The following is a 144,179-nucleotide window of genomic DNA, read 5'->3' on the forward strand; positions in this document are numbered from 1 at the left end:
AAGAGTCCCAAATTTACATTCCAAAAACTGTCCCCCAGCCCCAAAACCTGCTGCCCCTGCCTTGGAGCTATTGCGAAAGGCTACGCACAAAAAAGTGAAACAGAAAATAAAAAATAACCTGGCCCCTCCAAACCCCAAAAAGCTGTACATTTTTTTTTTACACATAAGATTAATAACATAGGCATATAGGTGGCATGATTCAATTAAAAGGCTTTACCTTTTATGCCAGAAAAAACCCAATAAATAAAAGGTGCTGGAGTTAGCGTTAAGAATTTGGTTGTAATAAATCGACAAGGTCTGGGAAGCCAAATCCTCAAAGCTCCCCTGATACTGCTCCGTCTCAGCAAACTGTGAAGCGAATACATAAATAACGCAAGATATGATTGAGAATGTGAGATTTTTTAAAAACACAGACAACATAATTCAGGTTAACTTTGTTGAACAGTGAATAAATGAATTCATCTACACCGGAATAAAACATATTGAACAATTGAAAAAATTTTAAACAACCACAAAAAGTAAAAGCTTTAAACAAATATGGACAGGGTTTGTTTTTAGGGCACACAGACGCCCCTGCAGCAGACTCCGACAGTAGCTTTACTGGCGTGTCTTCTACTGATGAGTTAAAGAGACAGGCTGAGCTTCAGACAGGGAGGATGACTAAGAGGGCGACGGGGCAGCCACGCAGGGCGGAGCGCGAGACCCGGCCCCGCCGCCCGGATCCACTGCAGAGCCGGCGGCTTTGGTACGGGAGGCACACACAGAGAGGCGATCCAGGCAGACATTATTCAAAAGCTACCTCGGCATCTCTGTTTTCATGTAGCTCTTTTGTCAGGTAACCACTGAATAAATGTAGCCATTGAATAATGCTTGGGGAAGCTTTGGGCTTTTTTTTTTTTTTTAAGTTTTACTCCTTGTATTTAATACTTTAAATAACAAGGTCACTAAAACTCATGCACGCTGCAAAAAACCTCATGCAGTAGTTAAGGTAAACCATCCAAGCAGTTTTTATTCATTAATATTCATAAATACACACAGCAGCTTCATTAGAGATTTCAATTTTCCTCTTCAGTTTGAATGTGGAGTATTAGGAGAGCCTTTGCATGTCAAGGTACAGGAAGCAGAGCTCACCCCTGCACTGCTACCTACATTTATTTACCGGCTAGAAGTAAAAATTAGTTACGTGGAAATGATTATCGTATATATTTTCTCTCTTCCTTTTGAATGTACACAATGTAACAAGAGTGGCAGACCTGAAATTACAATCACCAAACAAACCCAAGATAGCTGTTGTCCACTTTCATTGGCAAATACAGCACAGAGGACATTGTCTGCGAAGTGGGATGTCATCAAAGAGGAGGTGGTGGAGGCTCATTTCCTTTATTACTCTCTTTTAAATTTAGGTTTTCTAAAGCAACATCTAAAGGCATAATATCTACACAGCCCATAGCACCAAAATCTGCCATCTCCCCCCGTTCATCCTCGTCTGAGGACGAGCTCTCTTCACGCACTAAAGTGGACAGAAGGAGCTCCTGGACAAACAGGCTGCGGTCTGCGCGCTCGCTTTCCATGGACTGACGCTCTGTTTCAGACATTTTAGGATCGTTCAACCTGTGTAAGTTAAAAAGAAAAGACCTTATTGGTAAAAAGTCAATGAACAACGTGGCATGGCCAGTTTCTACAATGCCTCCACTGTGCAAGTCTACAGGAGGCAAAATTCAGAACTTGAGACATATTTCCTGATGACCTTGCTCTAATTTATCGCCTTAATTATGTTGAGATAAATTCCCCACACTTGTAGTACTACTGTTACCCTGAGGTGCAAATCTATGCTTTAATTGGATTCAACAGGAAAAATAAAATTTACACTTCTCCTGCTCTCTCCAGAGAAAACTGATGTGAAAACTTTTCTAAGGAAAAACAAAATTTCTAACAGATTAGATACCTGCATAAGTAGCCATGTCCCTAACCAGAATTTCACCTGTGGGTAGTAAAAAGGAGAAAAGTAGCACCCCTATGGAATATGTATCCGATCACCTCCATGAACAACTGCCTCCTTTGCCATGAGACCAAGAGAACTGGAGGGTGCCCAGCTACTAATCCTGAACATTTATATCAAGGATTCTATACAAGGATCCTGATCAAAAGGGGGAAAATGTGGACCAGATTTTCAAATTCTCATAGATTCCAGACTTTCTGGAGCCACTGAGGCCAGATGACCTCTGAAACTATTACCCTGGGGAAACCTTTAAACCTTCAACCAAAAGTACCCCTGGAGTCATCCTTGAACCAAATAATTTAACCTAATTAGAAAAATTGTCTGCATTAAGTATTATACTCTTTTCAAGAACTATACGTGATCAAACTGACAATGGCAACTTGAAAGGACAGATGAGCTTGGGTGGGGGGGGTCAGTAAGTTTGTGTTAATGATGGTGAAAGAGTTTGGAGGTCGCTGAGAGAGGTGGTACACCTTGAAGAATGTAACTAATGCTACAGAACTGTGCATGTGGAAACTGTTGAAGTGGCATTATGTTTTGTTATATAATTTTCAACACATAAATAAATAAATAAAGGGGGAAAAAAAGTACCAAGTCTGATCACAAACACAAAACCTGCAGTGATCAGAATATTCAACTGAAAAAAAATCCAAACTATTCCCTGACTTTCTCTATCACTTTCATTCAGTTCTTCCTGAAACGAAGGTATATTCAGAAGTCTGAGAGGGCGAGAAAACACACACACACAAAAACATTATACATTTCTCCTACTGGGGACTGTGCAGCAGGCCAGACATGGGGTCTAACTGCCTCATATATCCACCTAACATGTGCATTTATGAGATCTGGGCTCTGCTGGGAAACCTGGTTCACCTGCATGGAGACTGGACAAGTGTGAAGAGCTGAAATTTCTATTTGCTACTTCTCTTATTAGCTTGTTTAATGACTTAAAAATGTCAATTCTTCAATAAAAAAATTCTGCTTAGTTTCAGCATTGATTTCATTTCTCTGTATTTTTGGTGGCAGAGAAAGAAGGGAAACTAGCTGGAGCGCTTGGCTCAAGACAATTAACAGAACAGGGACAAGATGGCGACAATGAAAGAAGGCCCGCAGAGACACACAGGTGCACTGAGCCAAGGAGCCACCCACTCCATGTTCCTCTACCAGTCCACTCTCAGCACCCATCCTACAGATAGATGCTGAGGCTACAAGGGCACCCACAGTAGTGATCACGAATACTTACTACTATGGGCCATGCTCTGTTCTAAGCGTTTTATATACATCACCTCTTTTAATCTTCACAGCACTCCTATGAGTTAGGTTCTATTATTACCAATATTTTACAGGAAGAGGAAATCGCAGCAGAGGTTAAGCAACTTACTTGGCTCAAAATCTCATAGCTACTAAGTTCGAAATAACTGAATGATTACATATATGGCTCAGAAAACAAAGATCAAAATTTCAGAACTTAAAGTAAGCAAAGGATCCGGAATATACTTATGTAAAAGCCATTCCATCCATGTTAAAAAGAAGTGACCGATGACACATATGGGTAAAGCCAAATTATCAATATTACAAAAGAGCATCTAATGAGATAGGGGACTGAGAGACAAGTTAAAGTCTCAATTCAAAAGCATTAAGAACTAAACTAAAATACATTCTGTGCCCTTAGCTTTGAGAAAGGTTTTTAATAAAGAAAAAAAAGTCTATTATAGAAAAATAAAGGGTCTACAGAAGACCTACATAGAAAGCCGGAAAACTAGAAACACAGAAGCTGTGGCCTCCAGCCACTAAAGAATATTCTGTTTCCTTTGAAGAGCATGAGCTTCCAGTGTCTAGAAAGGGCACAGTTTTGATCATCCAGGGAAATGACTGAGGAAATGCCTCATTCTTGAAGGGTGGATAAAACCTGGTACTAGGGCTTAACTTCCTGATGGGTCAAACATCATTTGGGATGTAGAAGGAACTGCAGAACTTGTCAGGATCTTCAAATTGGGATTAGCAAAACCAGGTGGGCCCATTACCCGAAGACTGAACTATGACTCAGATTCTTAAACAATCATTATCTAAAAGGTTAACCGTCTTAGACCCCAAAGAAACTGTGTCCCCCAACATGACAAGGAACTGCCCCTGGTCAAAGATGAGAACAAAAATGAGGCTCGAACCCTATATTTATCACATAACAGCCGTATGACCAGAGGCCAGGACTTCCCCTGGTAAGTAATGCAGCCACTCTCCTTGCCTTGATGATTCAGAATGCATGCTAATATATTTGAAGCTCTGAGAAGCCCCACAGTAAATCAAGTCATTTTTTTTTGTTACTTAGTTTTCCCCAAATTTATTCATCAGGAAAAAAAAAAATTAACTATATATATTCCTTGGAAATTATAAAGTGCCAGGAAATATCTTCTGGGAAGTATTACCTTAGATTAATCATATGAGTCATTTTCCTGCTGGGAGTAACGCTATCCCTCGCAGAGGATTAAATGACATAGTCAAAGGTGTGAAAAGCGGTCTGCAAATTGCAAGGTCCTACGTAAATGTATGTAGAACTGAAGAAACTGAAAACAAGTCCATAAGAGCCAAACTATGACCCTGAGTATATCCCACCTGAATTTAGAGACCATCTCAAAAATAGATTTGACATATTGAACACTAATGATCGAAGATCAGATGAGTTGCAGGATGACATCAAGGACATCATACATGAAAAAAGTAAAAGGTCATTAAAAAGATAGGAAACAAAGAAAACATCAAAATGGATGTCAGAAGACTCTGTAACTTGTTCTTGTAGTAGTTAAAGCAAAGAGAAGAAATGATGAAGTTAAAGAGGTAAACAGTAGATTTCAAAGGGCAGCTCTAGAAGACAAAGTAAAATATTACAATGAAACATGCAAAGACCTGGAGTTAGGAAACCAAAAGTAAAGAACATGCTCCACATTTTTCAAGCAGAAAGAACTGAAGAAAAAATTCAAGCCTCAAGTTGCAATACTGAAGGAATCTATGGACAAAATACTGAACGATGCCAGAAGAGGCATCAAGATAGAAGGAATACATAGTCACTGTACCAACAAGAATTGGTCTACGTTCAACCATTTCAGGAGGCAGCATATGATCAAGAACTGATGGTACTGAAGAAAGGAGTCCAAGCTGCACTGAAGGCACTGGCGAAAAACAAGCCTCCAAGAATTGACAGAATATTAAAGGAGATGTTTCAACAAATGGATGCAATGCTGGAGGTGCTCACTCATCTATGCCAAAAAGTTTGAAAGACAGCTACCTGGCCAACTGACTGGAAGAGATCCATATCTGAACCCATGCCAAAGAATATGACCTAACCAAATGCAGAAATTAATGAACAATATCATTAATATCATATGCAAGTAAAATCTGCTGAAGGTAATTCAAAAATGGTTGCAGCAGTACATCGACAGGAAAATGCCAGAAATTCAAGCCAGATTTAGAAAGGGCATGGAATGAGGGATATCACTGCTGATGATAGATGGATCCTGGCTGAAAGGAGAGAATACCAGAAAGATGTTTACCTGTGTTTTATTAACTATGCAAAGGCATTCAACTGTGTGGATCATAACAAATTATAGGTAACATAGTAAAGAATGGGAATTCCTGAACACTGAATTGTGCTCATGAGGAGCCTGTATATATGCCACATTGAGGCAGTTGTTCCAACAGAAGGAGGGGATGCTGTGTGGCTTAAGGTCAGGAAAGGTGTACATCAGGGTTGTATCTTTTCTCCTTACCTATTCAATCTGTATGCTGAACAAATAATCCGAGAAGCCAGGCTACATGAGGAAGAACGAGACATCAAGATCGAAAGAAGACTCATTAACAACCTGCAATGTGCAGATGACACAACTTTGCTTGCTGAAAGTGAAGAGGGCTTGAAGCTCTTACTTATGAAGGTCAAAGGCTACAGCTTTCAGTATGGATTACACCTCAACTTAAAGAAAACAAAAATCCTCGCAACTGTACCGAGAAGCAACATCATGATAAACGGAGAATATACTGAAGTTGCCAAGGATTTCGTTTTACTTGGATCCACCATCAACGCCCATGGAAGCTGCCATCAAGAAATCAAATGATGTACTGCACTGGGAAAATCTGCTATGAAAAACTTATTTAAATATGTCACTTTGAGACTAAGGTGTGCCTGACCTAAGCCATGGTGTTTTCAATCATCTCATACGTGTGTGAAAGCTGGACAATGAAAAAGGAAGATCAAAGAAGAACTGCTGCCTTTGAATTATGGTGTTGGCAAAGAATACTGAATATACCACGGACTGCCAGAAGAATGAACAAGTCTGTTTTGGAAGAAGTACAGCCAGAGTGCTCCTTGGAAGGGTAGATGGCAAGACTTTATGTCATATACTTTGGACATGTTATCAGGAGGAACTAGTCCTTGGGGAAGAACATTATACTTGGTAGACAGTCAGTGAAAAAGAGGAAGACTCTCAAGGAGATGGAGTGACACAGTGGCTGCAAAAATGGGCTCAAACACAGCAACGAATGTGAGGATGGTAAATGACCGGGCAGTGTTTCCCTCCGCTGTATATAGGATACTATGAGTCGGAATTGATTCAATGGCACCTAACAACCATCACTGTACTAAAACAGATATTAAAAAGTATGAGATAAAAGAAATAGAACTACAAATTATAACATATATTTTTTTAACATCCCAATGAACTGTCACACGTTATTTTGAAGATAGTGGATATATTACACTATTTTTCTTCTTCATTTTTTTTTTTTTTTTAAACTCTCTGTTCCATTAAAGGAAACCCTGGTGGTGTAGTGGTTTAGTGCTACGGCTGCTAACTAAAAAGTCTACAGTTTGAATATGCCAGGCGCTCCTTGGAAACTCTATGGGGCAGTTCTACTCTGCCCTATAGGGTCACTATGAGTCGGAATCGACTTGACGGCAGCAGGTTTGGTTTTGGCTGGTTCCATTAGAAGTCCAGATGAGTCCAAGCTGAGCCTAACTGTGCTCTTTTAAAGAATCTTTTATATTCTTAAAAGTCATATAAAATGCCTAAGGTTTTGGCAGAGGAATATACTCAGTTGTTAAGAGTAGTTTCAGAAGCCAAACAAGAACTCTGCTCCATCAAGTAGGGCTCTGTACTGTGTATACTGTGGTGGTGAAACATTTTTTCTTAGCCACTTTTGTGTCCCAACCAGAACAACTTAACTCCAGCCTTGTTAGAAATTTTCAGGACAAAACCACTGTGTATTATGAAATCCTCTTTTGTACCTTTTAATATTTCACATTTAATATTTTAATATTTCACAAAAACAAACCAATCTGTCTTGGAAGAAGTATGGCCAGAATGCTCCTTAGAAGCAAGGATGCCAAGATTTTGTCTCATGGACTTTGGATACATTATCAGGAGGGACTAGTCCCTGAAAAAGGACATCATTCTTAGTAAAGTAGAGGGTCAGTGAAAAAGAAGAAGATCCTCAACGAAAGGGACTGACACACTGGCTGCAACAATGGGCTCAAGCACAACAGCCGTGAGGATGGTGCAGGACCGGGCAGTGTTTTGTTCTGTTGTACAGAGGGTTGCTATGAGTCGGAACTGATTCGATGGCACCTAACAACAACATTTCACGGCAGACTGAAATTGGCAATAAAAAGAAAGCAATGTTAACTACGATAATAAATGCACCTAATATGACCAATACATGTAAAACAGTCTGTTTAAGTTTTGGGGCCAACATGGGAAAAGAAATTTGTATTAGATGATGAGACACACTATGAGAACAAGATGACCAGTATTCCCCTTTCATCTAAAATCATATTATTTTTCATAATCTTGGGGAAATTGTAAATCTGCAGCTTTGATTACAGATCTCTGAGTGCTAATGGTTTGATCAAAGGCACAGTTTCTGAGAATACATATACCCACTCCTTGCTTACCGACATGGTTAGGTTACAAACACCAAGTTGTTGTGCCGAAATTGGCGTTATGAGAAAATGGGGATGACATCAGCTCACAAAACGGAGGAGGACTACATCATTACATAACGGCCAAATTACACCATTACATAACTGCCAAACCCCTGAGAGCCATGGCCCAGCCAAGGTGACACATGACCTTAGCCATCACAGCCAGTGTTACTCTTGCCTTGCACTTGGGCATCTGCTACTGCCAGACGTATGTTGCTGATGTGCAAAACAGTCTGATAGTAGATTTTTTTTCACTATTGTTGGAAATGCAAAACGTTGGATAACGAGACAGTGGCTAGGTGAGGAGTAGGTGCGTATATGCACACAAGACAGAAGGCCATTTCTGACTGTGCAGTGCTAATAAAACATCACTTCTCAAATAAAATTATATTAATAAATGAGCTACCTTGTTAAAAGAAACTGGGAATTCTGGGTAGTCTGCTGACTGCTTTCTGTGTTAGCTGTGTTGGTTGTTGCTGTGGACTGCGTGATTGTAGTGGTGACACTGCTTGTGTTAGTACGCCGGGTGGCATTGCGTGCGGTCTCCAGTTGTTGCCGTGCTGCCTGGGCGTGTTGCCGTTCTAGCTGCAGCTGCATCTGCAGTTGTTGTAACTGAGAAGCCGAAGGGCCAGAAGAATTCAGCTGTCCTCCGGCAGAGCGTCTCACTCCTGATAACTGAGATAAAAGCTCTACAAGAGAAACGAGGATTAAAGTCTACTTAAACACTCAGGAAAACAAAATGCTACAGAGGAACATCAGAAAGCATCATGAATACATGGGTTATCCATTCAGCTGGGAGCTCAATACCCTTTAGATGCCTCCTGGAGGCATTCGCTGTTGTATACGGGGAACAGAAACACAAATGAGTATTAACCCAAATACAATTATTTTTATTTTAAGCAAATGATTTAAAAAAATTTTTATTACGCTTTAAGTGAAAGTTTACAGTGTGAATTAGTTTCTCATTCAAAAATTTATATTTAAATTGTTCTGTGACATTGCCAGTAATCCCTACAAGGTGTCAGCCCTCTCTTCCCTTTCCACCTCACGTTCCCCACGTCCATTTGTCCTGTTTTCCTGTCCCTTCCTGTCTTTTCGTCTTTGCTTTTGGGAAGGTGTTGCCCATTCGGTTTCCTATACTTGACGGAACTAAGAAGCACACCCCTCAAATGTGTTATTTTTTGTTTTATAGGCATGTCTAATTTAAGCAAAAAATTTAACAGAAATTGCTTTTAAAATTATTTGCCTAATAAACTAATCTAGTTATACTTTCTCTTAGTATTTTTATACATTAAAGTGTCTCATCTCCTGGTCCAATCGTAACACAAACCCACTCTGTTCACTCTACTCTCAGGTCCTAGAACAGTGCCTGAAACACAGTAGGCACTCAAACATTTATTAAATGACTAATAAATTATTCAAATTAGATCCAAGAGGCTTGGATCATTCCTGTGTCCCTAGACCATTTGCCTTGCCTTCTTTCACTGGCACTTTCTGACAACCACTGTCTGACAGTTGCTACTGGCAGTTCTCAGTAAGGCTGACTTCCTCCTGAGAACCTGTTGCTCCCAACCTTACAGGCTATTCATCAGCCTGTTCTGATCCAGACTGTCTCTGTACTCTCACCTCAGTAAGGGGCAATAACTGGCCTCTCCCACATGGAAGATCTATCTAGCTTACACGGAACTGACTATTGCCTCTGACATTTCCAGACCAGCAAATGCTCTTCACAATGAAACCTTATTAACGGGGTGAGTTTCTGCTCTTTTTGCTCACTGCTGCTTTATCCCAGCAGTTCTTACACCATTCTTTCATGGAATGGATCATTCAAATAAGACTCACTTTCACTGACAGAAGAAAGTAAGTAATGGAGGACATTTCTCAATTTAAAATTTTGCTCCCAGAAATTAAGCCTTTGAAGCTTGTTTTTACCAAAGATACAGGGACAAAGAAACATTAACAACAAAAAATTCCCAAACTCAGTTTATTGGTTTTTTTTTGGTCAACAAGCACATTCAGAATTGAGATTTTTTTATGCTGTTAATCTCACAATTTTAAAGAATATTTGTGAGTCAAATTGTTCCTAGCTTATATCCTGGATGTAAACATCAATTCCTCACGGTGTTCCGCGAGGCGCATCGTGGTTTCCAGGTAAGCATTCCACAACCTAGTCACACCTGGGAACCACTGGTCTGCACTCGCAGACTTTGCGGATTCTTGCCCTGTCTGCCTGGTACGTTGGTCAGCTGTCAGGCTACAGCGATTTCTGACCATTTATTCTGGCTCCCAAAGCTCGTGCTCTGCTGCGGGCCTCCCATGCTCGCTGTGCTAGACCAGTGACTTAGCCTCGAACTACGTGTTCAACTTTTTTCTTTTAAATAAAAATTTCTCAGGCTATTAGAAGATGTACTTTTCAATACATTCCGCAACAATACAGTTCTCCAATCAAGGCAAGGACAAAGAAATTCCTACTTTATTTTCTTCGATGAAAAGAGCTTAACCTGTTAGTCCAGTCGATTAGTTGTTTTTTTTTTTTTTTCAATGTGTGTAATTCCAGACTTTAAACCACGGAATCTTGGAGGTCTTTCAATTTTATAATATTTTATTATTTCTGCAGGCTTCAGAGGAAGCCACAAATTTAACAAGGAGTCATGTCTTATTATCTTGTGCCTCTAAGGGCCTGAGGAAATGCCAGAACGACAGGAACTACTTGTTAACTGACCCCTTTTAGTCTATTTTACACTCACACAATATTTGGAGATTTTGTGAAGGAGTGTAATCAGGCAGGAAGACTAAAAACACAAACTCCACAAAACAGTTTTTAAATGAGACCCCCCCCCTTTCCTTTATTAATGTGAAACTAACTTACCAGCTATAGGATCCATGGCTTCCCTATTGCTTGGAGAATATGAACTCTGAGAAGAAGAAAGTCCACCAGTAGAACTGCTAGTAAAGTGCATGTTTGATCTACGAGCACGAGGACCTCCTAAGCCCCGGCCAGGGTGAAACATTCTACGGACGTGTCGAACACCACTCGATTCATCATAACTCAAAAGTTAAGGAAAAGGCCAAAGTATTTTACAGAAAGGAAAACTACCTCTTGAGCTTTTGCTAGTAAGATTTTCTAAACTGTAAGCTATTTTAAAATAGCACATTTAATTTAGAATGCAAATGTGCCAACTATTTCTATGAGGGCTAGTAAATCCAAAAAAGACTCAAACATAAAACAATGTGTGAGTGCGTGTGCATATTGTTTGGAAGTGTTTTTCAAAGCGAAGTTTCTCCAGGTGGCAGAAACCTCTTCCTTGGCTCTGGCTACAATGGCCACAGCAGCACTGTCAGACAAGGTCAAAGGGGCTGTGTTGTCAGACATCCAGGGCAAAGCATGCCCTGACCCTGATCTCAGTGTTGAACTTCATACATTTCTTCAAGCTCTTCCCACAGTGCTGCTGAAGCAGCAAAAAGGAGATTCGTGTTTCATGTTTAAGTGGACACAAAGTAGTACTGTTATATCTAACAAGAAGACAAATTTTCAGAAGCCTCAACCATTTTACACAGCTAAATATGAGTCGAGCTGAAGACGGCCCTGAGTGGCAAAGAGCCATCAAAACTCATAAACAATCTACATTTCCAAACAGGCAAATACGTGTAAGGAAAAAGCTAGATATCACAGCAAACAGAACAGCTATATAACACAAATTAATTCTTTTGCTGGCTTCCCAGTATTTCAGCTGATGGTTTTGGAGGCATTTAGCAATGGCGAATGGGCCCCCTGAGGCCCTCAAGTACCACTGTAATATGCGCCCTTTCACCATGGCATTCATCATGATGGCTTGGGTTCTACTGAAAGCAATGTTATATGATCATTAAATTTTGTTTTTAAAAAGTAGCTGGGTGTGAAATACACATTAAAAAGAATTCCAACAAAATAGTGAAAAAGAAAAAAGATATGGTGCTCAAGATTTAGGGGCTTATACAGAAGACACTCCCTGACGTCAAAAATAGTTGCTACATACTAACCCCCTGAAGTACCTGAAAAATTAGTATGCTTTCAGGGAAACTGCCAAGCCAACACTTTGATTTCGAGAATTAATGGTAACACTTACTAGGAATCTAAAATGTAACGTATGCGTTCTCTTACTCTTGCATTCTACGTAATTTCATCTTTTCTTGGTAACTAGAGAGGCTTACAAAAATCTCGCAGAACTGAGGCAGATGATGTGGGACATTTACTGAATGGATACCGATTTCACCAGAGGTCCTTGGACTGGTGGAAAAGTTCAGGATGTCAGCTTGGTTTTAAGTTATTTGTCTAGTTTCTTCAGGAAGACGGAGTGAGGCATGGACCAAGCATAACCTTCTGGGTACTGTAAAGGACTCTTTTATGCAGAATGCAAAGTGACTCAAAGACTTGAGTATTCTTGACTCATTTGGGTTTTCTTATTCTCTAAAAAAAAAGTCACTCTTTTCTTCATTTTGCTTTCAGTGCCCCTTATACTTAGGGAGAGTGGTTTCCTTTGTTCACTACATACTAGCCCCTGGACTAACTCACGTTAGGCTAACCCTCTAATTTCTCAGGTTGGTACCATTACCTTTATCTTTCCCCTTATTTCCTCCTAAGTCTAAAGGGTCATATTTCCAATGAGAAAATTAGGAACTGTGAGCAAGGAACAGAAGCTGTAGGACTAGAAAACCACCAAGCCAGTTTCTTCCTCAACAGGTCTAAGGTTGAATTATCATTGCCAGGAGGCAACCAAAAGGATGAAGAGGAGTTCTGATTAGCTCTTGAATTGCTTTAAAATGCAATGACCACAGAAACCTTTACTTAAGAACAAAACCCTAAATTAACAGGTGATAGTTTTAGAAAACCAGTTCCTAACCTAAAACCAGAAGCATTAAGTCTACAAAATTAACTGCTCTGGTAGGCCAGTAAACTCTCAGAGACTAGGCAAAAAAATGGCTCTCTCTGGAGAAGGGGACCCTAAAAGGGAAAGGAACTCCAAGATGCATGCCTGCCCCACCATCCCACAGGTGTTGGGAGCAACAAGGTAAGTCAGCAGAGGAACAGAAAGGGCAAGCAAGCAAACCCACCTTATATTTAATTAATGAGATTTTAATTAGGATTAACGTTTCCCTCTTTTGGTATGAACACATCCACCTGGAGGATGCATGACCCAGTCAAGCTGTCTTTTAAAAATAAATGACTGTAATGAACTGAAGTAAAGATGACGGGCAAGTCAGCTTTCACTTAATAAACATGGCTCATGTGATAGAGCATAGAAAAAGAAACCTAAGAAACTGCATCTTGACATCGAGTCACTTTCAGGAAAGGGCTGAATAAATACTAAACATTTGGAAGATTTGCTTTTCTCTCTTTGGGGATATTATTCTTCAAAATAATCAAAACGGCAAGTCTTACAAGCAACTCTTTCCCTTGCTGCCTTTTAAAAGGATATTAAATCTCTAGGGGCTCTGTGTTCAAGTGTAAGATGAGCTGCGAAGTCATCCGTGACATGATTGGGATCGCCTCCAGGTAACGCTGCACATATTGGACAAATCTGAAATGAAAGTAACAAAAGCAGGTTTAATACATGAGCCAACTGATCACAGACATCTTTCAGGAGTAGTCTTTTACCAGAACGTTTACTATTACAACAAATTTTAAACAGGTGAAAACAGCAGAAGCAAGAACTGCAGGCATCGATGCCACTGCTCACAAACAAAACCCACAGCTGAGTGCAACTGCAGACATGGTGGAAATGCTCTCAGGGTCAGACCCTGCAGTTCAAACTTAATGCGTGGCAAAGCCTTCTAACAACCTAGCCAATTCCTTTGTATGGTCTAGCAAAAACAGCTTCCATAAAAACACACGCTATTTAGTGCACATTCATGTCTAAGTTCAGTCTTGAATGGCAAAGATTGAGATGTTAAGTTTATGGCACAAATTCCTCCGAAGTAAGCTATAACTGAGGGCCAACCCCCAAATAAGACAGGAGAGGTCTGGTTAAAATATACACTTGCATACTTTGACAGGGTAAGACAGACAATGATTATTGCTAATATGCAAACATGCTCTGTAAACTCATGAACAGGGCTTCCAAGGGGAAGGGGGGATGGGTGTCCATTTTTTAGAACCTGATCTCCCAGACACAAAAAGAGAGGGAGACAAAGATTGGGAGAAAACCCAGGGCAATGAATTAAGGAGCCAGAGGTGGGACAGAAGTCTGTGACCAGGTCAAGGTCCAGGTGTACAACACCAACTTCTCTGTGGCTTTAGGGTAAGGGACAGAAGGAAAAAGTAGGAATAGAATGGTGGGTATGAAGGCAAAGTCCAGGGTAGGAGGCTTAGTAGGTAGGGAAGATGGTTTCTGAAACACGTGTTTCAACAGAAATGAAATAGAGGCCACAAAGGGGAAAGGATAGAAAGAATGAGGAACTTTTAAGAGGAAAGGTCATTATTCATCTAGAAACCAAAATGGGTAGATGATAGTCTAAGAGTGGTAAGCAAGCCTTGAAGAATGAAGAACTTCAGTCTTAAAGAACAGGACCAGGAAGAAGGGTCAGATGCAGAGAGGCATGACCAAAGGGAGCCCCAAGAAAAATTTCAGTTAAAGCTTTAGGCTTCTGCCAGGGGTAACAAAGTTGAAGACAGCGTCCATGATTCATCTTGTCGCTACATGTGCTGTGTGCCTACACTCTTTTGCCCTGAAGTAAAATTCGGGCAATTAATTGATTGAGTTTCCTGCTTACAGCAGAGTGGAGATAGGAACAGCACTGGAGATAGGGAGGCAGGGGAAAGATGAGACCTGGAAGGATCATGCTGGGGTGTGGAAGAGAAAAAAGCTCCTCAGATTCCTGGCACCTCAGCAAATGCAAGGACCATTAGGGACCAGAAAGACGGAGTCCCCTCAGAGTTTGACTCTGATGTGATACCGGTCCCCCTAGGATTCTGAGAATATCCAAAGTTAACCAAGTAACTGCCTTAAAAATATCCTCAAGAAAACCCAAAGATGCTCATGAGAAGTAACACTTAACCATGACAATATGCAAAAGAATGAGGGAGTTCATAATAGAACACTGCCTGCAAGGCAAACGAGAGAAAGTAGTACATAGCTGTGCGTCAGCTTTTTCTTAGGAGATGTCAGAATGGTGGTCAGACATTTTATCTCCCTCAGAGAGAAAAGCAATGCTTTTATCTGTTTACAAGTTTAAAGATCATCTATGCTCTCTTTAGGGGGGAATTTTGGGCCTACAATCTGTAACAATCCTCTGTTTTGTGACATTGCCAGACCTCTGACTTACTTAAAACAAAAAGACCAACAAGGTTCAGAGAAGCAGAAGCAAGCTCCAGTTATTTAAAAAGAAAACAAACAAGCCAGCTTAGGTATTTTGAGACCCTTTATTTTGCAATAATGACACCGATCTATGAATAGTTTTGTTAGAACATCATAAGACTATGTAAGATTTTTATCCAAATAGAAAATAACCACCAAAAGGAAAGGGCATCTTCCTTCTAAAATGTTTCCACTTAGATTGGCCTTTGGATAAAATGTGCACTACTGAGCTGGACAAAGGTATCTGGCTGTAGCAGCTTCAGTACTTTGAGGCCACATTTAAATGTTCTTTGATGAGACTGTTTCCTTGAGGATATGCATTCCTGGAAGGAAGACAGAATTGGAAAATACAGATACCAAATGTACTTAGGCTGTTTTATTAAGACAGATAATCTCCTACAAACAAGAAAAACACCTTTGAGATGGGGATGCAAAATAAAACAAAAATCAAGATCCTTCATTACCGTGCACTAACTGCAGTTCTGTAACTCAAATCCTTTACAATTCATGGAATGTAACTGTGCTAAGGTAATGGGATGAAGATATTTAGAACTGCTTCACTCAAGGAGAATTAATACAAAAAACCTTCCTAATGACTACGGATAAAGAATTACTGAGTTGTGATAAAAATCACCCAGTTTGGCAGCTGGCAGGGAAAATGAAGAGACTAGGCTAGCTCACGTGGGAGATGCTGCCATGCTTGGGCCCCACTGAGTTAACTCAGATGAGGACTTGGAAAGGAAGCTAAGCTGCAGTGCTGATGGAACTAGAGGCCTGGTCATCTTTTAAGTTTTACATTTTATACTTCGTAAGCTGATCCATGCTTTAGGATTAAAACTTCGGTAACTCAAGGTTGTACTTTCTGAGAGGTAACGGAGGGACAAGATGAGGGGGGAAAAAAAGAGATCAAAGCCGAGCAGGAGAACCAGAAAAGAGGCAAGTAGGGAAGAGTGGGAGACACAGAAAGCTCCTCTTTAACTCACAGGCACAAACACTGCTTAGTTTTGAGCGCACCTCTACTCTGAATGGAAACACTGATGGCGCAGTGGTTAATAGCTACGGCTGCTAACCAAGAGGTCAGCAGTTCAAACCCACCAGGTGCTCCTTGGAAATCCTATGGGGGAATTCTACTCTGTCCTTTAGGGTCGCTATGAGTCGGAATTCACTCGACAGCAGTAGGGTTAGTCTTTTGGTTTACTTCAACATAATGGTACCTCGTACCTTCTACAGGATAGGAAAATGCTACACAAAGGGTAAGCTATTAACCTTAAAATTACGGCAGTTGGTCAACACAAATGTTTATCGTACTTCTACTGTCATATGATACAGCAACAGATCTATTACCGGAACAGGAGAATTCCATATAACACATTATCTGAAAATTACGACAACCTGCCACCACTGGGGCTTACTGAATTAAACCAGTGTTTACTAAATGTGGCTAAGGATACATACAAATCATCTGGAGCACTTGTTAAAAATATACTTTCCTAGTCCCCTGGCTGGAGATGGATTCTGGGAGGTTTGGAACCTATATTTTTAACTAGGGACCCAGGTGATTCTCGTAATTGGATAAATTTGGCAAATATTTGCTTATATATACAAAGGTACTTAAGTGGAATGAAAAATTACAAATATTTACTCTGCCATATGAAACATCAAATGTTATTGTTACTTACATAACCATAAATAAAATAAATAAATAAATCCTTATTCACAAATGTTCTTGCTAGTCTTGTCTTTCTATTGCGCAAGCCTTCTTCTTCTGCTTCATCTTGCCACTGAGGGTCACCATCAGTCTTACTTTTATCTGCAGCCCTTCTGGAAGCCTTTCCCAGCGTACTAAGATGAGCTCCATCCCAAGAACATAATGGAGTTTCCATTTTTCCACATGGTCCCAGTGCATGACTGCCACTGAGCAGCCAGTTTAATGGAGGTTGTTACCGATGTCTAGAAGATAACCTTCTGAGGCCATTACACCAAGTAACTGCTGAAGGCACAAAACTTTTTTCCCGTGACACTGGCTAAATGTTTATAAAAACATCATCTGAAGTCAGCATGCTTGGTTTTTGCTTTTAAATAAGAGCTCCGTACATTCATTCTTCCTCATACAATTATCAACCAGCATAAAGCAAGCTCAGATTTCCTCTAGCCTTTCTTGAACTCACACAACCACACCAGATGACATTCTCTCTCTCGGTTCTGTGCAGAGCTTTGAAAACAACAGAGGAGGAGTTAAGCTCCATGATGTGAGGAGTTCTTTTCCTTTTCCTTTTTTTGGTAGACTTTACAATAGGTTCTTAACCACTTTGCTCACTGCTACAGAAAGATGCATTAAAAAAAGCAAAAACCAACAAAACAAAAAAACATTGCTTATAATGGCTTTACCTCAAGCTAGGCTACAGCAAAATCATTCAGAAAACACTGAGGAGTGAGGCTGGCTTTCTGCCTCAAAGCTGATCCATTTGATACATCATCCTCTCGAACCACTTGAAGCTGCCCTTGAACTGGGACACCATGTTTCTTATTAACAGTGAACACCATAAGTGAAGTAAGTGCCTTGGCAACTGGTATTTCTTGACTAGGTTTCTGGATCACAAACTTGATAAACTCATTTATTTCTTCAGTCTGACTAGTACTTTTAGATCCATGAGAAACATCTTCCTTTTGAAATTACCTGTTCAAAAGCTGTTATTTCCCTGCATCATTATCTACTGTTACTTTCAGTGCACCAAATCTTTGATGCATTAGTTATTTGGCAGCCATGATGCTTTAATGGGCAGCACGGCTGCTTCGTAATTTCTACCCTTTTATTGATCCATTGTCATCCACATAAGCATTATGGCGAGGTTCATCCTGTTTCCAAGTTACTACAGAACCACTCAAACTCAGCCCCCTTCTCTTCTCAAAGGACAGGCTAAGTGGGCTAGTGGTGGAGAAAATAATGTTACTCCTCTGTAAAGGTGCTGAAATGTCTCTTTGCTGTTCAAGTGGACAAATTTTCTGGTTTTAAAGGTTTTCTATTATCTGGCTTCACTCGGCCTGTACAATTTTATTTCCCATTATCTCTCGAAACAGTCAATGCCTTGACATGTCCTCCACACACTATGTTCTCCAGAACCACGCGCTGGTTCATGTTGTCTACATCCTCTGAATAATGCCCGTCCTTACCCACTCTGCCCACTTTTCAAAATCACACCCATTTCTAAGGCCGAGCTCAAGGCCCTCTCCACCTACTCCCTGCATTCTTCTCTGATTGTGTCAGTAAGCTAGTTCGGTCTTTAGTCATGCCACAAGGTCTGTACGTGTAGAAGCCAGGTTTTAAATTTGTTATGATGCTGATGGCCATTGTGCCTTACTCCAATAATCTGATGACTTCAGGAAACAACAGTTTTATCATCATCACATTTCCCATATATTAATGTTCTTAGTTGATTCTGTAGAGACGTATTTAGGGATTCTGAATATTTGACTTATAAAAGGCCAGTAAATATACCCAGCCTTCTGTGTGTTTCCCTTTCCAAGCTATCCTTAACTGGCCCAGGAATTTTTCATGTAGCCTTTCATGACTCATTATCCTTCTGAGGGCAAAGAAGTGGGGCGAAGTGCATGTTGTGTTGCCCTCACTCTTTTTTTTTTTTTTTTTACAGCTAACAGCTCAGTTAATTTTGCTCAGGCACCCACACTTTTTTCTCACATACAAGCCTTCTGCAGCCCCCACCCTTCTGTGTTCTCTTGATTTTTGTCTAGTCATTGCTTGAAAATTCTTTCCCCTTCTCCCACTCCCCATTCCCCACCCCTATCACAGTTGTGAGTCAAATTATTAAGTTAATCATCACTGAAAAGTTAAAACAAGGATTTCTCTTTTATCCGAAAAGTTAAAGGTGCTAAAACGAAATTAGATATCATGAAGAACCCACCCACCGCCACAACACTAATGTCTTCAGAAAAGCTCCGCCTACTTCTTCCTTCTTCTGTGAACTTTTTTTTCCCCAACCATGAACACAAGAAAGTTAAAAACACAGTATCAAGTCAAATAACTTCCTGTGTTATCTCACACCATACTGACTTTCTAGTATAACGTGCTGTGTTGTCTCACACCATACTGACTTTCTAGTATAACGTGAGGTAGGCTTCCCTAGGCTAGCTCGGACGTGAAAGCTCGCTATACGAGGCGCTCTGCTGACTTAGGCCACTGCTGTGCTGAGTTACGAAGGAAGCGACCAAAGGATGTTTACATTAAAAAACAGCCTCTTTTTAAGTTGGGGGTCAAGGTTATACATAAAAAAGAATTCCTACTTTCACCTTAAACACAATAAAGTATTTTAAACGGTCCTTTTTTCTGCCATCATTTTTCCCCAGAATTATTCAAAATAAAACTGTCTAAAGTCAGATTGTGAAAAATTTCTAAAATCATTCTTCTTTCTCCTGATTTTTATTTCTTACCAAATTAGTGTAATTGGAACACAATGATACCCTAGTATTTCAAAAATTAAACTCAATTCGTTATAAACAAATCTAGGTTTTCATTAAAAAGGGGAGAGAATGTATCACTGACATATTAAGCCAAGAGCACTTAAAAGTTGCAGACTACCCTAACCCCTTTTCTGGAGGGTACTGAGAACACAAGGAGTAAATAAGCCAAAAGGAAAATGTTCCCAGCAATGAAATGCCAGAACTCACAGAAGTGCTCCAAGTAGGAACGGAATCATCGATTTTAACACAGATTTCTAGAAGTGTGAAGGAAATGCCGGTGAGCCAAACGTGTGTTCACTTTTTAGGCGTAATGTTCTTCATGTAAACTGCAAAAGATTTACTACAAGGAGGCCAGAAGGGAGATCAAATTACCCATCACTGATTAGAGGTAAAGGCATGTCTCAGCTAAAAAAATACAAAACAAAAAATTCCAAACCTGAAGGCTTTCTAATTAGCTTCAGTGGAAGTCAGCTCAAATATAACCTGACAAGATTTTTTTAAAAGTTCAGGGGCCAATCTTAGGGCCTTTTACATTCAGATAGATGTAAAAGGAAAAAAAAAAAAAAAGCCCCCAACATGTTCATCTGTCTGTTCCACGATTCTAATACTTCCTCAGTAGATCCTTCATATTTATAACCTCATTTGTTCTCTACTGCTCACTTCAACCACCAGGTTGGTGGATTTGAATTTTGTTAATTACATACTGAGCTACTTCCCCTCTCAAGAACTTAATCTTTCCATGACCAAAATCCAGTCAGTTGTTCCAATCTACCAAATATCTGCAATAACTACGAGGGTTTTAAAAAAAAAAAAACACTGTGCCTAATTTCAAAATCACAATACATAGAGATTCCTGAGAGTAAGTACATTACTTAATCGGTTTTAATTTTTTTTTTGACACGGAGCAAAATTCCCTTTATTATGCAAAGTGCCAAATAGAGTGCCTCATACAAGCTGGGAACAAAGGTATATTTATTTACTTTCTTAAATTATATATTATAAAATCTAAAAAATACTACATATAATACATGTATGCATCATATATTTAATGTCTAGCTTGCTTTCTGCCAGCAATTGTTCAAAATTTGCCCAATTTATCCCTCCTGGCTCTTTGATTCTTTACCTTATCTTTTCATATTCTCCTTAGCAAGCACTGGCTTAATTCTCTGGAATCCTAAACTGGGGTTGCATCTTTCCCATTCCCACCCCCCCACCCCCACCCCCACCCCTGTACTCTAAATACCAGTGAACAATAATTGCTGTTACCATTCTTCTCCTGGGCTTCTGACATGGGAAACAACATCAAGCTGGTGCTTTTAAAAGTTTTTACCCAGTAACCACCTCCACTACGCATTCTTCGACAGATGTGATTTTTCACAGTATCTGGTTTTGAAGGTACTTGACCTCTTTTTTCCTCCATACCCTCAAAATCAAAAGCCTCTGAATAAACCTTCTTAAGTTAATCATAGGAAGGGAGTCAAATCTCAGGCTGGGCCTTAGAGTCCCTAGGTAAAAGAAGACGCAAAAAATATAGACAAGTTGTTTTAAAAATTAACTTTTGGCTGAGTAGTATCACTCAGAGAAACGAAATCCTGGTTCGTGCTACAACATGGATGAGCCTTTAGAAATTATCCTGAGTGAAATAAGTCATTCATAAAAGAGTACCACGTATGATCATGTATGCCACGAAATATCTAGAAGGGGCAAATGTACAGAGACCAAAGTTCATTACTGGTTACCAGGGCAGGAGGGAAAGGTAAACGCATGGTCATTGCTTAGGGGGTATAAGGTATAAATTTCCTGGTAAGGGTGATGGAAAAATCTGGAAATGCATAGTGGTGATGGGTACTACACACACACACACATACACACAAATTAACCTTCCATTAACTTTCTTACCAGCTATGTCAGGTCACCAATAAACGTTTACTAGCGGTGACAGTGATATCCCCTTGCCCACAATGTTCCAGAGGGATGTTGGTTAGATGAGCGAGGTCTTAGAAGGAGGTACAAACTGGTCTAAAGGACACATGCAGAAAACACACCAGCAAAGCATGATGGCGAACCGAGCAGTTAAAAAGAAAAAATGTAAACGGGAATAAAAAAGTAGATACAGGCACTTATTTATGTGGATATTCTCGTCCCCCACTGAAAAGATGGGAGCCACTCTTGAACTCCATACTTCAAAGACTTTTCATTAACCATGAAACTGATAAAAAACACTTGGCTGGGGGGTAGGGAAGAGACACATGGTTAATATCACCTGGACATTTACATATAAATAACACTATTAGAGCTGATAACAAGCTTCATATAGGCACAGGAAAGTCACTTTTACAGAATAAAAAGAAAGGAAGAACTGAGAACAGTAGTAAAATGTTAAAATAGTGCCCTAGGCTCCCCAAGGTGCACAATAAGGGTATTTCTGAGTTGTCAGGCAGTAAAATTTGGCCAGGGGGCTACAGAATGTAAATTTGCCAACTGTTTAAGCTATAAATCTTTTAACAACTTTAAGCCTCAAACTAGCAGTGTAAATGGGATTGAAAGTGAAGCTGTATTACTCATGGCTGTAACGTCAAAGCCATAGCTGAGGCAGAATAGGACAGAGGTCAATAGGGTCTCTGGCTGAGTTCAAACGCATGGCTCTGTCCATTGCTAGCTTATGCCCTTAGACCTGCTACTTTATTTCATTGGGTTTCAGTGAATTAGTGTTGAGTGAATCTAGGTATTTATTAGTTGCTGCAATGTGCAATATTTTCTTGTGCCAAAATCTTCCGAGTTCAACATCTACAGTTTGCACTAAGCCTTCATTTTACCAATTATTACTGACAGTAACTGGGATGGTGGGTGGGGATGCAAGTAGGGATAGGAGTGCCCATTGAATGTACTTCATCATTTCTTGAAGTCGGAAGCCTGCTGGCTCAGATGACAAGCAAAGAAACTTGAAAGTTTTCAGGAAAGACCTTCTTTTTGTACCATTGTGGGTCCTTGGCTTTTAACCACTGGATCACGTTAGACTAGGAGGAACTTTTAGGAAGCTTTGACCTAAGAAGCAAGCCTTTCTAGAATGAAACCAAGTAAGGTTAGTGATGTGCTACCATGAGAATGGACCACTGCTTACTAACAACAACAACAAAAAAACCCAAACCCATGCTGTCGCGTTGATTCCAACTCACAGCTTTTTTAATTTCTGTGAGAAGGCTGCCTTGTAGGAGAACAATTAAGTAAGCAGTAAGGCTAAAAAAAAAAAAAAAAAAAAAAAAAAATCTTTTTTTTTTTTTTTTTTAAGACTACTATAAAAAGTGATGTGTTGCTCCTCAGAGTACTTTTAACCTTTTCACAATGCAATTTAATAAAGAGCTCACGAATTTGATCAAGACTCTAAATCCTGTACTTTTACCAAGAGGACAAGAAAAGCTAGTGTGGACAAATGAAGGGCATTATGTTGTCCAAATGCAGCCTTCTAGGATGTGTAAAATTTCCTTTTAAAAGATAATTTCAATAATAATTATGCAAACAGTATCAGTACACTTAGTAGGAGGTAGATGACACTGACCTAGCTTTATTTATTTTAGGAATAGTGTACTTTACCACTCCATTCAGACACAAGGCTGCTTTGCTTACCACTTCTGTTGATGTTTCTGCATGTTCAGAAGTAACATGTTCTTGAAGCGATGTCTCCGTATAGCCCATTTTTCCACAATAGGGACAAGTAAAAGACTGTGGCTGCTCTACAGAGAAAGCTTCCCCACCATAGTACAAATCTGAAAAATAAGGTAGAAATACATTGAGAAATAATATTTATTATTTTTTAATATATAAAACCTTGATCACATGGTACAGTAGTGCAAAACAAAATGAAAACCAAGTGTGCCTGACATCTCCACTAACAATCCCACCTTGTTAAGGACCTCTCGGTTTACATTTGTAGTGTCCTCGTTCCCATCAAGAATTCTATGGTGCCATCCAAAGCTCCTTCCCCACACAGCTACTACAGTCTTAAAAGAAAACAAAAACAGGTTTTTCCCCTTCATTTAATTCTGAAACATCTCTCATTTCACACCTGGGTCTGATTTTATTGTAATTTATTTTTTCCTTATTAATTTTTTTATCTCTGTATATACTGTGGCAACACTGATATAAACAGACAGAACCAGGAGGGTGTATCACATCATACAAGAACACAAGTGCTTGGAGGGAAAGCGCAGTCTACTGTGACCAACTCCCAAATCCATTTACTTGCCGACAGAACAAACCAGTCTTACAGAAGGACTCTAGGCATTCAGTTCCTGCAGATGCTAACCTGAATGGCATACTACCACAACACACTCTGTCCAACGTGGTGAAAGGAGAACAGGCTAGATGGTGAAATTCCGCGGGAATACGCTGTTTATCTCATTAGTACAGCTCGATTTTTCTCAATTAGTAACATAAACGGAAATAAAACCGAAAGTATATTTAGTATGGTATGCCATTTCATCACAAAAAAAACCTACTTGATTATTAAACATGAAACAAATGCCAAAGAACTGCTGCTTTTGTGAGAAAAGAAAATGGAAGCAAGTATTCAGTACACAATAAGACGTGTCCATATTCATTTTTAGGGAGATTTAAACTATCTTAAAAGTTTTATCTACTACACATATATTGGTCATTTATTATGTACAAAAGATTTGCCAGGTGGTTTTGAGGTTGGTGGGGATAAATACATAAGAAGGATAGAAATGCCTCACTCCAATAAAGCGCATCTACAAAAACCCCACAGCTAACATCAGACTTAATGGTGAAAGTCTGAACGTTTCCCTCTAATATCCTGAACAAGATGATGTCTGCTCTCGCCATTTCCGTTCAATATTGTACAGCAGCATCTAACCAGACAATTAGGCAGGAAAATGAAATAAAAGGCATCCAGAAAGAAAGAAGTAAAACTATCTTCGCTTGTAGATGACATGATCTTGTATACAGAAAATCCTAAAGAATCCATTAACAAACAACTACAGACAAATATTATATGATCCCACTTAATGAAATATCTAGAGCAGGTAAAAATATAGAGAACAAAGTTTATTGCAGGGCTTCCAACTGGTTAGCTTCATTGAACTTGCATTTCCAAGAAGTTCCCAGGAAGTTAAATGTAAGAATCACAAGGGGGTGGAAATGCAAATTCTCAGCATGGGTTCAAGGCCCTGGTTTATTAGAGATTATCTGGGGCAGGAGGCAGGGAGAGAGGGGGTACCATTGATTAGGGGCCACTGAATTTCTGTTAAGGGTGACAGAAAAAACTGGAAACAGATAATGGTGATGGTTGCACAATATAATGAACATAATTAATGTCATGAACTGTACATGTAAAAATGCTGAAATGGCAAAAGTTTTGTTTTATATATATACTTACCACAATAACAAATAAACAACTACTAGAATAAAACATGAGTTCAGCAAGGCTGCAACACACAAGTTCAATACACAAAAATCAATTGTATTTCTATACACATGCGATGAACAAGTCAAAAATAAAATGAAAAAAATCTACCACAGCATCAAAAAGAGTAAAGTACTTAACACATTTAACAAACCCACCACCAAAACTGCATTTAACAAAGGAAGTACAAAACTTGTAAGCTGAAAACTACAAAATACTGTTGAGAGAAATTAACCCTTTGGTGAACCTATTAGTTTTTGCTTTGAATACCATGCGTTTGCATTAACGGAAGTATACTGAGTCATTGGGTGTGTTTAAATTCTTGGTTGGTAATATGGATTTTGATGACCACTGAACTTTCTATCTTCACAAGAATGCTAATTGATGAGCGACCCTCTGTCTCAAAGGAGCCTTGGTTGCTGAAAATATGGTGAAGTGTCTTCCATTAACTTATATGGGAAACCTCTAGTTTTCCAAATATGACACAAAAAAAAAACAAAACCAGGCCTACCAGGACTCCTTAACTATCACACAGGAAGCCATAAATATGCTTACAGGGATTATCTAGGGGTATGAAAGCCAAAAGAGTCAAAATTTTTACCCAATCACACTTCCTGCAAGCCTCATACTCCAGGTATTTTGCTTCAACAAATGTTTCTTTAGTCTTTTGCCATCACTCAAGTACCCACTGAAGGCCAGGAAATACTTTCAGCAGGAAAAAGTTTACTCCCAAAGAACTCCAGAGGCATAAAGAGTGGCTGGCATACCATAAGTCAATGGGTCACCAAAGGTAAAGAAACCTACATAAATGGAAACACATCCCGTGTTCATGGATCAGACAATTTTATATTTTTAAGAAGGGAATGTTCCCCAAAATGAATCTACAAATGCAAAGCATTCGCTATTAAAACCCCAGCTGGCTTCTTTGCAGGAATTGACAAGCTGATCCTAAAATTCATATGGAAATTCAAAGGACCCAGAATATCCAAAACAATCTTGAAAAAGAACAAATCTGGAGGACTTACACTCTCAATTTCAAAACCTACTACAAAGCAAGCGATAGTAATTGAGTTAGTGTGGTAGTGGCATAAAGACAGATACAGATCAATGGACTAGAACTGAGAATCCAAAAAACAAAACAAAACAAAAAACCCTCATATCTACAGTCAATTGATTTTTGACAAGGGTGTCAAGAATATTGACTTTGGAAAGAGCAGTCTTTTCAACAAATGGTGCTAGGAAACTCAACATACATAGGCAAAAGTATGAAGTTGGACCCTTATCTCATACCACATACAAAAACTAACTCAAAATGGATCAAAGACCCAAATATAAGAACTAAAACTATAAAACTTAAAAGAAAACGTTAAGTGTAAATCTCTGGAACCTTAGATTAGGCCATGGTTTCCTGGATATGACACCAAAAGCACAATAAAACAAAAAATAAACTGGGCAACATTAAAACAAAAAATTTCATGCTTCAAAGAATACCATCAAGAAAGTAAAAAGGAGAAAATTTTTGCAAATCATATATCTGATAAAAGACTTGTATGCAGAATATATAAAGAACTACTACAACTCAATAATAAAAGACATATAAATCAATTAAAAATGGCAAAGGATCTGAATAGACATTTCTCCAGAGAAGATATACAAATGGCCAATATGCACATGAAAAGATGTTCAACATCATTAGCCATCAGGGAAATGCAAATCCAAACCACAATAAGATACCATTTCATACCCACTAGGATGGCTATGGAAAAAAAAAAAAAAAAATACCCCAACCCTAGAAAATAACAAGTGTTGACAAGATGTGGAGAAAATGGAACCCCCATACACTGCTGGTGGGAATGTAAATGGTGCAGCTGTTCTGGAAAACAGTCTGGCACGTCCTCCAACGGTTAAACATGAGGTTCCAGAAGACCCAGCAACTGCAGCAATATATCTAATATAAATGAAAACACGTCCACACAAAAACTTGGACACAAACCTTGATAGCAGCGTTATTCAAAATAGCCAAAAGGTAGAAAAAACCCAAATGTCCATCAACGGATGGATAAACAAAATGTGGTATATCCACACAATGGCATATTATCTGGACATAAAAAGGAATGAAGTACTGATACATGCTTTATAACTTGGATGAAGCCTGAAAACATTAAGCAAACAAAGTCAGTCACAAAAGACTACATATTAAATAATTCCATTCATACGAAATTTCAATAATAGGTAAATCTATAGAGACAGACAGGAGACAAGTGGTTGCTTGAGGCGGAGGGGAGATGGGGGATAAAGGATTTGATGTTTCTTTTTGAGGCAATAAAAATGTTCTAAAACTGACCATGGTGATCGTTGCACATCTCTGTAAATAAACTAAAAATCATCAAATGGTACATGTTAAATGAGTGAATTGCATGGTACGTATATTATATCTCAATAATCTGTTTTAAAAAGGGAAAGAATGTAACACCAAAGCCAGGCAAAACAAACAAAAAAATAAACCAAACCCATTGCCGTTGAGTTGGTTCCGACTCATAACAACCCTATAGGACAGGGCAGAACTGTCCCATGTGGTTTCCAAAGAGCGCCTAGTGGATTCAACCTGCCAACCTTTTGGTTTGCAGCTGTAGCACTTAACCACTACACCACCAGGCAAAGGCATCACTAAAAAAGAAAACTAGAGACCAAAAGCCCTCATGAACACGGATGCAAAAATTCTCAACAAAAATCCTAGCCAGTAGAATTTAAGTAGGAGTTCTCACACTACCTGATCTCAGAACCTACTATACACACATCGTAGTCAAAACAGCCTGTTACAGGTACGACAACAGACACACAGAGCAATGAAACAGAACTGAGGACCCAGATGTAAATCCATCCACCTATGGACAGCTAATTTTCAACAAAGTTTACTGAATGGGGAAAAGACAGTCTCTCCAACAAATGGTGCTGGCAAAATTGGATACCTATCTGTAGAAAAATGAACAGGATTCATACCTCACACCATACACAAAAACTAACTCAAAATAGATCAAAGACCTAAATATAAAACCTAAAACTATAAAGGTCATGGAGAAAAAAACAGGGACAATGCTAAGAAAAAATTAGGGACAACACTAGAGGCCCTAATATAGGGCATAAATACAATACCAAACATAACTAAAAAATACACACACAGAAGAAGACTGAACTAGATAAACGAGACCTAGAAATTAAACACTTATGCTGAACAAAAGACTTCTTCGGAACAGTAAAAAGAGAATCTACAGATTGGGAGAAAAAAATTGGCTATGACATATCTGACAAGGGTCTAATCTCTAAAATTTATAGAAAATTTCAACATCTCAACAACAAAAAGACAAATAATCCAATTAAAAAATGGGCAAAAGATAGGAAGAGACGCTTCACCAAAGAAGATGTTCAGACTGCTAACAGACACATGAAGAAATGCATATATATGATCATCAGCAATTAGAGAGGTGCAAATCAAAACTACATTGAGATACTATCTCACCCTGACATTACTGGCACTAATAATATTAAAAAAAAAAAAAAAACAGAAAATAACAAACGTTGGCAAGGTTGTGGGGAGACTGGAACTCTTATGCACTACTAGAGGGAATGTGAAACGGTACAACTACTATGGAAAATGATATGGCGCTTCCTCAAAAAGCTAGAAATACAAATACCTTATGATCCAGCAATCCCACTCCTAGGAATATACCCTAAAGAAAGAAGGGCTGTGACAAAAATAGACATATGCATACCCATGTTTGTTGCAACATTATTCACAACAGCAAAAAGGTGGAAGCAACCTAAGTGCCCATCAACAGATGAATGGATTAAACTGTGGTAATACACACAATGGAATACTAAGCAACGGGTTAAAAAAAAACCATTTAAACAACAGGTAGGCAGGCCTATAAAACAAACAATAACACAGGTGAGAAATTAATCAACTATCTATATCTGACCGAAAACAAAGATGAGAAGCCAGGAAGGGACAGGAAAACCAGACGAATGGAACCAGGAAACCTGGGGTGAAAAGGGAAACAGGAAGAGTGCTGACACAATGCGGAGATTGCAACCAATTTCACAGAACGATTTGTGTATAAGTTTTTGAATGAAAAACTAATTAGCTCTGTAACCTTTCACCTAAAGCATGACTAAAAGAGAGAGAGAAAGAATGGTGAGCAACAATATTGGTAAATATGCAGGTAAATAGGACTGTGTAAAACAGCACTAAAAATAATATCAAATTACAGCAAATGTAGAGGGGGGCACACAAGAACAAAGTTGAGATGGAATGTTAAGTCAGAGCACTCTAAGCTTTTTGTTTTGTTTGAGATGAGGATGAAATTTCTGACCACTTTAGGCTTAGTAAGTATACATGAAGTAGTAGGGGAAAAAAAAAAAAAAGGAAAGAGACAAACCAGGACAAATAGAAAGTTTACTAAGATGGCATAAATAAACCCAATTATATCATTAAACTCTATGAAGATAAATGGACTAAGTTCTCCCATTAAAAGGTAGATAGTAACAGACTGGATTATAAATTATATCTAAGCACATGCTTTTTTGTATGGATTACAGCTCAACATAAAGAAAACAACAATTCTCACAACTGGTCCAATAAACAAAATCATGATAAACGGAAAATACCGAAGTTGTCATGGATTTCATTTTACTTGGATCCACTACCAAAGTCCATGGAACCAGCAGTCAAGAAATCAAAACGATGTATTGCATTGGGAAAATCTGCCCAAGACTTTAAAGTGTTCAAAAGCAAAGATGTCACTTTGAAGACTAAGGTGCACCTGACCCAAGTCATGATCTTTTCAATCACCTCATACACATGCAAAAGCTAGACAATGAATAAGGAATACAGAAGAATTGATGCCTTTGAATTATGGTGCTGGTGAAGAATATTGAATATACCACGGACTACCAGAAGAATGAACAAATCCATCTTGGAAGAAGTACGGTGGAATTATTCCTTAGAAGTGAGGATGGCAAGACTTTATCTCATGTACTTTTGGCATGTTCTCAGGAGGGACCAGTTCAGGAAAAGGACATCGTGCTTTGTAAAGTAGAGGGTCATGGAAAAAGAGGACAATCTCCATGAACTGCCACAGTGGCTCCAACAATGGGCTCAAACAGCAACGATTACAAAGATGGTGCAGGAGCAGGCGGTGTTTCGTTCTGTTATATGCAGGGTTGCTGTGAGTCAGAACGGACTCAACAGCACCTAACCAACAACAACATATGCTTTTATGAAGCTTTTAATTTTGAAACAATTTTAGACTTAAAGAAAAGTTCCAAAATAGTACAGAGTTCAGGTATACCCTTCATCCAGCTTCCTCCAGTATTGATATCTTACGTAGCCACAGACAATTACTGAAATTAAGAAATTAACATTGGTAAAAAAAAAAAAAAAATTGGTAATATACTATTAACTAAACTACAAACTGTAACAGATTTGTTCATTTCTTCTATTGATGGTCTTTTTCTATTCCAGAATTGAATCAAGGATCCCACATAGCATCTGGCTGTCAAAAATCTTAGTCTCCTCCAGTTTGTAAAAGTTCCTCAATCTTTCCATGATCTTTAGACTTTTGAAGAGTAGTAAACCCTGGTGGTTAAGTGCTACGGCTTCTAACCAAAGGGTCGGCAGTTCGAACCCGCCAGGCACTCCTTGGAAACTCTACGGGGCTGTTCTACTGTGTCCTGTAGGGTCTCTATGAGTCAGAATCGACTCGACGGCACTGGGTTTTTAGTCAGTTATTTTATAGAATGTCCCTCGATGTGGGCTCCTTTGATGTGTCTCATGATTAGACTGAGGTTATGCATTATTGGCAGGAATACCAGAGGTGATGTGGCCTTCTCGGTGCATCACATCTTGGGTACATGATGTTGATGTGATAAACCTTATTACTGGTGATGTTAACCTTGATCTCTTGGTTAAAATGGTGATTTCGCCACTGTTAAGTTACTATTTTTCTGTTTGTACTTATTAAATATTTATTTTGAGGGAGATATTTTGAGAATATGTATATATCTGGTTTCTCCTCAAACTTCTGTCCACCATGGTCCACTGGTAGACTTTGCCTGCAGCAATTATTACTGTGGTGTTCCTATGGTTATTTTTTATTTCCTTCATTTCTTCTACATTTATTAACTAGAATTCAAGAACTGTCTCTTTTTCCTTATTTATGTGCAATGGAAACTCTGGTGGTATAGTGGTTAGCAGTGCTACGGCTGCTAACCAAAAGGCTGGCTGTTCGAATCCACCAGGTACTCTTTGAAAACCCTGTGGGGCAGCTCTACTCTGTCATATAGGGTCACTATGAATCAGAACTGACTTGATGGCAATGTTTTGTTCTTTTTTTTGGTTTATTTACAACACTGTAGGCTCAAAGATACTTATTTTATTATTTAAATTATTGTCCAATACTATTGTTAGTTATTTTGTTGCTCAAATTTTCCCAGCTTTGACCACTGGGAGTTCAGGTTGATTTTTATCCCCTTTCAACATGCCATGGTCCTTGCTATTTGCAAAACACATATCTGATAAAGGACTTGCATCCTTAAATGCATACTGGTAAGTGAAAGAAGCCAATCCAAAAAAGAAACATACTAGATGATCTCAACTATATGAATTCTGGAAAAGGCATAACTATGTTGTTGTTAGCTGCTGTTGAGTTGTCCCCCAACTCATGGTGACCCCATGCACAACCAAACGAAACGGTTTTGTGATTGATACAATTTTCATTGGATGATTTTTGGAAGTAGATCACAAGGCCTTTTTTCCTGGCCTGCCTTAGTCTGGAAGCTCTGCTGAACCTGTTCAGCATCATAAAAATCCACCCAGTGCCATTCAGCATCACAGCAACATGCAAACCATCACTGCCAGGTGTGTGGTGGCTGCGAATGAGGTGCACTGACCAGGAATCAAACCTGGGTCTCCAACATGAATGGTGAGAACTCTACCACTGAACCCCAACTATATGACATTCTGGAAAAGGCAAAAGTATAGAACCAGTGAAAAGATCAGGAGGTCTGAGGAAGGAGGAGGGATGAACAGGTGGAGCACAAGCTATTTTGGGGGCAGTGAAACTATTCAGTATGATACTATAAAGTGAATACAGGACTTTATACATTTGTCAAAATTCACAGAACTATACAACACAAAGAGTGAACCCTAATGTAAAATATGGACTTTTGTTAACAATAATTGATACTGGTTCATCAATTGTAACAAATGTATCCCAAGAATACAAGATGGTAATCTGGGACATAATGTCAGAAGGGAGTATATAGGAACTCTCTGTACTTCCTGATGAATTCTTCTGTAAACCTAAAACTACTCTAAAAAAATACAGATTCTAAAGCCCTGTTTTGAAAGTTCTCATTCCCATCCACCCATATATCCTTCCATCCATCTACCATCTAGTTAACTATCTAGATATATTATATATGGAGGTGAGAAGAGGCTTAGAGAACCGTTGGTCTTAGATCTTTAAGGTCCCTTCTAACTTAGGGTTCTGTGACTGTACATTTCTGGTCTAATTAAGACCTTTGTAACTGCAAAATCTTAAAATGCTCTGATTTTTTACTTTTAGCCATAATATTTTTTACGACACAGGTTTTAGCCTTCACTCACGAAAGTGTGAGAAATACTCATCATCTTCCATTCTTTTGAGTGTGACAGAGACTGGTAGGAGTAAGAGATTACAGCATAAAACATTTAGAGCTTTTCTTAAGAAAAGACGGTGTCTTCTAATCAACTGTAGAAACTATCTGCTTTTTGGTAACTAGAACAAGAACTTGTACTTGTGCACTGTCAGCAAGAATAGTCAGTTTAACTTTATTCTTTTTTTGTTGAGTCACTTTTTCATTTCATGCCTTATCAGTTGAGTATATTTCTAAATGGTTTTCATAAGCAAGTAAACTGTGATTAAGAGAAAGAATTACTTAGAACATACAAGGAAGATTCATTTTGTATTTAATTGAACTGAGGCCTCAGGTATGATATTGGGAATAGTTTTAAGGATATTTTCCTTTATTTTCGCACACACGTACACAAAGTTCTAAATGATAACCCATTAAAATTTAACTGAATACTTACCAAAATCTACCCTCGTTAATATGCACTGCATTGGGTGGTCAGTTGTATGCCTTGTTGTTGTTGCACCACTTTCATAACAAGATGCACAAAGATCGTAATCGTAGCAAATTAAACACTTGTATCTGCGACCTCGAAAATTTCCTTTTAAACATGCATCACAGCTGACACCTATAAAAAAGAAATATACTTAGTTAGCAGCTATAAAAGGCTACTCTCCATTTTCATTAAAATTTTAATGTGCTTGTTTAACCCACATTTTCTTTCCAAAATAATGAGAAACAACATAGTGAAATAATATATGAATTTCCAACAGGATGGTGAATTCATTACCCTGACTTACACTCTTGGTGAAAATAACTTAAAATATCTGATCAAACATGAAAACACTTTTTCTGCATTAACAAAAGAATCACACGGTCATCTCCATCAACTCAGAGAAGGCATTCAATAAAGTCTAATACCCATTCCTGATAAAAACTCTCAATAAAACAGCAAAAGAGAAATTCCTCAACATAATAAAGGGCACCTATACAAAACCAACAACCAACATCATTCTCAAGGAAGAGGCTAAAAACATTCTGCCTGAGAACAGGAACAAGACAAGGATGCCCTTCATGACCACTCTTATTTAACATTGTGCTGGAAGTCCTAGCTAGAGCAATAAGGTAAGAAAAAGAAATAAAGGGCATGCAAATTGGTAAGGAAAAAGTAAAGCTATCCCTATTCACGGATGATATGATACTATAGAGAACCTAAAAGACTCCACAAGAAAACTACTGGAACTAATAGATTTCAGCAGAGTAGAAGATACAAGATAAATACACCAAAAAAAAAAAAAAAAAAAAAAAATCCGTTGGATTCCTACACACAATGAAGAGAACTATAAAAAGGAAATCAGGAAAGCAATGCCATTTATAAAAAGCCCCTAAAAAAATAAAATACTCAGGAAAAAAATCTAACCAGAAATGTAAAAGAGCTATACAAAAGAAACTACAAAACACTACTGCAAGAAACCAAGGAAGACCTACGTAAATGGAAAAGTCATACCACACTCATAGACAGGTAGACTCAACATTGTGAAAATGTCAATTACTACGCAAAGAAATCTACAAATACAATGCAATCCTGATCCAAATACCAACGACATTCTTTAACAAGATGGAAAAGCTAACCATTAACTTTATATGGAAAGGGAAGAGGCCCCGGATAAGTAAAGCATTACTGAAGAAAAAGAACAAAGTAGGAGGCCTTGCACTATCTGATCTCAGAACCTACTATATAGCTACAGTAGTCAAAAAAGCCTGGTATTGGTACAATGACAGACACACTGACCAATGGAACAGAATTGAGAATGCAGATACAAATCCATCCACCTATGGCCCCTTGATCTTCAATAAAGACCCAAAGTCCATTAAAAAGGGAAAAGACAGTCTTTTTAACAAATGGTGCTGGCACATCTGGGTGTCCACCTGTAAAAAAAAAAAATCAGACAGGACCCATACCTCACACCATACACAAAAACTAATTCAAAATGGATCAAAGACCTAAATATAAAACCAAAAGCTATAAAGATCATGGACGAAAAAATAAGGCCAACACTACCCAAAACCCATAGGAGCCCTAATATATGGTATAAACAACGTACAAACCATAACTAACAATAAACAAATACCAGAAGATAAGCTAGATAAATGGCACCTGCTAAAAATTAAACACTTATGCTCATCTAGACTTCACCAAAAGAGTAAACAGCGAACATAGAGACTGGGAAAAAAATTTTGGCTATGACATATTTGACCAAGGTCTAATCTCTAAAATATATAGGAAAATTCAATACCTCTACAGTAAAAAGATATATAATCCAATTAAAAAATGGGCAAAAGACATGGATGGATACTTCACCAAAGAAGACATTCTGGTGGCTAATAGACACATGACGAAATGCTTGCTATCACTAGCCATTAGAGAAATGCAAATTGAAACTACAATGAGATACCATCTCACCTTGACATTACTGGCATGAATCAAAAAAAAAAAAAAAAACAGAAAATAACAAATGCTAGAGAGGTTGTGGGGAGATTGGAAACTCTCATGCACTGCTGGTGGGAATGTAAAATGGGACAACCATTTTGGAAAACAATATGGTGTTTACTTAAAAAGCTAGAAATGGAAATACCGTATAATTCCGCAATCCACACACAGGAATAAGAGCCGTCACACGGATAGGCATAGGCACACCCAGGTTCACTGCAGCATTATTCACAATAGCAAAAACATGGAAACAACCTAAGTGCCCATTAACAGATGAATGGATAAACAAACTATGGTACATACACACAACGGAATTCTATGCAACAATAAACAATGATGAATCTGCAGGACATTATGTTGAGTGAAATAAGTCAAGCACCAAGGGATAAATACTGTTTGAGGCCACTATTATAAAAACACATGAAAGTATTTCCACATAGAAGGAAACAATCTTTGATAGTTACGAGGGAGGGGAGGAGGGGAAGGGAAAAAACACTTAACTAGGTAGTAGATAAATGGTAACTTTTGTGAAGGGTTAGATAGTACATGATATGGGGAAGTCAGCACAATTTGACCAGGGCGAAGTCATAGACACTTCACAGACACATTCAAACGGGCTGAGCTACTGGGCTGAGGGCTGGCGACCATGGGCTCGGGGAACATCTAGCTCAACTGGCATAACACAGTCTATAAATATTCTACATCTGACTGTGATGAGTAGCATCTGGGCTCTTAAAAACCTGAGAGCAGCCATCAAAGATACATCTACTGGTCCCATTCTTGCTGAAACAAAGGAGAATGAAGACCAAAGACACAAGGGAAAGATTAGTCCAAAGGACTAATGGACCACAACTACCTTAACCTCCACCAGACTGAGCCCAGTACAACTAGATGGTGCCCAGTTACCACCACGGACTACTCTGACAGGGATCACAACAGAGGGTCTAGGAAAGACCAGGAGAAAAATGCAGAACAAAATTCAAACTCACAAAAAAGGACCAGACTTACTGGTCTGACAGAGACTGGGAAACCCTGAGAGTATGGCCCCTGAACACTCTTTTAACTCCATGCTAAGGTTACTCCTGAGGTTCGCCCTTCAGGCCCATAAAATAAACAATACACGTAGCTCAACCACGTATAAAATACTAGATGGGAACAGCAGCCCATGGGCAGGGACGAGAAGGTAGGAGGGGTAGGAAAGCTGGACGAATGGAAGCGGAGAGCCTAGGGCCGAGAAGAGGAGACTGCTAACATGTCACAGGGTTGGTAACCAGTGCCACAAAAAAATATGTGTATTAATTGTCTAACGAGAAACTAATTTGCTCTGTAAATCTTCATCTAAAGGACAAGGAAAAAAAACTAGAAAACAAATAATGCAAAATATGTTAAAAGAAGTAGAAGAGAAGCTTGAAAAGAGACCATCAGCAGATCTGAAAATGAACCAAAGAGAACTTCCAGATATGAAAAATAGATAATTAAACTTTTAAATTCAATGGGAAGGTTTAATGACAGGAAAAGCCTTTTAATCACTGATGGTATACTTGTTTATACATAGAAAACCCAACTAGCTACACAAGGCTGCCAGATGTGAACACCAGTTTAACAACTGATTGTATTTCTTTACTCCACAAACAGATGGAAAATATATTATTAAAAATATGCCATTTGCGATAAGCCCAAGAGACAGAAAGGGCCACGTAAACAAGAGACTCCATCAGCCTGAGACCAGAAGAACTAGATGGTGCCTGGCTACCACCAATCACTGCCCTGACAGAGAACACAACAGAGAATCCCTGATGGAGCAGAACAGTGGAATGCAGATCTCAGATTCTTGTAAAAAGACCAGGCTTAATGGTCTGACAGACTGGAGGGGCCCTGACGGTCATGGTCCCCAGACTCTTTGTTAGCCCTAGATGGGAACCATTTCCGAAGCCAACTCTCCAGATAGGGATTGGAATGGACTATAAAATAGACAATGATACTGGTGAGGAGTGAGCTTCTTGGCTTAAGCAGACACATGAGACCATGTGGGCAACTCCTGTCTGGAGGTGAGATGAGAACGAAGAGGGGGACAGGAGCTGGTTGAATGGACACAGGGAATACAGGGTGGAGAGGAGGAACGTGCTGTCTCATTAGGGCAAGAGCAGCTAGGAGTACATAGCAAAGTTGAGTATAACTTTTTGTATGAGAGACTGACTTGATTTATAAACTTTCACCTAAAGCACAATTAAAAAAAAATGCCATTTGCAACTTTCACAACAAAAAGACAATCAACCCGATCAAAAAATGGGCAAAGGATTGGAATAGATATTTCCTCAAAGAAGATCTACAAATGGCCAATAAAATGCCAAGATGCTCAATTTCATTACTTATTGGAGAAATACAAATTACGACAATGAGGAACCACTTCACCTCTACTAGGATGGCTATGATCAGAAAAACGAAAAACACCAAGTGCTTGTAAAAGTGTAGAGAAATCGGAACCCTTGCACATTGCTGGTGGGACTGTAAAAAGGTGCAGTCACTGTAGAAAACAGGTTACTGGTTCCTCAAAAAGTTAAACACAGAACTACCATATGGTCCAGCAAGTGCACCCCTGGGTATATACCCCAAAGAACTGAAAGGACTCAAACATATACCTGTACACCAATGGACATTGCGATATTACTCACAACAGCCAAAAGGTGGAAACAACCCAAGTATCTATCAACCGATGAATGGATAAGCAAGACATGGTATATCTGTACAAAGGAATATTACTCAGCCAGAAAGAGAAATGAAGTTCTGATACATGTTACAACATAGATGAACCTTGAGAACATTATGCTGAATAAAATAAGCTAAACATAAAATGACAAATATTGCAAGATCCCACTTATATGAAATATCTAAAATAGGCAAATACCAAAGTTTATTAGTAGTTATCAGGGGTGGATGGAAGGGGGAAATAGAGAGGCACTGCTTAAGGGGTGCTGAGTTTCTGTAAAAGGTGATAGAAAAATTTGGAAACAATGGCAATGGTTGCACAACATAGTGAATGCAATTAATGCCACTGAATTGTACACATAAAAAATGGCTGAAAGGGCAAATGCTTTGTTATATGTATTTTACCACAATAAAATTAAAAAAAAAAAATTTGTAACAGCATTTTTAAAAAAAGTCCTATGAATAAATTTAATCAAAGATAGGCAGCCCTTTATAAAGCAAATTAGTAAAAATTTATTCAAAGATATTAAAGAATGTTAAAAATAGAAACACAGGTTCATAGACTATAATATTCAATATAATAAAATGTCAGCTCTCCCCAAAATGATGTTGATTCAATACAATTCTAATTAAAAAAAAAAAAAATTTTTTTCTTGTGGAGAATGATAAACTGATTCAAATTTTTATGCAAATTTCCAAGGGCCAAGAATGTTGAAATACTCCTGATGAGAAATAAGACAAGAGGGCTTTGCTCAGCACATTCAAAATAACCAAACCCATGGCTGTCGAATAGATTCTGATTCACAGCAACTCTGTATGACAGAGTACAACTGCCCCACAGGGTTTCCAAGTCTGTAAATCTTTACGGAAGCAGGCTGCCACATCTTTCTCCCTTGAAGCAGCCAGTGGGTTTGAATCGCCAACCTTCTGATCGGCAGCTGAGTGGTTTAACCACTGTGCCACCAGGGCTCCTCCCTTAACATGTTAAAAACTATTATAAAGCTACAGTAATTAAAAGACTGGTATTGGAATAGGGGCAAATGCATGCAACTTTTTTTTTTTTAATTGTACTTTAGATAAAGGTTTACAGAGCAAATTAGTTTCCCATTAAACAACTAAAACACATTGTTTTGTGACACTCGTTGCCAACCCCATGACATGTCAACACTCCCCCCTTCTCGACCTTGGGTTCCCCATTACCAGCTTTCCTGTCCTCTCCTGCCTTCTGATCCCTGCCCCTGTGTTGGTGTGCCCATTTAGTCTTGTTTTGTTTTACGGGCCTGTCTAATCTTTGCCCGAAGGGTGAACCTCAGGAGTGACTTCAGTACTGAGTTAAACGGGTGTCCGGGGGGCCATACTCTAGGGGTTTGTCCGGTCTCTGTAGACCAGTAAGTCTGGTCTTTTTTTGTGTGAGTAAGAATTTTGTTCTACATTTTTCTCCAGCTCTGTCTGGGACCTTCTATTGTGATCCATGTCAGAGCAGTTGGTGGTGCTGACTGGGCACCACGTAGTTGTGCTGGACTCAGTCTGGTGGTGGAGGCTATGGTACCTGTGGTCCATTAGTCCTTTGGACTAATCTTTCCCTTGTGTCTTTGGTTTTCTTCATTCTCCCTTGCTTCAGACAGGGTGAGGCCAGTGGAGTATCTTAGATGACTGCTCACAAGCTTTTAAGACCCCAGACGCTACTCACTAAAGTAGGATGTAGAACATTTTCTTCATAAACTATGTATGCCAATTGAGTTAGATGTTCCCTGAGACCATGGCTGATTTTTGGAAGTAGACTGCCAGGCCTGACTTCCCATGCAATTTTTTTATTGTGGTAAAAATATATAAAACATTTGCCAATTCAATTATTTTTACATGTACATGAGTGACACTGGTAACATTCATTACGTTGCGTGTTCATCACCATTATCCTTTTCCAAATTATTCTACCACCACATTCTGAAAAAAATCCAAAGCTGGGACTGTTTACAGTAACCCTTGGGCTATCGGTTCCAGGTAGAAAACTAGCATAGTTTTGGGACACTGCAGAGTCTCAAATATGTTAATGCATTTTTATTTTAAAAAAAAAAAAGAACATGGGACTCCTGTTACTACTTAGCCTTTAACAATGAGCTCTTAGGCAAATCACTTTGTGTTCTCTGTTCAATCTGTTTGTCTATTAAGTTTGCTGAAAGAATCAAATAAGAAAAAAAAGTCATTAAAGTCCTAAAATTTTAAGGTTGTATTCTCCAGTGTCATTTCTAACATCAACGTCATATTTTCCAATTAATGATTCTTCTTGTTTTCAATTTTCCTATTCAATCACCAATAATGATCAATACACCTAAACTGAATGGCACACGAAGTGTCAAAAAAAAAAAAAGAAAAGGAATACACAGCCACCACACTAAAAAAAGAAATTGATATTCACCCATTTTAAGAAGCAACATATGATCAAGAACTGACGGTACTAAAGGATGAAGTCCAAGCTGCACTGAAGGTATTAGCAAAAAACAAGGCTCCAGGAATTGACAGGATACCAACTGAGATGCTTGAACAAATGGATCCAACATTGGAAGCTCTCACTTGTCTATGCTAAGAAATTTGGAAGACAGCTACTTGGACAACCATATTTGTGCCCATTCCAAAGAAAGGAAATCAAAGGGAATGCAAAAATTATCTAACGATGTCATTAATATCATACGCTAGAAAAATTTCACTGAAGATAATGAAAAAATGACTGGAGCCATACATTGACAGGGAACTGTGAGAAGTTCAAGGCAGATTCAGAAAAGGGTGTGAACAAGGGATATCACTGCTGATGTTAGATGGATCTTGGCCAAAAGCAGAGAATACCAGAAAGATGTTTACTTGTGTTTTATTGACTATGTGAAGGCATTCAACTGCGTAGACCATAACAAATACGGATAACATTACAAAGAATATGAATTCCAGAAGCTTAATTGTGCTCATGTGGAATCCGTACATGGATCAAGTGGCATTTCTTCGGACAAAACAAGGGAATACTGCCTGGTTCACAACTGGAAAGGTGTGGAGCAGAGCTGTACCCTTTTCACCACACTTATTCAATCTGTATGCTGAACAAATCCTAGAAGATGGACTATATGAAGAACGCAGAATCAGGATATGCAGACCTTGCTTGCTAAAAATCAAGACAACTTGAAGCACTTACTGAGGAAGGTAAAAAGATTACAGCCTTCAGGATGGATTACACCTGAAGAAAACATAAATCCTCACAACTGGACAAATAAGTAACATTATGATAAAAGGACAAAAAAATTAAGTCGTCAAGGACTTAATTCTACTTTTATCAACAATCAACACCATAGAAGCAGCAATCAAGAAATCAAAGAACATCCTGCATTGGGCATATTTACTGTAAAAGATCTCTTTAAAGTTCTAAAAAGCAAAGATGTCATTTTGTTGACTAAGGTGTGCCTGACCTAAGTGCTGGTCTTTTCAACTGTCTCATATGCATGTGAAAGCTAGATGATGAAATAAAAGAAGAAAAAGTGATGCATTTGCATAGCGGTGTTGGCAAAGAACACTGACTATACCATGGACTGCCAGAAGATCGAACAAATCGGTTTTAGAAGAAATAAAACTGGAGTGCTCCTTAGAAGTAAGATGGCAAAATTTTGTCTTGCTTCCTTTGGATGTATCATTGGGAAAACCTAATACATAGGCAAGAACATAATGGGTGGTAAAAAAAAAAAAAAAAGGGAAGCAGAGCGAGAACCTCCATGAGATGGACTGACACAATTGCCACAACAATGGGCTACAATATATCAAGATCATGAAGACAGCACAAGACCAGGCAACGTTTTGTTCTGTTTTACATAAGGTCACCATGACTTTCAGCCAACTTGATAGTAACTAAAAAAACAAAACAAAACATTATTAGCTCGGTATTTCATTTCCCTTCAGTGAGATTATGTACTATTACCTATGTGCTGAACAAATAATTTGAGAATCTAGACTATATGAAGAACAACACATCATCAGGATTGGAGGAAGACTCATTAACAACCTGAGATAGGCAGATGACACAACCTTGCCTGCTGAAAGTGAAGAGGACTTGAAGCACTTATCGATGAAGATCAAAGACTACAGCCTTCAGTATGGATTAGACATCAACATAAAGAAAATAATAATCCTCACAACTGGTCCAATAAGCAACATCAGGATAAATGGAGAGAATACGGAATTTGTCAAGAATTTCATTTTACTTGGATCCGCAATCAACGCCCATGGAAACAGCAGTCAAGAAATCAAATGATGTATTGCATTGGGAAAATATGCTGCAAAAGACCTTTTTTTAAAAAGTGTTCAAAAGCAAAGATGTCACTTTGAGGACTAAGGTGTGCCTGACTCAATTGCCTCATATGCATGCGAAAGCTGGACAATGAATAATAAAGACCCAAGCAGAACAGTTCCCTTTGAATTACGGTGAAGAATACTGAATATACTATGGACTGCCAGAAGAATGAACAAATCTGTCTTGGAAGAAGTACAGCCAGGGTGCTCCTTAGAAGCGAGGATGGCGAGACTTCATCTCACATACCTTGGACATGTTATCAGGAGGTACCAGTACCTAGAGAACTTGGTAAAGTAGAGGGTCAGTGAAAAAGAGGTAGACCCTCCATGAGATGGACTGACAACAGTGGCTGCAACAATGGCCTCAAACACAGTAATGATTGTGAGGATGGCGCAGAACCAGGCAGAGTTTCTTCTATTGTACAGGTAGTCCCTGTCCCAACAATGCCATTGTAAATCAGTTCTGAAGTAAGTCGAATCGTTTTCTGTGATTGCCTTTTATTATCAATTTCTTTATAAATTCAATTTTTATTTGTCTTTAGGGTTGGCATGAGAATGATACCTTCAGCATAGTATACACTGCAACACTGTATGTTGTTCATATTATTAACAATAAGGTGCACAGGAAAAAAAAAAAGACGGTCCTAAGTGCAATTCGGTTTAACATGAATACATTTTAAGTTGGGGACTACCTGTACATAGGGTCGTTATAAGTTGGAAACAACTCGATGGCACCTAACAATGATGACAATTTTATTTCATTAATAACATACCTTTTAAATTAGTCTTCAAAATAGCCTTCAAGAAGCTGGAGATTTCTAAATTGTACTGACATCCCACCAAGTTACACAGAAGTGAAATGATGGTATTAAGACCGCAATTTCCCAGCAAAATCAACAAACACAGATGGTGTGACCACCACGTTCTAGGTATTGGAGACACGAAGTCAACAAAACAGACAAAACCCTGCCTCCATGGAGCTAACATTTAGTGGATAAAGATAGAAATAAAAACCAGGGCCTCAGACCATCTCATTTTGATTCAAATCTCTGCTGAGAATTTGCATTTCTACCACAGATATACTGAATCAGAATCTACTTTTAACAAGATCCCCAGGTGATTCTTATGTATGATAAATTTTGAGAACCACTGCTCTACTAGTGGTTCTCAGCATTGGTCCCTAACCAGCACCATTAGTATCGCCTCGGGACTTGTTAAACCAAAAAACCAACCCCACTGCCGTCGAGTCGAATCCGACTCATAGAGACCCTATAGGACAGAGTAGAGCTGCCCCATAGAGTTTCCAAGGATCGCCTTGGTGGATTAGAACTGCCGACCCCTTGGTCACAGCACTTAACCATTAGGCCACTAGGGTTTCCGGGAACTTGTTAGAAAGGCAAATTCTCAGCAGGGATTTGAACCAGAATGAACTGGTTCAAAGCCCTGATAAAAACAAAATAATTAAGTCATGGAGCATGTCAGAAGACAGGAGCTATGGAGAAAAATTAAGTAGAGGAGGATAAATAGTGTGGACAAAGAAAGCCTCACTGAAAAGGTGATATTTGAGCAAAAAAAGGATGGAATTTAATTATTCAAAACAGCTTTCAGCATGAAAATGCTTTAAGCACAACACTGAAAATGCTGAAAAGGGATTAAACATCTACTTAGATTCACAAACGAAAGTCTGCTGTGATGGGGTATAATAACCTTGTCAATAAATGTAGTGTGAACTGTGCTAAAAAAAATATGAGGAAGCAGAAGAAGGAAAGTCAGGAAAAGGAGGAGGATATGGAATGTGTGGCTAACTGCCCCATAAACCACCGCCTCCTTTGACACAAGACCAGAAGAACTGGATGACGCCCAGCTACTATTACTATACATATACACATATTTTTTTAAATTGTGTTTTAGGTCAACGTTGACAGCTCAAGTTAGTTTCTCACACAAAAATTTGTACATACATTGTTATGTGACCCTAGCTGCCATCCCTATAATTTGACAGCACACTCTCCCTTCCCACCCTAGCGTTCCTGTGTCCATTCAACCAGCTCCTATTCCTTTCTACCCTCTCATTGCACCTCTGGACAGGAGCTGCCCATTTAGTCTCGTGAAGAAGCAACCTCCTCACAAGTATCACTTTATGTCCCATAGTCCAGTCTAAACGTCATCTGAAGAGTTGGCTTCGGGAATGGTTTCAGATCTGGGTTAACAGACAGTCCAGGAGCCGTGTCTTTTAGGGTTCCTCCAGTCTCAGTCAGACCATCAAGTCTAGTCTTTTTACGTGAATTTGAGTTCTGCACCCCACTTTTCTTCTGCTCCGTCAGGGACTCTCCGTTGTGTTCCCTGTCACAGCGGTCATTGGTGGTAGTCAGGCGCCATCTAGTTCTTCCGGTTTGAAGCTGACGGAGTCTCTAGTTTATGTGGCCCTTTTTGTCTTTTGGGCTAATATTTTCCTTCTGTCTTTGGTGTTCTTCATTCTCCTTTGCTTCAGGTGGGTTGGGACCAATTGATGTGTATCTTAGATGGCCTCTTGCTAGCTTTTAAGACTCCAGATGCCACACACCAAAGTGGGATGCAGAACATTGTCTTAATAAACTTTGTTATGTCATTTGACCTATAAACCAAAATACCAAACCCACTACCGGTCAAGTCGATTCTGACTCACAGAGACCCTATAGGACAGAGTAGAACTGTCCATAGAGTTTCCAAGGAGCACCTGGCAGATTCGAACTGCTGACCTCTTAGTTAGCAGCCATAGCACTTAATCACTACACCACCAAGGTTTCCACCTGACCTAATTATCCCCTGAAACAATGGTCCCCAGGCCCCTGCCTCTGCTACTCTGTCCCTTGAAGTGTTTGGTTGTGTTCTGGAAACTTCTTAGCTTTTGGTTCAGCCCAGTTGTGCTGACTTCCCTGTATTGTGTGCTGTCCTTCCCTTCACTTAAGATAACCCTTGTCTAGTAGCTAGTTAGTGAACACCCCTCTCTCACCCTCGTAACCATCAAAGAATGTTTTCTTCTGCGTTTAAACCTTTTCTTGAGTTCTTATGATAGTGGTCTCATACAATATTTGTCCTTTTGTGACTAATTTCACTCATCATAATGCCTTCCAGCTTCATCCATGTTATGTGATGTTTTGAGGATTCACTGTTGTTCTCCATCGTTGCATAGTATTCTACTGTGTGTGACTATACTATAATTTGTTTATCCATTCACCCATTGGTGGGCACCCATTACTGAATATTTTGATCAAAGGTTCTATAAAAGAAATCCTAATCAAACGGGGGAAATGCAGAACCAAATTTCAAGTTCTCCTAGACTCCAGACTTTTTGGAGCCCTGCAGGCTGGATGAACCCCTGAAACTACTGCCTCGAGATAATCGGTAAACCTTAAACCAAAAATATCCCCTGAAGTCTTCTTAAAACCAAACAATAGTTTAACTAGAAAAATATGTCTGCCTTGAGCATTATGCTCTTTTAAGAACTACCTACATGGAATCAAAGTGAAAAGAGCAACTTGAAAGAGTAAATAGGAACCTTAGGGGGCAGTGAGTTTATGTTAAGGTGGGAGGAATAACTTAGAAAAGGGGCGTGAGAATGACTGCACAACTCGAAGGATGTAATGAAAGCCACTGAATTGTACATGTAGAAATGGTTGAATTAGTATATGTTTTGCTGTGTATACGCTCAACAACAACAATACCAGGAAGGTAAACCCATCTCTCAACATCATCACTTTTTGGTGCGTGTCTCACATGACGTTACTCTGTAGGCCTGCCTTTTCCTTCCGTGGTAAGGATGCCTACTGACAAGTGACAAGTATGAATGAACAAAGCTAAAGGCCAACTGTAGAAAAGGACATTTCGAAACAACAAAAAGTGTTAATGATGCTTCTGCCTCACTAGCTCTACTTTACTGATTTAATTCAAAGTTTTCTAAATCTGAATGCCACTGTTCAAGTAAAGGGGGGAGGGCAGGCTTTACCGAAAATCCAGCTTTTAGTCCTTTAAGAAACACGGTGTTGGTTTTTTTTTTTTTTTTTTTAAACTTATTAACTTTTTTTGTCTCTAAAGTGGGTTATTTCCTAGTCCCTTAAAAACTGAAAGACATTTAATAGCTGTTAAGATTCAAGATCATTATTTCAAACACCAAATGTCATGTTTAAGTTATATCACCAAATACTGTGTTAGGGAAGTTCTCAAGAGGGCGTCATAACATAAGATTCACTTTATGTAAAATAACCTATGGTGGCAACTATGCTAGAAGATATTTTATGTGATTAGTGAATTATGATTGAGAAGTCAGGGAAGTAAAAATGTTTTATAATAACATATAGTTTTCCTTATAACCTGTTATCCCTTTTCATTGTTTTGCTTATAAAAGCTTTGCCCTTTAATTCCTTCTAATTTACTGTCATAAGCTTGTTAAATCAGTATCTAATTTCATAGAAGATTCCATACCACCTCTGACTTGAACGTAGCTCCAAGTTTCTACACAAAAGCACAGAAGCATGCATGGCCTTTGCCATACGTTCTCCATAGCAGCACTCTGACACAGGAACAGACCGTGTACATGCGCTCACTCAATTACGAAATCTCATTTAGTTTCGAAAAGGATCCGGGGTTTCTCACTCAAAACAGCACCCTTCCTATCTGCCAGAATTTGTGCCATTTTATGCCACAGACTGACAAACTTTGCTCCCTAGTGCCAACTGCAGGTCATCCACAGTTCCTGCTAGAGAAAACGCGGTAGCTCTTAGTTGCAATAGCGGTTTTTGTTAACAAGAGTGGTCTCACCCAGTACTACGAAGCTCAGGGAAACCTGAAACAGAACACACATGTGGCGCAAGTAAAACTATCAACTCCTTGACAGGAAGACAGGAGTTGCTTTTGATAAGATTACCAACGAGATATAATTAAGATGTTAAGAATTAAAGTTCCTATAGAAAAGTATTACGTCATGACAGAAACAGGAGTTGTCAAATAGGATATTGCCCTGAAAGACGAGGCTGAAGACCCATGAGTTGTGTAAATAGCATTGAGATCTATCTGGGTTAATATATCTATATATTTAGGTTTCATTTACCCTATACTATATACCCTCTGGAGCCTTGGTATCTCAGTGGTTAAGAGGTGGGCTGCTAGCTAAAAAGTCGGCAGTTCAAATCCACCAGCTACTCCCTGGCAACCCTATGGGGCAGTTCTACTCTGTCCTATAGGGTCCCCATGAGTTAGAATTGACTTGATGGCAATGGGTGTGTATGTGGTTATATACACTCCAGGAGCCCTCGTGGCACAGTGCTTAAGTGCATGGCTGCTAACTGAAAGTCAGTGGTTTGAACCTGCAAGCCCATCTGCGGGAGAAAGATGTGGCAGTCAAATTCCGTAAAGATTTACAACCTTGGAAACCCTGTGGGACAGTTCTACTCTGTCCTAGATGCTTACTGAGGCAGAATTGACTTGATGGCAATGTTTTTTTGTTTTTTTTTTGGCTTCCATATACACCCCAGGTGGTACAAATGATTAACGTGTTCAGCTGCTAATTGAAAGGTTGGAGGTTTGAGTCCATCCAGTGGAACATCGAAAGAAAGGTCTAGTGATCTACTGCTCAAAAATCAGCCAGTGAAAACTCCATGGTGCCAGTTCTACTCACATACACAGGATCGCCACGAGTGGCAAGAGACTCAATAGCAACTGGAATACATACCCTGTAGAAAAATTGAGTTAGCTAAATAATACATATCTTATCCTTAAATAGCTTCAGTTATCACCAGTTTGTGTAAACTGGAAACTGGCGTAAGTCGTATCATAAGGTTATGATGGGGTGTCTGTGCCAAGATAAATGAAAATGCTAGAAAATATAGTTTAACCTTAATTTTGACACTGACACAGGTAGAACCTGTTTTGACTTGGGAAACCCATGTAATTTGGGGCAGGGCCTCTTTTTATTCTGTGAAATGTCCTGAGTACTCTGTCTTCAGGGCCCATACATCTCTCAACAAGTGTGACTTTCAAAACAGGTGTGTGTTTGTGTGTTAAAGCTATACAGTAAGTTCAATATTGAGAACTGCATAGAGATCTACACCTCTGGTTTTACAATGACAAAGCCAATTCCTAAGAAGAGTCCCTTTGCATTCTGGGGATGAAAAACCACATACCCTTTGAAGATGATCTCAGATGAGCACAAAAGCCATTAAAGAAATGAACTTAGTAACTCAGTGAAAAGCAGAAGTGGCCAGAATTTCTTGTTTAAAGAGAGGATGGCCAAAGGAAATCTTCACAAGTGAAACCGTTGGAAGAAGGAATTAAGATTGGATACAACAAATTGTATGACTGCTTCACAAGCTAAGAGCCAAGATCAGAACTGAAAAGCTTTTTTTTCCCTTCTATTAAAAGAACCACGGGGGAAATACAAACCACAGGCCTTGTAAAGGTAAAAAGTACCTTCAGAGGCTTGTTTCTTTTAAACAAACAAAAAACTGCTCTACTTAATTATTCTTAGAATGAAGAACAAAAATCTATTAATACACATATAACTACACTGCTTTTTTTTTTTTTTAAATATATGTCCTGTGGTTAAGGGAGAGACCCAGGAAAGAAAATGATGTGGGTAGAGACACCCATATGTACATATCATTCAAGAAAAGATTTAAGGGCCACATAGATGGATCCTGACAGAAGGGGAGAAGAATGTAGACCAGAACTCAAACTGTTAAAAAGTCCAGACTTACTGGACTGGTTGGGACTAGAGGACTACCTGAGCTTATCACCCTGAGATACTCTTTAAACCTTAAACCAAAAGTATCCCTTGAGGTCACCTTTTAGCTAAACAACAGATTGGTTCATAAAATAATGAATATAATCCGTGAGTAATGAGCTCCTTTACAAAATCATCTTTATGAGACCAAATGGTCAAAGATTACTCTAAAGCAAAGATGAGAAAGGTCAGGGGTCAGGGGAGCTGGAGTACTGGAAATGGTACAACCAGACAGAATGAATGAGAATAATAACAAATTGTGAAACACATAAATTATATCACTGAATAATTTGTGTAGAAATTGTTAAATGGAAACCTAATTTGCTGTGTAAGCACAATAAACTATTATTTTTAAAAAAGAAAAAGAAATGAGTGAAGAGTCAGGAGACAAAGAAATGAGAGGGGGTGTATGGCAAGGTCCAGAAGGAACAGCGCCGGGTGACCGAACATCCAGGTAGGGGAAATAAGTAGCAACTTAGTTTGCAGGTTTTGCAGTATGTATGTGCTTCACACTTAGACTTGCTTGAAACTATGATGCATTCATTCAGCAATTTAAAACAACCTTTTCCATAACGAGCATCAGCATTTCTACTTTGTTTTCAGGTGGAATTCTGAGAGCTCTGATAGGTGACAACAAAGCATCCATCGCCATTCGGTCGTCACTGAGCCTCTCCTGTGTGCCAGGAGGCAGCATTGGGCAGGAACATTCGCTGGGGAGACAGCAGTGGATAAAAAGCTTTGCCACGTGGAGCTACATTTTAGCAAGAAGTACTAGTAGCAACTTCATTATTCATTACGTGCCAGACAATTTATGTTACTACATCGTTAATCCTCACAATATACATTTAATGTCATGCTTACTGGTTTTCCCTCTACTCTTTGTGTCCTAAGAGACCTTAATTTTACTAACCAGGTGACTTCTCTAGAGCGGAACCCTGAGGCAGGTGGGAAGTGTGATCGATTTCTTTTGTACTTACGGATGATTCAGAGCTAGTTCAAATACATCCTAAGTAGGTGGAAAGGCAGGGGTTGGATATTACATTTACAAACCTTATCAAAGAAGGGAAGTTTAATCAATCTCTACGAGTTTTCAGTATAGAGAAAGTCGGTTCATTTTGGAACAACTGGTTTGCCGCGCTTTGAAGAACTGGCCTATGATCCTACTTCACATCCTACTTCACAGAAATGCATGCCTGGCCTGCAAACAGAAACCCAGCTTAGTAACAAGGGACTTGCTAACGAGTGAGCTCAGGAAGAACCTTTCAGAACCCCTTGTCTATAAATAGAGACGCTTCTATACTACTTGTCTACTATTATATTCAACCATGATTACAGCTGTTCTTGGACTCACATGAAATAAAGGAAAATGAGGTGTGTAAAGAATGCCTGGGACGACGGAGGGATTCAACGAACATTTCTTGAGTGAATGAAGTGAATGAAAAAAGGAGACACATATTCCTGGAGAAAAAGAGCTTTAAAGGAGAGAAGAGAAAAAGAGATTAATGTGTGTTTGTAACAGGCTTGTGTTTATAATAGCCTTCTGTTACGTAAGGATGACTAAATGATGAAAGCAGAAGGCTGGAGAAGAAAGGGTTGAATATCAGGTATTTCTTCCTATAGGAGGAAAAAAAAAAAAAACAATTCAGTAGGTAAAGATGACGCACCAAATACTTTTAGGCACCAGCCACCAGGCGGCGACATCGGCCAGGCTGTAAGCCGTAGCAATGAAGTGATGCATGGATGGTGAAAAATGGGCTTTTAAGAAATGAATCCTTTGTCAGCCACGGTTTTGTTATAACAATTTTACATGTAAAAACAAAAAAGGTATTTGGACATGGATAGTGGTGATGGTAGTACAACATGGTGAATGTAATTACTATCACTGAAATAAAAATGGTTGAAATGTTGGCTATATATATATTTTTACCACATAATTTTTTTTTTAATTTAAAAAGAAACAAAAATGTAAAATCCAGTACTTTTATATACATGTGTATATAACAAATTGCCTTAAAGCAATGCACCCTGGATAGAAACTACTGCTCTGTTTTGAAGACCCTGTAAGCAAGTCTGTGGGGCAACGCACAGAGAAAGGGGTTTAGGCTCCACCCTCCCAAGAAACAAGCACTCTTAAGGAAGGTAATAATTTTTATGAAAAGATCTAGCATTTTGCAGAGACATGTAAAGAAGAATACCAGCAAAACATACATCAAATTTCAAACCTGTAGGGGCTGGTCTGAAAAACTAAAAACAAAACAGGAGAACCCTTGCAACTATAGCCCTGAGATAATCTTTAAACCTTAAACCAAAAGTATCCCCCTAAGTCTTCTTAAAACCAAACAACAGTTTAGCTTAACTAGTAAAGAATGCTTGCCTTGAGCATTGTGCTCTTTTAGAAACTATCTACATGGGATCAAACTGACAACAGCAACTAGCAACTTAAAGATTAGATCTGAACCTTAGGGGACAGTGAGTTTATGTTAATGGAGGGTGAGAATGGTTTCCCAACTTGAAGAGCGTCATCAATGTCACTGAATTGCACATGTAGATAACTGTCAAATTGGTATACGCCGTGTGTATATTCTGCACAATAAAAACAAACAGAAACGAAACAGGAGACTCTACCTCAGATCACTCTATCCAGCAATATTTTCTCAATAACCAATTAGTGTTCACTGACTGTGATACACCAGATATCTGATAAAGGCTTGGACACTTAGCTTTTCTTCTTTTACAGATGAATAAACTGAGGCACACAGCCACTAATTAACTTGCCCCAAATGCACGTTAACTATGAAGTAGCAATACCAGTGATTAAAGATGAAGGATTACCTGCTGAAACATGTCTTCCGACACCAGCATATCTGACTTATTTTTTGCAGAAGTGGATGTCTTTGGAACTTTTTATTTACTACAGTATAGAAATGTACATTTAATGTCATGTTTATTGTAAGAGATTGTAATTAATTCTACTAATCACAAAACTTCTCTAGAACGGAACCCAGAGGTTGAGGAATTACTCTTAAGGCAGGTTCTTATACTTATTTAACTTCCAGAATGTGATAATCAATTAAATGCAGTTTTACCTAAACTCACTAATTTTAAGTTCCTACTTTAGAATAATGTTTTTTCAGCTTTTTTGAGAATCCATGTCCCATACTGGTAAATGTTTAAAAACCTTACCAGTTCTTTTAGTGTTATTTAAAACCTCAATATAAATTAAATAATCATAACTAAAGCAAATCAAAATAATGGTAAATTTCATTGACTCCCACCTCCCTCCTCCGCCGAACTAAAAATGGCTGGCCTCACCCCCTCAACTCACTACAGAACAATAATCAATGTGCCTCTCAAATATATAATTTATTTCTCATTTTCAGTCTTTTCAAACATAAAAACATGTGGCATACTTACATCTTCAGACATGGGAATCAACAACCTTTGACACTTGACGTAATCACATAACGAAATACCAGAGGAGCCCAACGCACCCATTAACTAGACTAACATGCATCAACTTACAAATCCTTTAGACAATCCTCACAAAAACAAGCTGCAAAAGTACATGTACTATGTGGAACCACCTTGTGAAAGTTTTAAAATACATGATACTATGCAATTGTTTATGGAGAAGTGTGTGTGGAAAATCTATTAAAATGTGGACTGGAAGGACACACACCAGCTGTACAAAGTGATGACCTCTGGGAGGGAGGGAGAGAGGGAAGGAAACAGAAAGGAATCGGAGAAAGGATACAAAGTAGAATTCACTATAACTGCAGTGCCCTGTTTCTTTATGTTTAAAATGTTTCAATTCAAATTAGGAGAATAAAAAACAACCATGGATTGGTCTCAACCCACCTGGAGCAAAGGAAAATGAAGAACACCAAGGCCACACGGCAACTAAGAGCCCAAGAGACAGAAAGGGCCACATGAACCAGAGACCTACATCATCCTGAGACCAGAAGAACTAGTTGGTGCCCGGCCACAATCGATGACTGCCCTGACAGGGAGCTCAGCAGAGGACCCCTGAGGGAGCAGGAGATCAGTGGGATGCAGACCCGAAATTCTCATAAAAAGACCAAACTTAATGGTCTGACTGAGACTGGAGGAATCCCGGCGGCCACGCTCCCCAGACCTTCAGTTGACACCGGATAGGAACCATCCCCGAAGACAACTCATCAGACATGAAAGGGACTGGTCAGCGGGTGGGAGAGAGACGCTGATGAAGAGTGAGCTAATTATATCAGGTGGACACTTGAGATTGTGTTGGCAGCTCTTGTCTGGAGGGGGGATGGGAGGATAGAAAGAGAGGGAAGCCGGCAAAATTGTCAAGAAAGGAGAGACTGAAAGGGCTGACTCAAGACGGGGAGAGTAAGTGGGAGTAGGGAGTGAGATGTATGTAAACTTATATGTGACAGACTGATTGGATTTGTAAACGTTCACTTGAAGCTTAATAAAAGTTATTTAAAAAAAAAAAAAAAAACAACTATGGACAAACTCCCCGCTCCATTTCAACTTGTAACACCCACGATGAGCGTAAGATGACTTTTGGTGACAGGATGGATGGTTTTATGCCGAGGTATAAATGGATAAAGCAGTTAGCTTAGTAAAATTATGATAATAAAACCTTTTTTTTTTTTTTTGCCCCCAAAGTTGGTACATCCTTAATGTACTGCAAGATGAATAAGCAGGGTGCAGAAATCACACTGGTTAACAGTATCTGAGCTAGAATGTAATGTCTGCACATGTATCTGTGATAGCTTCCCAGTCGAGTAAGGCACATGTTACTGAGTTTCAAGCTAAGTGTCCAGGGAACCACGATTTCTCTCAAGCACCGTATACAACAGGTGTGCTAGATGACTTACAGACACTGTGAAGACTGCACTGTCTGGCACTGAAAACAGGGTCTAGGAACTGTTTTGAATGCTTTCCCATTATACAATTGGCCAACAAACACTGCATAGGGGACTTGCCTGAAAAGAGACTGCCTATATTTACGTGAGAGAAGAAGGTCATTTTAAACAACTAAAGGGGAAACTTACATTTAATGCCTCCTGCCCCCACCCCCAGGGAACTTCCTGGTCTACTGCTTAAGTATTTTTATACTGGTTTTCTGCAGCTGAGGAAAAGGGGGAGAAAACTGGATACCCTTACTGTACCACAAAATGAATAAGGAGTAGAAAGCATACTGTTTGTTTAATGGTATCTGAGCCAGAATGTAATGTCTGCATATGTATTTGTGATAAATTCCCAGTCAAGTAAGGCACAAAACAGCTCTCCCTACTGTGGTGGATAAAGATTTGCCCCAGAACTACCTTAGCAAACCACTCTACACTGACTTACCTTAACATCGTTGTTTCACTCAGTATTGTGAGTACCTACTGTACTCATGTAGTGCTTACAGTCTAACAGAGGATACAGATAAGTAAACAAGCAATTAAAATACAGTATAGTATGAAGTGGCAGACAGAACTACAGAAACATAGATAGCTAATATATAAAAACAATAAAAGATGACCTGTTACGGTTGAGGGAAATACAACAGAACCCCCACACCAACCACACCCTGACATGACTCTCCATATCGAGCAGTCCTTAAGGAATCTCTTCTTGGTAACACTAAAATTCAACTTCAGGGCTTTTTGTCCCATGTTCCCTACGCACAGAACAGTTACTCTAAATCCCCCTCTAAAAACACCCTACAAGCTCAAGAAAAGAATTCAGTCACCTTCTCTTCTAGGCTAACTCATTTTAAAATCTAACAGGTCCTCAGGGGTCCTAAAGACAACTGTTACATTCTTTTTCATACCTGCTCTATTTCCTTCACTGATTTTAAACTAAAGGCATCTACAACAGACAGAAAACTCTTAACAGGACTTGGGATAATTAGTAACACAAAGCACAGAGAATGCTCCAGCTCTAGGAGGGAAGAGACACGGTTCCGAAGCTGTTGGCCTAATTTTAGACATGTTAGGTTTGAAATGATAATGAGACACGTATTACTGATGGAGTTGTGCCCCCCCAAAATATGTGTTTTAAATACTAACCTCTATGAGCCCTGGTGGAACAGTGGTTAAGAGCTTAGCTGCTAACAACCAAAAGGTCGGCAGTTCAAATCAACTAAGCACTCCTTGGAAACTCTATAGGGCAGTTCTACTCTGCCCTATAGGGTCACTATGAGTCAGAATAGACTTGACGTCGACGGGTTTATGTGTTTTTTAAAATTAGGGTTAGGGTGGAGAATTGCTGAAACACAGAAGGCAAGTGAAAGCTCTTTGAGAAGCAGTAATAATTCTAAGTTGCTTCTTCCACATTATATTTCACTTTAAGTGGCAAGTAATAGTTTATTTATTAAAGAGGACAAATCAGAGGGTCTCTGACTAGGGAGCTCAAGGCACCGCTGACAACAGTAATGTGCATACCTGACTGGAAACAGGAGGGTTAAGTAACTAAGTTATTTCAAAAAGAGACAGGAAATAGAACATAAAAGATAAGAAAAATTAGAGCACCAGTCAAGGAGTTCCAGTATCCTGAAAAAAAGAAAACAAAGGGATAGAAATCATCAACATAATTCAAGAAAAGAGGATGGAGTTGCTAGGCCGAATGGGGTCGTCAAGTACACAACATAATGGATGAAAAGAGGCTACACCAATCATATTTCAGAAGAGTAGGTATAAAAAAGTACATTATACTAGCTTCAAGGAGAAGGAGGCCTCGTGATGCCGTGGTTAAATGCTTGGCTGCTACTTGAAAGGTCAGTGGTTTGAACCTACCAGTCACTCTGAGGAAGAAAGACCTGGCAATCTGCTCTCATAAAGATTACTGCCTTGGAAACCTTACGTGGCAGTTCTGCTCTGTCTTATAGGGTCGCTATGACTCAGAATGGATTTGACAGCAGCAGGTATCATTTGGTTTTAAGGAGAGGGGGTAGGGGAAGAGGGAGTATAGGTCACACACGAAGATCAAGAATCTGATGTTTTCAACGGCAACACTTGACACTAAAAGGCAATTGACTAATATCATCAAAGTTGTGAAGGAAAGAATTTCCAAATAAACATTATATACCTGTGAAAGCCACCATTCATGTACGAGAGTAGAAGAACATTTTCAGGTACGTAAATTCTCAAAAAAATCACCTTCCTTACCTCCTCTGTCCAGAAGCTGCAGAATCATGTGCCACCAGAAGAGTGAGGGAGGGTGGAGCAAGGGGAGAGAGAGGATCTAGGAATCTGAAGACTCAGTACGAGAGAGAGACAAGGAAAACCTTCCGGACAGTGAAGGGAGAACCCAAGATGGCAGCCACTTAGCTGATAAGGAGGGCAACTAAGGAGTGACACTCAAGAGCCACACAGAGGGTGGTCATCACCAGAGTCTGAGACCACCATACTACCTATTTTAAACTGTTTACTGAAGGGTAAAACATACAGAAAGGTACACCAATCATAAATGTACTGCTTGGTTTTCAGGGAATGAACATATTCATTATAACCAATACCCCGATCAAGTAACAGAATATCACCAGAACCCCAAAAGTTTGCCTCATGTCCCTTCCAGTAACTACCCCAAATTACTAGCCAGGCTTCTAACATCCTGGATTAATTGTGCCTATTTTGTGCGTGTGTGTATAAAGGAGCCCTGGTAGTCCACTGGCTAAGCACTCGGCTGCTAACCAAAAGGTCACTGGTTTGAATCCACCAGCTGCTCTGTGGAAGAAAGATGTGGCAGTCTGCTTCTGTAAAGATTTACAACCTTGGAAACCTTATGAGGGAGTTCTACTCTGTCCTATAGGGTTGCCATAAGTCGGAATCGACATGACAGCAATGGGTTTGGTTTTGTTTTAGGTGTGTGTATAAATAAAGGAAACCCTGGTAGTGGTTAAGAGTTAGGCTGCTAACCAAAAGGTCGGCAGTTCAAAGCCACCAGGCACTCCTTGGAAACCCTATGGGGCAGTTCTACTCTGCCTTGTAGGGTCGCTATGAGTCGAAATCGACTTGACGGCAATGGGTTTGGCAGAAATAAAAATATATACATAAAAAAAAAAAATATATATATACATACGATGGCACTAGTTTTTTTTAAACATATATATGTATATTTATATACATGTATATATAAAAGGAATCATAGTATTGTACATTCTTTTTAACGAAGACAGAATGCTGGGGAGCCTGGCCCAGACCCAGCTCTTATCTGGTCTTGGCTGGTCTGGCCCATGTGCTGATGATGTCTGTTCTCTCCTGCAGGAGAGGCTGCACTCCACGGACGAATTCTGGTCGGACCTGCGCCTGGAGCTGGAGGCAGGCCATGAAAACAACCTGTCCTCTGACCACATCTCTGCTGAAACTCCATCCTGGTCCCCATGACACCCCTGCCAATTCCTTTCCGCGTGGGCCCTGAGTTTCCCCAGGGTTCACTGGTGACTTTACCCAGCGACTTCTCCAAAAGGGTCTCTTGTGAACTCTCAGAGAGGCTGAAGGCAGACTGTGCTCAGCTTTTCTCCTAGGTGCTTCTACCTCATAGTGCAAACCGCCCTTTCCTCATACAACTGGGCTTTAGCTTTCTACTCAGTGTTTCAGAACTAAGCAATTGGTTGCTTAGGAATAGATATGCCGGGGAAAAAAACACAGAAGAAGGAGAGAGGATGATTAAGACAGAAGTCTAGATAGTGGTTTCGGGCACATGTGTATGGTGTTCTACTTCTTTATCTGGATAGGAGATACATGGGCGTTTGTTTTACTCTTTTTTTATTGAATATATAAATACATAAATCTTCTGAATGCATGACACACTTCTCATACACAAAAATTCCATACTCAAAGGATTGGCTGGCCATTTATCTAAAAATCGGCAAATAATATTTAGATTAAAAAACAAACTATAAACATCTTAAAAGAAAATACAAGAACACAAACAGCAAAATACAAAATAAATGAACGGGACCTCATAAAAAATTAAAAACTTTTGTTCATCAAAGACTTTACAAAAAAAAAGACAAGACACGCTACCAACTGGGAGAATATCTTTGGAAGCCATACATATGATAAGACTCTAATAATCAAAATACATATAAAACTTTGGCAACAACCACCAACCAGATCACGAAATGGGTAAAGGACGTGAATAGATATTTCACCAAAGAGGACATTCAAATGGCTACAAAAACACACATAAAGATGCTCATTAGCCATCAGAGAGATACAAATCAAAGCCACGAGGAGATACTATTTCACTCTCACTAAGAGGGTTAAGATTTATTGAAAGAAAAAAAGAAAAGCAAAACCAGAAAATAACAAATGTTAGGGAGGATGTGGGGAAGTTGGAACCCTTACCCATTGCTGGTGGGAATGCAAAATGGTTCAGCCATCGTGGAAAACAGTGTGGCAGTTCCTCAAAACTAAAAACAGAATTGCCATTAAAAGGAAAAAAACCCAAAAACCATCGCCAACGCGTTGATTCTGATTCATAGCAACCCTATAGGACAGAGCAGAACTGCCCCATAGGATTTTCAAGGAGTGGCTGGTGGACTCGAACTGCTGATCTTTTGGCTAGCAGCCCAGCTCTTAACCACTGCACCACCAAGGCTCCAGAACTACCATAACCTGGTGCCATTGAGTCGGTTCTAACTCAAAGCAATTCCACACCTAGGTATACACCCGAAAGACCTGAAAGCAGAGACTCTGAGTCTTGTACACCAACGTGCACTGCGGCACTATTCACAATAGCCAAAAGGTGGAAACAACCTAAACGCCCATCAGCAGATGAATGGATAAACAAAATGTGGTACATACATACTATGGAATACTACTCAGCCAATAGAAGAAATGAAGTCTTTATACATGCCACAATATGGATGGAGCTTGAAGACATCACGCTGAGTGAAATCCGTCAATCACAGAAGGACGAATATCATATGACCTCACTTAAACAAAAAGACAAGAAAAGACAAATGTATAGAGACCAGTTAATTAGCGGTTACCAGGGGTGGGAGAGAGAATGGAGGAGGGGGTTAATGGTGACAGAAAAATCACACTGATTAATGGTACGCTTGCTTGGTGGGTGGGTGCACAGTTGATTACTGTAACTGTTGTCAATAAGTTGTACACCTGCAAAAAGATGAACTGGCAAAAGTTGTGTGATAGATACACTTACAACGACAACAGAAGAGTAGATGCTGAGGCTTCTTATGTACAACCAAAAGCCTCATGGGATCTGGTTCCTTGGCATGGAGTAAATGTTTAGGGTCGTGGTTTCATGGGACACCCCAGTTAACTGGTCTAATAACGTGTTCAATGCTTCTGTTCTACCTCCTAGTTCACTGTCCTGTGCTTTAGGTCTTAGAAGCTTGCAAGCGGCCAAGGCACGATAATTGGTCTCTATTCACTGCAGCAACAGAGGAAGCATGAGAGTCAGTAACAAGAGGAGATATGGAATGTGTGGCTAATTGTCTCCATGAACAGCTGCCTCCTTTGCCATGAGACCAGAAGAATGGTGCCCAGCTACCATTACTGAACATTTTGATCAAAGATTGTATAGAAAAATGCTGATCTAAAGGAGGAAAATGCAGAATTTCAAACTCTCGTGGAATTCAGGCTTTCTGGAGTCATGGGGACTGGATGAACCCCTGAAAGTACTGCCCTGAGATAATCTTTAAAACTTAAACTAAAAATATCCCCTGAAGTCTTCTTAAAACCAAACAATAGTTTAGCATAAATAGTAAAAAATGTTTGCCTTGAGCATCATGCTCTTTTAAGGACTATCTATATGGGATCAAAGTGAAAACAGCAACTTGTAAGATTAGATAGGAGCCTTAGGAGGCAGTGAGTTATGTTAATGGGGGAGGAATAACTTAGAAAAGGAGGGTGAGAATGGTTGCACAACTCAATGTAACTGATGTCACTAAATTGTACATGTACAAACAGTTGAATAGGTGTATGTTTTGCTGTGTATATTCTCAACAACAAAATAAAAAAATACAGTAGGATATTTTTATTACCAATTGGTTGGTAAGGCCTTTCTAAGGAATAAGGGGAACCCTGAAACCACAAAGGAGAGGAAAAAGGTACACTGCAAATTTAATAATAAGTATAAAATTTTAATATTGGCAAAGATTCTATAGACAAAGCCAAACAGCAAAAGGTGAAGAGAAATATTTGCAACGAATAAACAATGGTCTCCTAAAACTTAGTGAGAAAAGATCAACAGGAAAAAAAGAAAAATGGGAAATAGTATTACTGAAGAGGAAGTATATCATTTAATTACTTTCTTGGTAATAAAAGAATATGCCTACCAAAGTCCTTCAAAAACTTTTGCACCATTCATAAAAAGGCATAATTCGAGCAAGGCTTGTGAAAACCTTAGAGGGCTCTAGCATGGCCAGTAAAATGAAAAGGTAAGCTAAGCATCTATAAGTCACAACTGGCTTCACTCTTTAAAACTGTGGTGAACATATACACGCCAAATGGCTTCATTCTTAATTAAGATCAGCTCTCCTTTTACCTGACTCTTCTCCAAAAAATTCAGTTGCTCTGATTCTAAAAGAGCTCTCGCTTAGGTACCACCCACAGTTAGCAATAAGTAAGGCCTGCATCCTATGCTATGCTAACAATTTTTTTTTTTTTTTTAGCTTTCTCACACTACATGCTTGCTACATCATCTTTTCACTCATCCATTTATTTTGATCATAGAGCCCTCTCCTTGACCCTGTTCCATACAATGTTTTTACTTGTTGTTGTTGTTAGTGCGGTCCAGTCCGTTCCGACTCATAGTGGCCCTAAACACAACAGAACAAAACACTGCCTGGTCCTGGGCCATCCTTACAATCGTTGTCATGCCTGAGCTCATTTTTGCAGCCACTGCGTCAATCCACCTCGTTGAGGGTCTTCCTCTTTTCCGCTGACGCTCTACTTTGCCAAGCAAGATGTCCTTCTCCAGGGACTGATCCCTCCTGACAACATGTCCAAAGTATGTAAGATGCAGTCTCCCCATCCTTGCTTCTAAGGAACATTCTGGTTGTACTTCTTCCAAGACAGATTTGTTCGTTCTTCTGGCAGTCCATGTATATTCAGTATTCTTCGCCAACACCACAATCCAAAGGCATCAATTCTTCTTTGGTCTTCCTTATTGAGTGTCCAGCTTTCACACGCATATGACATGACGCTTTAGTCTTGAAGGTGGCGTCTTTGCTTTTCAACACTTTAAAGAGGTCCTTTGCAGCAGATTTACCCAATGCAACGTGTTGTTTGATTTCTCGACTGCTGCTTTTTTAATTTTATTTTATTTGCTTCCATAGCTGTTGATTGTGGATCCAAATAAAATGAAATCCTTGACAACTTCAATCTTTTCTGCGTCTATCATGATGTTGCTCATTGGTCCAGTTTGAAGATTTTTGTTTTATGTTGAGGTACAATCCATACTGAAGGCTGGGTCTTTGATCTTCATTAGTAAGTGGTTCAAGTCCTTTTCACTTTCAGCAAGCAAGGTTGTACCATCTGCGTAACGCAGGTTGTTAATGAGTCTTCCTCCAATCCTGATGCTCCGTCCTTCTTCGTATGGTCCAGTTTCTCGGATTATTTGCTCAGCATACAGACTGAATAGGTATGGTGAAAGGATACAACCCTGACGTACACCTTTCCTGACTTCAAACCAATCATTATCCCCTTGTTCTGTCCAAACAACTGCCTCTTGATCTATGTAAGGCTCCGCAGGAGCACAATTAAGTGTTCTGGAATTTCCATCCTTTGCAATGTTATCCATAGTTTGTTATGATCCACACAGTCGAATGCCCTGGCATAGTTAAGTAAAACACAGGTAAACATTCTTCTGGTACTCTCTGCTTTCAGCTAGGATCCATCTGACATCAGCAATGATATCCCTGGTTCCACTTCCTCTTAAAAAATGGCAGAAAACATAAACTTGTGCATAAAATGAACAGTTAAAAATTGACTGACTGTAATAAAGGTTCAAAGAGAGATGAGTAGGTATATCAAAACAAATAAGATGAATTTTAAAAGGGATTCATATAAAATCTGAAACAATTCATATGGAAAAAAATTCTTAATGAATTAACTAAGCAGAGCCTCAGTTTCAATATTAGCTCAAGGTGGGATGTAGTTGCTAAAAAAACAAACAACAAATAAGTTCATGCATACGAGGTATGTAACGATAACATTTCCCCCACGTTCTGCTCTTGTCAAATCATATGTAAAGAACCGCATTCAGTTCTGGATTTCTTGTTTTAAAATAGGAAATAAATACAGTATATTGACAGAACAGCAAAGGACCTGGAAACTCTTGTCAAGAGAAATTGCTAAAAGGCAAAATGGGTTATTTAACAGATGCACTGGGAGTGGGCAGCGCTGAGGAGACATAACAGCTTCAAAAAGAGCTAGCAAGAGAGGGTAGTACGCTTGTTATGTACACAGCCGCTGAGGTCAAAACCAGGAGATCTTAAATGCAACGTGGACCGGATCCTGCAACAAAAAATGTACATGGGTGGAAAAACTGGTAAAATCCGAATACAGTCTAGAATTAAGTTATTAGTAATGCGCCAATGTTAGATTCTTAGTTTTGACAGATAAGCCAAGGCAATGTAGTACGTTAACATTAGGGGACACCAGGTAAGGGGTATAATGGAAGTTACTGCGCTATCTTTGCAACTTTTCTGTAAATCTAAAATTATTCCAAAACAAAATGTTAAAAAAAAAAAAAAACAAGGAGGCAGATGCTTCAAAGTTCGAATGACTTTCTAAAACTGTCAATGCATGAGTGGTGTCCTGAGATTAGAAGCCTCTGAAATGGCTGCTTTTAAAAGGATTCCCAAATATTTCATGGGACACTTGTACCATCTAAATTGGAGACAGATTGAATTTTGTAGGGACATTAGTATCTATTTTGGAGTCTGAAAGCCAGAAAAGGGAAGAGCAAAGCTAAATGAAGCCGGTTCATCAACACCAGGAAAGCAACTATTTTGTATTTGCAATAGTGTTACAATTAATTCTTCTACCTGTTTTGAAGAGGATCCCAAAGCCCTCTGTAAGTGTTTTTCAATCCATAGGTCATGACCTAGTGAAATAATTTTCATCACAGTGACTCTCCACTAGGAGGTACCACTGCCTGGGGGCATTTGGGACTCTATGGGGGGGGAGGGTATTTTTTGGTTGTCCAAATGATTCAGGGCCCTCCTGGCACTTACCAGTATTTAGCCAAAGATGCCAGGCATAGTGCAATGCACAGGGAATATAAGAAGTATTCATCATCCCAACCGGACTTTCAAATCTCCCACCACATATTCAAGTAGGAAACATAAAAAACAAAACAAAAACAGTTAAAATTATCTAAGCGTACTATCTCATGCTATTTTTCACATAAACACAAGATGTTTTTTGTAGTTTCAATAAATGCTTCTTTTCCAGGTATGCCACTACCCTATAAATTAAGAAAAGATTGTTTTGTTTCATTTAGAACTTTGCCACTGCCTACCAAAGGATGTGGTCTCAGGGGGTTTAAATACTGGAGGCTGAAGGTAGGTTGGCATGTGGTGGGCTTCACCAGGCTTACAGGAAAGGGAGACTTCATCACTTCCTGTCCCACGCCAGGCCATTTCACAGGGTTTAATTATTAAGATCACTCCCCTCCTTCTTTTACATACAAATAAATGTTTCTTCTTTTTTTTTTATTCATGTCTACTCTTCTTTCTTTCTACTCTTAGCTCTTTCATCTTCCTATGCTTTTTATAGGGTATGCCTTCTGATCTCTTTTTTTTTTTAAATCCAAACTCACTCATTACAAGGTATAGACATTCAACTACTTCACTGTAACTTCTAAGGCAGATGTGGTCCAAACATTTTAATATTAAAAAAAAAAAAAGGCTATAAATTATTCCCTTTAAATTATACTTATGGCAGCATATTGAATTTTGGGGGCAAGGGAGACTGTGTGATGACTTATCTACTATTTCAGGATAATAAACAGGGTGCTAAAATATTTGTTATAAAAATAAGTGAGGCACCGAGTCTGACAGGGCTGAGAATCACTAATTTAGTGGACTGCAGCCAGAATTTCTTAAAACATAGAACTGAATTGAAAATATCAGAATACACTTCAAATACTGTTTCATGAAACTGTTTCTATTATTAGTACATATTTTCTGGGTGCTATAAAAATGTACTTCCTGCTATAAGCCAAATAAGTTTGCGTGCCACTGTTAAAGTGCGCCCCAAACCTCCAAATGCCTTTCAACACTCTTAGGTGAAACTCAACAATTCACCTACCAAACAAAAAAAAACCCCAAGCCCACTGCCGTCGAGTCACAACCCTATAGGGCAGAGCAGAAGTGCCCCATAGAGTTTCCAAGGAGTGCCTAGAAATCTTTAGGGAAGCAGACTGCCACATCCTTCTCCCGCAGAGTGGCTGATAGATTTGAACTGCTGACCTTTTTGTTAGCAGCCACAGCACTTAACCACTATGCCAGCACGGCGGTACAGTGGTTAAAGCGCAGGGGGTGCTAATCTTAAGGTCGGGGGTTCGAACCCACCAGCCGCTCTGCGGGACAAAGATATGGGGAGTTCTACTTTGTCCTCTTGCGTTCCTATGAGCTGGAATCGATTCAATGGCAGTGGGTTTGGTTTTTGCATTTGGTACTGGGGCTTTAATTCACCTACAAGGTCCCTCAAAATTCCCTGGCTTCCTTCACAAAGCTCTCCTCCCCAGTCCTTGGCTCTCAGACTTACTCAGTGGTCCTTTTCACAACCCCCAGGTCCTCCTCCCCTCTCTAAGGCAGATGCTTTCACCTTCCCCACTTCCTGCATGAATGCCTTCTTCAAATCACTCTCAGTTCCTTTTCTACTTTTTCTGTCTTGTTTAAAAAAAAAGAAAGAAAGTCATGGGCCTGGCAATGGCCTTTTTAGGCATGATGAAATCCATAAGCCATAAAAGAAAAGGCAGGGGATAGTATTACAATAAAAATGAAAACCTTTTGGGGGAGCCAAAGAACATATACAAGACCAACGAGACTGGTAGAAAAGTCCTGTTAACGTAAAAAAAAGGTTTAATATCCTTAAGACATGTGACGATCAGAAAGAAACAAACACTTCTATGCGGAGGGGGGGAAGTGAGCGCAAAAAGAGTTTTTAAAACTACCCTGTACACCTACCCTGTGACCCAGCACTTCTGGGGAAACGAGAAACAAGCGCATCTGGGAGCTTCCTTCATGTTCTATCAAAGCAGCCACAGGTCCAGCCTCCGTTCACGGGAGGGGAACAGACTCCACTTCCGGATGTGAGGAGCGGGCTGAGTATACGGTGGAGGGAAAGAACTGAAGGTGGCCAGTCTTTGGAGACTCTCTACCACAGTCTTCATGTAATTCCTGTGCCTTTCTTATTAAACTTACTATTATGAGCTTCAGTTTTTGTTATTACCATGAATAGTGTTCCCCTGTTTTAAGGTTCAGGCGCTGATTGCTAGAGCAGAAGAAAGCTATTGATTTTATTGTAATTGTATATGCAGCCACTTACTAAATTATCTCATTAATTCTATTTTTAAAGAATATCTTAGATTTTTTTAAAAAATAGGAGCTCTGGTGCTGCAGTGGTTAAGCGCTCAGCTACTAACTGAAAGGCTGGCAGTTCAAACACACCAGCTGCTCCACAGGAGAAGGATGTGGCGGTCTGCTTCTGTAAAGCCTTGGGAACCCTGTAGGGCAGTTCTCCTCTGTCCTATAGGGTCACTATGAACCAGAATCAACTTGATGGCAGTGGTTTTGGTTTTTCAGATTTTTTAAGTATAAACTAGAATTGGCAAAAAGAGAGATGGTTTTTAATCTCATATATTCAAATGTTTATTTATATTGGTTATTTGACTTTCCAGTCTTAATGTATTCACTTGACCAGTAACGACTGGGTGATACTACTTCTGAGAGGGCATTTTGAAACTGTGTCTGTCACAATGACTGGGGGTTGTCCTGGCACCTGGGAGGTCAATGCCTGGGATTCCAGATACCCGCAATGTGGTGGACAGCACTACACAAAGAGGAACTGTCCCGCCTTTCAGGTGATTTTCAATATTCCCACAGAAAAATCTGTTTATCTTCGTCTGAACACAGAAGCTAACTGGATTTTACATTCAGATACAAAGTGTTTGTTTATTGTGCTGAAAACATACACACCCAAACACTTGCCAGCACAACTTCCACATTTACAATTCAATGACATTGATTACATTTTTCAGGTTGTTCTACCATTATCACTACTCTTTTCCAAAATATTCCATCACCATTCACATAAACTCAATGCCCCCAAACAAAAACTTGCCCTTTCCCCCTCCCCCCACCCCTAGTAAAAATAAAAAAAAAAAACGAGTAAAGATAGGAAGTGTTTTTGCATGGATGTAACACAGATCACAATCACTAGTAATTCAGCTACTGGGTAAACGGTTTGAACTTGACACGAGTTGTTCCAAAAGAAACAGCGTGATGACGACACTGCTTATGAGATTTGCACTGCCAACACACGTATGTTACAGACTTGCATTTGAAGCTGCACCTTCAGTGATTCCACATGTAGTACCAGCATCTAAGTCCTTCGTTATTTCCTTTAACTGTACCTGAGCAATTACATCTTGAGATACGTACTATTAACGCACACATTACTCCGTTCTTATTTCTTCTTTATATTAGCACACCATAACGCTCTCTTTATGTGAAAACAGTTCTTTATAGAAGTCTAACGAATAAACACAGAAAAAATCATAAGCACTGGCAAATCAGCGCCTTGCAACGACTATGAAACAACCATTTCAGACAGCTGACATCAGTGACCGCCAATAGAGGGACAGACTGACAACACGGAACCCACTGAGACAATGAAACCAGACATTATGAATCCCTTGATGTGATATAACAGGGAGTATCATGAAATATTCAGCACCTATAAAATATTTTACCAAAAAAAATTGAACCTGAATTTAATCAAACCACTAGAACTGAATACCACTTAAAAGAAATATGGGGGTGGAAGAATATGTTAAAACGACACTAGAAATATACAATCCAGAATGTGGGACATACTATCAAATAAATGATCCAGTTTCTTACAAATAAACAGTATTGAAATAGGAGAAGAGGGCTATTATAGATTTGGAAAGAAACACCAACCAAATGTAGTATGTCGATCTTGTTTGGATCCTGATTTTAACAAACTAACTCTAAAAAAGATTATTTGACACGATTGGGAAAACGGAACATGAACCGTGTATTAGATAATACTAAGGAATTACTGTTAAATTTTTGAGGCATAATAATATTGCAGATTCTGTGGTTTCATACACAAACACACACACACAGCCCCTATCTGCTATTAGAGATAAATAACAAAATTATTTATGGGTAAAATTGCTATGTGAATCTGAGATGTGCTTTAAAATGCTCAAACAAAAAAGGGGGGGTTGGAAATTGTTACGAAAATGGAAAGATGTTGGTAAGTGTTGAAGCCAGGTAACAGTATAGGGAAGTACATCAATTACATGTTAATCTCAGTCAATTAAAAAACAAAAAACCTTAGAACAGGAAAAAGGCAACAGACTCATGCCAGTCTTCTCTTTACACCCTGGTTAACACTAATCTATGGATCAATCCTCTGAGCTATGCAGTCAGAGGCGAGTTCCTACATGTCATCATTCAACACATCTATCTTGTCTATGAAGACAATGACAGCCTTTGTCTGACATACTATGTCTGTGGTCACGCTTTCATACACCAATGGGAAAAAAAAAGGTAAGTTTGGCGTGTTTGATCATGGTATATCCCTGATGGATCCTAACCACTATGATCTTCCAGGGACCTTTTCCTTAACAAACCTGTTCTCACTGTTTACAAAATCTCCCTTGTGTTTTCCAGCCTTGGGTCTTTTTCTTACATGCTCACTTCTGCCCACTACACTGGCCTGAAATGTCCACCTATTTCTACTCTATCCAGGCAAGTCCCTTTTCCAGAGAGCTTGCTCAAACCCCTTCTCCTCAGTCCCCTCATCTTTACCTGAATGCTTAGATCTCAGAATGTCAGAAAAGGATGAGACAACTCAGGGCTCTCACTGCCCTGTAATTTTAAATAGGTACACACTGCATTTTTACACTTCTGAACTCATACTGCCTGCTATTTAATTTTCTGTGTATTTATATCCTGTCCATGCCCATTACAGTGCAAATTGCTTGAGGGCAGGGATCATATATAAGGAAATATACCTTCTATATTGTCAGTACTCAAATTATATTCAAGGTATTTATGAGAATGGTAGAGAGCTGTTTCCTGTCTTCGATTTCCCTGTATCCAAGATGAAAATGATAAACACAATGAATGATAAAAACAATAAATGCTTCTATGTGCCAGACAATATTCTAAACATTTTATATGTAATAACCACCGAATACAGCCCCCTCTGAGGTTACTAAGCAGTGTACCCATTTTGTAAAATAATGTACAGAAAAATAAATAACTTACTCAGGGTGACAGTAAGTGGCTCCAAAGTCTCATTCCTAACTTATTATTCAGCATTTCAGGAAAACTCCAGTAAACGGAAAAATTTTGTCCACTGCAGAAGTCCAGCCTTAAGGTATCTATATAAACTTACAAACTGTCTCAGAGCCTGCAGTTTTCAGGCTCTACATCCCAGCAGCATATAAAGTAGAAAACAGGCTGGGATAAGAGTCAAGGGATGTGGATTCTGGTCCTGACTTTGTCACTAACTTGTAGTATGATTTAGCCTTTCTAGACCACAGTTTTATCTGGGAGAAGGAAAAAAAAGAGAGGAGGCTTGATTTCCTTCTGGACCAAAGGGTCTATTATTCTATTTTCCTCTTGATTTTATTGGTGAGAAAAGAACTAAAATAAACTAATTCATTACCCAGCTGCTAACCTGGCCTAATTTTCACAGTGAGGCCTCCTAGCCTGGGCCTGTATCCCTGCGCACTGGCATATAAGACACAATGGGCTCTCTACCACTGTGGAACCTCTCTCCTGCTACTTCAGGGAAAAAAAGGCAAGGCTCATATGCGCCCCACACACATTTACCTAAGACAAATGTGGGGAACTCAAGCCACAAGAAACCGGAGAAAAGGGTAACATAATCATATCAAGTCTGGACATTAAGATCCCTGATGGCATCACTGGGCATGTATTCCTATTTATTAATATTCATTCAGCTGAACTCCAGTTTATTCACCCAAGTGGCCTACACAACATCATCCCTCAAACATCTGACACCTCAAACTTAACACGTCTGAACACAACTCCTGATTTCCACCTCCAAACTTTCCTTCCCACCTTGTCTTCCCCATCTCGGTAAATGACCCTTTTTCTCACTCACTTGCTCTTACAAGGATAACCAAGCTACTATCCTTAATTCTTCCTTTCCCCCAATCCCGCAACACCACGCCAGCAAGACCTGTTGGCTCTTCAAAAATATATTTGGTCAGACCACTTCTCATCACCTCATGCCACTGTTCTAGTTCAAATCACCTTCATCTTTTGCCTACTAAAACCCTTTGCCGTTGAGTCAATTCCAACTCATGATGACCCTAGGACAGAGAACAGCCCTATAGGGTTTCCAAGGGGTGGCTGGTGGATTCGAACTGCTGACCTTTTGGTTAGCAGCTGTGGCTCTTAACCACTACACCACCAGGGTACTGCTTACTAGGACCTCCTAACCGGTCTCCTGCACTTTAGTCTTGTCTCACTCCGCCCAGTAGCTAGAATGATTTCCCTGACCATCCTCCTTTCCAATAAACCAGCCACATAGACCATTCATCCGCCTTCCATCAATCTGTATTCCCTCACTCTACTTTATTCGCTTGAGAATATTTACCACCACCCAAAAAATATTACGTGTTTCTTTTCTGCCCCTCTCCTTCACTAATATGTAAGCTCTACAACAAAAAGAACTTCGCTGAAAGATGCAGAAGTAAAGCTCTTTCATTACTCTATCCCCAGCTTCAGTAACAGTGCCTGGCATAATATTTATTTGTTGACTGAATGGATTTTCCTGATCTCTATTATATGCCAAACCCTGTGCCAGGTGCCCAGGATACCTCCAGCTGTTGCCATCTCACTTTTCTTCACTGACAAACTTTTAGGTAGTGTTCCCAATCTCTCGTGTTCATACGGGATTTAACATACTGAAATGAGAACTCCAGCCCACTCCTTTGAAACTGCTCATTAAGTTCTATCCAGAACCTTCCCCAGTTCTATGCCCCAAACCAATGAGCACTTCGTTCTTTATCATTTTGACCTTCCTGTAACAATATGGATCATATCCTTCTTTCTGAACATCGCCTTCCTAAGTTTCAATGCCAATGCTCTCTCCTGGTTCTCCTCCTAACCTCTCCAGGCCTTTCCCTTTCTGTCAGTCTCCGGCTCCTTAAATGTTATGTGTTCCCCAGGGTTTAATGATATGCCCTCCCTTGTGTTAATTCACACGTTCTCACTGTCCCTGAGCAATCAACCACCATGGTTTTATCTTAGCCCAGACGTCTTCCTCCTGACTTTCAGACCCACATATCGAACTCCTCCAGGACACCTCTACCTGGATGATCCACAGACACTTCAAGCCCAATATGCTAGAAATGAAACCCACCTTCCCCTTCCCTGCTTCCCCTGCCCTCAGGGCAGGCTTCTCTATCCTATGTGTGTATCTTGATAAATGGCACTGCCCAACTAATCAAGCCAGAAACCTGAGTTTTCCTAGACTTCATTCCTTCACAATCCCTATGCCTAATCAATCACAAATTTGTCTCCCACCTGCCCCTATTACCATAGCAATTACCTTAACTTATGGTAACTCATCTGTCCCCCTCTTCCCCTCCTCCCTGCAAATCCATCCTCCAGAGCATCTTTCTAAAACACAAAAATCAATGTTAACTCTCTGGTTTAAAGTTTCCTAAAAACTCACGCCCCACTGCCCTACCCTTAACAAGGCTCATCTCCTGGCATGAACCCCTCCCTTCCTGCTCCAGTAACGTTAAATTTTCTACCTGCCCCCCACCCCAACACACACAAAGGAAATTTCTTATGGTCCCTCCACAAAGGAAAAACCTTGCTGGTCATGCCTCCATGCCTGTTTTTCTCCATGGGATGCCCTCCCCCACACCATATTCCTGGTAATCCATCAACTATCAGCTCAAAGGCATATGACTTCTTTTGAGAGGCCTTCATGAATTCATGCATGCAAACTGAGGAGCCTTCCATATCTATTCTTCCATTATACCTTAGGAGTATAAATCTATTATTGTTCTTACTACATGTATTATAATCACCTGTCTCATCTCAGAGGGCTAGAATTCCTTTTGTTTTTTGTCCCTTGTACTCAGCACAATGTCGCCATATACAATAAGTATTCAGTACATATTTATTAAACGAAAAGATTAAAGCAGGGGTTGGCAAACCATGGCCTGCAGGCCAACTCTGGCCCATCACCTGTTTTGGTGCAGTCCATGAGCTAAGAATAGTTTTTAAATGACTAAAAAATAATACTTGATGATACTGGAAAATCATATGAAATTCAAATTTCAGTGACTATAAAATAAAGTTTTACTGGAACACAATCGTGCTCATCTATGTAGTCTTACGGCCACTTCTGTACTACAACAGCAGAGTGGAGTAAATGCAACAGATGATAAGGCCCACATCAAAACCCAAACCAAACTCAGTCCCATCGAGTTGATTCCGACTCATAGTGACCCTATACAGTAAAACTGCTCCACAGGGTTTCCAAGGCTGTAAATCTTTACAGAAGCAGACTGCCGTATCTTTCTCCCATGGAACAGGCTGGTGGGTTTGAATTGTCGACCTTTCAGGTAGCAGCTAAGTACTCAACCACTGTGCCACCAAGGCTCCTTTATGGCTCCCAGTGCCAAAGCTACTTACTACCCAGCCCTGTGCAGAAAAAGTCTGCCAACCTCTGGATTAAACATAAATGACCGTGAGTTTTGGTTTCCGACAGAATTTACTTCAAATCTGGACTTCACTTACTACCTGTGGAACCCAGGACAAGCATCCTAACCTCTCTGAGACTCAATTTCCTACTCTGTAAAACGGGATACTATTTACCAAGCTTGCTGGGCTGTTTGAAAAATTTGATAAGCTTTTTAGCTGAGCTCCGTGCTGCAGGTACCAGTCTCTAAAGTGCCTGGTACAAAGTAAAAGATGTTTAACGTTGAGAACACAGGCCTATATTTAAATTCCAGCACTACCATATACTGCGTGATCTTGGGTAAGGTGCTTCTCAGTGCATCGGTTTTCTCGCCTATAAAACTGATATAACAATACATATCTCATAGGGCTGTTTTAAGAATTAAATGAGTTAGTGCTGATATAAAGCCAAACTGGTTTTCAGTGTTGCTTCCAAGACTAAGACAGACTAGGAAGAAAGACTTGGCAATCTACTTCTAAAAAATCAGCCAATGAAAATCCTACGGGCCACAATGGTCCAGTCTCATTATGCACGGGGTTGCCATGAGTCAGGGGCCAACTCAACAGCAGCTAACAACAACATGTGAACTGCTAAGAACAGTTCCTGGCATACCATAAGCACTCAGTACATGTATTTCTACTAATATAGCAGATACTTGGTTAATATTAGCCCTCCTCCCCTTCTTCATCTACTCTACCTCCCACCCCTATTGCCAAGAAGCCTACACCTAAAGGAGGAGACAGGCAAGTCAGTTGGTCAACATGCAACACTGTGACAAGTGCTGCTATAGAACAGAGTGGGTAGGAAAGAGGTCTTTTGTGGCTTCCAAGTCCATACCCATCCCAGTTCTCCTTAGCTCCCTGACTGTTCCTCCCTGACTCTTCTCTTTCCTTTGCTCCTAAATAAGGACTCAATTCTCCTCCCTTTCTCTATACTTTCTTCCTTAGATATCTAGCCAATCCCCAGGCTTCGATGCAGAGGTCTATAAAGTTCTTATCTCTAACTCGGTCTCTCTCTTCTGAGCCCCAGTTTTTATTTCTACAACTCCTGTAGAGCATTTCTACCTAATGGTCTACCTTCACTTTAAATTCAAAATGTCAAAAACTAAAAATCACTCTTTTTCGTCTCTCCCCTCCTACCTCCCCCCCTATATCCTAGAAGGACCTGCATTCTTCCAGCAATCTGGCTGGTTACCCTGTAATTACACTTCATTCCTTGCTCCCTTGCAATGAGACTTTATCTCGGCCATCTTTTCCTTTCTGTTTCTACTGCCATTGATTAATTCAGGTCCTTTTTACTTCAGGTCTCATTCTGGCAAAAAGCCTCTAACTGGTCTCCCTCCCACAAGCACACGCTACTACTCTAATCTTCCTAAAGTATATCACTTTTCATTCTGCCCTTTCTCTGCTTAAAAACTTTTAAAGTGCCAGTCTCTCCTCCATCCCATAGTCTGTGGAAAAAGGAAAAGACTGACCTTAGTGTAGCAATCAAAAATCCTTGGCTATCTACCTTGTTTCAGCCTCCCTCTCCAACCTTATCTCCTAGGATAAAAATACCCTCACCTTGCAGGCGTTATCTAGCTCTGAAAACATTTTCACATGCGCTGGCATTTCCTCTCCACAACCACCCTCAGAGAGAGGCTACACAGGGATTAGTCTTCCCTTTCTACAGATGAAAACAGACTTCCAGCCCTGAACTGGAAGAACAAATAGGCCCTTGTCCCACTTGCCCCTCAGAACCTTAGGTAAGAGAATCAACCTTTCTAACATAACTCACTCCCACCACTTACATAGAGGAGTCTTCTGTTCCAGAAACTCTAGTCTCCTCACTGCTGTCCCGTCGACCTCCCTCCAACACCCATCGTGCACTTTACCTCCCACCATTCTCTCACTTAGGAGATAGCCTACTACCCACAACTCTTTCTAGAAAAATATAGTATTTCTCCAAATCCTGAGTTTAAATACCACTCTTCTGGGACTGCCTTCTTTGCCACACAAACACTCTATTCCACTTGCCAACACTATATAACTTGTAGTAATCAATATGACGGCTCCAGTCATGCTAAACTAGGAGAAGTTTTACCTACTCAGACCTTGCTGCTTCAGCCATACCACACGCTCCTCCAAGAGGAAAAACTACTAGAGCTTTCTACATATTTCATAGCACCTGTCCAGTATCTCGCAAAGTTCTGGATTAGACAGGCTATGCCAGGATTTTTCACGCAGCAGGTTACAATCCACAAGTAGAATGGGAAATTGATTTAGAAGGTCACAACTAATACTTTTATTTTTAACAGAACAGAAAGCAGGGTGTAGTAAAGTAAGTACGTTTGGTGAAACTCTTGTTTTAATTACATATATATATGCATGTGACTACTGGGTCATAACATAAAACATTTCTTACAATGGTGTAGTATTTTTTCAAAAAGTCTGAAGTTGCTAATGTAGGTGACCCAATTTCTAGCCTTGAGGGTTTTATACCTAAACCAGAGAGATACTTGCTTTCCACCAAAACCCAGACCCTCCAGGAAACATTAGCTAAATAGAATGCATAGATAGTGGGGCCCGGGAGAAGGAAGACAAAGCTGAAAAGAGTGCTGAGTGTAGGGGCAAGTCTGTAAAGAAATGTTTTCAGAGGTGTTTGCAATGTGTCACAACCTTGGGTTTTTACTCTCCAGCCTCTGCCATTTGTTTACCCAGAAAGATCCCCCTAGGCAGGGCTTCTGAATAGTGCTTTGCAAAGCATTGATGGTAAAACTGTCCTTAAGACAGCCTACAATAACACTAGGGTGTGCAGGATCTACCCCAGGGTATGCAAGCCTCATTTCCTACCCCTTTTGGGAAGGCAATCTCCACTCTCCCCAGAACATTCCAAGGATCAGGGCCTCTGCACTTGCTGTACTCTCAGCCATCTCGTTCCTCCTTTGAACTTCCCTCACTTAGTTCAGGATTTCCTTCAAATGTTCACCTTCAGAAAGGCCTTCCCACGCCATCCTATCTAAAGTAGTCCCCTGCTCTCTATTCTCTTAGCTTACTTTATGGCTTTGTACAACATCTGTCATCTCCTAACACACACACACACACAACACGAACATTTTTGGGGGGGGAGGGGGCCTATCCCAAGTGAGCCCTGGTGAAACAGCAGTAAAGGCTTGGGTGCTAACCAAAAGGTTGGCAGTTCAAATCCACCAGCTGCTCCTTGGAAACCCTACAGGGCAGTTCTACTCTGTCCTATAGGGTCACTCACTGTGAGTCAGAATCGACTCAACAGCAACAGGTTTGGTTTTCTATCCCGAGGCCCACAAACTTTTTCTGTAAAGAGTCAGAGAGTAAATATCAGCTTTGCAGGCCATCCAGTTTCTACTGCAACTACTCTGCCACTGCAGCAAAAAAGCGACCACAGATAATATATATATGAGCACTTGTTTTGTGTTCCAATAAAACTTTATTTACAAAAAGCAGGTGGTGGCTGGATCTGGCCTGCTGGCTATAGTTTGCCAGTTCCTGATACCCCTTTTAACAGAATATTGAGGGTCATAGAGACAGAAACCTTCTCTGATTTGTTCATTATGGTATCTCTTGTGGCCAGAACAGTGCCTGGCTCCAAATCTATATATTTAATAAATATGTGCGGCATGAATGAACACTACTAGACTGGTGTGGAGAGCTATAATCCTCTTCTAACTCAGGGGACAATACCATGGTGTTTAATGCATCAGTAAACGGGGCCAAGGTCAGCAGCTTCATTTCCATTTGGTTAGTATCAGACCATTAAAAATGGCCCCATGCCATTGTGTGCCCCTGTCACCAGCAATAACTATCTCACACATAAATACAGCTCGTAATAACTGGGTCCAGGTAGGAAGGAGCTTGTAAAAACATAAATTACTGGGTCTCACTTCAAGAAGTTCTGATCCAGTAGGTAGAGCCCGAGAATCTACATTTCCAGCAAGTTCCCTGGTACTGCTGATGCTGCTGGCCCTGTGCTGGTAACAGTGCTAGAACTGTTACCACTGAGTAACAGTTCTAGCACTTTTATGCTATTACGAAACCAAAGCATAAACCAAACCTATTGCCATCGAGTCGGTTCTGACTGACAGTGATGCCATAGGGCAGGGTAGAACTGCCCTATAGGGTTTCCAAGGCTGTAAATCCTTGTGGACGCAGACTGCCACATCTTTCTCCTGTGGAGCTGTTGGTGGGTTCAAACCACTGACCTTTCAGTTAGCTGCCAAGCGCTTAACCATTGCACCACCGGGGCTCCTCTATTAAGAAAAGAAACCATAAATTCCTGAAGCTCCAGTGATCTGGCTGGAGGAGGACTGAAAAACAGTACCATAAAACTGACTGCTCAGTAAAATGAAGGCAAAGAAACACTAGGCTTTTAATTTTTAACAGACCATCTTCTAAACTGTTCTATTTTTACTTGCAAATCTAGTTTTAACTGCATAAACAGTAAGCCGAAAAGGTAGAGGAGTGAAATCACCAGTGGGTAGTTTACCTCAACAGTGGGCTAGTATCGGTTCTGCCATCAATTTCCTTGAAAGTCCTTTAAAGAAAGATCATTACCACCTGCTTTTCTAACTATTAGATGCCAAGTCTTCTCAGGATGGATACTAGAGATCAAATCTCATTACAATGAAATATAACCTGTAATAAATTACCAAGCCCAGTGTACTTTCTTCAAATGATGAAAATTCTATAACGATCATATATAACTTACAAATATCCTCTGGATTCACAATAAAACTTGCAATGAACTAGTAACAATTTCTACAAGTACTACATCTCTCAGAGCAGGGGGTTTAAAATACCCCCAAACTCACACTAAAATCACCTCAAAGCCATTATGTACCCCTCCAACCTCAAACAGCAACAAACGGATCAGAATTTGTATACATTAAGTAGCTGTTATAAGGGAAACCCTGGTGGCGTAGTGGTTAAGTGCTACGGCTGCTAACCAAGAGGTCAGCAGTTCGAATCCACGAGGCGCTCCTTAGAAACTCTATGGTGCAGTTCTACTGTGTTCTCTAGGGTCACTATGAGTCGGAATCAACTCGACGGCAGTGGGTTTGGGTTAACTGTTATAAGGTGGGTTGTTATTGTGGTTGTTAAGTAAGTTAAAAATTAACTTTAAAGTAAAAGAGTAGTGGAAAAGCTAGGTTCTCAGGAGAGAAAGTCAAGGAGCAGAAATTCAGACTTTTAACGGACGGCCCAAGAAGTAGAAGCAATACTGTATCAGGAAGTACCTACAACAAGAGCCAGCACATGATGAAAAGACAAACTAGTAGATCCCCAAAGCACAGGTCCAAAGATGGTTCTCAGCTAAGGCCAAGTACTTTTCATGAAAATTCAGCATCCAATTTAAAATGTGCTGAGTATAAAATATACAGCAGACTGAGAAGACTTCATAGGAAAAAATGCATAAAATTATCTCAACAGTTTTTACATTGATTACATGCTGAAATGATATTTTGGATACACTGTGTTAAATAATACATATTATTGAAATTAATTTCCCCTGCTTTTTATCTTTTTAACATGGCTGTCAGAAAACTTAAAGTTATGTGTCAAAGACGATAAAATGATATACGTGGCTTGCATTATGTTTCTGACGGACAGTGCTGGTCAAGCTCAATTCCATCAGTAGATCTGCTACCCCCTCTTCTTTGGGTCAGTAGACCTGCTATCCCCTCTTCCTTTGGGTCAGGGGACCTGCTACCCCCTCTTCCTTTGGGTCAGTAGACCTGCTATCCCCTCTTCCTTTGGGTCAGGAGACCTGCTATCCCCTCTTCCTTTGGGTCAGTAGATCTGCTATCCCCTCTTCCTTGGGTCAGTAGATCTGCTGTCCCCTCTCCTTGGGTCAGTAGATCTGCTATCCCCTCTCCTTGAGTCAGTAGACCTACTATCCCCTAGACCTGCTATGCCCTCTTCCTTGGGTCAGTAGATCTGGTATCCCCTCTTCCTTGGGTCAGCAGACCTGCTATCCCCTCTTCCTTGGGAGACTCCTAAAAAGCTTGCAGGAGATGATCTGGAGCAGTGAAGGAGCGTGAAGGTGTAAAGCATGTCGGACACGAGTGGAGATCCTCGGTCCTGGCCCCATGTGGGAACGCCAGGGCTTAGGTGCTCATCCACTGTCGCATGACAGGAAGAGGTTCTAATCAACATTCTTCCTAGACAGGATCTAGTCCTACTTCTGCAAACGTGCATCCGTGCCGACAGCCATACAAATAAACACGCTGCATGGTTCACATTTATTACGCATTGTAATTAACTGTATCAGAATCCAGGGCACTATTAATAAGGCTGAATTTAAGATCTCTGAATATGAAAACTGGTTCCTATTGTCCAACCACCCGCAGCTCCAAGCATTTATTTTATTCTTACCAAAAAGAAGGGACACACCTGTAACAACTTCTTTACATAATCCCCACTCACCTTGCTTAAAGCGTCCTTAACTCCTAATTCAGCAAGCTTCTCATTTGTGTGCACTGCCAGATCTCTATAACCATAGAAGACAGACACCAAAGGAGAATACTGGTTGACAAAGAATGGCAGGAGGAAGTAGGGTCTAGCTACTCACCCTGGCAGTTGTTGCTCATATAACCATTAGGACTTCACAAAAACCGACGGTGCAAAAAAACTACACTGAACACAAAACTTAAGCATTTAATCCCGCAAACTCTTTTCTAAGCACCAGGAAGATAATTACAAACCTACTAGGAATCATCTGAGGGTACTTTAACATATGCAGACTTGTATGGAGATTTCAGAATGATACTAGTTCAATGACAACATTGTTAGAGAAAGAAACGTACTGCTGGGCAGAATTAGAAGTAATTGTGAAACAAATGAAAATAAGCTAAAATGGGGGGGGGATGCAAATATTGCCAGAACATTAAAATACTTACACGATATAGTTATTGCCATAAAATATCAACTCAAGGATTAATTCCAGCACACTGGAAAAGAGCCACAGCCTAGACGATGGGAAAGCATCTAATTCCCAAAGGTATTTCAAACCCGCTGATTATCATCCCACGGTGAAGGTCAACGACCTGTGCTAAGCACTGGCGATGACACTGAGTGGTACTCAAGCAGGCAGTCCATAAATATTCCCTGAACGAATGACTGAATGAACGAGAAATTTCACATACACAGTACACTTAAGATGCAGAACCCACGGCCAGTTAATCTGAAACCAGAGACAGGGCAGAACAAAACAATACCGAGTATAGTCTCAAGCCATCTTCCTATGAATCAGCTCCCCAAGTTGCTTTTGCTCGATGTAATTTTAATTTATTCATCCCCTCCACTACTTATGGAGCCACCACAGTTCTAGGAAAGTTCCAAGTCCTCTTTCCCACAATCCCCCTCCCTCATAATCAGTTACTCCAAATAATGACAGGCGAGTGTTTCCAGTCTCACTGTTTTTCAGGCTAGGATTTACACATTGAAGTGTTGTTTTAGGCCAGTATTAACAAATCTAGCAATCACAACCACTCACAGGGCCTCCTACATGCCAGACAACATGCTAGGTGGGAGGGTACAAAGGTAAGTGTAACACTATACCTGTCCTTCAAGTGGCTTGTGGGGTAAAGAGGGAAGCAGACAAGTAAAGAATTATAAAAAATGCCTGGAGAATAAGGCAGGAGTGCCACTACAGGACCCTTCACTTTGCTGGGTGGGAGGGAAGGGTGACAGTCTTAAAAACAATATAAGAAACAAAAAATTCAGGCTGAAACATTAATTGTAGTAGAATACACCTGCGATTGTCCTAAAGGTCAACTCATAACTCGTCAAGGTGGCACTCTAAAGTAACTCTCCTAGTGAAAATCCTATCACCATAAAAAAAGTTGGATTTCCTGACACCGGCACTGGGTACTAGCAAGACAAAAAAAAAAGAAATAAAGAAAACCCACACAATTCAGCAGAAAGTAATGTGCAAACCTAATTAGTCATGATGTCAAGAGGCTTCACCCACTTACTTGTTCTGCCTCTCCTAGCTGAAGGTGACACAAATGACCCACTCTTGTGATTTCAGTTCTTTTTTTTTCTAGCAGCAGTGATGGATTTGCAGGGATCCATCCACAAGTTCTTTCCGACACCCCCTATTATTTTTCAGGTTGCTGGCTGGCACTGCGGCCATGGATGACGTAAGAACAAGTGGATGTTTATAGGAACTGGGTAGACCCACAACTGCCTCACTACAACTCATAAGGACAACAACTAAGAACAACTGTAGTGGTGATAACAGTGATTAAGAAACTCTTGGGGAGGGACAGGGGGCAGGTGAAGGAGGCAACAGGAATGGCACCATGGAAGGTGCCCAACAGGCAATTCATCTCTCCTTCATTCTCCAGGACACTGAGTTTTCACCTGCTGGGAACGGGCTCTCAGGATATTCTACCAGGCCTGAGGGCTGGTTTTCTGTTTTCTGACTTCCTGCAGCTACAGACTATTGCCAAGCTTCACACCTACCTTGTCTTTCTTCTGTCAACATCCTCCGACCTCTTGTCCTCACCATCCCAACACCCTCCCACTTATTGAACACTTACTTCCTTCCCATGTAATCTAGTAGTATGTTCCCTCAGAAAGCTGTCTTATCCCAGATCTCCAACAGGAATCAGAACGTGGCTAATACATAAAAAAAACATGTTTTAAAATGCTCTGATCTGTATACCTCTGCGAGGGCCATCGTCTCTTTCCTCCTCAATTTTAATGAATAACTTCAATGATGATAAAACCTCACAACTGGCCCAATAAGCAACATCATGATAAACGGAGAAAAGACTGAAGTTGTCAACAATTTCATTTTACTTGGATTCACAATCAACACCCACGGAAGCAGCAGTCAAGAAATCAAAACACGCACTGCACTGAGCAAATCTGCTGCAAAGGACCTCTTTAAAGTGCTGAAAAGCAAAGAAGTCACCTTGAAGACTAAGGTGCACCTGACCTAAGCCATGGTGTTTTCAAATGCCTCATATGCACGTGAAAGCTCGATGATCAATAAGGAAAGCGGAAGAACTGACGCCTTTGAATTGTGGTGCTGGCGAAGAATACTGAATATACCATGGACTGCCAGAAGAAGGAACAAATCTGTCTTGGAAGAAGTATGACCAGAACGCTCCTTAGAAGCAAGGATGGCGAGACTATGTCTCACATACTTTGGACATATTATCAGGAGGGATCAGTTCCTGGAGAAGGACTGCTTCGTAGAGGGTCAGCGAAAAAGACGACCCTTGATGAGATGGACTGACACACTGGCTGCAACAATGGGCTTAAGCGTAACGATTGTGAGGATTGGCGCAGGATCGGGCAGTGTTTCGTTCTGCTGTAACGTAGGGTCACTATGAGTCAGAACTGACTTGACAGCACCTAACAACAACAAATCATTTTAAAGAAACGAAAAACATCATGGCCCCAAGCACAATACTAAAATTAATACAAAATGAATCTTCTATAGACAAAGAATTTTATTATGAACAGCATTCTACTTTTAATGTTTATAAATATGAAGTGTAGGAAACACCTCCTGAGTCCATATTCATGAAAGCCCAGAGGAATATTTATAAGGAAAAAAAAAAACATGATTTCTAGGACAATCCAATGATACCTGAACCTTCGCCTCCAGCTTAAAAAAAAAAACCACTCAGCAAATTTACAAGGTAGATGTTACACAGCTAATGTTTTAAAAATTAAGTTATGACTCAAATACACGGATTTCTTTAAAAAATGTTTCAGGCCTAACATGTAGGATTTGTTTGCTCATTTGAAATCAGTTTTTTAAGTTTCTACTGTGAAAAAAGTTTACTATCTTTAAAGAAGGTGGCTGCTAATATATCTTAAAAATCTTCTAAGGCTAAAAGAATTTCTTCGAAATTGAATTCCCAATTTAAAACAAAAAGAAAAATTTACTACATTTCAACTTAAACACAAGTTATGCCAAAATATGGGAAAATGGGCTTCAAAACCAACTTTATATGGAATCATGAAATCAAAGACTCCAGAAGTTGAAATGCGATGCACTTCTCATTTACATTCTTACCTATCCTTTACTGAAAGCAAAGATAAGATTTACTGAAATTGAAGACATCTTAAAAATGTCAATCTTTTAGCAGATTAAAGTAAAATAAATTGTCTAAGAAGACAAAATAAGAATCTTTTCAGTGGGAGTCAATTTACTTCGTTACAGGAAGGCAAAAGGCACCCCATTAAAATCTCATGCTAATTGCCAATGCTGGCTTTGCAGAACGCAAACCTTCAAAACAAAATTACTGCAATTCGCTCTTCGACTCTGTGTGTGTTTTAAGTGCCATACAGCATTTTTTGAGAGGAGAAAATTGAGATCTATTAACAAGAGTGGTATAACTTTCAAAAAGTCCGGTCTATCTGTTCTTGTACTTTACATTTTGAAAACAAACACCATCAGATGCTTCTGAGAATAGCATAGCAATATGATCGCCTGCCCATTTGTGTCCACTGTAATTTTTACATACGAAAACCTTCAAAAAGTTAGGAGAATTATATATCAGGTAAAGGAAAATAAGGCCTCTATTTGAAATCTCAAACAACAGTGCCCAAAATGAAGAATGGCCCCAAAAAGTTAAAAAGACACTTTAAAAAAAGGTGTTTAAAATCACAGTAGATTCACTTTCCGAAACTGGACAAAACTAGTGAGCAAAAAGCTCGTAATTATTTTGTCATAAATTTGTTTATCCCTTCTTATGGCACGTTTCACGGTGTGCTGGAGAAGCTGTGGACAAGTGCGTCTTCCCCATCAGACTCAAGGCGAGGAGCTGGGTCTCATTCACTCATCACTGTGTCCCTTGGTACCTAGCAGAGCGCCTTACGCGTAGCAGTGACTGAAAAAACGTTGAATGATTAAAGGGGATAAACATATTCCTAACTCCAAGCAGTCCATTAGGCTCCAACTCATGTAACAACATTTATAATTTCATTTCAGCTAATAAGCACTAATTTGATAAGTGTTTTTTAAATACGCAAAGCTATTAAATAGATTTTAAACTCTGAGTAACGTATTTGTATTTTAAATGTATTTAACAGAAAGTACAGAGAAAATTTAAAAATACTCTTACACAAATAAAACAGAAAATGATTGATTTTACTGTGAACAACACAGACTAGATAGTGTTGGTATGGTGAACAGAAAGGGACTGGGCACTAATGTCTGCAAAATACGTTTGTGAACACGACAAGAATATTACGAAGAGTAATTAATTACGAGGCTCTGGAATTCTTACTGGAAAAGTCAGAATGGGCAGGCAGGAGGCTTAATTAATGTAGAATACTGCCATCTCTGGAGTCCCTGGGTGGTGCAAACATTTAATACTCGGCTACTAACAGAAAGGTTGGAGGTTTGGGTCCATCCAGAGATGCCTCGGGGGAAAGGCCTGGTGAGCTACTTCCAAAGAAATCAGCCATTGAAAACCCTATGAAGCACAGTTCTACTCTGGTATTCATGGGGTCACCATGAGTCGTGACAGACTCAACGGGGAGCAACTGGTCTGGTACTGTCATCTCCCACTCAGACAGGGTCTGGGAAGATGGGGGAACCTGTCCGCCACCCATGAGGAACACAAACTTATACCTCAATCTACACAGTGCTGATGGAAAGTGAGGTACAGAGGGGCTGATGCAGTCTATAGACACACTTCCCATTTCACTGTAGCATTCCCCAAAAGAAATGATGGAATATAAGCAGAGAGAGTGCTTTCTGGACCCTCCACAATTCCAGTTTCATCAACTCTATAAAGCTCTAGTCTAGACTAAGGATCCACAAACAAGGCCCCTGGACCAAATACAGCCACCACTTGTTCTTGTACGGCCCCAGAATTAAGAGCATTTTGCATTTTTAAATGGTATGGGGGAAAAACATCAAACAAATAATCCTATCTTGTGACACATGAAAATTATATGAAATTCAAATGTCAATGTCCATACATAAAGTTTAACTGACCATGCTCATCCATTTCCATATTGTCTATAGCTGCTTTCATACTACAATTGACCCTATAGCTCACAAAACCTAAAGTATTTACTATCTGGCCTTCTACAGAAAAAGTCTGCTGACTTCTGGCCTAGAGCATCCCTCTATGCTCCTGGTTGCATCTCTCCTTTCTTAAGCCAGTCCACTGCTTCACAAGGTGGAGACTCTAAGCTTGACAGGTGTCCGTCCATCTGGGGGCAGTTTTCTAGCCTTCAGTGTTGTCCAAAGTTATACCACTACATATAACATAGCGCAGCTGATTAGACTGGGCACAAAGGCAGAGTAACAAGTTACACTCATACAGAAGGCCCTGAAAAAGAAACACAATGCAAGTACAACCTTACCTGCAGCACCGTTCAGACCTTTTACCAGACTACTGGAAACAAGGAGAACTTCAGAGAACTCGGAGGTGGACAGATGATTAAAAGCTCAAAAATCATAACCACTAAAGAAATGTTAACAGAAATGGGGTTAGTTCGCTCAAAGATGAGAAAAGAACTACAACAGTGAGGGTGTCAAAACTCTTCATTTGCTTGGAAGTCAAATTCCTACCGATGAAAATCCTGGTAGCCTGAAATACTATGCCACAAAACATATCTAATGACTTAAATGTGATTCTTAATGAGACTGCCATGCCTGCCTGAGGCCATAAACTATACCCTTAAAAGAGAATCACTCGTCAAATATTGTACTGTAAGTCTTCGAGAGATGTATTACAGGAAGGGTGTGCTATTAGTGTGCTGAGGTGCAGCAATGTTCAAATAACTAAAAGGTAATATAACTTTCATAACTACGCGTCTTTCCATAGCACCAAATACGGAAAAATGGGTTTAAGTCACAGAATTTATGTTACAGTCAAGAATGTTCTGTGAGACTTTATAATTACTCTAACAAATTACTGAGAGTAAAGGAATCTTCTTCCCAGAAGACCATTCAATTAGAATAGACAATTTAGAACTATCTGGATGTTTTGTTGAAGTAAGGAGAATGGGCTATACAAGTTCTCAAAGAGCCTTCTGCAATTTCTCTGTGAGTAAGAGCCGGCAGTCATTGCTCACTTCCGTTTTGTCTTGAAGGTGGTCAACGCACACACAGTGACTACAGTTCAAGATAAACCTTAATAGCCCAAATTAAAACTCAGCTGTAACTTAATTACAACTTCGTTTAAATTACAGAGATAGAGAATAGATTTCCATTAAGAAGATAAAATGGGAAAATAAGCATAGCTTCCCCATTCTTCTATATTCCTTTCAATGATCACGAAATCCTTCATTTCAAAATGTCCAACATGTGTACACAGTAAATGCTCAATAAATACATCGTGCAGAAAATCACAGTATATTTCTGACTGGTTTTGAAACTTCTGAAACACAGAATTCTTGAACACAAAGCGTTTTGAGTCAACCTCAACAATGCAAATAGTAATGCAAATTCTGAAACTTGCTCTAAATATAATTTAACTCAATTTGAGCCTTTTCGTCTCAAAACTCTAAAATTTGTACTTCCTTCAGGATATCCTTCCCACGGTGTGAAGCACACACTAAACTTTCTCCCCTCCTACAGCACCTTATCCAGAATTTAAAAGCAAGACTGCACAATACTTCCCAGACTCTTCCACAATCTTGCACTAACCTTACCAGGATAAACTTTTCGCCAGGTCTCTTAATACTTTTTAAAGACCTGTAGTAGTGAAACAAAGAAAGCACAACCCCCTCCCCCTTTTCTAAACCATATGGCAGTAAACCGAAGTTAACTTATTTTTTACCAGCCCAACGCCTTATACATGGGTCCTGAACATTCATCTCTTTGTGCCCTGGGACTGCCCTAAAGGTGTCTGCTTATTTGCAACTGTAACCCAACCGCGTTTTTAAATCGCACAACAAAGTCTAAATCGCCCCCGACCATTAAGTGAGACCTCACCACGGGCATTTACCAAAACCTGGTTTGCAAGGCAGCGCACGCCGGGCGAGGGCCCCAGGCCGGCCGGGAGCGAGTCCTGCTCCGGCGGGGTGACCGAGCGGGGAGTTTGCTCGCTGCGGCCGGGCCGGATCCGCCCCGGGAACTTGGTTACCCGAGCCCAGGGACGCGCCGAGGCCTAGCCGCGAGGCCGGGGCGGGATCCGGGCGGCGGGGGCTTCCCGTTCACCGGGGCCAGCAGCAGAGCCTTCCCGCCCGCCCTGCGGTCCCTCGCAAGCAGGGGCACTCGCCATCGTCTCCCGGCGACCAGACGCGCCCGCCGGGTCCCGGGCCGGCTTCCCTGCCGCCGCCGCGGCCCCGCTCCGCGACCGCACTGGGCCCTTCCGGGGCGGCGGGAGCTCTAGGCCGCGCCGGGGCCCGCGGCTCCGGGGCCGGCCGGCCGGACCGCGGCGTCCGGTATGAGTCCCGAGGGCCGGGATCCCGCCGGTAACGGGCCCCGTCGTCTCCCCTCCCCCTCCCCCGCCCCATGACAGTGCAAACCCTCCAGCCGGCCCGGCCGCCCCGCCTCCGGCACCAGGCCCGGCTCAGGGCCGCGGCCGCGGCGGCGGCGGCGGCAGCAGGGGCGCAGCGGCACTCCACCCTCACTCGCTCCCGGGCCCGGTGCCTGGGGCCGGGCTGGGGCCCCACTAGAGTCTCCGTCGCTTCCTGGCCACCCTCCGCGGCGCCCGGGCCGGGCGGGGTAGGCCGAGGCCCGTGCGGTGGGGTGGGGGCGGGGGCTCCTCTCACCTTCATGTCGGGACATCCTAGTTCAGACGCTGGCGGCACGGCCCCTCCCGGGCTCCGGCTGCAGTGTCCCCCGCGGGGTCCCGGCGCTGCCCGCGCCGGCCGGCCGACTCCCACTCGACTCCCGGGCTCGGCCGCGGGGGCGGGGTGGGCAGGGGAGGGCTCCCGCGGCGGCGGCGGCGGCGGCGGCGGCGGGGAGGCGGCGCGGGGCGGGAATGGGGCCGGGCCTGGCCGGGGCTGAGCTCTTCCAGGAGGCGGGTCCGACGCCGCGGCTCCGCCGGCGCCCGCCGTGACACGGTCACTCTCGGGCCCGCCGGCTCCCGGCAGCGGCGCCGCGCTCCTCAAATCCCGCTCCTCCCCTCCCCCGGCCCACCCCCCGCCCCTCTCCCCCGGCTCCCGGCCGCCGCCTCCTCCTCCTCCTCCTCCTCTTCCTCCTCCTCCGCCTCCTTCCGCCGCCCGCCCGCCGGCCCCGCCTCTCGCTGCCCGTGCCGGGCCCAGCCGCCCGGAGGCCCCGCGGCCGGCGGTCGCAGCGGGGGCGGCGCGGCGGTGGCGGCGGCGGCGGCGGCTCGGGGCCGGCGCTCGTCAGCGCTCGTCAGGAGGCCGCGGTCGGGCGCCCGAGCCCCGGCATGGCCGCCGCCGCCGCACCGCCCCGCCGCGCAGCGCGCAGGGAGGAAGAGGAAATGCCCGGCCGCCGGCGCCCGCCGCTCCCTCGCGCGGGCCGAAGGGCGCCCGGCCGCTCCCAGCCCCGTCCGCGGCCTGCCCGGGCCTGGGCCGTAGGCACCCCTTTCCCTGGCTCGGACCGATCGTGGTTGCGGGTGCTTTCCCGCGGCCAGCTGCGGCCCGAGGCGTCGCCGCCCCTCGGCCGCCTGGCGAGCCGCGGTTGGGAGGAGAGGCCCGGGGACTCGTGTTTGTGTTTCTTTTTAAGCCAGCTGCACTGAAGGGAAAGGCGGCTGTCCTCCGGTAGTCGTTGGGTGTTCCCCGGCCCGGTGACTCGCTGTCGGGAGAGGGCGTGGGCGCAGGAGGGGATCCAGGAGGTGGCCGGGCCTGCGTGCCGTGCTCCGCGGTCGACTCCTCGGGAACCGTCTGGGTTGAAGTCTTCCTCCGGCCAGCCCCGGGTATCCCCAGGACCCGCGCAAAGTTTCTTCAGCGCCGTGGCTCACCGTGCCTGGAAAACTGCTGGGGTTTTGTTATTTTTCCCTGCCCGTATTCTTTTCCGTTTTTATCGATTGTTATTTTTCCCTCATTGCTTTTAATATAGTTATCAAATTTGTTTTCGGCCATTACGAATCCCACAAATCTGTATACTACCCATTACCGTGTGTCAGCGTGCTGTGGTGGGAAGAGCTCGCGTTTGGGAGTCACATCTGTCATGGGGTTCTGGTTCTGGTATCCACTGTGTAACCTTGGATGAGCTATTTAACCTTGCTGAACCTCTGTGTCTTTGTCCATTTTTTGTTAGTTTAATTTATTCTTTGCATTTGAAATTGTTCCAGTTTTTTGCATAAAAAATAACTCTTTTCCTAGGCTACATCTGCTTAGGTTCTAGGGTACTACTTGCTTTGGGGTTACTCTTATACCCTGTCCAGCATCCACTAGCTGTGTGACCTGGGGCAAATGTCTTAACCTCTCTATGCCTTAACTTCCCCATCGTTAAAATGGGCATAATAGCAAGGTCTGATGATAATAACAGATCCATGTTTAGAGAACTAAGTGCTAAAATGTATATAAAATATTTAGCAGAAGACATAGTAAAAACCAATTTGTTACCATATTTCATGGAACCCGGTTGTAAGACACTTCTGATTTCAGATATTAAAAACCCTGTTACATGTGAGGAAATAGGCCGCTCAGACCTATCCAAGGGCCATATCTGGTAGTAACTAGCTGACGAACTAGGTATCAGCCAAACTAAGGCTTAAACGAACGGGCTTAAATGAGGGTTTTCGTTACCCAAAATATTTCCATGGCATGTATTGCCTAAATTCAATCCAGCACAGCTATTTTAGAAAAGAAGTCCAATGGGGCCATAGGTGAGGTTTGGTAGAGTAGAGAGCAAGGCTTTCAACAATCCCAAGGCTAGTGAACATTTACTGCTTGCTCACTGCCACGCTGAGCCATTTACAGTGTTGGTATGTGTAATTCCAGGCACCACTCATTTAGGAGCCTCAGTTTCTTGGGCTGTAAAAGTGAGGGCAATGCTCACCTCACATTCTCCTGGTGAGTAAATGATGCCTGTAAATACACTAAGCTCTCCAGAGATTGGAAACCCTGGTGGCATAGTGGTGAAGTGCTACGGTTGCTAACCAAAGCGTTGGCGGTTTGAATCCGCCAGGCGCTCCTTGGAATCTCTATGGAGCAGTTCTACTCTGTCCTGAAGGGTCACTATGAGTTGGAATCAGCTCGACAGCATTGGGTTTGGCTTTTGGTTTTTATCCAGAGATTAAGGCATTATTAGTGATATAGTTCGATGAAATGCCGGAGGTGTAGAAGAGCCTACAAAAATTCCAAACTCGGAAGGAACAATAGTACGTATAGAGGTTTGGGTTGGCTTGCTTTGGGTAGGGGTTAACTAATTCTGGTAAAGAGAACAAACGTAGCTATGTAAATAAGAATGAGCAGGGATGCTATGGTTATGTGGGATTTCAATTAGAGGTTAGACCTTTCAGTTTAAAACAACGTTTTGCTTGTTGCTGCCGTGTGCACGATTTCATTTCCAAATAATAACCTCACATTAAATGCTTTCTATTCTATAGAAATGTTCTCCTCCAGTCCATTCCTTTCCCTGCACCTACTTGAGTTCTCCTTTTTCAGGACAGTTGTAACTAATGGATGTCCTTACCTTGCCAGCCCATCTTCCATACTAGACTAATTATGTTCTCTAAAACAAGTGAAGCTGGTGAAATCTGGTTTTGGTATTTTTCTATACTTATATAAGATGTTGCCATTGAAGAAGCAGGATGAAGGATACATGAGCTCTCGTCAACTTCCTGTGAGTCTATGATTATTTCAAAATAAAAATTAAACTATGGGAACAAACTAGAGCAATGGTTGCCTATTGCTGGTGAAGGGTGGGGATTGACAACAGAACTTTTTGGGATAATGAGAATATCCTATATCTTGATTGTGCTTACATGTGTTTACATGACTGTACAGTCAAAAGTCATAGACGTGTACACCTAAAAAGGGTGCACTTCTATGTAAATTATACCCCAATAAACCTGACTTAAGGAGCCCTGGTGGTCAGCGGTTCAAACCCACAAGCTGCTTCTTGGGTATCTGGTCCTGTGAAGAGTATGGCCTAGTATAGCACTTCTCTGTGAGTCTGAATTGACTTGATGGCATACAACAATAATGACAAAAGAACTTGACTTATAAAGAAAGAAAAAAGCAAGCTCTTGTCACTCCATGTCCTGTGAAACTTAACTTCCCATGTAAGGCCCAGCATGGTTTTCCAGCATAATGATTTTCCCTTCCTCTGTCACTGCGCCCTGTGCCTCAGGACATTTGCCTGTGCCCTTCCCACTGCGTAGAGGGGCACAGGAAGTTCAAGCCCCACTTCCTGGGCTCCTGTAAGCCTTCTCTGCCCCACAGGCACACTGGTAACTTCCTCAGCACTTATGCTGTGCTCTAATTTGTTTTCACCTCTTAGCTGGGCTTCTCAAGGGCAAGGACCATATGATTCATCTGTGTATCTCTGGTGTCCAGTAGTGTGGAATTAGTGAATGAATGAATGATTTAGTGGTGGAAGAAACCTTAAAGTAGTGGTTCTCAAAGTGTCAGCCAGGGTTCCTTTCAGGAGGTCACTGAGATGCTAGAATTTTCTTCATGTGTTCCAACCAGACAGCACATTTCAATAGATTGAATGCTGCAGCTGATGTGAGAATCCAGCTGTCTTCAGTTAAGCCAACTTGCAAGAGATTAACAAAAATGTAAACAATGTCACACTTGCAAATTCTCTTTATTTTGAAAAATCGTTATTTTCGTATAAGTATGTTATTTATGTTACCAGGTAACAGGTTTATCGCTGTTTCAAAATGAATAAATATTTTAAAAGTATCTTAGCAGTTTTACTTTCTAATATGGAAAACATCGATAGAAGTAACACACGTTAAAAAAAGAAGGATCTTTGAAGTCAGTAATTTTGGGTTCTGAGACCAAAAAGATTGAGTATTTCTGCCTTAAAGACCATTACAACCCCCTCATTGTTCAGATGAAAAATGATAATGATGCTGACACAGGATTTATATATGTCTTCATTTTACTGATGGAGCCTGGTGGCACAGGGGTTATAAGTTTGGTTTTTAACCAAGAGGTTGGCAGTTCAAATCCACCAGCTACTCTCTGGAATCCCTGTGGGGCAGTTCTATGACAGCAATGGTTTTGGTTTTGGTTTTTTGGTGCTTCAGAGGAGGAGCCCTGGTGGCACAGTGATTAAGTGCTTGCTAACCAAAAGTTCAAACCCACCAGCTGCTCCATGGGAGAAAGATGTGGCAGTCAGCTTCCGTAAAGATTACAGCCTTGGAAACCCTATGGGGAGGTTCTACTCTGCCCTGTAGGGTCGTTATGAGTTGGAATCAACCTGATGGCAGTGGATGGATTTGGTGCTTCAGAGGGACTCCCTGGGTGGTGAAAGGTAAAATGCACTTAGTTGCTAACCTAAATGTTGGAGGTTCAGGTCCATCCAGAGGCACCTCAGAAGAAAGGCCTGGTGACCTACTTCCAAAAAAACCAGCCATTGAAAACCCTACGGAGCACAGTTCTACTCTGAGACACGTGGGGCCCACCATGTACTGAATTGACTCAACAGCAACTGGTTTGGCCTTTGGTGCTTCAGAGGCCTTGCCTCTCACGGTTTTCTGCTCTCTCCCCGGAGACCTGGAAAGGGTTAGAAAGGCTTAAACCTGACTTAAGGAGCCTTGGTGGTGCAATGGTTAAACGCTCAGCTGCTAACCAAAAGGTCAGCGGTTTCAAATCCACAAGCTGCTTCCCTTACCCATTCTACGTTTTCCTTACCCTCTCTTACAATCTCACAGTCACTATGCAAGATTCACCAAGACCTCAACTCTGCTTTTTCTTCATCCCAAATTCTGACACCCCAAGTGCTTTCAACCATAGCCTTGAAGTCATCAAATCCAACCACATGCACGACCATCCCTCCCCGGCTTCAGCTACCCTCCCTTACCATGATCCTACCCTAGGCTCTAATGTATGACTTACTGTGTTTCATATTTTTTGGCTTTCTTATTTTATCGCTAAATATTCTTCTACTCATCGGGATTCCAATCTCTTGATTTCTCCACTTGGCTTCCCTGCCCCCTCCCCATTTAAATCAATTCTCTTCCTGAGCCAACATTTATCATGAAGTCAACTCAAACTGTTATTCACACCTTCAACTCTTTGTACCCCTTATCCTTAAGCTGCACCCGTTTTACAAACTCCAAACCCTGAGTCAATTTCTCCCCACCTAGTCCTGGTAGCACCATGGTGAAGAGCTGGGGCTTGTTGTACTCTGCCCTATAGGGTCACTATGAGTCAGAATCCACTCAATGGCAGTGGGTTTTTGGTTTTTTCAAACCTGCTTGGAGCCCTGGTGGCAGAATGGTTAAGCACGCAGCTGCTAACCAAAAGGTCTGCAGTTCGAATCCACCAGCTACTGCTGGGAAACCTATGGGGACAGTTCTACTCTGTCCTATAGGGTCAGTATGAGTCAGAATTGACTCGACAGCAATGGGTTTGGTTTTGTTTTACACCGGCTTGGAAGGAGCACTGGTGGTTAAGTGCTCAGCTACTGACTGAAAGGTCAGCAGTTTGAATTCACCGGCTACTCTGCTGGAGAAAAGACCTGGCAATCTGGTTCTGTAAAGATTATTGCCTAGGAAACCCAACAGGCAATTCTGCTCTGTCCTATAGGGTCGCTCGCTATGAGTCGGAATTGACTTGGTGACACACAACAACAACAGCAAGAACATATCAGGTCAGGACTAAGGTTGTTTTAAATCTTTGCCACGTGTCTCCAACTGCTTCCTCACCCCCACCACCAGTAGACAACCTCACCTCCCAGTTCACAGAGAGTGGAGGTCAAAAGGCAAAGAACTTCTTCCCTTTCCCAATACGAATCTCTAAAGTAGTCTGTACATCTGTATCCTGCCTCACACCCTCACTCCCATGCCAGAAGATACGTCCTTTTCCTGTTCAGTCCCACCTCTGCTTATGATCCTACTTCATTCCGTCTCTGGGATCTAACTCCATCAGCCACCCCATAGCATCTGTACTGCCAACTGCTCAGCCTCGGCCTCAAAAACACTGCTTCAACATTATGCTCTCTCTAGTTATCGCCATATTGTTCCTCTTTATAGTCAATCATCTTAAAAGAAACTTGTCGCTCCTCTTCCTCAGCTTTATAACGTGATTAATGTGGTCACTTGGCATTTGATGCTATTAGACTCTCATCTTCTGTGACATCACTCTCATCAACTTCCCTTCCACGTCTGTGCTCTTCCCGTACCCCTTACTGGGTTGAGTGGTGTCCCCAGCAACCTAGTCAGTCACTCAAGATGAGACCCAACAGTCATCTAGATGCTTCACTTGTATTAACCTCCCATAGCCAATCAGCCACCAAGTCTTAGGGATTTTACCTGGTAAATGTCTGTCAGTGTCATCCTTTCTCCCTCCCCATGAACTTAGAACCATCTCAGGGTGTCACCAGCTCTCCTTACCCCCAACCACATTCCATTCTGCTGCCCTTCATTCTGCTTACTATTAGCTTTTTTGTCTCTTTGGCCTAAAATTTTAAACGCATAAAAGTAATACATGCTCATTGTGAAAAATTTGGAAAATATAGAAGAGCATAAAGAAGCTAATAAAAATCACTTATGTCACCACCAGGAATAAATCTTGTTCTATTTTGATGTATTTCCTGCCTAGTCTTATTGTTCAGAACCACGAATTGGGTCATATTATTTTACTGCTTATAGCCCTTCAATTGCCCCCCTTCATTTTCACTCATCTCTTATAGACTATGACAAAAATTCCTACCAAAACCTGAAGACCCTGTAAGGTCTTCATCTACTTACTTCTCTAGCTGGTCTTCTGCCACCTACATCGCCTGCGGACGTGCTAGGTGAATTGCCCTGGCTGCGGTGTTCAGTGTGGGCTCCTTTCTTTTCTGCTTCAGGGTCTTTGCATTTGCTACTCCCTGCTTGAAATGTCTGTACCTGATTCTCCATATGACAGGCTTAACTTCAAGATCATCTCAGAAAGGCTTCTCCTGACCACTTTAGATAAAATAAAAACCAGTTGCCATCTAGTCGATTCTGATTCATGGCAACCCCATGGATTCCAGAGTTGAAATGCGCTCCCTAGGATTTTCAGTGGCTGTGATCTAGGGTCGCTATGAGTCAGAATCAACTCGACGGCAATGGGTTTGGCTTTTTTTTCCTTTTGAGATCTTTCTAAAGTAGATCAGCAGGTCTTTCTTCCAAGGCACCTCTGGGTGGATTTGAACTATCAATCTTTTGGTTAGTAGCCAAGTGCTTAATATTTACACCACCCAGGGACTCCCATAAGATCTCTAGATCCCCGGGAATGGCAATAGGTTTTTTGTTTTTGTTTTTTTACTAAGATAAAGCCCTTCCCCACTAGCTTTTTAAAAAAAAATCACACTATCCTGTTTGTTCCTTCTTAAACATAGTCACAGTCTCATAATTTTTGTGTGCTTCTTTATTCTCTGGCTCCTTCCATTATAATGTAGACTCCTTAAGGCAGAGTCCTTTTCTGTCTTGTTCACAGGCCAGCACAGACGCTGAATAAATATTTGTTCAGTGAACAAATGAATGCTTAGAGGAAGTCTCGGGGTGGAGAGGGAGCATAGGAAAGAGATGATGAGAACTTGAACTCAGGCCAAGAAATGCTTTGAAGATGGAATTATCAGGACTTGGTAGCTGAGAGGATATAGGGTGAGGGAAATAAAGGAATATAGGGCAACTCCCAGGGTGGGGCTGCAGACCAGGCGGATAGTGTTGCCATTAACTGAGCTAAGGGATGTAAGAGGACAGACAGTAAGTTAGAGTGGGGAAAGATAAAGGGTTCAATTTTAGCTACACTGAGCATGAGAAGCCTGTGGTTTATCTAGGTGACTATGTCCTTTAAAATTCAGGAGAGATCAGGCTGGCAATTCCAGTTTGGGGGTTATCAGCCTATAGCTGTTAGTTGCTGTGAAGCCAACTCTGACTCATGGCGACCTTATGTATAACAGAACGAAATGTTGCCTGGTTCTGCACCATCTTCATGGTCGTTGGCATATTTGACAACACCATTGTGGCAATTCCGACTCATAGAGACCCTACGGGAGTTGGAATCGACTCGATGGCAACGGGTTGTGGCTATTATGTTATTCCATCTCATTGAAGATTTCCCTTGTTTTCACTGACCTTCTCTCTCCTTTACCAAACATGATGTCCTTCTCTAGGGATTGGTTTTCCCTGATGACATGTCCAAAGTACGCAAGATGAAGTTTCACCATCTTTGCTTCTAAGGAGCATTCTGTATCTTATTTTGTTAGAAGAAAATGTCAACAAAACATTAATTTTTGTTTGAACTCACTGGCTTTATTTAGCAATTCATGAATTCTGCAGCATCTAGTTTGAAAGTCAGGCTAGAGCACCGAAGGACAAGCTGAAGAGGCAAAAGTTATACAGGCAAAGTTTAATGAGAATAAGGAAGTAACACTAGGCAAAAGGAGATTGGTTAGTTCTAAGTCACTTCCCTTATATGGTATATTGAGTTTCTTTTTTTGTGTGTGTGCTTTAGATGAAGGTTTACAGAGCAAATTAATTTCTCATTAAACAATTAATACGCGTATTGTTTTGTGCATTGCTTGCCAACCCAGTGAGATGTCAGCACTTTCCCCTTCTTGGCCTTGGATTCCGCTTTTCTGTTTGTCCAGGTTTCCTATCCTCTCATGTCTTCTCGTCCTTGCCCCTGGGTTGGTGTGCTCATTTAGTCTCATATAGGTGGCTGAGGTACCTGCATTACTGTTTTATGAGCCTGTCTAATCTTTGGCTGAAGGGTGAACCTCAGCAGTGGCTTCAGTACTGAGTTAAAAGGGTGTGCAGGGGCCATGCTCTCGGGGTTTCTCCAGTCTCTGTCAGACCAGTAAACCTGGTCTTTTTTGGTGAGTTCGAATTTTTTTCTACATTTTTCTCCAGTTCTGTCCAGGACCCTCTATTGTGATCACTGTCAGAGCAGTCGGTGGTAGTAGCCAGGCACCAATTAGTTGTGCTGGACTCAGTCTGGTGATGGAGGCCAGTGGTAGTTGTGGTCCATTAGTCCTTTGGACTAATCTTTTCCTTGTGTCTTTGGTTTTCTTCATTCTCCCTTGCTCCAGATGGGTGGGACCAGTGGAGTATCTTAGATGACTGCTCACAAGCTTTTAAGACCCCAGATGCTACTCACCAAAGTAGGAAGAAGAACATTTTCCGTATAAGCAATGTTATGCCCCTTGAGCTAAATGTCCCCCAAGACTATGGTCCCCAGTCCTCAGCCCACAAATTTGGTCCCTCCCGGAATTTGGATGTGTCTATGAAGCTTCTATGACTTTGCCTTGGTCAAGTTGTGCTGACTTCCCCAATATTATGTACTGTCTTACCCTTCACCAAAAAAAACAACAATCTATTGTCTAGTTAGTGTTTTTCCCTCCCCACTCCTCCTCTCACTCATAACCGTTCCTTTCTGTGTGTAAACCTTTTCATAAGTTTTTCTAATACTGGTCTCTTACAATATTTGTCCTTTGATGATTGACGTATTTCACTCAGGAAATGCCTTCCAGACTCATCCATGCTGTGAGATGTTTTGCAGATTCATCATTGATTTTTATCATTGGGTAGTATTCCATTGTGGGTATGTACCATAGTTTGTTTCTCCATTCATCTGTTGATGGGCACTTAGGTTGTTTCCATCGTTTTCCTATTGTGAATAATACTGCAATGAACATGGGCATGTATGTGTCTATTCATGTGACAGCTCTTATTTCTCTAGGGTATATTCCTAGAAGTGGGATTACTGGATCATATGGTATTTCTATTTCTAGCTTTTTAAGGAGGCGCCATATCGATTTCCATAGTGGTTGTGCCATTTTGCATTCCCACCAGCGGCGTATAAGAGTTCCAATCTCCCTGAAGCCTCTCCAATATTTGTTATTTTCTGGTTTTTTGTTTAGTGCCAGTAATGTTGGGTGAAATGGTATCTCACTGTAGTTTTGATTTACATTTCTCTAATGGCTAGTGGTCACATTTTCTCACGTATCTGTCAGCCACCTGAATGTCTTCTTTGGTGAAGTGTCTGTTCATATTCTTTGACTATTTTTTTAAGTGGATTGTTGGTCTTTTTGTTGTAGAGGTGTTGAATTTTCCTATAGATTTTAGAGATTAGACCTTCGTCGGATATGTCATAGCCAAAAATTATTTTCCCAGACTGTAGGTTCCCTTCTTACTCTTTTGGTGAAGTATTTTGATGAGTATAAGTGTTTAATTTTTAGAAGGTACCAGTTATCTAGTTTATCTTCTGGCGTATGTGTATTGTTAGTTATGGTTTGTATCTTATTTATGCCATGTTTTAGGGTCTCTAACATTGACCCTATTTTTTCTTCTATGATCTTTGTAGTTTTATATTTATGTCTTTGATCCATTTTGAGTTAGTTTTTGTGTATGGCATGAGGTATGGGTCTCTTTCTTTTATTTTACAGATGGGATATCCAGTTTTGCCAGCACCATTTGTTAAAAAGACTGTCTTTTTCCAATTTAATGGATTTTGGGCCTTTGTCAAAGGTCAGGTGACTGTTGGTGGGTGGATTTACATCTGGGTTCTTGATTCTATTCCATTGGTCAATGTATCTGTCATTGTACCACTACCAAGCTGTTTTGACTACTGTAGCTGTATAGTAGGTTCTGAGGTCAGGTAGTGTGTGTCCTCCTACTTTACTCTTCTTCAATAGTGCTTTACTTATCTGGGGCCTCTTCCCTTTCCATATAAAGTTAATGATTAGTTTTCCATCTTGTTAAAGAATACTGTTGGTATTTGGATCAGGACTGCGTTGTATGTGAGATCGCCTTGGGTAGAATTCACATTTTCACAGTGTTGAGTCTATCTATCTATGAGCATGGTATGTTTTTCCATTTACGTAGGTCTCTTGTTTTCTTGCAGTAGTGTTTTGTAGTTTTCTTTGTGTAAGTCTTTTACACTCTGGTTAGATTTATTCCTAATTATTATTTTTTTTTTTAGGGGCTATTATAAATGGTATTGCTTTCCTGATTTCCTTTATGTAGTTCTCTTTATTGGTGAATAGAAATCCAATTTTGTAGGTTGATCTTGTATCCTGCTACTCTTCTGAATCTATTAGTTCCAGTAGTTTTCTTGTGGAGTCTTTAGGGTTTTCTATGTATAATATCATATCATTCTCAAATAGGGATAGTTTTATTTCTTCCTTACTAATTTGAAGGATCTTTATTCTTTTTGTTGCTTTATTGCTGTAGCTAGGACTTCCAGCACAATGTTAAATTAGGAGTGGTGATAAAGAACATCCTTATCTTGTTCCTGTTCTCGGGGAGTATTTTCAGCCTCTTTCCATTGAGAATGATGTTGGCTGTTGGTTTTGTATAGATGACTTTTATTATGTTGAGGAGTTTTCCTTCTACTCCTATTTTATTGAGAGTTCTTATCAGGAATGGGTATCAGACTTTATCGAAAGCCTTTTCCTATTGATTGAGAGGATCATGTGATTCTTTTGTTTCATTTATGTGGTAGACTACGTCGATTGATTTTGTAATGTTGAACCATCTTTGCACACCTGGTATGAATCCCACTTGGTTGTGGTATATTATTTTTTTATATGATGCTGAATTCTATTGGCTAGAATTTTGCCGAGAATTTTTGCATCTATATTCCTGAGAGATATTAGCCTGTAATTTTCTTTTTTTGTAGTGTCTTTGCCCAGTTTTGGTATCAGGGTTATGCTGCTTCATAGAATGGATTTGAAAGTATCCCTTCCTTTTCTATGTTCTGAAACAGTTTGAGTAGTACTCGTGTGAGCTCTTCTCTGAATGTTTGGTAAAATTCTCTAGTGAAGCCATCTGGGCCAGGACTTTTTTTTGCTTGGAGGTTTTTTTTTTTATTTTACTTTTCAATCTCTTCGCTTGTTATGGGTCTGTTTAGATTTTTCTACCTCAGTTTGTGTTAGTTTAGGTAAGAATATGGCATACTGGGGACTTTTGTAGCCAGGTCATGTAGGCAGGCACAGATTGGTTGATTAAGATTTTGAAGTCTGGGAAGATTAGGCATTTATGAGAAATAGAAACTTAGTTAAGTTTCAATTTGCTGATGTGGTGCTTATTGTAAGTGACTCCATCTTGGGCCCAGTATAGTCAGGTTAACAATTTCTTCCTATAGGTGGCAATTATTACCATGAGAGTTGGACAGTCTATCAAAGAATGGGTGTAGGATGAACTGAAGTGGGTCACGAGGCAAGCCCTGGGGAAGGAGCCCTCAGGAGAGAAGTCTATATCAAAGAGCAAGAGTGACCAGAAGTCTAATGTCTCAGAAGGCAAGGAAGCAGACCTTTCTGGGAAGGAGAGACCAGTGGTGTCCACTGCAGCGGAAACATCCCATGAGATAGAACGAGGTGCGTTCCCTGGATTTCAAAATATAGATATCATTGGTTGCCCAGTTGATTCTAGTGGAGGGGTAGAGTTGGAAGCCGTTCTGCAGTAGGCAGTGGAAGGAAGCCAAGTAAGCCTAGAATTTGAGACTGATTAGACGGCACTTCTTCCAAAAGCTGTGCAAAAATAAGCATTTAAAACAATGCTTGTTAGTTGCCATCAAATTGATTCCGACTCATGGCAATCCCATGTGTACAGAGTAGAACTGCTCCATAGGATTTTCAAGGCTGTGACCTTTCAGAAGCAGATTGCCAGGCCTTTCTTCTTAGGAGCCTCTGGGAGTTCCAAACGCCAATCTTTTGGCTAGTAGTTGAGCGCTTAACTGTTTGTGGCACCCAGGGACTCCTGAAACAATGCTTAATCACTAGGAATCAAATAAACACAAATTAAAAGAAGATCCCATTTTTCACCTATCTAATTGCTAGAAAAAAAAAATTTAAAACAATACCTGATGATAATGAGGGTGCCAAGAAAGGACTTGTTACAACCATTCCAAAACAGGATTTTGTGATGGGTTTCAGGCACCATAGACTTTGCCCATTCTTTGACATAGCAATCCCACCTCAATTTGTTTAGCCTATTTAGATGAGTATTGAAAGAACTAGAAATATACTTGTGGTATATTTTTAGTGAAACACATGCTGAACCTTTTCTAAAGGATATGTACAGCATGATGCCACTTTTGTTTTTTATAAAGCAAATATATAAGGACTAGATCAATAGGTATCAGAGTCTTAATGGTTATTTGGGGATGTGAGAATATGGACAATTTATGTTAACTGGTTAACACATATTTATTGAGTATCTTCCAAGTACAATGCACTTTAGGACATGGGGATAAAGGAGAAAACCATGTCGCCATCCTTGAGGCATTTACATTCTGTTGACAAAATTAATTGAATTGCTGTTTTGGCAAGTAATAAGAGTATTCTGAGAGTGTATGATGGGAATGTGAAGGTCCTTTTTCCCCTTAGTTTTGAAATTTTCTATAATGAACATGTACTAGTCTCATGGCCCTTTTGTTTTCCTTTCTTTTTTCTTTATCTTTCTTTCGTGTTTAAAGAAGCTTGGCAGAGAAACAATGGCAGCTAAAAGGTGGTAGATCAAGGAGGGCCAAGGATCCTGGTTGGTTCTGGAATGGGGGAGAGCCCAGGGTGTTTAGAGGTGAGCGGAGGGGGAGGGTCGTGTGAAGGAGACAGGGAAGATGTATATGGGATGTGCATGTGAGGGTGTGTGTGTGTGTGTGTGAGAAAGAGGTGTGCATGTGAGGGGGGTGTGTGTGTGAGAAAGAGGTGTGCGTGTGAGGTGTGTGGTGTGCATACGGGGGGGTGTGTGTATGTGAGAAAGAGGTGTGTGTGTGAGGTGTGTGGTGTGCATTTGGGGGAGTGTGTATATGTGAGAAAGAGGTGTGTGTGTGAGGCGTGTGGTGTGCATATGGGGGTGTGTGTATGTGAGAAAGAGGTGTGTGTGTGAGGTGTGTGGTGTGCAATGGGGGTATGTGTATGAGAGAAAAAGGTGTGCCTGTGGGGGGGGCGTGTGTGTGAGAAAGAGGTGTGCATGTGAGGGGTGTGTGTGTGAGAAAGAGGTGTGTGTGTGAGGTGTGTGGTGTATACGTGAGGTGTGTGGTGTGAGGTGTATATGTGAGGTGTGTGTGTGAGAAAGAGATACACATGTGAGGTGTGTGTGAAGTGTATGGTGTGCATGGGAGGAGTGTGGTGTGTGGTGTATATGTGAGGGGTGTGTGTGAGAAAGAGATGTGCATGTGAGATATATAGTGTATATGTGAGGGGGTGTGTGTGTGTGTGTGAGAAAGAGGTGTGCATGTGAGGTGTGTGGGTATGGCGTGCTTGTGAGAAGTGTGTGGGTGTGTATGTGTGTTGGCAGGGTGAGGAGGAGCTGAGATGAGGTTAGCTTTCAATGGGAGGCAGGACCCTTCATCCTCTGCTGACTGATGCTAGAGACAAGGTTGTCAATGGCGATAAAGGTGTAAGTTCCTGTAGGGCAGGAAGTTGTGGGAGTCCTCCTTCACTGCAGTCATTTCCTTAAAGTCGAAGGTAAGATCGTGCCAATTTGTCCAACTGTGCCTGCTAAGTTTCTACTTCTTCTTCCTTTAAAAACCAACTACAGTATCCCTGCCTCTGTGAACCATTTCCTGATCCCCTTCCTGCAAGACGCGTCCTGAAGTTTGAGCTGGGACCACCTCCAGCCAAATCACCTGCTGAGGGAGGGGCACCTGTTAAACTTGCGGAGTCCCTGAAGGCTCTCAGACTGACCAGATCAGGATCCCTGAGGGCTAGGATCCAAACATCTGCATCTGAAAGAACACCCAGGATGATCTTGATGGTACAGTAAAGTTGGAGAACGACCCCACTAAATACTCCCAATTTCTTTTTACAAAGCTCCATTATCGTAATTAGACCATTCCTTTCCCCTCTGGGCTGCCCTTGGGCAGAGGTATGCGGCTTCTATGCCTGGCTATCGTAGTAGGCTTGGATCACTTATTTGTGAAACAAATGAGTGAGGTGTCCAAAACTGGAACCCAGATAGACTGATCCCTAGACCCATAATTTCCCTCCTCATATCATGTTTTGTTTCCACTGCAGAAACTAAGAGATAATGCCACCGAATTCTTCATGAAAGCAGTTCTTGCTTCAACTGAACCTAAGAATCATACGCCAATTTAAAAACCTCCCAAATCCACACAAAAAGATTCTGGCAAGAATAGGACTTGGTGTCTGGGTGATTGGTTGCTCCAAGAAAGGTCAGACAAGGAGCCCCTCTGAAAGCAAATGGAGTAAGGGACATGAGGAAGGAGTATCAAGCCCTGCAGCATGCATTCTTTCTAATTGTGTCACCCAACACCCGCTGCCTTTGAGTCAATTCCAACTCATGGTGACCCCTGTGTTACAGAGTAGATCTGCACCGTAGGGTTTTCTTGGCTGTAATCTTTTTTTTTTTTAATTGTGGTAAATACAAGACTTGATGGTCTGAATGAGACTAAAAGGATACCAGTGGTCATTGCCCCCAGACCTTCTGTTGGCCCAGGACAGGAACCATTCCAGAAGCCAGCTCTTCAGACATGGATTGGACTGGACAACGGGTTGGAGAGGGATGCTGGTGAGGAGTGAGCTTCTTAGATCAGGTGGACACTTGAGACTATGTTGGCACCTCCTGTCTGGAGGGGAGATGCGAGGGTGGAGGGGGTTAGAAGCTGGCAAAATGGACATGAAAAGAGAGAGTGGAGGGAGAGAGCAGGCTATCTCATTAAAAAAAAAAAAAAAATTAGGGGGAGAGTAATTGGGAGTGTGTAGCAAGGTGTATATGGGTTTTTGTGAGAGACTGACTTGTAAACTTTCACTTGAAGCACAATAAAAATTATTTTAAAAATTGGTAAATACATAGGTAATACAAAATTTGTCATTTCTCTAACCTTCACATGTACAGTTCAGTGACATTAATCACATTCAACTATCACCATTAATCGTTCCCCAATTTTTCTATCACCCTTAAACAGAATTGGCTGTAATCTATGGGAGCAGATCGCCAAGCCTTTCTAGCACAGCCACTCTAGATGGGTTCGAACCACCAACCTTTAGGTTAGTAGTAGAGCGCAATCCGTTTGCACCACACAGGGACCTAAGTGTGTCACCCAGTTCTCTCCAAAGCCCATTAAAGAGTTAAAACATAGCCTGGAAAAGAACCCTGGAATGTAACAGATAATAAGGTGGGTGCTCAGGGGTAATGCATCAGAACAGAAGGCTTGTGGACTGCACTAAGTACAGAAAAAGGGAAGCCATAAGGTTAGGACTGACTGAAGGTGTGTTTCTCACACTACCCAAGGATAACGATGCTTTGATACTATTGGCCAGTGTTGTTAATTTAGAGAGAACTAGTTCAAAAGAAACCCTGGTGGCATAGTACTTGAGAGCTATGCCTGCTAACCAAAAGGTCAGCAGTTCGAATCCACCAGGGGCTCCTCGGAAGCTCTATGGGCCAGTTCCACTCTGTCCTATAGGGTTGCTATGAGTCAGAGTTGACTCCATGGCAACAGGTTTGGTTTTTCTGGTTTAGTGCAAAAGAATGCCAGTTCATCTTAGGAGAAATGGACATTTCTCCTAGGAACAGCTAACCCCCTTTCTTTAAGTCTGTGTTGAGTACCTCCCATGTGACAGGGCCTGTCCTAGCTGCTGGAGATGTGACAATGGGCAAAACAGAAACAGCTCTTGCCCTTGAGGAGCCGTGGTATTATTTCTGCTCACTCAACAATTTTCCAACCTGTAATTTGGTGAGTTTTATGGATCTGGCAGTGGTTAAAGCGCTCAGCTGCTAACTGCAAGGTCAGCAGTTGGAACCCACCATCCACTGCACAGGAGAAAGATGTGGCAGTCTGCTTCCGTAAAGATTTACAGCCTTGGAAACCCTATGAGGCAGTTCTACTCTGTCCTACAGGGTTGCTATGAGTTGGAATCAACTCGATGGTAACAGGTTTTGGGTTTTTTTTTTTTTTTTGGTTTGTTTTATGGGTTTGCCTGGCAAGGCAGTATACTCTAAGCAAATGACCAAAGCCAGTGACTTTGCCAGTTAGTCCTCCTGTTCGTACATTAAGAACTTTCTAATTTTGAGTCATTATGACTTGGATGGATGTAGAACAGTCAGTTCCCCAGAGTTTGATTTCCTGGACAAATGGATACAAAGCTGGGCTTGTTGATGAACGTGATGAGACATCAATCACCAGCCTGCGAGGCCTTGCCAGCCGCCAGCCTGTCTGCCTTCAGTGGGCTTCCTCCCAGTTACCACAGCCTCAGTTACACCCCCTAACCCAATTAGGGTTTTGTGTCCTTTCCTACCTGAATGGCCCACCTGAGAGGTCTTTGGGAAGATTCTGGGAGCCATCAGATTCCTGGATATCTGACTTCCAAAGAGTTTAAAACAGTAGAAACTATAGGGCCCAGGGCTGTGTTTTAAAGGAAGAGGAAACAGGGCAGGTGATGGTACATGAAGGAGAAGGAACATCCTAAAAATAGGCTTTAGAGCAGGGCATCTGAGACTTTGAGGGCAGCCCCAGGTCCTTAGTTCCCCTGAGAGATCCTTCTGAGGACCTAAAACAGGATCCTCAGCCCCTGGTAATTCCTAAAAAATGGCCTCCAGCAGACCTGGCTCTGAAAACTTTTACTCCGGGGCAGATCCAGTTTTGGAGGGTCTGAGGCTTACACATTTGGGGGTGGAGGTAGGGGACTCTTAAGAAAAAATTACAAAATTAGATGTAGGACCTTGGAAGGAGCCTTGTAAGCAAGTGAAGGACTCTGCAGCTTAAGCTTTAATAATTTCACAGTAAATCTACCTATCTATTCATTCTAGTATTAAAAATATGGGGAGTCTTTGATCCTAAGAGATCAGAGGGCTCTCTCTGGATGCTTGGAGGAAGGAAGGTGACAGAGATGAGAGTAACTTAAATGTTTTCCTTCCTTGATCTTATTAATAAATCACACTCCCTCTTCTTCATCCTCCACATTCAGTTATAGGTTTAAATGCTGGACTCTGACCTACTCAAGACAAGAATCATGTCTCATTCATTTGAATGCCCAGTACCTTGCACATAGCATGAGCAAAATGTTTTTTGAATGAATGAATGAATGCACGAGTGAAAAAGCTCTGAGACCTGCCAATCCTGTATATTCCCTTTCCCTCTTCTGCCTCCAGAAGGTGGTATGGGATGGTGAAAACAAAGGGCATGAGCTCTTGAGTCAGACTCCATCTGTACGTATGATTTTTGGCAAGTTAATCTCTTTCAGCCTCAGTTTCCTCACCTGTAAAATGGAGCAAATAATACCCTCCCATGCAAGGTTGTTGTGAGAATCAACAATGATGTCTGTAAAATGCCTAGTACATGGTATCCCATCTCATTGCTGTCAAGTCGGTGCTGACTCATAGCGACCCTATGGGACAGGGTAGAACTGCCCCATAGGGTTTCCAAGGAGCACCTGGTGGATTCAAACTGCAGACCTTTTGGTTAGCAGCTGTAGCTCTTAACTACTACACCACCAGAGTTTCTAACTCAGCCCTGGTAGCATAGTGGTTAAGAGCTAGGCTGTGAACCAAAAGGTTGGCAGGTCAAATCTACCAGCTGCTCCTTGGAGACACTACGATCTGTTGCTATGAGTTGGAACCGACTTGATGGCACCTACCAACAACAAGGGATATTTGAATGTGTATGTTTTTCTCATAGATTTAAAAGTCTGTGGTCCTGGAAAGAGGTACATGGTAGGTCTCAATAAACAGCAGCTGTTATATCATTACTTTAGATCAGGGGTAGGCAAACTATGGCCCATGGGCCAAATCTGGCCCACAGCCTGTTTTTATAAATAAAATTTTATTGGAACATTGCCATGTCCATTTGCCACACATTGTCTATGGCTGCTTTCACACTAGAACAGCAAGTTGAGTATTTGTGGCAAAGATTGGATGGCCCACAAAGCCTGAAATATTTACCATCTGGCCTTTTACAGAAAAAGTTTGTCGACCCCTGATTCAGGCCTTCATCTCTTTGCTCTCAACTTGTGGTTGCTTCTTAACTGGTTGCTAGCCTCTGGTCTTTCTCCTATTCTGTTCTCTCTACTCTGCTGCCAGTCATTTTTATAAAATATAAATCCCACTCCCCGATTCCCCTACTCAAGAAAACCTTTGTTAGCTCCTCATTTTCTGCAACTCCCTAGTATGGTGTTCAAGCCTTGTTACAATCTGACCCCAATCTACCTCTGCAGTCTCATCTCTTTTCTCTCCCTCTCCTCTCTGTATCCTGTACACAACCCACAATGGATCACAGAGCAGGTGGGTGGCTCCCGAAGTTCTGAAACTCTGTGCCCACAGCTCCTACCTAGAATGTCCTTTTCTCTGTTCTTTACCACCCCAACCCTTTTCATCTTTCCAAGCTTCTCTATGAAGCCTGTCCTGATCTTCCTCTATGCTCTTGAAAGTCAGGATAAGGTAAATTTTGCTGCAGTAACAAACAACTTCAAAATCTCAGTGATTTAAAACTACAAAGAAATTGAGCAAATGATGAGTAACATATATAAAACGTACCCTACTCCTGGAGAGCTCAACAGGCAGCTATGATTTTTTTTTTTCCAAGGACAGAAGAAAACTACCCATCCATTTCTTTGTAATATAACACAATGACCGGTATTACCTTATTAACATAGAGTTGTCATTTTGCCTAAAACAAACATCATTATAGAGGTTGTGGTTGATAAGTAATTGTAAAAAGAGAACTTCAGTTAAGGAAGAAAGAAATGGAAAGTCTGGGTAGATAAATTGTAATTAAACAGTCTTTCTTAGAATTGCATTCGGCACACAGTAAGAGCCTAATAAATGCTGGTCACAGCTGGGCCCACTGTTATTTTCTGCAATTCTAGCTCTTTTTCTTTTTTGTGCTTTAGGTGAAAGTTTACAGAGTAAATTAGCTTCTCATTCAAAAATTTATACAAAAAATATTTTGTGACTCTGGCTGCAATCCCCGCAATGTCTCAGTACTTTGCCCCTTTCTGTCCCGGGTTCTCTGTTTCCATTCGTCCAGCTTTTCTGTCCCTTCGTATCTTCTTGTCTTTGCTTTTGGGCAGTTGTTGCCCATTTGGCCTCATGTACTTGACTGATCTAAGAGGCACGTTCCTCACATGTGTTATCGTTTGTTTTATAGGCCTGTCTAATCTTTGGCTTAAAGGTGAGCTTCGGAAGTAACTTCAGTTCTGAGTTAGCAGGGTGTCCGGGGGCCATAGTATCAGGGGCTCCTCCAGTCTCTATCAGACCAGTAAGTCTGGTCTTTTTCATGAATTTGAATTTTGTTCTACATTTTTCTCCCACTCTGTCTGGGTCCCTCTATAGTAGTCCTGGTCAGATCAGTAGGTGGTGAAACCTGGGTACCATCTAATTCTGGGCTCAGGCTGGTGGATGCTGTGGTTCATGTGGTCCATTAGTCCTTTGGACTAATATTTTCCTTGTGTCTTTGATTTTCTTTGTTCTCCTTTGCTCCAAACGTGATAGGCTCAATAGATGGATCTTAGATGGCCTCTTGGAAGCTTTTAAGACCCCAGATGCTACTCATCAAAGTAAAATGTAGAACATTTCCTTTATGAACCATGTTTTGCCAATTGACCTAGATGTCCACTGAGACGATGGTCCCCAGCCCTCAGCTCCAGTAACTCTGTCCCTCAAGGTGTTTGGATGTGTCTAGGAAGTTTCTCTGACTGTGCCTCCTTTCTGTTCTTTTGTGCATATGAATATACATACTCTACATACAAATGTGTATGTAAAAATATCGTTTAACCTATATACATATGTGGGCATACTCCTATATGCCCTCCTTCCCCTCTTCAGCATCTGTATCTGCCTATGTATCTGCTTGTAAGATATTGGTTGTTTTTACTGTTGTCGTAGGTTTGTATGTTGTATTATTTACTGTGGTTGCCCCCCCCCCTTTTTTTTTCTTTGGGTTCCTCTAAGTGTCTTCCTTTGCCTTGGTCAAGTTGTGCTGACTTCCCCTATATTGTATATTGTCTTTCCTTTCACCAAAGTTAATATTAGTCTATTGTCTAGTTAGGGATTTCGTCTTCCCACCCCCCCCCTTGTAACCATTAAAAATTGTTTCTTTCTGTGTGTAAACCTTTTCTTGAGTTTTTATAATAGTGGCCTCACACAATATTTGTCCTTTTGTGATTGACTTATTTCCCTGCAGGTTTGTCCATGTTGTGAGATATGTCTCAGATTCATCATTGTTCTTTATCATTGCGTAGTATTCCATTGTGTTTATGTACCATAATTTGTTTATTCATTTATCTGTTGATGGGAACTTGGGTTGTTTCCATCTATTTGCTATTGTGAATAATGCTGCAATGAACATGGGCATGCATATGTCTACTTGTGTGACGGCTCTTTTTTCTCTAAGATATATTCCTAGGAGTGGGATTGCTCAATCATATGGTATTTCTATCTCTAGTTTTTTAAGGAAGTGCCATATAGTTTTCCATAGTGGTTGTACCATTTTACATTCCCACCAGCAGTGTATGAGAGTTCCAATCTTCCCACAACCTCACCAGTATTTATTGTGTTCTGAATTTTTGATCAGTGCCATTCTTGCAGAGGTGAGATTGTCTCTCATCGTGGTTTTGATTTGCATCTCTCTAATGGCCATTGGAAACCCTGGTGGTGTAGTAGTTAAGAGTCATGGCTGCTAACCAAAAGTTAGCAGTTTGAATCTACCAGGTGCTCCTTGGAAACTCTATGGGACAGTTCTACTCTTTCCTATAGGGTCACTATGAGTCAGAATTGACTAAACGGCAATCAGTTTGGTTTTAATAGCTAATGATCGTGCAAATCTTTTCATGTATTTGTTGGCCATCTGGATGTCCTCTCTGGCAAAGTGTCAGTTCATGTCCTTTGTCAATTTTGTGTCTGGGTTGCTTGTCTTTTTATTGTTGAATTGTTGAAGTTTTATGTATATTTTAGAGATTAAACCTTTATCAGATATGTTGTTAGTGAAGATTTTTTCCCAGTCTGTAGGTTGTCTTTTTACTCTCTCGGAAAACTCTTTTGATGAGCCTAAGTATTTAATTTTTAGGAGGTCCCAGTTAATCTAGTTTATCTTGTTGAGCGTGTGCATTTTTAGTTATGCTTGTTATTCTATTCATGCCATAAATTAGAGTTCCTAGTATTGTCTTTATGCTTTCTTTCATGATCTTTAATATTTTTAGGTTTTACATTTAGGTCTTCGATCTCACTTTGAGTTAGTTTTTGTGTATAGTGTAAGGTATGGATCCTGTTTCATTTTTCTGCAAATGGACATCCTGTTTTACCAGCACCATTTCTTGAAGAGACTATCTCTTCCCCATTTAATGGACTTTGGGCCTTTTTTGAAGATTAGGTGTCCATAGGTGAATGGATTTACTTCTGGGTTCTCAATTCTGTTCCATTGGTCTAGGTGTGTCTGTCAGTGTAGCAGTACCAGGCTTTTTTGGCTGCCATAGCTGTATAGTAGGTTCTGAGATCGAGTAGTGTGAGGCCTCCTACTTTGTTTTTCTTTTTCAGTAATGCTTTACTTATTTGGGTATTCTTTCCATATAAAGTTGGTGGTTAGTTTTTCCATCTCATTAAAGAATGTTGTTGGAATTTGGATTGGGATTGCATTGTATCTATAGATCACTTTGGGTAGTATTGACATTTTCATAATGTTACATCATCCTGTCCATGAGCATGGTATGTTTTTCAATTTATGAAGATCCTTTTTGGTACCTTGCTGTGGTGTTTTGTAGTTTTCTTTAAGTCTTTTATGTCCTTGGTTAGATTTATTCCTAAGTAGTTTATCTTTTGGGGGGCTATTGTAAATGGTATTGTTTTTCTGATTTCCTTTTCAGAATTCTCTTTGTTAGTATAGAGGATCTGACTGATTTTTGTAGGTTAATCTTGTACTCTGCCAAATTGCTGAATCCTTCAATTAGTTCCAGTAGCTTTTTTGTGGATTCTCTGGGATTTTCTATGTATAGGATCATATCGTCTGCGGATAGGGATAGTTTTACTTCTTCCTTACCAATTTGGATGCCTTTATTTCCCTTTCTTGTCTTATTCCTGTATCTAGGACTTTGAATAAAATGTTGAATAAGAGTGGTGATAAAGGGCATCCTTGTCTGGTTCCTGTTCTTAAGGGGAATGCTTTCAATCTCTCTCCATTAAGAATAATGTTGGCTCTCGATTTGGTGTATATGCCCTTACTTATGTTGAGGAATTTTCCCTTCTATTCCTACTTTGCAGAGAGTTTTTTTTTCAATCAAGAATGGGTGTTGGACTTTGTCCAATACCTTTTCTGTATCAATTGAGATGATCATGTGATTCTTTTCCTTTGTTTTATTTATGTGGTGGATTACATTGATTGGTTTTCTAATGTTGAACCATCCTTGCATCTCTGGTATGAATCCCACTTGGTCATGATGTGTTTTTTTTTTTTTTTTGATATGCCATTGGATTCTATTGGCTGGAATTTTGTTGATAATTTTTGTATCAATGTTCATGAGGTATATTGGTCTACAATTTTCTTTTTTAGTAGTGTATGCCTGGCTTTCATTTCAGGGTTATACTGGCTTCATAGAATTAATTAGGGAATATTCCTTCTTTTTCTGTGCTCTGGAATAGTTTGAGTAGTATTGGTGTCACCTCTTCTCTGAATGTTTGGCATAATTCTCCAGTGAAACCGTCTGAGCTTGGGCCTTTTTTTTTGTTGGTAGTTTTTTTTTAACGACCTCTTTAATTTCTTCTTTCGTTGTGGGTCTGTTCAGGTTTTCTACCTCAGTTTGTGTTAGTTTAGGCAAGTAGTGTATTTCCAGGAATTTGTCTATTTCTTGCAGGTTTCCAAATTTATTGGAGTATAATTTTTTGCAGTGTTCTATTACGATCCTTTTTATTTCAGTTGATTCTCTTGTGATGCCTCCCATCTGATTTCTTACTTGGGTTATTGCAACTCTAGTTTTTAAACCTGTTTTTAGTGAAGCAAGGAGTGTGTGAGCAGTGTCAGCCCTAGTTGAGGGGCTGAAGGAGGAGGGAAGGAGAACACAGCATCTGTCTGAACCTGTGTGGTACTTTTATCAGTACCCTCCTCTCCAGTAAATCAGTTGCCATTGGGTCAATTCTGACTACTGGTGACCCCATGTGTGTCAGAGTCGAACTGTGCCCCATAGGGTTTTCAATAGCTGATTTTTCAGAAGTAGGTTGCCAGGCCTTTCTTCTGAGGCATCTCTGAGTGGACTCTAACTTCCAACATTTTGGTTAGCAGCCAAGCCTGTTAACTGTTTGCACCACCCAGGGATGCTACTCTCTTCTGGGGGGGGGTGCATAAAAACCGCTTTCGACTGTACTCCTGTGGCTCAGGAGAGTGTCTCCAGGGCTCTCTCCTTTCTCCATTCTGAATACATTTGCTCTACCCTGGCACGTCTAGTTCTCATCCTGTCTCCTGATGTTTGATTTCTGCCTAGCTGTTCAGTCTGACACTTCGGAGAGAGAGCCTCATAGGCTTGCCCTTAGCTTTTTCCCTATACTCTGTCCTATAGGGTTGCTATGAGTCGGAATAGACTCGACGGCACTGGGGGGGTCCTGTTGTCAGAAACCCTGGTGGCGTAGTGGTTAAGAGCTATGGCTGCTAACCAAAAGTTCGGCAGTTCGAATCCACCAGGTGCTTCTTGGAAACTCTATGGGACAGTGTCCTGTAGGGCCGCTACTTGACGGCAGTGGGTTTGGTTTAGTTTGGTTCTGTTGTCTCCCTCAGCATCCTGCTATGCAGCCCTAGGCCCTCTTTCATTCCAGAGTGTAGGTTGGGAGCAGACTCAGCTCTGTCAGCCCCTGGGGGAATCCCTGAGCTCCTATATTGCTGTTCCCCATGCCTTTGCTTTATACCCTGACTCCTGGAGCCAATGGTCCAGGGACAACCACGAGCCTGTATGTTGTTTCTGAAATCATTGCTTGCCCTGCCTGTGATTCCCTTCCCTGGGCTTGGTCATTTTTTTGGATTCTGCTGCTTTGTCTTTTAAAAAAAAATTTATTGTGTTTTAGGTGAAAGTTTACAGTGCACATTAGTTTCTCATTCAAAAATTTATACACAAATTGTTTTGTGACTTTGGTTGCAACCTGTCAGTGCTCTCCCCCTTTTGGTTTACACTCCAGCTCCCCGTGTCCATGCCTTCTGCTGTTCTGTATTGCTTTTGTCATTGCCCTCCTTGTGGACTGGATCTCTGACTCTGAGCACCTCCCCTGTGTTGGATTCTCCCTTGTTCTCCCAGGTACTGCTCCATCAGAACCCACGGAAAGACCAGGTATAAGGACAATGTCCTGAACCAGAATCAGCATAAAGCTGGTTCCTACGAGGTGGAAGTCAATTTACCACTACCTTCCCACTTCTCTGAAAACCTGGTGGTGTAGAGGTTAAGAGCTATGGCTGTTAACCAAAAGGTTGGCAGTTCAAATCCACCAGATGCTCCTTGGAAATTCTATGGGGCAGTTCTACTCTGTCCTATGGGATTGCTATAGGGTCATTACTAGGTGAGATTGACTCCATAGCAATGGGTTTGGTTTTTCTTTTTGTTTGTTTCGCACTTCTCCATTATTTCACTGTCTATTTCTCTGCTGGGTTTGATAATTCACTGCAAAAGTCACTAAGAACTCACCAGATCTTACAGACCACCCTCACGGTTACATGGTTTATTGGGATAACAACACAGAAGTAAAAGAATACAAATCAGGATGCAACTCTGGGTCAGCATCAGGAAACTCAGGACACAACTCAGGAAAGGTATCCAGGCGAGGTCTGGGAAGGCCTGAGAAGAAGAGGGCGTCTCTCTCCCTTAGCAATTAGGGAAGCTTCAGATAAGCTCCCCACTGGACCAGATCTCTTTAAGGCAACTCTCCAGGCAGGCGTTCTGTAGATTATGACCCCTCTGCCCTCAGATTCCAGGGTTTTTATAAGCTAGCTAGTGTACTCTTTGTCATTGATAAGGCAGACTCTCTAATCCAGTGAAGATCAGACTGGGTGGGGGCCTTCCAGCCAATCCTGGTAAAGGTCAACAACAGGGTGGACTGTAAACTGACCAATCCTTTCAAGCTGTTTGTGTGGCTAGTAAATAGACCAATCTCTGCAAGCCACTTATGCAGATAGTAAATCAATGAATCTCTTGCAAGATTTTGGCCTGAGCAGTCATTTTGGGAGGGTTATAGAGCCTTATAGAGCCCTGGGAGTCCTGGTGGTACAGTGGTTAAGAGCAATAGCTACTAACCAAAAGGTTTTGGCAGTTCAAATCTACCAGCCACTCCTTGGAAACCCTGTGGGGCAGTTCTACTCACTGTTTACAGACTCAGGGCAAGAAAGGCCACATAACAGAAAGCCATTGTACTACACCAGGCTTGCTAATCAATACTGGTGTCATCCCTCTACTCCATGTCCAGATTTGTGCCCCACCCCACACTCCTGGCCCCAATCTTACTTCAAGTCCAGCCCCAAGAACTCTTGATTTAAACAACTGTATTATTTACCACATCTATTGGGATTAGGGGAAACCCTGGTGGCGTAGTGGTTAAGTGCTACAGGTGCTTAACCAAAAAGGTCGGCAGTTCAAATCCACCAGGCACTCCTTGGAAACTCTATGCGACAGTTTTACTCTGTCCTGTAGGGACACTATGAGTTGGAATCAACTTGATGGCAATGGGTTTGGTTTGGTTTTTGGTATTGGGATTAGGTGTTGTGGCATCAGCCTCTCCACTGGCTGCTGCAACATTGTCTCCCTTTTGGGACCCCACCTCCCACTCTGGTTTCTTTATCAAACCCAGTCTGCAACCTGGTTCCTGATTTTGAACTTTACCTTGTTCACCTGTTGCTGGACACCGTCCGTAGCTATCCTCTACCTGAGTGCTGAGTTTTCTTTTATTTATTTTTAAAATTTATTTTGTTTTGTTGAGAATAGAGTTATCCCTCGGTGTCTGCAGGGAATTGGTTCCAGGACTCCCCACAGATACCAAAATATGAGAATGCTCAAGTCCCTTATATAAAGCGGTATAATATTGTATAAAACCTACACATATCCTCCTGTATACTTTAAATCATCTCTAGATTACTTATAATATCTAATACAATATAAACATCATGTAAATAGTTGTTATACTGTATCATTTAGGGAATAATGACAAGAAAAAGTCTGTACATGTTCAGCAACCATCGTAGGCCTAACTATGTAGTACACACCAGATGGGAGGAGAACAACGCTCAAATGAGTGCAGGAAAGAGACTGAGTATCTGTGAGATGGCGGGAGGCTACAGCAGGAGATGCTTACACATCACTTTTTTCCTAATATTTTCGATCCGCAGTTGGTTGAGTCTGTGAATGCAGAAACTGTGGATCCGGAGGGCCGTCTTATGCAAAGCAAAACATACATCAATTCAACAGTTTCTACACGTACAATTCACTGATATTGATTATATCCTTCAAGTTGTGCAACCATTCTCACCCTCCTTTTCTGAGTTGTTCCTCCTCCATTAACATAAACTCACTGCCCCCTAAGATTCCTACCTAATCTTTCAAGTTGTCAATTCGATTCCAAATAGTTAGATCTTGAAAGAGCACAATGCTCAAAGCTCTCTTCAACCCAGTGCCCTGTGGTCTCTCTGCATCATTGCTGCCCACCATTCCAATGCCAAGGCTAACTCTTCAGAACCCTAATGGGTAGACATCAGAGATCACAGGTCCAGGCATGTAAACAGCAACTCCCACCCAATAAAATTTATTCAAAAGCTCACGTAAAGCGCTTTGCATGGTGTCTGGCCCAGAGTAAGCTTACGTGTTACTTGTTGCCATCGCTGTCACAATATAATAAAGTAGGCAAGGCATGGCCCCCAAAGAGGAAGGTATACATTAAAAAAAAAAAAAAATTTTTTTTTTTTTTACATAGCCATTAAAAATTCTAACTCATAGCTGTAAGGTTGTTGGACACACCTCAACTGCCTTGAACTGTGCTCCATGTATCTGGCACTTACACTTTATTTTGACCTTTTGTGATGTAGGATTCCTTTTTGGTCTACTTCTTTGACTTTCCTGTCTTCAGTTTGTGACCCAGTGATCCCTTTTATCTAATCCCATGCCCCTAAGAGGTCATCTCTCCTACTCACCACAAGTGACTCTCCTCCAGAACGAGATTGAGGATTATTAGTTGTCTCTCCCCTAACAACCTATGGAAGTCTGAGGCACTGGTAACTGGAGAGTGTTCAGGACCCACTGGGTTTCTTTCTTTGAAAATATACTTGTGAGCAAGAGGCACCTCTTAGGCAGGGGCTTGAACTTCAGCAGACATGGGCTTTGAAATAGGAAGATACAAGAAATGGGCTTCAGGTTGTCACAAGCTATTGAGGTGTTGCTGACAGACTCCAGGAACAGAGAACGTTGCCATCAAGGCCACATGGCCACTGAGGAAAGTCAGCCAGGATGTCAGCTGGGCATAATTGGGAAGGACAAGGAGCTTCACCAAAGGGAAGCAGAAAACCTGTGGTGTCCTCAGGGCCTGGCCCCCTGCCCGTACATAGGAGTAGTGTATGATGGAAGAATGCATAGATGAATGCATTGAAGGACAAAGGACAGAAAAGAGAGAAGGAAGATAAAAAAGAGAAGCGTCAGGCAAACCAAATATGACTGGAACTTTCTTTTCCTTCCTTCCTTTCTCTCTCTCCCTCTACCCTGTACCCGTCTGTTGCCACTGAGTCAATTCCGACTCGTAGCGACCCTATAGGACAGAGTAGAACTGCCCCATATGGTTTCCGAGGAGTGCCTGGTGGATTCGAACTGCTGACCTTTTTGGTTAGCAGCCATAGCTCTTAACCACTATGCTACCAGGGTTTCCCTCTCTACCCCAGGGGGATTATTTTCCATCCTGAGAGTGGAGCTAACTGTTGTACCCATAAGGGTGGCTGCCTGACTTGAGAAAGGGACGGTGCACAGGAGGAAAACCAGTGGGTTGGCTTTGAATTGTAGTGGGACCTGCAGGGATGAGGGCAAGAACCACAGTCTGAAGCAGGTCCATCAGTAGCAGGGGTGAGCAGAGGGCCTGGTTTCAAAGAAGGGCTAACAGGATTAGCTAGAATGAGGGCTTAGGTGGGGATGTGTCTATCTTAGCTATCTAGTGCTGCTATAACAGAAATACTGTAAATGGGTGGCTTTGAAAAACAGTTTAGGAGGCTAAGAAAAGTCCAAACGTAGGGTACTGGCTCTAGGGGAAAGCTCTCTCTCTCTGTCAGCTCTAGAGGAATGTCCTTGTCTCTTCTGCTCCTGGGCGATCTTCATGTGGCTTGGCATTTCTCTTCCCCCATCTCTGCTTCTCTCTCTTGCTCGTTTAATCTCTTTTATATCTCAAAAGAGATACATTTAACACACCCTACACTAATTGTTATGGATTGAATTGTGTCCCCCCAAAATGTATGTTAACTTGGCTAGGACATGATTCCCAGTATTGTGTGATTGTCCACCATTTTGTCATTTGATGTGATTTTCCCGTATGTTATAAGTCCTGCCTCTATGATGTTAATGAGGTGGGATTAGCATCGTTATGTTAATGAGGCAGGACTGGATCTACAAGATTAGGTTGTGTCTTAAGTCAATCTCTTTGGAGATAACAAAAGAGAGAAGCAAGCAGAGAGACATGGGGACCTCATACCACTAAGAAACAAGAGCCAGGAAAATAGTACATCCTTTGGCTCCAGGGTCCCTGTGCTGAGAATCTTCTCAACCGGGAAGATTGATGACAAGGACTTTCCCCCAGAGCTGACAGAGAGAGAAAGGCTTCCCTTGGTGCTAGCACCCTGAATTCAGACTCCTAGCCTCCTAGGCCATGAGAGACTAAATTTCTCTTTGTTAGAGCCATCCACCTGTAGTATTTCTGTTACAGCAACACTGGATAAATGAAACCTCGGTGGCATAGTGGTTAAGAGTTCAGCTGCAAACCAAAAGGTTGGCAGTTCAAATCCACCAGGTGCTCCTTGGAAACCCCATGGAGCAGTTCTACTCTGTCCTATAGGGTCACTATGAGATGGAATCAACTCAACAGTGGTGGGTTTTGAAATGACTAATAACATTGCATCTTCTCACGTGAGTATGGGCTATTTGAATAACTTCACTGGAGAAACGTCTGTAACAACGTACAGCATTAATTCCATGCCCGTGTATCCACATTCTCCAGTACAGTCTGAGACTTTGCTGATAATTCTTCCGATAATTGCTTTTTTAGTTATCATCAGCGGTTAGGTTAGAGAGGAACAATTCCTTCGGCTTACTTGAATGAGGAGGAATGTTGTGTGGATTGATGTTTTCCTCAAAGTTGCTTCTCTTCACTGTCAGGTGGAGTGTTACTATGGGGATTAAATTGAATATTGAATATGGGAAGGTGATATTCAGCAGTTTACACTGATTCAGCCATAGTAAGTGAACCAGCCATATTTAAGATCGTCATCTGTTCTGTGTGGTTGGTGCCTGTGCCATAATGATTATTTAACATTTGGAGCATCACGCCTGCATAGAGAGTATCCAGCACATGTGCCTGATGTATACTTAGTAATTGTTAATTTCCTTCCCTTCTCTCGTATTCTCCTCTATGTCTGTCTATCATTAACAGCAAGCCATTGATTGTTGTTGTTGCCATTTGGTGCCATCGAGTCAGTTCCGACTCAGCTATCCTATGTACAACAGAATGAAACACTGCTTGGTCCTGTGCCATCCTAACAATCAATTGTTGCAATGGGCTCAAACATAGGAGTTCACCCCGTCAACCAAGGCAGAGAAGTAAATTCTGGACACCCAAATTTGAACTTTAGAGATCATTCTAGTGGTAATTCTAGGAGAATGGTGGGAAGAGCAGTTAGTGGTCTCTCCTCCAGGTAAGAAGTGATGTGAACTTGGACTCAGAACATGCTGCCCTCATCTCCCGGCTGTGGCTGAGGCTGCCCTCTCTGCCTGCTATGCCTTCTTCTTTCCTCCTGGTGTGGCCAGGTCTCCTTCAGTCTCTGAAACTTCCAAGACTCAACTCAACTTGGCATCACCCAACCAAGAAGAGTTCACAGACATCTCCACCCCACACCCCACTACTTCCAGGTTGGGACAGGGACTCCTTCTCTGGGCTGTCATTTCACTCTGTGCTTCATTCTGTCCCTATGGGAATCACATTGTCTTATGACTGAGTTTTGGTTTCTGATTTATCACTACCCTGTGATTTTCCTAGGGCGGGGTCTAGGTCTTGTTAGTCTGTGGGTCTCCAATGCCTAGCACAAGGCCTGACCCAGAGAAGACAATTAGTAAATACCTATTGATCAAATGAGTCAACTGCTAAACGAAAGGTGGTGGGGGAAGACAAGAGAGATATTTGGGAGGTTGAATCAGGATAATATGGCAAATGATTGTGCAGCCTAGTGGAAAGGAGAAGTCCTGGGTGGCCCAGATGGTAAGCTCTCCACTACTAGCTGAAAGGTTGGTGGTTTGAGCCCACCCAGAGGTGCCTGGGAAGGCAAGCCTGGTGGTGATCTGCTTCTGAAAGGTCACAGCTGTGAAAACCCTATGGAGCAGTTCTACTCTGCACACATTGGGTCTCCACGGGTTGGAAGTGACTTGACAGCAACCGGTCTGGGTACATTGTTTACATATGCATGAAGTAACTCTGCAAGGGAACAAAAGAAACTAATAAAAACTCCTTTGGGGAGAGGAACTTGGGGATGATAAAAGGGAGAGTTCACTATTTTAATTTTGAATGTATTATCTATAAAAATAAAAGGAATGCGACCCCCATGCTCCCTAGCTAGGGATTAGGGGTAGGGTAGAAGAAGACGGTAAGGACAATTTTCGTTTCAGGGAAGGTATGCCTGGGTGACTTCATCTCCATGATTCCTTTCCCTCCACCAGAAATGTCTCTGTGCGCATTTCTTCCTTCTCACTGACTTGACGTGAACTTTTAGTGCTATCAATAGCTGCTTAACCTAATATTAGCTTTCATTTCCCTATTCCACACCCCGCCCCTGCCCGACACCCCAAGAAAGGCTCTGTGTTTCACAAACCTCAGGATTTAGTCTGTGTAAGGTCCTGAGTCTCAGACTTAGTCCCTGGGTTGGTTCTAGCTGCTGGCAGCTGTGTGGACTCTCCAGCATCTCGGTCATTATTCCTTGCCAGGGGTAGCTGTTTCAGTTAAGTTTGCTCCTTCTCTGGGACTGTTCTAGTTATTAGCTCTTCCTCCACTGGTGGGGGAAAGTCCCCTTTTAAGTCATGTGCTTAAAACTGAAACCAAAGTGTAACAGCCACGGCCACCACAAAGGCGGGGTCTCCATACCCAACTCAGCTCCAACAACTGCAGGCCTCCAAGCACCACAAAATCCTCACTACTATTCTCCTGCACAGGAAATTCAAGGCCAAGGTGGTGCCTTGCAATTTCTAAATCTAGACTTATCCTTCCTCCATAGAGGGGCTATTGTCCTCCGCCCCTCCTTGCCCCCCCAAGGCTTTTCTTTCATGAATCACATCTTACATTTAGCCAAGAATGAAGAACATTTTTTAAAGGTGAAAAGAAGGCACAGGGTGATCTAGTCTTTCTCTGTCAAACCAAAGAGGAAGGTTGAGGAGGAGTCTCTTTGATCTCTCCCTTAGGAACCTAAAGCCAAGGGTGGGTGTGCCTTCAGGGCCAGGCAGGTAAAGCAAATTAGAGAAGGTAATACTGGTTTGGGTGCACTGTAAGAACTGGGGGATCCGTGGCCCACATACTGGAGGCAGCTGCTACTCTGCTCCAGCTGATATAAAACATTGTGAGTGTCCAAATGTAGGGCACGCGTCCTGTGTACACACTCTTCCCTGGAAAAGAGATCGTACTTCTGCCAGTTTTCTCCCAGCTGCTCCTCAGTCTGAAGCCATCAATCTAGTGGTGCTGCCTTAGGGTGGTATCTTAGCTACCCAGTGCTGTCATTATAGAAATACCAAAAGTGGGTGGCTTTAAAGAACAGAGATTTATTTTCTCACGGTTCTGGAGGCTGACATTCCAAATCAGGGTCTCGGCCATGTTGATTCCTTCTGGGGGCCTCTCTAATAATTTTTGGTGACTGCTGGCATTCCTTCATTTGTAGACAATGCTCACATGGTGCCTGTCTCAGCCCTGCATGTGTCTCTGTGTCTATTCTGGTCTTTTTATAACTTAGAAGTGATTAGGTTTAGAATCTACTCTGCACAAGTTTCACCTCATTAACATAACAAAGAAAAACCTGTTTCCAAGCAGGATCACATCCACAGGTACAAGAGCCAGGAATTCAACATGTATTTTCAGGGGACACAATTCAATCCATAAAAGGTGAGCTGCACGCTCTTGGTCTTGTCTTCCGTGCCTTGTGCACCCAATGGCTGTTTGATCAATACAGTCTCTCAGAGAGAGGTCAGCCCTGGGTTTGAATGGTTTTAGTGTTTGTTTTGGTTGTTTCTTCTATTTAATCTGTTTCTGCCATCTAGCGTTTCAAAATCATTTAAAATTGCTACATCTTTATGGGCTACTTAGAGAAATTTTTCCTGTTTACTTTTTTTGGCAACGGTGTTATCGAGACATAACTTACATGCCCTGCAAGTCACCTATTTAAAGTATACAATTCAATGGTTTTTAGCATAGTCACAGATATATGCAACCATTACCACAGTTAATTTTAGAACATTTTTATCACCCCAAAAAGAAACCCTACAGCCATTACCAGTGGCTCCTCATTCTCCCCTGTTATGGATTAAATTACGTTCCCCAAAAAGATATGTTCAAGTTCTAACTCACGGCATCTGTGAATGCGACCTTGTTTAGAAATACGGTCTTTGAAGATACTGTTAGTTAACATGAGTCCATACTGGAGTAGGGTGGGCCCTAATCCAATATGAATGTTGTCCTTATAAAAAGAGGAGAAAATACGCAGAGACAGAGAGACACTGGTGGAACTTGGCCATGTGAAGACAGAGGCAGAAATTGGAGAGATGCATCTATAAGCCAAGAAAGAGCTCAGATTGCCAGAAACAACCAGAAGATAGGAAGATACAAGCAAAGATCTTCCCCTAGAGCCTTCACAGACAGCAACACCTTGATTTTGGATTCTAGCCTCTAGAACTGTGAAGCAATAAACATCTGATGTTTTGTTGTTGTTGTTAGGTGCCTTTGAACAACTCTGTGTATAGCGACACCTTGTATGACAGAACAAAACACTGCCTGGTCCTGCACTGTCTTCACAATCATTGCTATGTTTGAGCCCCTTGTTGCAGCCACAGTGTCAATCCATCCCATTGAGGGTCTTCTTTTTCACTGGCCCTCTACTCTACCAAGCTTGAAGTCCTTCTCCAGGGACTAGTCCTTCCTGATAACAGGTCCAAAGTATATGAGATGAAGTCTCGCCATCTTCACTTCCAAGGAGCATTCTGGCTGTACTTCTTCCAAGGCAGATTTGTTCTTTCTTCTGGCAGTCTGTGAAACATTCAGTGTTCTTCATCAATGCCATAATTCAAAGGCATCAATTCTTCTTCCACCTTCCTTATTCATTGTCCAACTTTCTCATGCATATAAGGTGATTGAAAATACCATGGCTTGGGTCAGGCATACCTTAGTCCTCAAAGTGATATCTTTGCTTTTTAACACTTTAAAGAGGTCTTTTGCAGCAGATTTTCCCAAAGCAATATGTCGTTTGATTTCTTGACTGCTGCTTCCGTGGCTGTTGATTGTGGATCCAAGTAAAATGAAATCCTTGGCAACTTCAATCTTCTCTCCATTTATCATGATGTTGCTTATTGGTCCAGTTGTGAGGATTTTTGTTCTCTTCATGTTGAGGTGTAATCCATGCTGAAGGCTGTGGTCTTTGATCTTCATCAGTAAGTGCTTCAAGTCCTCTTCACTTTCAGCAAGCCATGTTGTGTCATCTGCATATCTCAGGTTGTTAATGAGCCTTCCTCTAATACGGATGCCGTGTTCTTCTTCATATTGTCCAGTTTCTCAGATTATTTGCTCAGCATACAGATTGAATAGTACAATTATTCAATCTGTATGCTGAGCAAATAATCTCTTGAGGCACTCCTTTCCTGACTTTAAACCACTCAGTATCCTCTTGTTCTGTTCGAGTGGCTGGCTCTTGATCTATGTACACTTTCTCAAGAGCACAATTAAGTGTTCTGGAATTTTCATTCTTTGCAGCATTATCCATAATTTGTTATGATCCACACAGTCAAATGCATTTGCATAGTCTATAAAACACAGGTAAACATCTTTCTGGCCTTCTCTGCTTTCAGCCATGATCCATCTGACATCAGCAATGATATCCCTGGACCCACATTCTCTTCTGAATCCAGCTTGAATTTTTGGCAGTTCCACGTTGATGCACTGTTGCAACCATTTTTGAATGATCGTCAGCAAAATTTTACTTGCCTGTGATATTAATGTTATGTTCAATAATTTCCGCATTCTGTTGGATCACCTTTCTTTGGAATAGGCACAAATATGGATCACTTCCATTCGGTTGACCACGTAGCTATCTTCCAAGTTTCTTGGCATAGATGAGTGAGCATCTCTAGCGCTGCATTTGTTTGTTGAAACATTTCAATTGGTATTCAGTCAACTCCTGGAGCCTTTTTTTTGCCAGTGCCTTCAATGCAGGTTGGACTTCTGATGTTTTAAATCACCCAATTTGTAGTACTTTGTTATGGCAGTCTTAGGAAACTAATATACCCCGCAACATCCCATCACTAAACCAAAAAAACCAACCCGTTGTCATAGAGTCGATCCCAACTCATGACAACTCCATGTGTTACAGAGTAGAACTGCTCCACAGGGTTTTCTTAAGGGCTATAATCTTTATGGAAGCAGTTGGCCAGGTATTTCTCCTGTAGAGCTCCTGGGTGGATTCAAAACAGCAATGTTTATATTAGCAGACTATTACAAACCATTTGTGCCACCCAGGGACCTTACTCCATCCCTAGGCAACTTTTAATCTGCTTTCTGTGTCTATACATTTGCCTGTTCTGTACATTTCATATAAATGGACTCATACCATATGTTGCCTTTTGTGTCTGTCCTTTCACTTAGCATAATTTTCAAGTTTCATCCATTTTTAGCATAAATCAGTACTTCATTCTTTTTTTTTTTTGTAAGATGTCATCAAGTTGGTTCTGACTCATAGCGACCCTATTACAACAGAACAAAACACTGCCCAGTACTGCACCATCCTCACAATCATTGCTATGTTCGAGCCCATTGTTGCAGCCACTGTGTCAATCCATCTCTTCGAGGGTCTTCCTCTTTTTCGCTGACTCTCTATTTTACAAAGCATGATGTCCTTCTCCAGGGACTGGTCTCTCCTGACAACATGTCCAAAGTATGTGAGACGACATCTCGCCATCCTTGCTTCCAAAGAGCATTCTGGCTGTATTTCTTCCAAGACAGACTTTGTTCTTTTGGCAGTCCATAGTATATTCAATATTCTTTGTCAACAGCATGATTCAAAGGCATCAGTTCTTCTTCCGTCTTCCTTATTTGATGTCCAGCTTTCCCATGCATATGAGGTGATTGAAAACATGGCTTGATCAGGCGCACCTTTAAAGTGCTTTTTAACACTTTAAAGAGGTCGTTTGCAGCAGACTTTCCCAATGCAATACATCATTTGATTTCCTGACTGCTGCTTCCATGGACATTCACTGTGGATCCAAGTAAAATGTAATTCTTGACATCAATCTTTTCTCTATCATGATGTTGCTTATTTGTGCAGTCGTGAGGATTTTTATTTCCTTATTTTTTTTTTTGTTTAGGTGTAATACAGACTGAATGCTATAGTCTTTGATCTTCGTCAGTAAGTGCTTCAAGTCCCCTTCTCTTTCAGCAAGCAAGATTGTGCCATCTGCATACCACAGGTTGTTAACGAGCCTTTCACCATTCCTGATGCCACATTCTTCTTTATATACTTGGATTATTCGCTCAGCATACAGACTGAATAAGTATGGTGAAAGAATACAACCCTGACGCACACCTTTCCTCATTTTAAACCATGCAATATCCCCTTGGTCTGTTCAAATGGCTGCCTCTTGGTCTATGTATAGGTTTCTCATGAGCACAATTAAGTGTTCTGGAATTCCCGTTCTTCGCTATGTTATGCATAATTTGTTATGTTCCACACAGTTGAATGCCTTTGCATGGTCAATAAAACACAGGTAAATACCTTTTTTTTTTAAAATTGTGCTTTAGGTGAAAGTTTACAACTCAAGTAAATTTCTCATACAAAAATTTACACAAATATTGTTATGTGACCCTAGTTGCAATCCCTGTAATGTGACAGCACACTCCCGCTTTCCACCGCGGGTTTCCCGTGTCCATTCAACCAGCTCCTATCCCTTTCTGCCTTCTCATGCTGCCTCCAGACAGGAGCTGCCCATTTAGTCTCCTGTATCTGCTTGAACTAAGAAGCACACTCTTCACGAGTATTATTTTATATTTTATAGTCCAGTCTAATCTTTTTCTGAAGAGTTGGCTTCAGGAATAGTTTTAATTCTGGATTAACAGAGAGTCTGTGTGCTGTGCCTTCTGGGGTTTCTCTAGTCTCAGTCAGACCATTAAGTCTGGTCTTTTTATGTGAATTTGAATTCTGCTCCACTCTTTTCTCCTGTTTGTCAGGGATTCTCTGTTGTGTTTCCTGTCAGGGCGGTCACTGGTGGTAGCCAGGCACCATCATCTAGTTCTTCTCTCCTCAGGCAGTTGGAGTCTCTGGCTTATGTGGCTTTTTTGTCTCTTGGGCTAAAGTTTACCTAGCATCTTTTGTGTTCTTCATTCTCCTTTGCTCCAGATGGATTGGGACCAGTTGATGCATCTTAGAGGGACCCTTGAAAACTTTTAAGACTTCAGATGCTACTCACCGAAGTGGGATGCAGAACATTTTCTTAAATATACTTTGTTATGCCAGTTAACCTAGATGTCCCTCGAAACCATGGTCCCCAGACCTCTGCTCCTGCTACTCTGTCCCTCGAAGTGTTTGGCTGTATTCAGGAAACTTCTTAGTTTTGTTTTAGTCCAGGTGTGCTGACTTCCCCTGCATTGTGTGTTGTCCTTCCCTTCATCTAAGATAATTCTCGTCTACTATCTAATTAGTGACTTCACCTCTTCCTCCCTCCCCACCCTCATAACCATCAAAAAAAGTTTTCTTTTGTGTTTAAGCCTTTTCTTGAGTTCATATAATACTGGTCTCATAAAATATTTGTCCTTTTGTGACAGACTAATTTCATACAGCATAATGCCTCCAGATTCGTCCACGTTGTGAGGTGTTTCACAGATTCATCATTGTTCTTTATCGTTGTGTACTATTCCGTTGTGTGTATATACCATAATTTGTCTATCCATTTGTCTGTTGATGGCACTTAGGTTGTTTCCATTTTTTTGCTATTGTAAACAGTGCTGCAGTGAACATGGGTGTGCATATATCTATTCATGTGACGGCTCTTATTTCTCTAGGATATATTCCAAGGAGTGGGATTGCTGGATCCTATGCTACTTCTGTTTCTAGTTTTTTGAGGAAGCGCCAAATTGATTTCTGAAGTGGTTTTACCATTTTACATTCCCACCAGCAGTGTATAAGTGTCCCAGTCTCTCCATAACCTCTCCAGCATTTATTATCTCGTGTTTTTTGGATTAATGCCAGCCTTGTTGGGGTGAGATGGAATCTCATTGTAGTTTTGATTTGCATTCCTTAATGCTAATGATCATGAGCATTTCCTCATGTATCTGTTAGCTGATGAATATCTTCTTTGGTGAACTGCCTGTTAATATCCTTTGCACATTTTTTAACTGGGTTATTTGTGTTTTTGTTGTTGAGATTTTGCAGTATCTTGTAGATTTTAGAGATTAGGTCCTGATCGGATATGTTGCAGCCAAAATTTTTTTCCCAGTCTCTAGGTTGTCTTATTACTCTTTTGGTGAAGTCTTTTGACGAGCATAAGTGCTGATTTTTAGGCGCTCCCCGTCATCTATTTTCTCTTCTGGTGTTAGTTAAGGTTTATATTCTGTTTACGCCATGTATTAGGGCTCCTAGCATTGTCCATATTTTTTCTTCTATGATCTTTATTGTTTTTGGGTTTGTATTTAGGTCTTTGATCCATTTTGAGTTAGTTTTTGTACATGGTGTGAGGCATGGATCTTGTTTCATTTTTTTGCAGATGGATTTCCAGTTATGCCAGCACTGTTTTTTAAAGAGACTGTCTTCTACCTATTTAATGGACTTTGGGCCTTTTTCAAATATCAGCTGCTCATAGGTGGATGACTTTACGTCTGGATTTTCAATTCTATTCTATTGGTGTACGTTTCTGTTGTTGTACCAGTACCAGGCAGTATAACAGGTTTTAAAATCAGTTAGTGTGAGCCCTCCTACTTTGTTCTTCAGTAATGCTTTACTTATCCGAGGCCTCTTTCCTTTCCATATGAAGTTGATGGTTTGTTTCTCCATCTCATTTAAAAATACCACTGGAATTTGGATCGGGATTGCATTGTGTCTGTAGATCGCTTTGGGTAGAATTGATATTTTCACAATGTTGAATCTTCCTATTCCTTAACAAGGTATGTTTTTCCACTTACGTGGGTCTCTTTTGGTTTCTTGCAGAAGTGTCTTGTAGTTTTCTTCGTATAGGTCTTTTACATCTCTGCTTAGATTTATTCCTAAGAATTTTATCTTCTTGGGGGCTACTGTAAATGGTATTGATTTTGTGATTTCCTCGTTGACATTCTCTTTGTTGGTGTAGAGGAATCCAACAGATTTTTGTATGCTTATATTGTATACTGATACTTCGCTAAAATCTTCTATTAGTTCCAGCAGTTTTCCTGTGGATTCTTTGAGGTTTTCTGTGTATAATATCATATCATCTGTTAATAGCGATACTTTTACTTTTTCTTTACCAATTTGCATGCACTTTACATGTTTTTCTTCTCTTATTGCTCTGGCTAGGACCTCTACTACAATGTCGAATAAGAGTGGTGATAAAGGACATTCTTGTCTTGTTCCCATTCTCAAGCATAATGTTTTCAGGCTCTCTCCATTTAGGATGATGTTGGCTGTTGGCTTTGTGTAAATGCCCTTTATTATGTTGAGGAATTTCCCCTTTATTCCTATTTTGCTAAGAGTTTTTATCATGAATGGGTGTTGGACATTGTCAAATGCCTTTTCTGCATCAGTTGATAAGATCATATAGTTCTTGTATTTTATTTATCTGATGGATTACATTGTCTGATGAACCAGGCCTGCATACCTGGTATGAATCCCACTTGGTTATGGTGAATTATTTTTTTGAAATGTGTGATGGTTAAGATTGTGTGTCAACTTGGCTGGGCCATGATTCTAAGTGTTTATATGTGATCACTGCCATAATTGAATCTGCTGTGAACAGCCAATCAGTTGACAGGGAGTTTTCTTGGGGGTGTGGCCTGTATCCAAATATAAGCAGACACTCTGGCTTTTTTGCTCACTCTGGATACTGTGCTGCCTCCTGTTCCTCTGACCTCTGGCTTTTGGGACTTGAGCTCTCACCTTATCTGCAGATCTTGGAATTCGTCGATCTTCACAGCCTGACAGTGGGAGCCCTGCTGTCCAACCTGCCAATCTTGGGTTCGCCAACCCCTGCAGCTACATGAATTGAGAGAAGCCTTTATCCTGATACACGGACTTGGGACGTTTCAGCCTCTACAATCATGTAAGCCGTTTCCTGGATATAAATCTCTCTCTCTATATACTTATATGCTTTACTTCTCTAGAGAACCCAGCCTAAGACAATATGTTGTTGAATTCTATCAGCCAGAGTTTTGTTAAGGATTTTTGTGTCTGTTTTCATGAGGGATATTGGTCTGTAATTTTCTTTTCTTATTGTGTCTTTACCTGGTTTTTGTATCAGGGTTATGCTGGCTTCACAGAATGAGTTCAGGAGTATTCCGTCCTTTTCTGTGCTCTGAAATACCTTTAGTAGTATTTGTGTTAACTGTTCTCTAAAAGTTTAGTAGCATTCTCCAATGTAGCCATCAGAGCTAGGGCTTCTTTTGCTGGGAGTTTTTAAGTTACCTCTTCAATCTCTCCTTTTGTTATAGGTTTCTTTAGTTGTTCTACCTTGCTTTGTGTTAGTTTAGGTAGGTAGTGTGTTTCTAGAAATTAGTCCATTTTCTCTAGATTTTCAAATTTGTTGGAGTACAGTTTTTCAGAGTATTCTGTTACGATTCTTTGAATTTCAGTTGGTTCTGTTGAGATATCGCCCATCTTGTTTCTTATTCAGGCTATTTGCTTCCTCTTCTATATTTCTTTTGTCAGTGTGACCAATGGTTTATCGATTTTGTTGATCTTTTCAAAGAATCAGCTTTTGGTCTTGTTAACTCTTTCAGTTGTTTTTCTATTTCATTTATTTCTGCTCTAATTTTTATTATTTCCTTTCTTGTAGTGCCCGAGGGCTACTTTTGCTGCTCTCTTTCTATTTGTTCGAATTATACAGTTAACGTTTTGATTTTGGGCCTTTCTTCTTTTTGGATGTGTGCATTTATTGCTGTAAATTGACCTCCGAGCTCTGCTTTGATGTGTCCCAAAGGTTCTGGTAGGATGTGTTTTCATTCTCATTTGATTCTGTGAATTCTTTATTCTGTCCTTACTTTCTTCTATAGCCCAGTATTTTTTGAGCAAGGCGTTGTTCAGTTTCCATGTGTTTGATATTTTTTCCTTGTTTTCTTTGTTATTGATTTCTGCTTTTATGGCTTTATGGTCAGAAAAAATGCTTTGGACTATTTTGATATTTTGGATTCTGTTAAGGCTCACTTTGTGGCCTAATATGTGGTCTATTCTGGAGAATGTTCCATGTGTGTTGAAAAGGAAATTATACTTGGCCACTGTTGGGTGGAGTGTTCTGTATATGTCTGAGATCAAGCTGGTTGACTGTGGCATTTAGATCTCCCATGTCTTTATTGAGCTTCTTTCTAGATGTTCTGTCCTTCACCAAAAGTAGTGTGTTGAAGTCTCCTACTTTATTGTGGAGCTGTCTATTTCTCTTCAATGCTGTTAGAATTTATGTATTTTGGAGCCCTGTCATTGGGTGCATAAATATTTATTATGGTTACGGCCTCCTGGTGTATTGACCCTTTAATCATCATATAGTGTCTTTCCTTATCCTTTGTGTTGGATTTGGTTTAAAGTCTAATTTTTCAGAGATTAATATTGTCACTCCTGTTCTTTTTTGATTGTTGTTTGCCTGATATATTTTTTTCCATTCTTTGAGTTTTAGTTTGTTTGTGTCTTTGAGTCTAAGCTGTGTCTCTTGTAGGCATCATGTAGATGGATCATGTTTTTTAATCCATTCTGCCACTCTCTGTCTCTTTATTGGTGCATTTAGTCTATTTATGTTCAGTGCAATTATTGATAGGTATGAGTTTAGTGCTGTCATTTTGGTGTATTTTTTTGTGTGTTGTTGACAATTTCTTTTTTTCCATTTAATTTTCTGTGCTGAATCATTTTTCTTTATGTATTTTCTTTTCATCTTTCTCATTGTTGTTGATTTTGTATTTGCTGAATCTTTCTGTTTTTCTGTTTTGATGTGTAGGACTTTTAGTTTCCTTTGTGGTTGCCTTAAAATTTACCTCTATTTTTCTAGATTTAGGCCAATCTTTTATTTCACATTAACTTCCTCTCCATATGAAAGATCTATGACTACATTTTTTGTCCCTGTTTTTTTGTTTTAATGTTGTTATCTTTTACATATTGACATCTCTGTTTCCCTATTTTAAGTATTTTAGCTTTGATTTATTTTTGTGACTTCCCTTTTTTTCTGTCTGGGTTGATATTTGGTTGTTCTGTCCCGCATTCTTGTTTTGGGTTGTTATCAGGTGTTATTGATTTTCTAATCAGAGAACTCCCTTTAGTATTTCTTGTAATTTTGGTTTGGTTTTCACAAATTCCCTAAACTTCTGTTTATCTGGAAATGTCCTAATTTTGCCATCATATTTAAGAGACAGTTTTGCTGAATATATAGTTCTTGGCTGGCAATTTTTTTCTTTCAAGGCTTTATATAAGTCATCCTATTGCCTTCTTGCCTGCATAGTTTCTGCTGAGTAGTCAGAGCTTTGTCTTATTGACTCTCCTTTGTAGGTGACTTTTTGTTTATCCCTGGCTGCTCTTAAAATTCTCTCTTTGGTGACTTTCTTTTGGGATCTACCCTGTTTGCACTTCAATGAGATTCTTGGACAGATATCTTCTCGTCTTTCTCGTTATCAGAGAAGTTTTCCGCCAATAAATCTTCAACAATTCTCTTTTTATTTTCTGTTTTTACCCCTGCTCTGGCACTCTAATAACTTGTAGGTTATTCCTCTTGATAGAGTCCCACATAATTCTAAGGGTTTCTTCATTGCTTTAAATTCTTTTATCTGATTTTTCCTCAAATAAGTTGCTGTCAAGTGCTTTATCTGCAGTCTCACTAATTCTGATGTCTGTTGCCTCAAGTCTGCTGCTATGACTTTCAACTGAGTTGTCTAATTCTGAAATTATATCGTTCATCTTTTGAAATTCTATTTCCTGTCTCTCTATGGATTCTCACAGCCTGTTAAATCTGTCATTATGCTATTGTATAAACTTCTTATGTTCTTCTGTTCCTTTGTCTGTGTGTTCCTTGACTTGGTCTGTATTTTACCTGATCTCCTTCCTGATGTCTTGAAGAGCTCTCTATATTTATCTTTTGAATTCTACTTTTGGTAACTTGAGGAATTTATCTTCCTCTGGGAGGTTTCTTGGTTCTTTGTTTTAGTTGCTTGATGAAACCATCATGGTCTGTTTCTTTATGTGGTTTGATATTGACTATTGTCTCTGAACCATCAATAAGTTATTATATTTATCTATTTTATGTTTTTTTTGTTTATTGTCTCTGAACCATCAATAAGTTATTATATTTATCTATTTTATGTTTGCTTACTGTGTCCTAGTTTCTTGTTTTGTTTTGATATGCCCAAATAGGCTGGCCATGTGAGCTATTTGGATTATTGGCTTTTTTGAAGCCCTCATGTCTTCTTACAAGGTGGTTAGAGCTGTTGCTAGGTATGTGAGCCCAGGAGTCAGTTTACTTATATTTCTTATGTGGATTCAGCCCAGATGTCCAGGTCATTGGTCATTGAGTGTGTGGTACAGGCTCTCACCTCCAATCTTAGATGGGCAGAGCCATGTATGAGTAATTGTAGTAGGCACAGATATCTGGCTGCAGTAGGGGGTTATGTGCTGAGCAAGGTAGGGGGCTGATGGCTCCCCCTGAGTGTCTGAGTGGAAGGCGTGTCCCTGTTCCCTGGAGTGTGTAGGTGGGTGGGTTTTGCAGCTGTACTTTGGGCACCTAGGGCTGTTGGCTATAAGGACTGGGAGGCACCACTTATTCTTGGACCACTGTCACCGGTGGCTAGGGAGTGTGGGTGGAGCCACCAGTCCTCAGGTCCCTGATGTGGGTAGGTGAGGATCCTGCTTAACGGGTAGAGTGGTGACAAATGGCATGAATTTGCCACTACTCTTTAGCTGTTGCAGTTAAAATTAGGCTACAGGTATATACCGTATTGTACTTTGCTAAAGGCCTACAATGTTAAAATGGGCCCAGACAGGTCTAGGCAGGGGTGAAAGGTATTCAAAGTCCGTGGACCCCTTATGCCTGTTCAGGCAAAGGGGCTGTGCCTGTTCTGAGTTCCCAGCTTAGGGGAGCTTGCAGATTAATTTTCCTTGTTTGTTAATTTGTTCTCTCTCCGAAGCTGGGAGAATGGCTCAGGGCTTGCTATGATTCTCAATTCTGGCCCAGAGGGCAAGGCAATTACTGAAGCTGGACCAGGACCAGAGCAGTATGGAGAAAAAAAAAAAGAAAATGGAGAAGGGGCAGGTAAATGGGACAGAGGTGCTTCCCAGAGGTAAGAAGGGTTTGTTTTGATCCTGTGCGGTAGGTTAGATGCTTGCACTTAATTTTCACAGATTCAGCACTGCCTCTCCCTGATTCCAGAGACTTGAGCAGACTCTACGCTGCTTGGTTTCTGCCAGGGTGGAAAAAAACATCCTGACTGCTACTGCTTGCTTCAGCCTGTGAGAGATGGCTGATCTAGGCTGCAGAGTGCTGGCCAAGTAAAGTCTGGCAAACCCTCGCTGCTTCTGAACTGTCTCTTCCTTCCCTTGCGGCTCAGTCTGACTCCTCAACTTTGTCTTTGGTGTTCAGGGTTCCTAGATTGTCATATATAATCGATTCGCTTGTTTTTCCAGGTCTTTGTTGTAAGAGGGACCACCAGAAGCAACTAACTACTTGGCCATTTTGGCCCCGCCTCCTACAGTTAAACATCTTTCTGGTTCTCTGCTTTCAGCCAAGATCCCTTTGACTTCAGCAATGATATGCCTTTTTTATTGCCGAATAATATTTTATTGTATGGATATACCACATATTATTTATTTACTCACCAGTCGATGCACAACTGGGATGTTTTTATATTTTGGTTATTATGAATAATGCTGCTACGGACATTTATGTACATGTTTTCGTGTGGATGTATATTTTTATTTCAAGGACTAGAATTGCAACCATGTGGTAACTCTTTATTTAACCATTTAAAGAACTGCCGGACTTATTTCCAAAGTGGCTCTACCATTTTACATTCCTACCAGCAGTGTATGAGAGTTTTAATTGCTCTATATCCTCATTCCAAACCAAAAACCAGATCTACTCCCATCAAGTCAATTCTGACTCATAGTGACCGTATAGGTCAGAGTAGAACTGCCTCAGAGAGTTTCTAAGGAGTGCCTGGTGAATTTGAACTGCTGACCTTTTGGTTAGCAGCCATAGCTCTTAATATCCTCATTAATCTTTGTTATTATCTATCTTTTTGATTATAGCCATCCTAGTAAGTATCCTACTTACTTTTTAAAAAATTGTGATAAATAGAAAAGCACAAATGAGAAAATAAAACAGCTCATAATCTTACTATCCTATCACTCAGAGGTACACACTTTGAACTTTTTGGCATTATCTTTACATATATATATAGGAGCCCTGGTGACACAGTGGTTAAAGCAGTCAACTGCTAACTGAAAGTTCAGTGGTTTGGAACCAGCAACAGCTCTGTGGCAGAAAGATGTGGCAGTTTGTTTCCGTGGAGATTTATATCCCTGGAAATCCTATGGCATTACTTTGAGTTGGCATTGACTCGACGGCAGTGGATACATACATATTTATATATATATATATGTATATGGAATTATGCTGTATGCATTGTTTTGAAACTGTTTTTATTTAACTATATAAAACATTGTATTTTTCTATGTTATTAAATACTGTTCTATAAAGTCATTGTAGTGAATGTACCATTTTTAGCTGCACCCTTTCCTACTGGGGAGACTTTCCCAATTTATGTGCTTTGAGAGGACACAGGGTACAAGTTGAAAGGCAGCCAGACATCTCCCCCTCGCTTGCAACCAGGGTGCTGCCTTGCAACCAGGCTCAGCCAATCCAGAGCTTCCCCTAATCAAAGAATGTGGAAAGATTGATCCAAAGATGGTAGACAGCTAGAGCCTCTTCTGACCCACAGATGGCAGACAGCAATGAAGTTCAAACTGCAGCTTTGAGTAAGCTGACTGAGCTCTCCGAGCTAGTCACTAGCAGGGCTTGTATGTAGGCCTTGAACTGTCAACCCCAACCCAATTTAAGACTTTTATTGAAATTTACTCTGCCTTGGATTCTGTGGCAGGAACCATAGAACCTAAGCTAAGGCACTACTAGCCAGGTTGGTCCCCATTAAACACTGCAACAGTGGTGGCTCTTTAGCACAGTTTAAGGTCCTATGCTGGCATGGCATTTGTTAAGACTATAACAAAAGGCATTAGAAGGAATGTGAAATCAAGGCTGGGGAAGGTGTTTTTATGAGCTGGCTCCCTAACCGACCAACAGGTCAGCCTCTCACCCTCACCCTATGGACTAGTCCTTTGCCCAGGTCTGTCCCACAGAAGTTAGAGCGTGGTCCCTGCCTCAGCTCACATTGTGATAGCACCAGGAGCTACAGCAACCGTTGGAAGAAAGCAGTTAGAACCTCCAGAGGGGCCCTTGGGAACTGGGTTTTCTCTACCCTCTCTTCTTTATCACTTGCTTCCTAAAGACCTGGGCCAGCTTTGGAATACCTGGAAGCACTGCCCCGCTGTGGAGAACAGAAAGACAAGCTCTCCTACAGATAAGTAGATGGCTTTATTAGGTAGGACGGACCCAAGCTGGCAGACACCTCTGATGATGAACTGTTGCCAGAAAGAAAGGTCCACAGTTCAATGAACCTAAAAAATCATGTTAAGATTTTGGGTAGATAGTCTCCAAGTTTTGACTGGTTGTCAGCCTAAGGGTTGGCAAACTATGGCCATGGCCCAAATCTAGTCTGCTGTTCGTTTTTGTATGGGCTACAACGTAAGAATGGTTTTCACATTTTTAAATGATTGGGGAAAAATTCAAAGGAAGAATAGTATCTCACAACTTGTGAAAATTATATATAATTCAAATTTCCGCGTCCGTAAAAGTAAAGTTTTGGTGGAACACAGCCAAGCTTATTTGTGTGTTGCCTGTGTCTGCTTTCCTCCTACAATGGCAGAGTACAGTAGTTGAGACAGAACTTGCAGAGCTTGCAGACCCTCTTTGCTATCTGCCCCTTTACAGAAAAAGGTTGCCAATCCCTGATCTAAGCAATCAGGTTGGTTTTTTAATGCATCTTGTAGTTTCTAAAACACCTTATAGAAGAAGTACCATTAGAAAGTAGCATTGCTCAAAGCTGGGCTTGGTAATGGCTTTCAGAGTACATTTGTTTTGGCCAACGCAGGTATCTGATTTTAGTTGCCTTTACAAATTTTCAAAAAAACCCATTTTGGTCAGGTATTTTAGAGTACATCTTGAGGCCTCCTTTGTCTGCGTACTACATGAATGTAGAACTATGTTCTGAAGAGAATTTTGGCCCTTCCTGTTTTGGAGAAGAGGTAGATCACCATCTTAATTTAATGCTGCTGTAACAGATGGCGCAGGACCGGGCAGTGTTTCGTTCTGTTGTGCATAGGGTCGCTATGAGTCGGAAGTATCTCAACAGCACCTAACAACAACAGCAACGTAACAGATATGCCGTAAGTAAAAAAAACGTAAGTAGGTGACTTTAAAAAACAGAAATGTATTTTCACCTAGTTCAGGAGTCTAGAAGTCCGAATTCAGGGAAGGCTTTCTCTCTGTTGGCTCTGGGGGAAGGTCTTTGTCTCTTCTATAGCCCTACCATTCCTTTGTTCCTTGGTAATCTTCATGTGACATCTATGTCTCCCCCACAACTTCCTACCCTACCCCAACCTCCCTGTGCTGCTTCTGTGTCTAATCTGCTCTTCTTATAACTTGGAAGAGATTAGGTTCAAGACACACCCTACACTGATAAAGCCACATTAACATAACAAAGAAAACCCTAGTCCCAAACAGGATTACATCTATAAAAAACAATCACACCCCAAAACCAAACCAAACCCCTTGCTGTCGAGTTGATTCAGACTCATAGCAACCCTATGGGACAGAGTAGGACTGACCCATTGGGTTTCTAATGTTTCTGAGGAGCTGCTCGTGGATTCGAACTGCTGACATTTTGGTTAGCAGCTTAGCTCTTAACAACTATACCACCAAGGCTCCATCCATAGATACAGGGGTTAGGATTCCAACACATTTTGTGGGTGCACACAATTCAATTCATCACAGTCACCTATGTCTCAGATGTGTGTCTCCCTCCGCTGCTGGTCACTGCCTGGAAATCCCGGCCTCAGTCCTCTTACCGATATGTGCTGCTTTCCAAGCAGCTCAACTGTGTAGCAAATGTGACAGCAGGCCCATTCCCTGCGTTCTTCAAGCCACCACCACAATCATCACCACCCTGCTATTATCACCATTACCCTACCACAAATACTACCATCACTATCAACAAAACTACCACCAACATTATCAACCCCACCATCACCACCAGGACCACCATCACCGCCACCACCACCTTGGAAGTTCATCTGCCTGTAAGAGAGTTAACTGAAAGATTGGGGTAACTAAGGAACTGAAGAGAGTTAATATCGGTTGGCTCTTGGTGTAACTAAGGGAATAGTTACCAATGTATCCTCAAGTATCTGAGGGAGGCCAAAGGAGCTCTACCAATAATATCCCTTCTCTGCAGGCTTGCCCTTGGCTAAATAAACTAGAAAATTGTGTGGACTATGACACTGTGACATAAGTACAGTCTAACATGACTTGCTTCGTAGCATGTAATCCAACAGACTGAACTGTATAGATCAGGTATGCCATGTAAGGTCTCGAATTCTTACCCCAGGGCTTTCATCCTCTGGTTTCATTTTTTGAGTTGCTCATCAATCACACACACAGGTCATCTTTATGAGGTACTCCAGGATAGATTTCTTTCTGGTCTTAATACCAAGAAATGTTATACTTCTTTGGATTGAGGAGTTTGCTTTATCTCACAGACATTGCTAATTGCATAAGTGATCAGCTATTCCTTTTCACACTAGTGTTTGGGGAAGCTTGGAGACCACTTCTGGCAATCACTGAGTTCCTGTCCCCTACTGCCTTCTAGTCCTTGCCCCTTGTTTTGTTTTATGGGCCTGTCTAATCTTTGGCTGAAGGGTGAACCTCAGGAATGACTTCATTAATGAGCTATAAGGGTGTCTGGGGGCCATACTCTCAGGGCTTCTCCAGTCTCAGTCAGAGCAGTAAGTCTGGTCTTTTTTTTTTTTTTTTTTTTTTAGTTAGAATTTTATTCTACATTTTTCTCCAGCTCTGTCTGGGACCCTCTATTGTGATCCCTGTCAGAGCAGTCAGTGGTGGTAGCTGGGCACCATCTAGTTGTGCTGAACTCAGTCTGGTGGAGACTGTGATAGTTTTGGTCCATTAGTCCTTCAGGTTAATCTTTCCCTTGTGTCTTTGGTTTTCTTCATTCTCTCTTGCTTCAGATGGAGTGAGACCAGCAGATGGCCACTCCCAAGGTTTTAAGATCCCAGAAACTACTCACCAAAGTAGAATATAGAAAATTTTCTTTATAAACTATGTTATGCCAATTGTGCTAGATGTTCCCAGTGACCATGGTCCCCACAGTCCTCAGCCCAGTAATTTGGTCCCTCAGGGGGTTTGAATATGTCTATGGAGCTTCCACGACCTTGTCTTCATCAAGTTGAGGCACTGAGTTCTTTAAGGTCTGTGTATTTGAGCCCCATTTCAGGCTTTGCTTTGTCTCTACTTTACTTTTGTCTCAGTTTGAATCTCTGTCTCATGATAAACCTGTCTACCTTAAACCCTTTCTGGAACAAGATGAGGATTAGAAGGACAGAAGTATAACCTCCCCTCATGTGTAAATTGTGGCATTTTCCTGAAAATTATGTGGGAGACCTCTGGATATTGCACATTTAAATCAAGGCTGTCTGATGGCTCTAATCTCTCGGCGATAATTGTTTCTTTATTTCTACAACTATTGCTGTGGAAACATTCATTGATTCAACAAATATGTATTGAGTACTTACTGTGTGCCAGTCACTGTTCTTGGTGATGGGGAAAATAAAATGAAAAAAAAGTAAGAAATTCTTGCCCTCGTAGAGCTTGCATTCTAGTGGTGTGAAGGAATAATCTCTGAAAGTGGACTTCCACCTCTGCCACTTAATAGCTGTGTGGCTTGGGGGGTTGCTGTTTTCTCATAATTGGGAATGATGTCATACAATATTTGTTGTTTTGTGATTGACTTATTTCACTCAGCATAATGTCTTCAAGCTCTATCCATATGACCTCACTTATATAAAAAGGCAAGAATAGGCAAGTGTATAGAGACCAAAGTTTATTAGTGGTCACCGGTGGGGGAGGGAAAAACAAAGGAAGGGGGTTATTACCTATGAAGTACTTTCGGTTTACAATGATGGAAAAATCACATTGATTAAAAATCAGATTGCACAATTAATGTAATCAATGTCAGTAAGTTATATATCTGTAAAAAGTTAAATTGGCAAAGTTATGTGACAGATATATTTAGTACAACAACAAAAAGAGTAGCTACTGAGGCTGCTCATTTAAAACCAAACACCTCATGGAATTTGGTTCCTAGGTTAGGAGGTTTCAGGTTATGGTTTCATGAGAAAAAAAAAAAAATTTTTTTTTTTTAGACATCCCATTTAATTGACCTAATAATGTGTTTAGTGCTTCTGTTCCACCTCCTAGTTCATTTCGTAGTGCCGGGGGCTCATAATCTTGCAAGTGGCCATCCAAGGCACAACAATTGGTCTCTATTCTCCTGGAGCAACAGAGGAAGAAGGAGAGTCAGGAATAGGAGGAGGAAATGGAATGTGTGGCTAATTGCCTCCATGAACAACTGTCCCCTTTGCCATGAGATCATGAAAAGTGTCACAATGTGTGACAACAAAGCCACATTTCATAGACTGAGAGTAGCAGGTGTGAAAAGCAGGATTGGAATGGGCATGGGGTGAGATGGGGTAGAAGGTGTGTAGAACTCTCTTTGCTGAAAAGCTTTTCTATTATGGTAGCTGCCTGTTCAGACCATTATTGTTACCAAAGACAGCAAACATACTTAGCTAATGTTTCTCCTCCAACCCTTTTCATATATCAGAAACGTCATTCATAACAAATGCATTGCTCCCTGGGTAGATGCTTATCAGCAAAAGCATTTGAGGTGCTGGTCTAAAGTGCCCTTCGGGGTATGCTGCACACACCCTGTTTTAAGGGAGAAAACATTACTATGCTGATCTTGAAAAATAAATGTGCTTTTCTCTTTTCTGTAAGGCATTTTTTAAAAAGCTATGATGGATGCTTTTGATGGCAAGAGTGCTGAAGAGCCGTGTCTGCAGGAGAATACCTATTCTCTGAAGGCTGGAGTAAGGAAGGCTTAGCTAATTTCAAGTCAATCCTAGCTCACAAAATCAGGTGTACAAGAAAGACAAATTTTCTGTATTTTTAAGACTCAACTTGATTCCTACTTTTCAGTTATTGTTTCCTTGGTCAATTATTAGGATTTTTCTGGTTTTTAAGGACCTTGCGCGGGGTCGTGGCATCAGGGTGGGGATTTGGGGAGAGGAGGAGATTTGGTCCTTGCTGTTGTTTGCCCGACTGAAGCCTACTGAAGTGGACATTGCCCTTCCGGTCCACGGAAGTTGCTGCTGTGTCATGGCTTCTCCTGACTGAGGACCTCGCCAGGATTGGTTCTATCGCCGATCCTGCCACACTCCTTTCAGGAACTCCTTCTGCACCAGCCTGGGATGGCAAGAACCTGAGGCTGTCTTGAGCCTCTTCCCTGTCCTGTGCCCCTGCCATGGTGGGTACAAGGGAGCTCTAGAGGCGCTCCTCTCCCCAAGATCCACCCAAGAAGGGAAGTGTAGGTCTCTTTGCCCCAGACCCCCACCCAAACCTCTGGGCTGCTCTCACTATTCACTTTTCCAGCCTCTGTTGGACCTTGGGGGCCTTCTCAAGTCTTTTTCATCCTTCTGCTTCCCCTTCTGCCCTATAGGTTTGACTTGGAATTGACTTCATGGCACATAACAACAGCTTCCCCTTCAAGTACTCTCTCTCCTCCTAAGTCCAGGACAATTTGTTCTACTTCCAAAAGGGAAAAGCTTACCAAGACTAATTGAATAGTCTTCTAAGTCATCTTTGGTCTTTTAGAATCCAAAGGCTAGCCTCAGACTCTTTTGTTTCCTCTAATCACCTTCTTGTGAATCAATGGGGGATGCCTGGCTTAGCTATCTGGGTGAGAAGGATCATGGAGTAGTATGAAATACCGGGGAAAAACACATCTGGTCACCTAGATCACATGGCGATTCATCAGTTTAGGATATATATATATGTATACACACACACACATAAAATTAAGTATTTGCATATAAATAGATATGAAATTAAATTTTATAAAATTTAAATTAGTAGACTTTTTAAAGAACAGCTTTGATTTACAGGAAAATAGAACAGATAGCGTAGAGTTCCCGTGTAGCCCCCTCCCCCTCACAGTTTCTCCTATTATTAACATCTTACATTAATGTGGTACATTTGTTATGATTCATGAACCAATATTGACACTTCATTATTAACTAAAGTCCATAGTTTACATTAAGGTTCACTCTGCATTGTACAGCTCTATGAGATTTGATGCGTCATACAGGATAGTTTCACCTCTGTAAAGATCTGTGCTTCCCCTATTCATCCCTCCCCTCTTCCACCCAACCCCTAGTAAACCACTGATGTTTTTACTGTTTCTACAGTTTTGCCTTTTCCAGGCTGTCGTATGGCTGGAATCATGCAGTATGTAACCTTTTTAGACTGAGTTCGTTCACTGAGTAGTATATGCATTTAAGGTTCCTTCATGTCTTTTCGTGGCTTGATGGCTCATTCCGTTTTATTGCTGAACAATATTCCATTGTGCGAATGTACGAAGAAGCGCTGGTGGTTCAGTGGTTAAGCCCTCAATGGCTAACGGAAAGGTCAGTGGTTCAAACCTACGAGCAGCTCTTGGGGAGAAAAATGGGGCAGTCTGCTCCTGGAAAGATTACAGCTTGGAAACCCTGTGGAGCAGTTCCACTCTGTCCTGCAGAGCTGCTATGAGTTGGAATCAACTCGAAGGCGATGAGTTTGGTTTGGTTTTTGGATGAATGTACCACAGCTTGTTTCTCCTTTCACCTGCTGAAGGACACCTTGTTTGCTTCCGGTTTTTGGCAATTATGAATAAAGCCGATATACATATTTCAGTGCAGGTTTTTGTGTGGACATGTTTTCAACTCAACTGGGTAAAATACCTAAGAGTGCGACTGCTAGATCATAGGGTAAGATTATGTTTAGTTTTGTAAGAAACTGCCAGACTGTCTCCAAAGTGGCCGTATCATTTTGTATTCCTACCAGCAATGAGTAAGCAATTCTGTTGCTCTGCATCCTCACCAGCATTTGGTGTTGTCAGTTTTTTGGATTTTAGCTGTTTTAATAGGTGTGATGTGGTGTCCATTATTTTACAGTTCTATAATGACATGTGATATTGAGCATCTTTTTATATTCTTATTTGCCATTCGTACATCTTCTGTGGTGAGGTGCCTATTCAGATGTTCTGCCCATTTAAAAAATTTGATTGTTTATGCTCTTATTTTGTATTTAAAAAAATTCTTTGCATATTTCGGAGTAAAGCCTGTAACAGAAATGTATCTCGCAAATATTGTTTCCTAGGTCTGTGGCTTGTCTCTTCATTCTTGCAACAGTGTCCTTCACAGAGCAGAGGTTTTTAATTTTAGTAAAGTCTAATTAATTTTTTCTTTCATGAATTGCACTTTTTGTATTGCATCTAAAACTCATCACAAACCCAAGAAAACCCTAGATTTTCTTCTATGTATCTTCTAGGAGTTTTATAATTTTGAATTTTACATTTAGGTCTACGATTTGTTTTTTTTTAAGGTTTTTTTTAAAATTGTACTTTTAATGAAGGTTTACAGAACAAACTAGCTTCTCATTAAACAATAAGTACGTATATTGTTTTGTAACATTGGTTACCAATCCCATGACACGTCAACACTCTCCCTTCTCGACCTTGGGTTCCCCATTACCAGCTTTTCTGTGCCCTCTTGCCTGCTAGCCCTTGCCACTGGGCTGGTGTGCCCCTTTAGTCTTGTTTTTTTTTTTTTTTTTTTTTTATGAGCCTTTCTAATCTTTGGCTGAAGAGTGAACCTTAGGAGTGAATTCATTACTGAGCTAAAAGGGTCTTGGGGGTCATACTCTCGGGGTTTCTCCATCCTCTGTCAGGCCTGTAAGTCTAACCTTTCTTCGTGAGTTAGAATTTTGTTCTACATTTTCCTCCAGCTCTGTCAGGGAACCTCTATTGTGATCCCTGCCTATGATTGATTTTGGGTTAATTTTTGTTAGAGATGTAAGGTCTCTGTTGAGATTACTTTTTTGCATATGGACCTTCAATTGTTTCAGTAATGTTTGTTGAAGAGGCTATCCTTTCTCCATTGAATTGCCTTTGCTCCTTTGTCAAAGATCAGTTGACTATATCTGTGTGGGTCTATTTCTGGATTCTCTATTCTGTTTCATTTATCTATTTGTTTATTCTTTTCCCAATGCCGTGCTGTTTTGATTAGGGTAGGCTTATAGTAATTCTTAAAGTTGGATAGTGCCAGTCCTCTAACTTCATCCTTCTGAAGTAGTGTGTTCGCAATTCTGGGTCTTTTGCCTTTCCATACAAACTTGAGAACCAGTTTGTTGATATCCACAAAATAACATGCTGGAATTTCGAGGTGGAATGCATTGAATTTATAGATCAAGTTTGAAAGAATTTATATCTAAACAAATTAAATTCTTCCTATTTATAAACACAGATTATCTCTCCATTTATTTATATATTTTTTAATTTCTTTCATCAAAGTTTTGTAGTTTTCCTCATACCCTATACATATTTTGTTAAATGTGTACATTTCATTTTTTAGTGTTAATGTAAATGGTATTGTGTTTTCAAATTCCAGTTGTTCACTAGAGGTATATAAATCAAGCAATTGACTTTTGTATATTAACCTTGTGTCCTGCAACCTTGCTATAATTATTTATTAGTTTTAGGTTTTTCCTTTGTCAATTCTTTGGAATTTTCTAGATAGACAACCATGTCATCTGTGAACAAAGGCAGTTTCATTTCCTCCTTCCCAATTTGTATACCTTTTATTTCCTTTAAAAAATTTTATTTCTTATTAGTGATAGAAGTGGTAAGAGGGGACGTTCTTCTCTTATTCCCGATCTTATGAGGAAAGCATCTAGATCATCATTATTAAGTATAACGTTAGCTATTGTTTTTGTGTAGATGTTCATTATCAAGTTTAGGAAATTCATCTCTGTTCCTAGTGTGCTGAGATTTTTTTTATCATGAATGTGTGTTGGATTTTGTAAATTATTTTTCTGCATCAATTGATAGGATAATATAATTTTTCTTCTTTAGCCTTTTGATGTGATGGATTATATTAATTGATTTTTGAATGTTGAACCAGACTTGCATACCTGGAATAAAGCCTACTTGGTTGTGGTGTATATTGTAGTTTTATGCAAATAATGCACACTTTCTATGTTTGTTTGCCAACGGCACCTTCCCTCTCTGCAAAGTATTTTCATAAGCTCCACTTTGCCAATTTTTTTAACATGTTGCTGTAAAAAAAATTAGCATAGTAGCCTTAAGAAAATACCTCATGGCGGGAGGACACTGTTGGCAAACAAATGTGGAAGGCACAGGTTATTTGTGTAACAACACAGTAATTCTTTTTTACATTGTTGGATTTGATTTGCTAAAATTTTGTTGAGGGTTTTTATATCTGTATTTGTGAGAGATATTGGTCTTTAGGTTTCCTTCCTTGTATTGTCTTTACCTGCTTTTGGTATTAAGGTAATGCTGGCTTCATTCAATGAGTTCAGCACTATTCCTTCTGCTTCTATTTTCTGGAAGAGATTGGGGACCATTGGTATCATTTCTTCCTTAAACGTTTGGTAGAATTCACCAATGTAATCATTTCTGTGTTGCTGTCATTTTTTGGAAGGTTATTAATTACTGATTAAATATCTTTTATAAAGGAGGGAGGCCGGGCCAAGATGGTGAGGTAGTCAGACACTTCCTGTAGTTCCTCTTACAACAAAGACTTGAAAAAAAAAGTGATCAATTATATATGACAATCTAGGAGCCCTGAACATCAAAGGCAAAGTTGAGCAACCAGACTGAGTGGTAGGGGGAGGGAGAGACAGTTCAGAAGCAGTGAGGACTTGCCGGCCTGACCTGGCGGGAACTGGCACCCTGCAGGTGGGATCAGCTGGTGCTAGCGGTGAGGCAAACAGTGGCATTTGGGACACGTTTTCCACGTTGGGAGAGACCGAGTGGCAGAGAGTCTACTCATGCTTCCAGAATCAGTGAAAAGTGGTGCTCAATAGGCAAAAGATAAGTACATGCGTCTAACCTACCACATGGATCAAAAAGCACCCCTTTGGGAAAAAAACTCTCTCCCACTTACCTGCTGCCTTCCTGCTCTGCACTAGGTCAGAGTGGGCTTCAAAGAGTGCCATGTCCCTGGGGCCGG

General features: G+C 40.9%; 1 protein-coding gene across 1 annotated transcript; it reads right to left on the minus strand.

Moving 5' to 3' along the window:
• Positions 1-886: 886 nt before the first annotated feature.
• KCMF1 (potassium channel modulatory factor 1) lies at positions 887-87,176 on the minus strand. The gene is made up of 7 exons (XM_049856509.1): positions 86,817-87,176; positions 33,331-33,498; positions 23,402-23,541; positions 13,424-13,525; positions 10,837-11,011; positions 8,374-8,656; positions 887-1,611 (listed from the first exon to the last, which is right to left on the minus strand). Exons 1-7 carry the CDS (start codon positions 86,830-86,832, stop codon positions 1,350-1,352), a joined length of 1,146 nt encoding a protein of 381 aa, XP_049712466.1. The 5' UTR covers positions 86,833-87,176; the 3' UTR covers positions 887-1,349.
• Positions 87,177-144,179: the final 57,003 nt, after the last annotated feature.

Source organism: Elephas maximus, chromosome 17, assembly GCF_024166365.1.
Source record: "Elephas maximus indicus isolate mEleMax1 chromosome 17, mEleMax1 primary haplotype, whole genome shotgun sequence".
NCBI lineage: Eukaryota > Metazoa > Chordata > Mammalia > Proboscidea > Elephantidae > Elephas > Elephas maximus.

Bases quoted from the DNA above. Each gene is read 5' to 3' on its own strand.
- KCMF1 (XM_049856509.1), bottom strand. The intron at 13,526-23,401 runs GTAAGCAAAGCA...CTTTCATTTCAG, and splicing joins CAGAAACATCAACAGAAGTG to ATTTGTCCAATATGTGCAGC. The intron at 8,657-10,836 runs GTAAGTTAGTTT...TTTCTCTTGTAG, and splicing joins AGCCATGGATCCTATAGCTG to AGCTTTTATCTCAGTTATCA.